The 129,870-nt window shown below is 41.7% G+C and overlaps 2 protein-coding genes across 2 annotated transcripts; one reads left to right on the top strand and one right to left on the bottom strand.

Moving 5' to 3' along the window:
* Positions 1–7,332: 7,332 nt before the first annotated feature.
* On the bottom strand, positions 7,333–108,239 carry lrp2a (low density lipoprotein receptor-related protein 2a). The gene is made up of 81 exons (XM_063006649.1): positions 108,183–108,239; positions 107,942–108,062; positions 89,133–89,246; positions 86,795–86,917; positions 86,452–86,568; positions 84,994–85,104; positions 83,365–83,478; positions 83,167–83,283; positions 82,078–82,221; positions 81,329–81,448; positions 80,996–81,124; positions 78,770–78,939; positions 76,871–77,094; positions 74,686–74,892; positions 74,356–74,558; positions 68,894–69,034; positions 67,924–68,127; positions 66,601–66,793; positions 65,803–65,928; positions 65,310–65,440; positions 63,657–63,794; positions 62,670–62,951; positions 62,323–62,562; positions 62,112–62,231; positions 60,528–60,644; positions 59,342–59,722; positions 58,105–58,119; positions 56,110–56,358; positions 54,029–54,240; positions 53,676–53,860; positions 53,139–53,367; positions 52,867–53,044; positions 51,369–51,497; positions 48,594–48,760; positions 48,357–48,500; positions 47,107–47,216; positions 46,417–46,594; positions 46,083–46,296; positions 45,677–45,916; positions 43,862–44,050; positions 41,035–41,955; positions 39,882–40,047; positions 39,621–39,779; positions 39,248–39,537; positions 38,117–38,317; positions 37,959–37,982; positions 36,176–36,418; positions 35,790–35,915; positions 33,898–34,017; positions 33,554–33,685; positions 32,966–33,167; positions 31,331–31,626; positions 29,056–29,722; positions 28,760–28,930; positions 28,441–28,664; positions 27,000–27,177; positions 26,711–26,907; positions 25,549–25,794; positions 24,189–24,317; positions 22,409–22,528; positions 21,029–21,145; positions 19,859–19,975; positions 18,808–18,945; positions 18,591–18,713; positions 17,071–17,199; positions 16,773–16,904; positions 15,942–16,073; positions 15,695–15,838; positions 15,392–15,557; positions 15,177–15,305; positions 14,753–14,973; positions 13,621–13,800; positions 13,346–13,465; positions 12,436–12,526; positions 12,196–12,263; positions 11,267–11,384; positions 10,287–10,413; positions 9,803–9,928; positions 9,356–9,472; positions 9,195–9,266; positions 7,333–8,034 (listed from the first exon to the last, which is right to left on the bottom strand). The coding sequence occupies exons 1-81, from the start codon at positions 108,237–108,239 to the stop codon at positions 7,864–7,866; spliced, it is 14,133 nt and encodes a 4,710-aa protein (XP_062862719.1). The 3' UTR covers positions 7,333–7,863.
* A 2,963-nt stretch (positions 108,240–111,202) lies between these two features.
* Positions 111,203–116,846, top strand: zgc:172182 (coiled-coil domain-containing protein 89). The gene is made up of 7 exons (XM_063006286.1): positions 111,203–111,371; positions 113,093–113,565; positions 113,637–113,767; positions 113,848–113,984; positions 115,367–115,443; positions 115,624–115,723; positions 115,867–116,846. The coding sequence occupies exons 1-7, from the start codon at positions 111,315–111,317 to the stop codon at positions 115,951–115,953; spliced, it is 1,062 nt and encodes a 353-aa protein (XP_062862356.1). The 5' UTR covers positions 111,203–111,314; the 3' UTR covers positions 115,954–116,846.
* Positions 116,847–129,870: the final 13,024 nt, after the last annotated feature.

The following is a 129,870-nucleotide window of genomic DNA, read 5'->3' on the forward strand; positions in this document are numbered from 1 at the left end:
CTAACATGCGAGTTCATCTAAGAGATAACATACCAGATTGGTCGAGGCCAGGGTTAACAACGACCGCCACTGGTGCTGTTGACAAACAGGGTGCCGGTGGAAATTGTGCTACTGTTAGTCGAAGACCACGAGGAGGGAAACGTGTCAGGAGACAGAAAGAGAGGAGGAAAGTCAAGAGTGTAGGACTGAGGGTGGCAACTCTAAATGTGGGGACAATGACAGGCAAAGGTAGAGAGCTGGCTGACATGATGCAGAGAAGGAAGGTAGATCTTTTATGTGTTCAAGAGACCAAGTGGAAGGGCAGCAAGGCTCACAGCATTGGAGCAGGGTTTAAACTGTTTTACCATGGTGTGGATAGAAAGAGAAATGGAGTAGGGGTGGTCTTGAAGGAGGAGTTAGCAAAGAACGTAGTAGAGGTGAAAAGAGTGTCAGATAGGGTGATGTGTCTGAAGGTAGAGGTAGAAGGTATGATGTTGAATGTTGTCAGTGGTTATGCTCCACAGGTTGGTTGTGAGAAAGAGGAAAAAGAGAAGTTCTGGAAGGATCTAGATGAAGTGATAGAGAGTATTCCCAGCAGTGTTAATTTCGTTGACTTTCATCATGATTTTCGTCATAGTTTTCGTCAACGAACCTTTTTTTCATAACGAAAACGAGACGATAACTAAAAAACTATGACGAAATGAATCGACACTTTCGTCAACGAATAAAAACGAGACAAAAATGTTTGGCAGGGACGACATCCAATAACTGATTTAGTTTTGTGGAAGGTAGGGACAAGTTAGAAAGAGATCCAATCAGAACTACTTTAGCGTATGAGGAGGGGCGGGACAAGCAGTACCGCGGTAAGACCACACTCGCACACATTTGATCTAAACCCGGGAAGACCAGACTAGCCTGTGAACTGTCTTTACTCATGGAACTAGGTTAACTTGACAATGTCAACAGGGAGAAAGAGGAGAGTCGATATCTGGACACATTTCTCATTTGATGTCGTGAAAAACAAGACGATGTGTAAACCATGTGGGGTGACAATCTCGGGTAAAAACAGAACAAATCTGAAACGACATCTGGCACCGCTGGCAGTATAATGGCAACATAATGTCACAGCTGCTTTTATGGTACCCAGTTTTATAAAGAATGTAATATGCAATTTGTTATGAACAATGCATATATGTTTCACGCAGAGCAGGCCTACTGGTCATTAATATTTTGTTATTGTTATGCTCAATAAGCAGGTCAGTTAAATAAAGATGCTGTTTGAAATAAGTTAAATCTGTTTTTGTGTGTATTGCACATTCAAACATTAATAATATTCCATAACTGGTTAAAAATGTTTAATTTTGTGTAAGTGTATATAATAACTTAAATAATTTAAGGGAAGTGATGAAAAAGCATTTACATTTTACACCCTTTATATGTATTTTAGGGCGGCATGGTGACTAAGTGGGTAACACTGTCGCCTCACAGTAAGAAGGTCCTGGGTTCGAACCCCAGGTGGGGCAGTCCGGGTCCTTTCTGTGTGGAGTTTGCATGTTCTCCCCGTGTCAGCGTGAGTTTCCTCCGGGTGCTCCGGTTTTCTCCCACAGTCCAAAGACATGCAAGTGAGGTGAATTGAAGATACTAAAATTACTAAAAAACGTTTCCGGTAACTGTTGATCAGTCCTGCACACCGGCTTGGAGGAATTTTAGCCCATTCCTCCGTACAGAACAGCTTCAACTCTGGGATGTTGGTGGGTTTCCTCACATTAACTGCTCGCTTCAGGTCCTTCCACAACATTTCGATTGGATTAAGGTCAGGACTTTGACTTGGCTGCTGTTGCCTGGATGCCCGGCTGGATCCTCAGCCTCAAGAAAAAGAACCGAATTACACCAGTTACTGATGAACACGACAACGTTTCCAGTTCTGGTAAAACCTCTCTCACCAAGAAAGAGGAAATGATTCTGGTGATTGAGGACCTGGAGTTTACATCTGCTCAGGCAGTCCAGCCAGCCGAGAAGCAGAGGAAGCTGATCATTACAACTGCTCAGGTACACAAGTCAGCCAAGGAGCTGGAAAATGTGGCTGATCTGGCAGATACACCAGCCGAACAGCTGGAAACTACATCTGCTCAGGCAGACACACCAGCCGAACAGCTGGAAAATACCTCTGCACAGGCAGACACACCAGCCGAACAGCTGGAAAATGCCACTTCTCTTGCAGACACACCAGCCGAACAGCTGGAAAATGCCACTTCTCTTGCACACACACCAGCCGAACAGCTGGAAAATACCACTTCTCTTGCAGACAAACCAGCTGAACAGCTGGAAAATGCCTCTGCACAGGCAGACAAGCCAGTCAAACAGCTGGAAATGACATCTGCTCAGGCAGACAAGCCAGTCAAACAGCTGGAAAATACCTCTGCTCAGGCAGACACACCAGCCGAACAGCTGGAAAATGCCGCTGCACAGGCAGACAAGCCAGCCGAACAGCTGGAAAATACCTCTGCTTAGGCACACACACCAGCCGAACAACTGGAAAATACCTCTGCTCTTGCAGACAAGCCAGTCAAACGGCTGGAAAATGCAGCTGCACAGGTAGACACAACAGCCGAACAGCTGGAAAATGCCTCTGCACAGGTAGACAAGCCAGTCGAACAGCTGGAAAACACATCTGTTCAGGCAGACACACCAGCTGAGGAGCAGGAGAGTCAGAATCCAGATCAGATTAATGATTCCTGGGAAAAAGAGAAATCAGATGAAAAGATGGAGCTGGATCAGATGTTTTCTAAGGGAGACCAAGACAAGAACCTGGTGATGGGACGTTACGAGATCAACCTGGTTTCCAGTGAAAGCAGTGACCATGATGAGGAGATCCAGAGACCGGAGCTCACACAAAACCAGCATGTAGACGAGCTGATTCACAAGGTGGAGCAAGTGGGTGTGAATCCTGACAAAACCCATTCTGATCCAACTGCTGGTGGAGGAGAGGAAAGTCAGAATGATGCAGCTCCACTGGGCTTTGTTAGAACTGATGCCCAACTGATTGAGGAGCAAAACAAAGATGATTTATTTAGTGTTTTTGAATCAATGTAATTATTTGTGTCTGGAAATCTTAATAAAGCCACACAGCCCTGCAACCTGATTGTCCTGTTATCACATGATCAACAATTTCATTTCTATATGCAACTTATAACCAGTATAATAATAATAATAATAATAATAATAATAATAAAAATAATAATAATAATATTTATTTATTTATTAGATTTTAACATCATGTTTTACACTTTGGTTACATTAATGATAGGAACGGTAGTTACTCATTACACAAGATTCATCAGTTCAAGTTTAATATCAAACACAGTCATGGACAATTTTGTATCTCCAGTTCACCTCACTTGCACGTCTTTGGACTGTTGGACGCAGACTCGGGGAGAACATGCAAACTCCACACAGAAAGGACCTGGACCGCTTCACCTGGGAATCGAACCCAGGACCTTCTTGCTGTGAGGCAACAGTGCTATCCACCAAGGCGCCATAATAATAATAATAATAATAATAATACAGTGGTAGCTCAGTGGTTAAGATACCTCCTGGTGATCAGGAGGTTGCAGGTTTAACACCCACATCTGACATTTGCATTCACACACTACCAGCTTCAACACCAAGAACCGTAAACACTGTGATCACAATACAATGTTTAATAAGAAATAAATAAACTTATATATTTTACCTAAATCACTTTTAAAAAGTCCTTCCTTCTTCAGTTTCCACTTCTCATGTACGTGTCTGTTCTGCAAACGTGTTTACCACATAATCCAGCACCTCAGGAACCATCACACTGAAAAAGATGAATAAAAAATGATTATTAATCATTAAATATAAACTTAAAACCACATTAAAGAAGTAAAATTGATGAACTATTTCCAGTAACCTGTGCAGTTCTTACACACAAAGACTGACAGATATTTGCACTGATGTTGCAGATATTGCTTTTAACATCATCCTAAATCCTAAAAAATAAATCAATGATCATAATAGGAAGGTTGTGTGTGTGTGTGTGTGTGTGTGTGTGTGTGTGTGTGTGTGTGTGTGTGTGTGACATAAGACAGGACCACACCCTGAACAAGACACCAAGCCATTACAAGTCATTAATACACTCACCTATTAAGGTACACCAAAGGGCAATTTAAAGCAGCCAATCCACCCTCTGCATGGAGTACCTGGATGATAGGTCGAGGATAAGTCGAGGATCTAATGATGATTTACAGCCCTCACACTACCAGATGTGCCACTAAAACACATTAATGAGGATTTAATGTTTCTATTTAATCACAGGGATTTTATTAATGATATTTAAAAAGCGAGTATTACTGCCATCTACTGGTACAGGAGCATATTTCTCACAGGGGTGTCCAAACTTTTCTTGTTGAGGGCAAAATGTACAAAAAAATACAATAGCACTGACTCTGTGCCATAAAACAAATAAAAAAATAATAGACCCACCTGATTACTATAAATAACACGGGTTTATTTATTTATGAGTAACTTAGAGTAACTAAGATTTTGCTTACCAGTGAATAATCCTAACAGGAACATGAAAACACTCCGTCATTGTCGGTTTCCTGACAAGTTAAACGTACTCACTTCCCTCTGTAATATACATTTATCTGAAATCTTTTTGGACTTTGTTTGGAGCCTCCATGTCTTTCCAAAGATTCAGGAACATGAAGGTGTAGCGTTTGTGATGGTTTGTGTTAGGGGAAGTGAGATGGGGAGCTGTAGACTGGTTTAGGGTGACAGCGACACCCAGTGTTAAAACTAGAAATTTCGTTTTAAGATCATTTATTTAGATCATTAATTCAGATCATTAATTCAGATCATTAATTCAGATCAAACAAAACATAATTTTACTCACATAGTGAAACACATTTGTAAAGCACAACTGTATCTTTTAAAGTTAAAAGTATTTTCACCACGTATATTTCTAACTCCAAATCAAGGAGAGGCAGATCACCACATGCCCCCCACCGACACTTACTTTTGGGTCTGGTCAAAAGCAGTAATTACAACCTCAGATCACTTTATACACCGATCAGCCATAACATTAAAACCACCTCCTTGTTTCTACACTCACCATATAGAAGCACTTTGTAGTTCTAAAATTACTGACTATTATTTGGGTGGTGGATCATTCTCAGCACTGCAGTGACACTGACATGGTGCTGGTGTGTTAGTGTGTGTTGTACTGGTATGAGTGGATCAGACACAGCAGCACTGCTGGAGTTTTTAAACACCTCACTGTCACTGCTGGACTGAGAATAGTCCACCAACCAAAAAAATATCCAGCCAACAGCGCCCCGTGAGCAGCGTCCTGTGACCACTGATGAAGGTCTAGAAGATGACCGACTCAAACAGCAGCAATAGATGAGCGATCGTCTCTGACTTTACATCTACAAGGTGGACCAACTATGTAGGAGTGTCTAGTGTCTAATAGAGTGGACACTGAATGGACACTGCATTTAAAAACTCCAGCAGCGCTGCTGTGTCTGATCCACTTAACAAAGCACAACACACACTAACACACCACCACCATGTCAGAGTCACTGCAGTGCTGAGAATGATCCACCACCTAAATAATACCTGCTCTGTGGTGGTCCTGTGGGGGTCCTGACTATTGAAGAACAGCATGAAAGGGGGGTAACAAAGCATGCAGAGAAACAGATGGACTACAGTCAGTAATTGTAGAACTACAAAGTGCTTCTATATGGTAAGTTGAGCTGATAAAATGGACAGTGAGTGTAGAAACAAGAAGGTGGTTTTAATGTTATGGCTGATCAATGTATAAGCCATGGTATTTCAAACTTGAACAAACAACATGGGGTTATTTATTACATCAAATCATGTTCCAAAAAGCTGGACTAGTGGCAATTCAGCACCAACATACAGTATAATGATAATATTATGCAATCATGCTTGAGTTTAAAAAAGCATACAGAGCAAGATTGTGCAGCCAATTTGCAAAAACAAAACGGCACTCAACAGTTTAAGGACAACAACCGCCAAACAACTGTTGCACCTTTGAAAATTTACATGATGAAAAATACCCACCAGTATTAATTGGTGTCGTCCGTCCCCAAATTATAAGATTGTTAAAATAACTGGTGGTGTAAAGTTCAGGTTGAAGAGATTTTACAAACAACTGTTTTCTGTTTTCAGAGGCATTTTACACGCTGTACTTGTTATGACTGGTATGAGGTTGGTATAATATATAATATAAAAACATATTAGGATGACGGTATAGGCAGAGCAGAAGTGCTATGTGTGCTATAAAGAGGTGCTGCAAGACTGGACGAGAAGAAGAAGTGGACCAAACATTTGGGAGGAGTGATGGGGGATAAAGGGAGGAAGAGTGCCAGCTTGAGTCAAGCACAGCCAAAGATAACACAGAGATATGACCACGCACTGACCACCACACGACCCTCACACTACCAAGCTATAAATCCAAAACACAGTGGATTATTTTTGAGAACCTTAATGGACCCATAACAGCCACGTCATTTTTAGATTCCAGTGCATGATAGTTTTGTTATAAGTATTCCTAACTTCATGAGTGATACACTGATTAACTGGAAAAGTCAACCAGACTCTGGGGTTTGGGGCAACCTGGGGCAAACAGTTATGTAACAGGTTAAGTGTTCATAAATGTAAAAACTATAAAGGATAGCCTCTGTGGAATGTTTCAGCTTTATATTTATAGACGTCTTTAAATGATTGGTTTGTTCTAAAATGGATAGGCTCCCTGTCTCCATTATTTGTTAGAGCAATAAAACCATCAGTCATTTAATCTAAAATCCTATTTGTATTTATTGTAAAAATATTTGAATTATAGTAGAATAGTTCCGGGCGGCACAGTGGCTAGCACTGTCACCTCACAGCAAGAAGGTCCTGGGTTCAATCCCCAGGCGGGGCGGTCCGGGTCCTTTCTGAGCGGAGTTTGCATGTTCTCCCTGTGTCTGTGTGGGTTTCCTCCCACAGTCCAAAAACATGCAGCCAGGTTAATTGGAGACACTGAATTAATTGCCCTATAGGTGAATGGGTGCGTGTACATGTGTGTGTGTGTATGGGTGTGTGCCCTGCGATGGACTGGTGCCCAGTCCAGGGTGTTACTGTGTGCCTTGCGCCCATTGAAAAGCTGGGATAGGCTCCAGCACCCCCCATGACCCTAATTGGATAAGCGGTTAAGAAAGTGAGTGAGTGAGAATACCGTTATTTTATAGTGATGTATGTTTAATATGGACATACTGCTAATAAACATACTGGGAACAGCAAACCAAACAGAAACTGGCTCTTTTATTGTGTTGGTCAGTTCACACATGAGGTATATAAATATGTAGGATGAGATGCACATTATTTCCTTCCACTGGCACATATTGATTACAAAATCTACAGCAAACTAGAGTTCAGCATGCTTTACTAAATCACTACTATATTCAGCTGTCGCTGTGTTCATCTCTAAAAAAAATCATCATCTATTCCAAAATATTCTATTAGATATCAGCAACAAAATTTCTTCAAAATTTACAAATGTACAACATATTTATAACATTTTTACAATCAGTAGCATCAGTGCAAAGATATACATATAGTACATCACAATAAAACAAATCAGAACACACACATTGGCATAAGAAAGAGCAAAAGGCATCCGTGGAATTTGAATCTCTGTGTATACAAATGTCATATCCAGTGTTCACAAAATAGTTCTTTAAATCTCACGTTTGTACACAGGCTGCATATAAAAATAGATTCTGTGCCCAGTGGAACAGTGTGTCTCTTTCGCCCTTGTTTGTTTGAACGTGTGGACAGAGAGAACCGAGGAGGTTATATGTCACTGTCCTCCTTCACCAGATTGGCTGTGTCCTGGAAGGTGTCCTCTGTGGGCGAGTACGTGCTGGATTTCTCTCGTTTTAAGGGCACCGGAGGCGCTGTGAAGGGAGACGGGGTGCTGGATGCACTGACCTCTGTACCTGCAGCAGGCTGATCGTCCTGCATCTAAAATCAATACAGAATAAGCATTAAAGACTAACCTATAGGGTCTGTCCAAAAATCTAGTGATCTCTCTACACAGACGCATTTTATCATCAGGTCATCCTGCGCTCCCGAGAAGAAGGAATGTTTAAATTCTTAGATCCCTTAAAATGCTCCTACTGAGGTGCCTTAATTCTGAGTGATGATCTGACTGAATAACGAGGGAGCGTCCGATGCCTCGTCAGCGCTGAAGGCAATCCCAGCATTCAGTGCTGCACGACTTTTCTCACAAAAAATGACAAACGTGGCGGACGAATATAATGCGGAGCAACCAACGGAGTTCTTTTCAAATGTAAATAAATTCTCACTGATGTTTAATTTGTATAAAGGTGTAATTATACAAGTGTCGTTTATTTGTAAATTCGGGGGGAGACCACTAACTAAGTGGTTGCGCCACTAACTGCGATGACGTAAAAGTAGAGCGTCTAAATAATCTGCCTTATGCGCTCCATGTCTAGAATCCTCTCTACTGAGGCAGCTGATCAGGTAGGCAGTAGGCAGCGAGGCAGCTCACTAGGTTTTAAAACGAACCCATATTCCCACAATGCCCAGGACAGGGGCTCAGATCAGTCTCTGCACCTCATCACCATTAATGCGCTGCACCTGGGGTTTTGTTGGGGCCGTAGACTAGTGGTTAAGGTACAGGACCAGTAATCAGAAGGTTGCTGGTTCAACCACCAGTACTGCTAGGTTGCTGCGGTTGGGCCCTTGAGCAAGGCCCTTAGCCCTCAACTGTTCAGACTGTATACTGTAATGTAAGTCGCTTTGGATAAAGTGGTCTGCTAGATGCCGAAAATGTAAATGTAAATAAAATGTTGGGTTTTTGCTTCTTCGCTCATTGGTTTGGCATCGTATGGTGTCCGGGCCTCGCTGGCACATTCAAGCACTGCGAGGGTGGTATCTCTTTCCTGATGGGCTTTTTCCTGAGGAATTCAGACGGTTTTTGGCACCCTTTACTCCACTAATGTGCTCGTCTCTGTTCTATCGCATCGTTTTGTTTCTTACATTAATTTCTGTTATTTTGGCTACCCTTCATTTTGTTCCCTCACCATTTTCGCCGGTACAAAGCCTCGGTGGCGAGGTTCGAACCGCCGTTACAGCTATTAGCACGAGTTCACACTCACCTCGCTGTATGTTGGGTTTTCAAATGTTGAACCGGGTTTCAGTTTTCTCTTAAAGAAGCTCCACTTAGACTCCTACAACAGAAACCAAATGAAGTTAAATTAAATATTAAAACATCCAGACTTTAACTGTGATTTATTTAATTCATTGAGTCTCTTTGTACCTGTGTGGTTTTGGGATCTGCTGGAATACTTTGTACCTCCACCGCCTGCTGACGAGCATGGTACACGGGATTGGAGAAACTGTTCTCTGCTGAATCACCGCTTACGTTCACGGTCACCTGCAGAGGAAGGACGGCTTGGACAGTTTGTATCTGGTTTGTAAAGAAACACTTTATTATATTGACCGAGGAGGTCAATCCTCAAGGCGGGTTCATATGGATATCTGCTGGCTCATCGATGGTGCCTGCACAGAGACGGGGGTGCAGGTGCCATCGATCAGCCAGCAGAGGTCCTAACTGGACGAGCCAATCACCTGCCCGTAGCAGAGCCGAGATTCTTACTCGCGTACGTTGAAAACAAACTCCGTCCCTCCCTACATTGTGCGATAGCTGGCGCTATTACAAATCACGTCTTGTATACGTGGGTATACGAGTTCTGTCCTGATTTACCTGTGTGGCATGTAGGACTGCGGGATCACCAGGTGTACCAGCTGCTGTGGGTGTGCCCCTTGCTGTGGAATAGAGAGGATTCTCGAAAGTGACCGGCTGCCCACCAGCGTCTGCAAAGTTCTCATCCTGATAACATAGAACAAAGTTGATGTGAAGATTATTATCAGTATCCTGTTCATTTTGTTCAATACACATTAAATGGCAAAAGCACGAGTGGCTTCCGATCTGAAAGAGAAACCATGATATATAGAAGAACTTCCACCTGGAGAGAATCAACGCTTACAAGAGGCAAGTAAAACTGATCCATCAATCATCTGTGCCTCTGTGCTCCCTCTGCTGGCCAAAACAGCAACACAGAAGGACACGACTCTTAACGTGACTCGAGGCCGAATTCGTTACAGTCTGTATAACCCAACTGTGCTAATAATGCATTTCACAGCTTAAATTCTATCATGATGACGTTAGAATAAAGGTTGAGGTTTACCAGCTGCATGGCTCTGTCAATGAAGGATATGCCAATATTTTGTGGTTCCAGGTCCATGGTGACATTGTCCCCCGAGCGGAAAGTTACTCCATTTCCTGTGTCACTTGACTTGGCCAGACTTCCCAGGCTAAAACATGGACCAAAATAGATGAAAATAAAGAGCGAGAATAATTCACACCAAGCAAGAGAGTGAAAGAAAATCCAGTTTGCTGTAATAAAACATAATTTAGGGTTAATTTAAGAAGTCATTTTGAGGCTTGGGGGCACAATGGTAAAATACCTCCTTGTTTCTACACTCACTGTCCATTTTATCAGCTCCACTTACCATATAGAAGCACTTTGTAGTTCTACAATTACTGACTGTAGTCAATCTGTTTCTCTGCATGCTTTGTTAGCTCCCTTTCACCCTGTTTTTCAATGGTCAGGACCCCCACTGGATATTTGGCTGGATATTTTTGGTTGGTGGACTATTCTCAGTCCAGCAGTGACAGTGAGGTGTTTAAAAACTCCAGCAGCGCTGCTGTGTCTGATCCACTCATACCAGCACAACACACACTAACACACCACCACCATGTCAGTGTCACTGCAGTGCTGAGAATCATCCACCACCTAAATAATACCTGCTCTGTGGTGGTCCTGTGGGGGTCCTGACCATTGAAGAACAGGGTGAAAGGGGGTAACAAAGCATGCAGAGAAACAGATGGACTACAGTCAGTAATTGTAGAACTACAAAGTGCTTCTATATGGTAAGTGGAGCTGATAAAATGGACAGTGAGTGTAGAAACAAGGAGGTGGTTTTAATGTTATGGCTGATCGGTGTATATATGATCCTGAGTTATTCTGTGCCACCATACCACCCTGATTCTGCCACATCTCATCTGATTTTGACAGTGAATAATAAACCTTATTGTTATGCCAGTTTTATCTATGACACTTGGTAAGATTAATTGGATAAACAAACTTGGGGTATAATGAGGTACCTGGGTAACTTGGGCATTGACGGGATGAGGGAGCCAGTACGTCTGTAGTTAATGAAAAGTCCAATCGCCAGAGCTCCACTCAGTAGAATAACAATCACTGCCAGCAGCACGGCCACTGCTCAACCAACAAGAGGAACATGTGAGACGCTGAGTCTCTGCTCCAGGATTTTATATTCCATTAAACACTGGACTGAACACTACAGGAGGTCTTTTCTAACGGCTGCCATCAGAGTATTCAGGAATTTATAAATAATACCTATAATACTGTTTACTTTTTATGTTTACATGTAAAAAGATTCCCTGTGATTTTGATTTTGTGTTGTTAGTTTATATAGCTGTTTTTTTAGAGCTGCTGTAACAAAGAACTTTCTGTAAGGGATCAATAAAGTGTCTGTCTGTCTAAATATCTATCTATCTATCTATCTATCTATCTATCTATCTATCTATCTATCTATCTATCTATCTATCTATCTATCTATCTGTATATTTGCTTATCTGTCTGTCTGTCTGTCTGTCTGTCTGTCTGTCTGTCTGTCTGTCTGTCTATCTATCTATCTATCTATCTATCTATCTATCTATCTATCTGTATATTTGCTTATCTGTCTGTCTGTCTGTCTGTCTGTCTGTCTGTCTGTCTGTCTGTCTGTCTGTGTTATTGCTGACCATGAAACTAAAATATGATAAATTACACACACATGTAAAAAACACAGATCTAATAGCAGACATAAAGGTCCAAATATTGTATATTTGTGATTAAATAATTAATAAACATATTTCAAACCAAAGACAACTGAAGTATGTTGATGAATAACCAATTGTGTTTATAACAGCTTTAATCAAAATAATCTAAATGTGCTCTCTTTGCATATTCTATTAACTATGTTTATTAATGTGTAAGAAACTGGTACGGGAGGTGAGAAAAATGTCACCTGTTCCTGCCGGGGCTCCTCTATATTTTCCGAATTCACAGTAGCTTCCAGAATAGCCGTACAGACACCTGTAGAAAAACGATAATATCATTAAAGCATAACTGACCACTTCACCAAGCAATTAGTAATCGGTGAGGGTATCATGATCGGGTCTAAAGGCTTTACACATGCAGTGGTATTGAAAATTCCCTCTCAGATTAAAATGCTTTTGGCTGCATTACTGATTCTTATTAGACTCACTTGCACTTTGGATGACCCCCCTCATCGGTGTAGCATGTTCCACCATTCCTGCATCTGCATGCAAGTGGCATGGCCACCTCTGTTTCTATGGCTGCAAAGGCAAGAGCCATGCACAACGTTATAACAGCACTGCAGCCACAGCATACAATAATGAAAAAGTAAATCATAAAAATGATTAATGCATAAAATATTAATGCTTAACAGTAACTTAAAGAACATGCATTAGCTCAGCCAGCAGCAGCACCCATCATGCATGGGGAAAAGCATTTTACTTGAGTTAACGACTACTAAATATTACAAAAACCTCTATTGTTGTCTTTTAATTTTAGAACATTAACAGCTCAAAAACAGCTCAGTGTTTAAATCTATAATTACTACTACAGTTCCCTCCACACCCTATAAATTCACCCCCATAAATCCTTAGACACAAATATATAGTGAGACCTCAAATTCTCGCATTCTTCAACATTGGGAAGCACTGTCGCCTCACAGCAAGAAGGTCCTGGGTTCGTTCCCCAGGTGGGGTGGTTCGGGTTCTTTCTGTGTGAAGTTTGCATGTTCTCCCCGAGTCCAAAAACATGCAGTCAGGTTCATTGGAGACACTGAATTGCCCTATAGGTGAATGGGTGTGTGTGTATAAGTGTGTGTGTGGACTGGCTGGCGCCCCGTCCAGGGTGTTACTGTGTGCCTTGCGCTCATTGAAAAGCTGAGATAGGCTCCAGCACCCCCCCACGACCCTGATTGGATAAGCGGTTAAGACAGTGAGTGAGTGAGTGTATTCACTAACCTTGTGAGATGTTATAGGAGAAGACTAAGTAATGTTTTATTGGCAAAGCCAGGTTTTAGAAAGTATCATATGTAAGGTGTATCACATGTGATGTATTAAGTCTAATACTTTTAACGCTCATACCTGCATCACATTCATTCTGGTTGAAGCTGAGCAGGGAGGAACCTTGTGGACAGGCGCAGGTGTATCCACCAGGTCTCAGCAAACACAGGTGACTGCACACACCCTTACAAGGGTTCAGCACTAAAAACAGAAGCACATTCATTCTTATAGCAATAACATTTTTTGAAATGTAAATTGTAATAAATTGTTTATTCAGTAGATTGTTTAAATATATGTTATTAAAGGTATTGTGGTCCTTTTTATTCTAGCCAAAAATCAATGTGTGTGTCTCTCACCCGAGCGATTATATCTGTGCTCCTGATAGATGCGGACTTGAGTCAGCCAGGGGTTTATAGTGAGGACCTTCACTTTATCCCCCTTCCCAAATTTGTCAGTCTTCCACACCTCACCCTTAGCCTTTGTTGTCCAGAACACATGGCCCTCAAACAAATCCAGACTGTAGGGGTTTCCAATATCTATAAACAAAACCAAAGTGATCTGTTATTGAAAAAAATATCAACTAGGGCTACAGACTTTTATCGATTAGTCGATTAATCTAAACGATTAATTTTTCTTAAGCACGTGTTCATGGCATTCTGTACACAAAGCAACGTGCTTAAACTAGTTAGATGTAGCCACGTCTCATTAAGTCCAGCGTACAGTAACGACAGAATGAGCCCAGATTCTAACCTCCACATTCACTCAAAAATTACTTCACATTCTAAGCCATGTAAACACAGTGGTGAGTGTTCGGGTGCATTCACATGAGAAGCTTTTTGCACTTTGATCAAGCCCAACGCAGCAAAGTGTGCGCAGGTCTAACTGAACTCGCTAAGAAATACGGTGTTCCAGGATCTCCACGATTAAGAAGCGTAATGAAACAATATAGACGTGCAGCATGGTGCTGGTGCTTCTGTGGTACCATCAACGCTTTGTACAAACAGTGAACAAACCATCTTTAAGTTTTGTGCCAGTTTTAAGTATCACCAAACTTTTGATGATTTGGGTCGTGGAAAACGTTGAGCTTTTATTTAAGAACTCTACAATCGTCCTCTGACCGCTGCAGATGGTGTTTTTTAAGACGGCGCTTAATGCCGCCAACCAGTGACTGGACCAGATACGACTGAGGTCACGCACGCAGCAAGAGTGGATGGAAATGTTGTAGAAATTAAAAAGGATTATTTATAAACATAGTTTTAAAAACGATGCATCGACTTAAAATATTGACGTTGACCATTTTTAGTGTAGACGTCATCGACTAGGTCGACCAACTAATATCAACCAATACTGACCCAGGTTTTGAATCTTAGTGGTGCTACCGGCCAATCAGGCATCAGCATGGAGCTTGTTTTGCCTTTATTCAGGTAAAAAATGCTGTCTGCAATAACAATAAAATCTGTATACACATCTTTAAGCTTGATGTCTCACCTCCTGACATGATGATCTTCCTGTCTGTTCCATCTGCCTTCATGGATTCAATGATGTTCTCTTTAGAGTCACACCAGTAAATCCTGTTGCCATTAAGGTAGTCCACAGTGAGTCCGGTCGGCCAGCCCAGGTCCTCATCCATCAGCACCTGTCTGTGCTGACCATCCATCCACGCGGACTCAATCTTAGGCTTACTTCCCCAGTCTGTCCAGTACATCATACTGGATTACAAAAGAAAAACACGTGCACATAAAGCGTGAGGAGGACTGCAGTTAGACCACGACATCCAACACAGTTAAGGGCCTTGGCTCAGGGGGCCAATAGTGGCAGGGCTTGGTCACAGTAGTTTATTACCTTAACCAAAAAGTTACCACTACTCTTGCAAACACAAAGCAATTTAAGATCAACAATAACTAAACCTTACCCAAGTTCTGGGTTGACAACTATCGCAGCTGGTTGGTCTAGATTAGCATGTATCAGCCACTTCCGGTAGCGCCCATCAAGCTTTGCCACTTCAATACGATTGGTCCCTGCATCTGTCCAATAAATGTGTCTAAAATAAAAAGTTATCCAGGTTAGCAAAGCACTGATTCATCAGTAAACACCTACAGTATTTGTGTAGAATAGATGTAGCTGTACCTTCCGGCCCAGTCTACAGCGATTCCATCGGGGCTGGAGATGTATCTAAGATTAAGATCGACATCTTTCACTGGGTTAGTGCCATGGTCATCAAATGTGGTCATGTACGCCCGCTTAATGGAGCCAAACTGGGCACCACGACCCAGAACGGTCCAGTATACAATACCTGAAAAAAAGAATGTGAACAGTTATTAGAAATACTGAGCCTAGATAAGTAAAACAACTTTGTAGACAGCAGACTTTAGGTACAGAACATTCTGTTTAATCTTCTAAAATGGCACATTATGATGAGTATGAACTTACTGAGTCCCTGGTCCTCAGGGTCCCACAGGTAATCAAGAGCCTGGATGTGCTCGGCTTCCCCCACATAGTCGGAATACTGCTCAGACGACAGGTTATAACGACGGATGCGCACATTATCGGGCAACAACAACACGGGAGGATTACCTGAAACAAACAAAAGACATGAATACTATTAAAATTAATAAATAAATAAATAAATAAATAAATAAATAACAAGTGCTAAGCAGTTATAAGCTCCCCTGCTCACCTTCAGCAGCACATTCAACACCATGCTGCAGCCCAACAGAGCGAAACCCCTGAGCACAGAGACACTCGTAACTTCCCTTAGTGTTTCTGCACAGCTGGGGACAAGTGCCATAGATCTCACACTCATTCTGATCTGTAATAAAAATAAAATATAAGACACAAAGCTTTACATTATACTGTACATAAGAGATAAGAGAAGATTTGCTGAGTAAAATGTTCACCATGCTGTTATAAGAAAAACTAGGATTCTGGCAAAACTAATATGAGATAAGATAAGATAAGATAAGATAAGATAAGACTTTATTGATCCCGAAGGAAATTGCAGAAAAACACAATAGTTGAGACGCGAACCCCGGTCGCTTGGTTGCGAGGCGGTCGCGCTCACCACACGCCACACTGGCGGTAAAAAATGCCTACTACGGATGCCTACTACACTACCAGCTACTAAACAGCACTTATCTCTGTCTTTAATAATTTTTTACTTGTTTTCAGTATTGTTTTTCATAATTTCCAAGGATTATCCTGTCTGTCTGTCTGTCTGTCTGTCTGTCTGTCTGTCTGTCTATCTATCTATCTATCTATCTATCTATCTATCTGCCTGTCTACCTACCTATCTGTCTGCCTGTCTATCTGTCTGTCTGTCTGTCTGTCTGTCTGTCTGTCTGTCTGTCTGTCCGCCCGCCTGTCTGTCCGTCCATCCAATCTATTCTAATCTACGTATATCTCCAGCAATTTTCCATGATTGTACATTGTACTTAGAATGTACTTCAGTGGTTTTACATTATCTTCTACTGTGAGTGCTGTTGATAGGATAATGGATCAGTTTATTTACCTTCGCAGGAGTTTCTGTTCTCCTCTTTGGGTTTGTAGCCCTGCCTGCAGGAGCAGATAAATCCTCCACCCGACAAATCAGTGCAGTTATGTTCACACAGGTTCTCACTGCAGGAGCGCCCGCTGCCACTGTCTAACACAAAGAGAGAGGGGGACACACATATGTACAACGTTAATATCATTTACTAATGTTTACCTGTAATTAAAAGGTGAGTAAATCTAGAATTGGAACTAGTTAGTGCTATATATATTTGTATATGCATGTGCAGGCAGGTAGGTGGATTAGTAATAACACATACTGCAGCCCAGCTCATCAGTCTGGTCTCCACAGTCATCATAATCATCGCAGGCATACTGGAGAGGAATACACTGGCTGTTTCCACACTTAAACTCATCATCAGAGCAGGGTCCGTGAGTGGGAGGTAAACCTAAAAGCAAAAGAAGAAAATAATCATAAGTCATCAACAAAACTGTAGTAGCTTGTAGGAAATACTGTGATAATTCCAACCCAGTATTTAACAAAGTCCCACAAACCCTGTACATAATGTACATTATACTGTCAAAAGTATTCGCTCGTCTGCCTTCACACGCATATGAACTTGAGTGACTCCCATTCTTAATCCATAGGGTTTAATTTGATGTCCACAAGGTTTAGGAGTGTGTTTATGGGAATTTTTGACCATTCTTCCAGAAGCGCATTTGTGAGGTCAGACACTGACGTTGGACGAGAAGGCCTGGCTCGCAGTCTCCGCTCTAATTCATCCCAAAGGTGTTCTATCGGGTTGAGGTCAGGACTCATGTTGGAACAGGAAGGGGCCATCCCCAAACTGTTCCCACAAAGTTGGGACCATGAAATTGTGGTCATACACTCTTGTGCTAATCTGAAGGCCACATGAAGTTTGTTATAATACCACTGAGAGTTGACTGTGGAATATTTAGTAGTGAGGAAATTTCACGACTGGATTTGTTGCACAGGTGGCATCACGGTACCACGCCACCTGTGAGCGACCCGTTCTTTCACAAATGTTTGTAGAAGAAATCTGTATGCCTAGGTGCTTGGTTTTATACACCTGAGGCCATGGAAGTGATTGGAACACCTGAATTCAATGATTTGGATGGTGAGTGAATACGTTTGGCAATAAAATGTATATATATATATTACGTTTGGATGTTTTTCCTCAGCCAGCAAGTTCCAAAATTGTCCAGTAAAAGCCCTTGACTTCATATGAATGTCAGATTGTAGGGTTAAAATGTCTGTATGTAACGAGAGATCTGAATATTCTCCGTCAGCTTCTTCCACGTATGAACGAAACAGCGTCTCTGCAGCGTTCCTGCCTGAATCAGACCGTTTTTGGTTTCTTTGTGCTTGGTTTTGCACTCATCTTCACAAACAGTGTAAGTTATAAAAAATAAAATGCAAAAATGGCGCAAACTGGCTACTGATGAATGAAAACTTTCTAGATTCGCGGTGCTTTAGGCGGGCTGAGGCGTAGCTATGCTAACAAACCGTAAGTTAAAGTAACAGTGTCCACATTTCATGTCAATCACGCTGACCTGTTGGAATGAGGCGCGATCTACCAGCGTGCGCTGTGTGATCGACTGGTAGATCGCAATCGACATACTGGGCACCACTGGTCTAATCACAGGGATTTGAATTTTAAAGGAATTTATATGTAACCATTTGAGAAGGGAATGAGAAACAAAGCTATTCATATTCATGTATGCAAGTATGTAATATTGATTGTTCTATTTGATGGTTTAGGCAGATAAGTATTATTATTTATAATCTTGGTAAATTAGTGGACTAGTCTGCACTCACAGTGCTCCTGTCGTTCATCTGTTCCGTCGCCGCAGTCGTCCACTGAGTTGCAGAGTTCGTGGCTGTAGATACAGCGATTGTTGTCACAGCGAAATCTGAAGGGAGGTTCACATGGGATGTCCACTAAAGAGACAACAGTCGAAGTTACAATCACTGACATGATGATTTACACTCCTTAAAGTATTATAAGTATTATAAGTTTTATGTGCTTTCTTACAGCAGTGATGCAGCTCCTCGTCCGATCCATCTCCACAGTCATTGTCGCCATCGCATCTCCAGTGCTGCTGCACACATACATGGTTCTTACACTCGAACAGGAACGGAGGGCAGTACGTGCCGTTTGGGTACCGGGTTGCTGCAAAGGACACAAGACTATTTTGAGTATACACTTACTGACCATTATATTGGAACTATGTTATAAAAAATAAAGTGTGTAATTATAGACTTATATACTCCTCCAGCTCTACATCAGTTGACGGCTCAGACTGATAAACTCACACCAACAAAACAAAGTACATCAGTGTACTTATGTGTACACCTAAATAAAATTCCATCCCAGAATAATCCATCCTATAATAATGATAGACAGGATGAAGAGTAAACTAACACTTAGTCCCTTAACTTAGTCGTTGTTATCTATTGATTTAACTGCTAATGTTACAAGACATATCACATGTTAAAGTGATCTTAATATTATTCATTCATGTCTCTTTTACTACTGCTTTATCCTGGTCAGGGTTGCGGTGGGTCTAATTCATTAAGCAAAAGGCAGGAAACACCCTGGACAGGTCGCCAGTCCATCACAGGGCGGGCAGACACAGACACACACACACACACACACACTCACACTTAGGACAGTTTAGAAGCTCCAATTGACCTGACTGCATGTCTTTAGACTTGTGGGAGGAAACTAGAGAGCCTAAAAGAAAACCCACAAGGACACAGGGAGAACATACAAACTCCACACAGAAAGGACCCTGGGAATCAAACCCAGTCCCTTCTTGCTGTGAGGCGACAGCACTAACCACTGCACCACTGTGTGTTCATCCAGTGCTAATAACCTCCTGAACAAAATTGTGCTAAATGCTAAAATCACCTTAAGGAACCACATAAACATTCGTGACACTCAGGCTTAATGTGCTGTGAGTGAGTTTACATAATAATTATATCGTGTATCTCAATAATTCTACACATGATAAAGATGCTGTTAAAATGGGAGCTGTTTTAAAAATGGGTATCATTAAAGAGAAAGAGGAAGAAGAACTCACGGCAGGACATCTCATCAGTAAAGTCCAAGCAGTCTGCACTGCCGTCGCATTTAAACCGCTCAGCGATGCAGTGACCACTATCACACTGGAAGTAACCGGGATGGCAGGTTCGCAACTCTGAAACACAGTGTAAACAGGAAATATTACACTCCACATACTGGAATCCGGTCCAACGACAAGCAGTAACGTCCCATTTACACTGCAGCATGAAGAACGCTGTTAAACAAAGTGTTTATTAGAATGGAAGGATGGCAGCGTCCTGCAGGACTGCATGGCACAGTTTGGCACTTAGCATTCACCCATGAGTTAAACAAGAGGTAAGTTTTAGGACGCCTAGACATTACAACTACAGGAGCGTCTATGACACCCCATTCTAAATCCACTGGCAATAATATAGAGCTGGTCCCCACCTGAGGCTATATATCTTTCTACAAGATTTTGGAGTGTGTCTGTGGGAATTGTTGGCCATTCATCCAAAAGGAGAGGGTCTGGCTCTCAATCTCCGCAAAAGTATGCTCAATAGGTTTAAGGTCAAGTTCTTCCACAACAAACTCACCCAACCGTGCCTTTATGGACCTTGCTTTGTGCACTGGTGTACAGTCATGCTGGAAAAGAAAAGGGCCTTCCCCAAACTGTTCCCAGCAAATTAACAGCATACAATTACCTAAAGGCATTAGGATTTTCCTTCACTGGCAGACCCCTGAAAAATAACCCCACAGTATTACCCCCCTCCACCACAGTTTACAGTTGGCACAATGTTGTCAGGCAGGCAACGTTCTGGCATTCAACAAACTCAGTCATCCCTTAGACTGCCAGATAAAGAAACGTGATTTGTTGTTCCACAGAACATGTTTCCACTGCTCCAGAGTCCAGCGGCACTGTGCTTTACACCATTGTGCTTGATGGTGTAAGGCTTATATGGAAACCTATGCCATGAAGCTCAGTTTTGGAGCCGTTTATGCACTAAATGCCTTAGCACTTGGATTAGCACCTTGCATTTGGTATGTAATCCAAAAATCCCTCACACTGCACAAATAATAATACAGCATCAAATAATATAAAAGCAAATAAAAGCTGCATGTTCATCAGCAAAGAGTCAAACTTTCAGCATAAGGCCACTGTGCCTCCTACTGCATGCGCCTATTGTCCAAACGACGAGGCTGAGCTCACCACAGTCCCTTTCGTCAGAATTATCCTCACAATCGTTGTCGTGGTCACACACCCAGCGGTCAGGAATGCAGCGCAGGTTGTCACAGCGATACTCGCTCTCCGTGCATGCTCGAGGACCTGCGGGGTCACAAAAGCTGGTCAGTGACACAATTAGATGCAATTACAAACATACCGAGTATAAAATAAAATAAAGTAAAATAAAGTATATCTTCTTAAAAAAAAAAGTTACAATCATGTATTAATCAGAAACTGAACCCCTGACACACTGATAACGGAGGTGAACGTGCTGTTACAGGATTAAAGGATTATCCGGCGAGCCAAAGGTTTTTCACAGCCTGTTACAGTTAGTCCCCCCCTCCGTTCTGAACATCATTTCTGAAAGGTGAGTTCATTACAGGGAGTGAAATGCTGTTCTGTAACATGACAGCTCCTGTGTGGGGGAACGACGAGTGCTGACAAAATCAGAGTAAATTTCAGGGATTTAGCGCAGACATCTATCATCTATCATCCGTTCAGCCAACTAACAGCCGTCGTGACAGTTACGCTTCTCATCCTGCTCTGGTACTGAAAAGTAAGAGTGAGTTTTATCTCTTCCTCTCTCTGTGATTAACGCCACGGTTTTCAGCGCTGTCTCACATTTGTCTGTCTCACTGTCAAGCCTCCTTTTAATCCCCACGTCCTTAGTGTTTCTACCAATGTTCGTTATACGTTTACTCACAGAACTGAAAACAGGAATGAGGCCAAAGTACCAGCATTTTGGGTACAATATCGATACCACAATACGTGTTAGTACCACCATAATAACAGTTCTGAAGACTCAAAGTTACTTGCAGTGATAAATTAATAATGTAACAATCAAATGCTCACAAAGGGCGATAATTTCCTGCTTTGTTCTTACATCATAACAATAATATTAAAATGCTATATCCTGCTCTTTAACAATGTCTATTAGCATCATTTTAATTAGTGATTAGGTGTGTTATCCATCCATCCATCCAATCTATCTATAGTCTATCCATCCATCCATCCATCCATCCATCCATCCATCCATCTATCTATCTATCTATCATCTATCCATCCATCCATCCATCCATCCATCCATCCATCCATCCATCCATCCCTCCCTCTATCTATTTATCTATACAACAACAAATGATTTAAAGCTTTAACTTAGAATCTGAGTGGGAATTAATTGCAGACACCCTGGGTTGATATGGACAGTGTTGTGGTCACTGTATGAAATGCTTTGTAAAAAGGAAACACCGTCCACTACACTAGCCGTGAAATGTGTCAGTATTAATGATGAATGTTGTAATTACTATAAACCTTAAAGCAGGAGATATTTAGGGTGTTTAGGGTGTGTGACAGAAGAACACTCACTGCAGTTACGTTCATCTGATCCGTCTCCACAATCGTTGTCTCCATCACACTTCCAGCGCAAAGGGATACACTGGTGGTTATCACAGCGGAAATCTCCAGCAGGGTCACAGGTCAGCTCATCTACAAACATACCCCATAGGTCAGGTTTAACTACACTTTAACACAGTTCATTAACTTCATTTATTTAGATCAGGTTTTACTACACACTTACTTTAACACACAGAGCTCATGCGGTCATTAATTTATTTTAATCAGATCAGTTAATGCTTTGTTTTTCATTACCAATAAATTAATGAAGTTATTGGATCCATAATCAGTTTAAAACACACACAGACTGCAGAGGTCTGTGTCCCAAATGCCTTATTAGCTACTAATAGTTTATTCAAAAACTTACAACTATAATAGTGTTGTACCAGTCTTAAAAGTATGTCGTAAATGCAGTGTTATGCAACTGGGAACAGCTGAGCTAATAAACAATAAGATAAAATAAATAAAATGAATAAACAACATCAGAGCACATAATAAAACTATTTAACTTTAACACAATGTCAAATTTGTTTACATTCTATTTTATTTATACATTTTCTCCAATTTAGCATAGTCTTCCACTGCTGGGGATCCGTGATTGCAGTCGAGGTGGGTATATTGCTGCTCACGCCTCCTCCGACCCGCGCACAGCCCTTAGCGGAACCCTTTTCCACCCATGGATTCTGCACAGGCGCCTCTCTATCTGCCAGTCAGGGTCCTTACACAGCGTTTGAAGACCCCACCCACAATATCCTGCTGCGCCACCTGGGCGCCACACAATGTCACATTTGTTTAATTTAATTCTAAAACTAAGAGCTTCTTCCCCAGAGCTGTGACCTCCATCACTCCCTATTTACACCCCAACCAAACCCTTAAGAACTCACACATTTTTGCACATCAAATCTTTATATGCTGCTATTATTGGCTGCATGTTTATGTCTGTGTCGTCATATATGATGTATGTTGAGAAGTATCACACAGTATTGTTGTACTAAGTACAATGACAGATAGAGTTTCTATTGTATTCTATTCTATTCTCAAAACTGTGATGAATAACATTTACTGTGCAGCTTTACTCTGACGTGATGTACTAAACCACATCTCTTATTTCTCCTCATTTTCTTTTGACTAGTCCTCTAAGTGACGTCTGCAGACAGCAGAGATAACCGAGACATTCTTTAGCACCTTGTGGAATGGCGTTTAATAAAGACATGATGATAACTGCACTGAACCCACACGGGAGACGCAAGACTGGATTTAATTACGCCCGAGATGAAAGTTGTGAAGGGAGTGTAAGTGCCCCCCCCACACACACCCGAAACACACACACACACCCAGACACTGATACCAGTGACTCAATGCTGATACACCAGTGGAGAACTGGCTCTGTTAAACAGACAGATCTGTACACACACACACACACACACACACACACAGTGAGAGACAGAACGAGTCCTAGATGTGACCTCACCTGGCCCAAGTGGTGCATTCTTACACTTAGATTAGGGAGATCTCTCCTCTCTGTGCAGGATAGCACTAATGTAGTGATAAGACATGGGAGGACTAACTGTGTCTGTGTGTGTGTGTGTGTGTGTGTTGTAAGGGGTCAGAAACCAAAACATAGAGCTCAGTCTGCTGACAACTTAGACACGTCTAGTTAAAAAGTGTACAAAGTTATTACAATAGAATTGTGTTTGATGGTTTCAAATAATCAAATAATCAGTCTGTGTGGTTAAAGAGGTAAAGAACTTACGACAGTTTTGCTCGTCGCTGTCGTCCCTGCAGTCGTTGTGTCCGTTGCACACGGCCCACAGAGGAACACAGCGGTAATTAGAAACACAGTCGAACTCAGTGTGATTATCACATCGATACGCTGGACCCACTGCAAACACAACACACGGCCAGTGAGCAACACAGCAGCGCACAATCACATACACAATAAACACAGCAACACACAATCAACACAAAATCAACACAGCAACATGCAATCAGATACACAATCAACACAGCAACACACAATCACATACACAATCAACACAGCCACACAATCAGATACACAATCAGATACACAATCAACACAGCAACATGCAGTCAGATACACAATCAACACAGCAACACACAATCACATACACAATCAACACAGCCACACAATCAGATACACAATCAACACAAAATCAACACAGCAACACACAATCAAATACACAATCAACACAGCAACACACAATCACATACACAATCAACACAGCCACACAATCAGATACACAATCAACACAAAATCAACACAGCAACACACAATCAGATACACAATCAACACAGCAACACACAATCAGATACACAATCAACATAGCAACACAGTCAGATACACAATCAACGCAGCAACATGCAATCAGATACACAATTAACACAAAATCAACACAGCAACACACAATCAGATACACAATCAACACAGCAACACACAGTCAGATACACAATCAACAGAGCAACATGCAATCAGATACACAATCAACACAGCAACACAATCAGATACACAATCAACACAGCAACACACAGTCAGATACACAATCAACACAGCAACATGCCATCAGATACACAATCAACACACAATCAGATACACAATCAACACACAATCAGATACACAAGCAACACACAATCAGATACACAATCAACACAGCAACTTCCATTTAGATACACAATCAACACACAATCAGATACATAATTAGCACAGCAACTCACAGTCAGATACACAATCAACACACAATCAGATACACAATCAACACACAATCAGATACACAATCAACACAGCAACTCACAATCACATACACAATCAGGTAAACAATCAACACACAATCACATACACAATCACAACACACAGCCAGTGAGCAACACAGCAACACACAATCACATACACAAACAACACACAATCAGATACACACTCAACACAGCAACACACAATTAGAAACACAATCAACACAGCAACACAATCAGATGCACCATCAAGATAATTACTGGAAGATAATTAATGTTTAGCTGTTTATAACATTTAATGTTCCTGCACTCAGTGACCACTGACACCCACACCAGCACGACTGAAGCCCAACGGACGTTCCACTCACTGCACTCATCCACGGGTTCATCCGAGTTGTCTCCACAGTCATCGTCCACATCACACTTCCAGCTCTGAGGGATACAGCGACCGTTCCTGCATTTAAACTGGCCGGGTCGACACGTTCTGCTGGAGCAGTGTGAGGGATCCTCGTCCGATCCGTCCCCACAGTCGTTCTCGCCATCGCACTGCCACGCCTCCGGGATGCAGCGCTTATTACCGCACTGCCACTGGTGCGACTCACACTGGTGCGTGGCTGTGGGACAGACAGGTCGGTAACTTCATTCTAAAGTAAACTGTTGCTGCTCAGTTACGTGTTACCAGAATATATCATGTGACTAAATGTCAAGTATTATAACATGGTGAAATGCAACATTAGGATTATATATATATATTTTTTTTCCCTCTTTGTGTCCGATCCCCCCCCCCCCCCCATTTTTACCCTAATTGCTAGTTGTATCCAATTACACTTGCAATTGCATTACACTTAACCTCTACCGATACTACCCTCCACTGCTAAATGAGGAGCTTTGCAACTGAAACACGCCCCCTCCGACACGTGTGCAGTAGCCGACTGCATATTTTCACCTGCACGAGGCGAGTTCATATGCGGATCAGCTTTGTGTACAGAGAGCCACACCCTGATCAGTGTTATTCCTTGACTCTGTGCAGACGCCATCAGTCAGCCAGCAAAGCTCGTAATTGCATCAGTTATGAGCTCCCTATCCGGCTCCCTCCCTGGATGAACGACAGCCAATCGTTGTTCATGTAGCCGCATAGTCCAGTCGGATGGCAGAGCTAAGATTCAATATTTTACCGCTGCGCCACCTGAGTGGCCTATTTATGCATTTTCTCCCAATTTGTCTTCCACTGCTGGGGAGGGCATACTGCTGCTCACGCTCATGCTTACTGCACAAGTGCTTTGCTCTATCTGCTAACCAGGGTCCTTGCACAGCGTTTGAAGACCCCACCCACAGAGTCCGGTCATCCCGCCCTTGCAGACACGGTAGCCAATTATTCCCGCTAGATGGCACCCAGCCAACTGGTGGCAATGCCAAGTTTAGAACCGAGGAGTTCAGAATCTCTGCGCTGGTGTGCTAGCGGAATATCCCACTGTGCCACCTTTACCATATTAACTTTACTAGATGTAATATTATCTGGTTCATCCATACCACACAGAACAGAGTCCTCATCAGATCCATCATGACAGTCCTGGTTCGAGTTGCACAGCAAGTGTGGACTGGTACAATTCCCATCATTACACTGGAACTGGCCCAGTCTACAGTGTCGTGGGGGGCACGTTGAAGGCTCATCCGAACCATCCCTGCAATCACTCTGGCCATCACACTTCCACCAGATGGGGATGCAGCTAAACAGTGAACGACCACAGTGAACACCTCAGTCAAAAAACCTCAGGGAGTGCAAAATATCCAAAATAACACTCAAGGCTGCAGCACTTACCGTTCGTTGTCGGCACATCTGTACTGCGTGCTGGTGCACATGGGTAGACAGCGTCCCACGCCCCCTATTTGGACTGTCATAAAGTGGTCAGGACACTCACAGGTGTATCCTTGTCCTCCAGCTTTGAGGAGACACAGGTGAGAGCAGCCACCGTTGTTCGCTCCACAGGGATTGGTTACTGAGGACGGGAAAGAAACCGTTACCCTGCATCTACTGACCACTCGATATATTCAATATTATTTTTTACACGATAATAAAAATGACCATATCTGTTACATCGAGTATGCCCCAGATACCCAGGTTACCATCTGAGTACGCTAAAAACAGCTCAGAACTGTGCATTTTCCTCCCAATCTAGTCGTGTCCAATTACTGATTGAATTGTGCTTCCTCTCTACTGATGCTGATCCCTACTGCTGATTGAGGAGAGCGAGACTGGCACACGCCCCCGCCGACACGTGTGCAGTAGCCGACTGCATCTTTGTCCCTGCACGAGGCAGGTTCATATGCGGATCAGCTTTGTGCATAGAGAGCCACACCATGATCAGCGTTATTTCTCGACTCAGAAAGACGCCATCAACCAGCCAGCAGAGGTCGTAATTGCATCAGTTATGAGTTATGGGCGCCGTCTACATGAACAACGATTGGCTGTTATTCATACAGGGAGGGAGCCGGATAGCCGGTGCAATTACGAGCTCTGCTGGCTGATTGATGGCGTCTGCACAGAGTCGAATGATTACGATAAAGCGTTAATCAGGGTGTGGCTCTCCGTGCACAAAGCTAATCCACATATGAATTTGCCTCGTGCAGGTGAAAAGATGCAGTCGGGTACGGCACATTTGTCGGAGGGGGCGTGTGTTAGTTCGCTCTCCTCAATCGGGGTGGGGGTCAGCACTCATAGAGAGGAAGCGTAACGCAATTGGGTAAAAAAAAAGTACAGTTATAATACAACATGCTCTACAAATGTGTTACAAATAAATACTAATACTTTAACTTATTACATGTTTAGGTTTTCATCATATCGTATCTTATCGTATATCACTACTTGTCTAAAACATATGGAGATATGAGCTTTTTAGTCATATCACCCAGCCCTACTCACCACAGCAAAACAAAGGTCGACCAAGGTTGACCAGCCCCCCAACCTCCTCCTACAGACGCACAGCCTCTCCTAAAGACGACGACGCTATCTAAAATCATCAACCTATCAATCTTGGCTGAATACACTATAGATAAAACGGGATTGTCTTTCGTCTCTGGCTGAAGACGGGGGGAAGAGAAAACACTCGCTGCATTGTCTGTGTCTCTATAAATATTGGCTTGTACTCCATGCTGGCTCAAGTGGAGGTTTGGAGGAAGAGATAACGATCAGAGATAACGGCTATAATGGCTTTAACGGGATGTGATTACACCTCACTTGGGTTCCGTTGTCCCAGACTCACCTATCGGCTGACGGTAGGGGTGACACACGTGGATGTCAAAGGGTCTGTGGGTGGTGTTGACGAGAGCTTGGCGCCCAGAGCCGTCGTACTTATTGCCTTTCTCGACGGTGCGAGTGTTCCAGTCAGTCCAGTATACACTGTCCTCAAATACACTTACAGCAAACGGATGAGGAAGGACGCCGTCATACACGGTGTGGCGATGATGACCATTTAGGTCAGAGTACCTGCAGATGTAGCAAAGATGGAATTCTGTATTTACAGCTTTACATAAAGATAATAGTTTAATTAGTTGATGACGACAGGTGATCATTGTTCTTACTCGATGTAGTTGAGGTGAGCATCAGCCCAGTACAGCATGTCATTAGTGTAGTCTATGGTGAGACCATTGGGCCACTCGATCTTGGTGGTGATGATGGCAGACTTGTTGTTTCCATCCATCCCGACTCGACCAATAAAAGCTTTAGAACCCCAATCGGTCCAGTACACGTATCTGTAATAACACACAGCTCATTAGAGGTAACATCACTCGTGTTTCTTAATTTTGGTTAATGAACAATTAAAAGTTAAACCGGCATTATATCCCAACTGAAGAGTAAAGGAATCCCAGTCACTTACCCAAACTTTGGATGCACCACGATAGCTCTGGGATTCTCAAAGCAGTAGGTGTTGTTGGCATCCACACAGTGCTCAGCCAGCTTCTTAACGAACCGCCCGTCCAGCTCAGACACTTTGATACAGTCCAGAAAGCTATCTGCCCAGTAGAGCTTTCGACCGACCCAGTCCACCGCCAGCCCTTCTCCATGTTGAATACCGTTCAGCACCACCTCTCTGCCCGTGCCATTGAAAAACATCCTCTCCACCACACGCCGGCTAACATCGATCCAGTAGAGGCGCTTGTCCACGCGGTCGAAGTCCGTCGCCACCACACTGCTCAGGCCCTGCAGGATGAGCGAGTACGCCTCTCCGTCTGTGGACAGGTTGCGCAGGTAGTAGCGGTTGCTGAAGATCAGGTAAGGACTGATGTTGCTGTTTTGCCTGCAGCTCCGCCCGTCCGGCTCACGCAGGAATCCCGGCGCGCACTTGCACATGTACGAGCCCAGCGTGTTTTCACACATCTGGCTGCACACGCTGGGCATCTCTGAACACTCGTCGACATCATCACAGCTCTTCTTATCAGACATGAGCCGGTATCCAGCGCGGCACGTGCACACGAAGCTGGTCGGAGTGTCGGTGCACTCGTGATCGCAGTGGTGCACCGACGGGTCAGTGCATTCATTAATACCTGAAAAAACAACAAGAAAAGGGATCTAATGTAGCAAATCTGACAATATGACATTAGAAAGTTTGTGCTTCAGGAAGAGAAACCGGTGCGTCTCTTGTGTTATGAGGCCGTGTCTGTGGTAAAGGAGGACAATATAAATGTAGATATTAGGGCTGGCTCGATACCACTTTTTTATGTCCGATACCAATACTGCAAATTGAGTATTTGCTGATAACGATACCAATCTGATACCGTCATTTCTCCTCTCAAACAACTAAGCTATCAAAACGACGCTCAGACTGTAAAACTAATATTCTAAATGAATAAATACAGAAGCTACAACATCACACTTATACACACACAACTGCTGTTTTTATTTTCACTTTTACACACACAACATTTAGCAGCATTTTTGGCTTGTTTAACAAAAGTGTCTACAATTGGAAGATGTGGAAGTCAATTAAACGCGATGGACCAATTAGAATTGACGCAGAGGTGAGATTTTCCGTTAAAGTTCTGTCACATTTTTAGATGATAAAAAACCAAAAGCGCACTTATTACAAAAACCTGCTGGATTTTGAAGAGGACGTCTGTGGCTAAACGGGAAACGATGTAGTTTGTTTTATTTCATAATTTCATGGATTAATTGTTAGCCGATTAATTAGTCCGATTTATCATTTATAAAGCGATTTTTATTGTGTTTAAACAGTGTTTTTAGATGTGACAGCAGAAGATGATTTTTTAAAATGCTAAAGTTTAAGTAGATCAGTTTAAACACTGAACACTCTGTTGGAACGTATCTTTGTGTGTTATTTGCTTTACACACAAACAACGGCCTCATTTACATTAAGTGTTATTTACATTAAGCAACAGTATCGGATCGGATTACATGGTTTTTTTCTTCCGATAACCGATCCAGTGATTTGGGCCAATATCAGACTGATACCGATACCGAGTATCGGATCGGTGCTAGCCCTAGTAGATATACATTATAAATATACAGCATAAATTTGGTATTTTAACACTAAACACAGAATTTAGCCTCCAGGAAAAACATCAAATTGTCCAAGACTTAAAAGACAGACTGCAATCACAGCAGGATACGTTACAATCAGCTTTTTTAGGGCCACCTTAATGCAGATGTGGCCCTCTGTGAAAATGAGTTTGAGACCTCTGATTTAAATGATCATTTTCCAGCTGAGGTGCAGTTTCCAAATTTAATCTGTAATTGCAAAGAATCTTTTCACAATATTGTTGTGTGACAAAGCAGAAAACAAAAATTCCATGTCTTTTCAAATGAAAATGTTGGTTTGGTGTCATATCTGTTATCTTATAATCTTAGAACATTGTTAGTCTTTATGATTAGTCTTTATTTATCAGTGTTATTAACATAAAATCTAATTTATTATTTAATTATGACTCTGAAAAACAAACAATTCATGCCTTTTTACATGGTGCCATGTGTTTTTATTTGGTGAGTTAAGTGCTGGGCTAGTTTCTTCTATGTTCTTTGTTGGTAAGTTCACTGCAGATGGAATAAAGCCAGAATTATTTGCCCTTTTTCATTAATATTAAAAGCCAAATTGCAGCTACATTCCCCCCTGGTTTAACAGTTCTGCGTATACTCACCACATCCTTTCTCATCGCTGTTGTCACTGCAGTCGTTGCTGTGGTCGCAGACCTGGCCGGACGGGATGCAGTTTCCATTGTCACACCTGAAGTTTCCGGGCGGACAGGTAGGAGCGGGAGTGTGGCACAGGTGAGGCAGCTCGTCTGATAAATCACCACAGTCGTTATCACCATCGCAGCGGAAGTCTCGTGAGATGCAGCGACCGTTCTGACAGGTGAACTGGTGCTGCTGACAGGCCTGATAAGTGCAGCCCTGTTCATCACTGCTGTCCCCGCAGTCATTACGCCGGTCACACCTACCACACGCAACACATGCGACACAGTCTGGAGTTCATTGTATATCTTTGTCTTGAATGTGGATGATTTGTGTGTGTCACATTTATATAAATGATTTTTCCCCTTTTTTGAATCCAAGCTCATGTGTCTTTACTGCTTTATTTTAACACAATGCACGTTCAACGTGATTGTACCAAGTGGCTAAACAATTACAATTTACACCAATCATGACCACCTTCCTACTATTGTGTTGATCCCCCTTTTTGTTGCCAAAACAGCCCTGCAGCTGCAATGCTCTGTGTATTCTGACACCTTTCTATCAGAACCAGCATGAACTTCTTCAGCAATTTGAGCTACAGTAGCTCGTCTTTTGGATCGGACCACACGTGCATCAATGAGCCTTGGCTGCCCATGACCCTGTCACCGGTTTACCACTGTTCCTTCCTTGGACCACTATAGATAGATACTGACCACTGCAGACCGGGAACACCCCACAAGAGCTGCAGTTTTGGAGATGCTCTGACCCAGTCGTCTAGCCGTCACAATTTGGCCCTCGTTAAACTCACTCACGCTCGTCCATTTTTCCTGCTCCTAACATCAACTTTGAGGATAAAATGTTCACTTGCTGCCTAATATATCCCACCTACTAACAGGTGCCGTGATGAAGAGATAATCAGTGTTATTCACTTCACCTGTCAGTGGTCATAATGTTATGCCTGGTCGGTGTATATACCACTGTTAAGTACTAAAATAAATGTTGTACCTGATGTAAGTCTCCAAACAAACACATAATACCAGCAAGCTAAATAGCTTTTATACAATACCATTACATTATACCCTATAACTGTTGGATTCTTGAGCAAGGCCCTTAAGCCGCTTACACTGTATTCATCACAATTTTAAATTTTAAGTAGATTGTAGTGGTTAAGGTACTGGACTTGTAATCCAAAAGTTGCTGGTTCAAGCCCCACCACTGCTCAAAACCCTTAACCCTCAATTTCAATTAGCTAAATGCCCAAAATGTAAATGTTAAAGTCGCTGTAGGTAAATGACTTTGCTAAAAGCTGTAAATATAAAAAGAAGAAGGATATCATTTTATGTGACAATCTAGCCGAATATGACAAAACACTGAGGGTAAATAAATAAAAACAAATTGAACTATTGATTTAGATGAAATCATGATATGGCCTGAAAAGCTTTGCCTAAGAACGTATTCTTTATGGGGCTTATTATGTCTGTATAAATCATTTTAGAATAAATTCTATTAAGTTATATTCACAATGACTAAAATCTGTGTGCAACTGTATTAACACAACACGCTTAATCAACAGGCGTCCTGTTTCTCAAACCGTCTCTGACCTGTATGCACTGCGGATACAGAGGCCGTTGCCGCAGCTGAATTCGGAGGCAGAGCAGGACCTGCGGGTGCAGTTTTGGTGCTCGTCGTACGCATCCGAGCAGTCTGCGTCTCCGTCACACACCCAGTCTCGGGGAATACACTTCCTCTGCGGAGGTCGGTTATTCACACAGGTGAACTCCAGAGCAGAGCAGGACCGGTTAGCTGAGAATTAGAAATCAGTCATAGATTATTTTCAATGCCCAGTGTTGTCATAATTTCCTATGTAGGATATAATAATAATAATAATTCCAGTATAACTGGCGTGCTCAGAAGTCGATAAAAGCAGTTCAGTGGAAGCCAGGACAGACAGTGAATCCAGATGTTCACACAGTCCAACTGGGAACATGCCTGTATGGTTGTGCAGCAGTTTGCAACCATACAGACAGGTACAATGACATTTTGCATGGCATTTCTCCAGTAGAGGTAATAGCTACATATATACAGTAGAGATGTAGCTACACTACATAAATATGTATGATATAGAAACAAGAAATGGAGAATTAACAGCAAGAGAAAAACAATAAAATAAATAAATAAAAAGCACTTACCACAGTTGTGCCTCTGGTCCTCATCACTCATGTCCCCACAGTCGTTGTCTCCATCACAGATCCAGGAGGAGGCAATACACCTGCCATCATCACAGCGAAACTGGTCCAAGCTGCAGGTCCTCACCAAAGTAGCTGCACAATAAACACACATCACAACATACTGTGCCTGAAAACAAAACCACTGGTGGAGGAAAACAGACAGATTAGGCACTGTGCTCCTGCATTCCTCTGTCTAGTGTTCAGGCCTAACATCCGCCATGAAGTGACGCTATAATTATCAGCTAACAAAAGGAACAGGAGAGAATATAATGCAGTAATGATAAAAGTTTACGTGTTTAACTCACTGCAGGTGGAGGGTTCATCCGAACCATCCGCACAGTCGGTCCCCCCATCACAGTACCAGTGTCCCGGAATACAGCGTCCACTCGAGCAGCGGAACTCAGTCTGGGTGCACGTAGATGTAGCTGAAGAAGCAGATCAGACAGAGGTCACTAGTACTCAACAAAACAACAGTGCACTCACACAGTGTTTAATCAAAATGGGTCGACTCTTTTATTTAGACCAGATAATCTTAATAAAGTAGACCCTTGAGTTACGAACTGTTTACCATACGGACGTTTTGGGTTACAAGCGATCTTTTTCAATTTAACGTACAAACAAATTTCGGATTACGAACCAAAATTTGCGAAACATGTGACGTCACGAACAAGATGACTCCGACCGTCTCTCTCTCTCTCTCTCTCTCTCTCTCTCTCTCTCTCTCTCTCTCTCTCTCTCTCTCTCTCTCTCTCTCTCTCTCTATATATATATATATATATATATATATATATATATATATATATATATATATATATATATATATATATAATATACATTCGTACAGCGGACGGTGTTTTTCCGGTGTTTTCTTTTGTAAAATTCAATATTAAAATGGCCCCAAAGAATGTGCAGAGGAAGCGTAGTGGTGAGAAAATGTAAAGATCTATTACATTCGTTGTTGTTTAATTACTCCTGCCAGTAGCTGTCACTGTGTATCAGACAGAGGGGACAGTGAGTGAGAGAGAAGAAGGAAATCGGCTCAGTAAACTATTCTTTCTTTAGTGTAATTACACCTACAAAATACAACACTACTGAAATAAAGAAGGAAATAATGAGAAAAATGAGAGTTATTGTTGTTTCTGGTAGATACATTTGATATAAAAAGAAGGATGTATTATGGTGTATGGTACAGCACACGTACTGTACTAAAATGTGATGTGTGTTTATGTACAGTACTACTGTGTATTGTTGTTTATTGTCTATTACAGGAATGTCTATTCTATCTTTTAAGAGTTATGGGTAAATATACTTGTATTTATAACAAAAAAAGACGATTTAAGACATTAGAAAGGTTAGGTAAGGGGGGGTTTGGGAGGTCTGGCATGGATTAATTCTATTTACATTATTATGGGAAAAATTATTTCTTTTATTATTTCTTATGGGAAAAATAGGTATAACTAACAAACATTTTGACTTAAGAACAGCCCTACAGAACCAATTAAATTAGTAAGTCAAGGGTCCACTGTATATATACAATATAATATCAATATTGTAATAAATAACATCATACTGCACTTTTCTGCATCCTAATGAATTTGCAATTGCTAATAGCATAACAGTACCAATTTGTACCAGTGCAAATGCATCATTTATTTATGTGAAATAGACATTAAACAATATATAAACTAAATCCTATATTATATATTTGTAATTAATGTTAAACACAGTCACAGACAATTTCGTATCTCCAATTATCCTGACTGCACGTCTTTGTACTGTTGGAGGAAACCACACGCTGACAAGAAACACAAAACTCAACACGGAAAGGATCGAACCCAGAACCTTCTTGCTGTGATGTGACAGTGCTACCCACCGAGCCACCGTGTCGCCCTCATACTCTTTCATTATGGGTGATTTAGTTTCTTTATAGATGGATGAATGGATAAAATAGGATATTATAGATTTTAAATCCCTGTGTTGCTGATAATCGGTGGTATTGGGCAGTTTGCATGAATAGCTTCAGTCTTTGTTAACTGGACAATAATTTCTAATGGGTTTCTGGATCTACAATGCACCTTGCATTCATACATCTATTCCACACTGTCAATCTGTCAAAGCCCAGACTTCTGTACAGGCCAAGATGTATACTCCCTCCCCATCCTATGTACCCTTACCACACTACAGAGAGTAAACGTACCGCAATGTGTGGGGCTTTCATCACTCATGTCTCCACAGTCATTATCTCCGTCACACAGGTACGATCGTGGGATGCAGATATTAGTGGTCTGACATTTAGTGTGTCCAGGTTGGCAGGTCCTCTCAGCTAGAGAGTCGGAGAACAAAAGTCAAACAAATCAGCAAGTATCTCCAAACATCAGAACTCTCAACAGAATGGAAATTATAAAGTAGTTATTGTATTGTAGGAAACTTTTAATTTAGAGGGTTTAAGCCTCAGGTTAATAAATGTTGAGCAAATAAGACAAGACTTTATTAAACACCCTAAGGAAATTAACTACAAAAGAGCATCGAATGTGACTTTTCTGGTTCATTAAACGTATAAGACATGATAATATTTAGACGTACCACAGTTGCGTTCGTCAGAGGTTCCATTGTCGTAGCAGTTATTGATCCCATTGCACACGTACTCCCGGGCGATACAGCGCCCGTTGTTGCAGGCAAACTCGGTGGCATCATCACAGGGTCGAAACAGGCAGCCTGCTTCATCACTGTTATCACCACAGTCGTTGTAGTGATCACAACGGTAATGGTACGGGACGCACCGGCCGTTTCCACACGTGAACACGGTCGGCTCACAGGTATGGAAGGCTACCAATCACAATCAGAAAATAATGCACTTATATTTTGGAGACAATAAGGCAGGAATAAGTAAAATAATGTTCTACAGGAAAGATTAGGGTGTACATTAGGGTTTACACTGTGTTTGATCGGTCCACAGTCATAGTTTCAAGTTCCGGAAATGCAAGTACAGTCTAGATCAAAGGTGTCAAACATATGTTCCACATTCTGGTCTAAAAGCACCCACATGGTAAAGACTTACACCAATCAGCCATAACATTAAAACCACCTCCTTGTTTTTACACTCACTGTCCATTTTATCAGCTCCACCTACCATATAGAAGCACTTTGTAGTTCTACAATTACTGACTGTAGTCCATTTTTTTAACCTGCTTTCACCCTATTCTTCAATGGTCAGGACCCCCACAGGACCACCACAGAGCAGGTATTATTTAGGTGGTGGATCATTCTCAGCACTGCAGTGACACTGACATGGTGGTGGTGTGTAAGTGTGTGTTGTGCTGAAGTTTTTAAATACCGTGTCCACTCACTGTCCACTCTATTAGACACTCCTACCTGGTTGGTCCACCTTGTAGATGTAAAGTCAGAGACGATCGCTCATCTATTGCTGCTGTTTGAGTCGGTCATCTTCTAGACCTTCATCAGTGGTCACAGGACGCTGCCCACGGGGCGCTGTTGGCAGGATATATTTTCGGTTGGTGGACTATTCTCAGTCCAGCAGTGACAGTGAGGTGTTTAGAAACTCCAGCAGCGCTGCTGTGTCTGATCCACTCATACCAGCACAACACACACTAACACACCACCACCATGTCAGTGTCACTGCAGTGCTGAGAATGATCCACCACCTAAATAATACCTGCTCTGTGGTGGTCCTGTGGGGGTCCTGACCATTGAAGAACAGGGTGAAAGGGGGCTAACAAAGCATGTAGAGAAACAGATGGACTACAGTCAGTAATTGTAGAACTACAAAGTGCTTCTATATGGTAAGTGGAGCTGATAAAATGGACAGTGAGTGCAGAAACAAGGAGGTGGTTTTAATGTTATGGTTGAACAGTAGTCCATTTCAGCTCATATCACTCATTCAATGAGCAGTCAATCACCTTTAGCATTTATGAAGAGGTGGATGTAAACCGGAGTACCTGGAGGAAACCCACATGGACACAGGGGGATCGTGCAAAACTCAGGACCCATGTTGCTATGAAGCACACTTGATGCCTTTTGCACAACTGAGCTGCCAGTTGCCTTTTTATTTATGTGTGCAATCCTTTAGATATTGTGTGATGCCTGGGTCGTGACCAAATGTAACTCGGGTGATGTGGCCCCTTAGGGAAATATGTTTAACACCCCTGGTCTAGGTTTACCTAGAAGGATATAGAACTACTACGGTACTATTATCAGTTAGTAGGTGATTTTACCTGAGAGAGAAATAAATGCTGCCATGTGTGGGACTGCATGCAAGAGATGAATGCGTTTCTTAATGATTAGTTACTAAATGCAAGCAGGTATTGGTTTATTTTACAAATGATGATTAGAGTAACAAAATACACACCAAAATCAAACCCACTCTCAGATCCTTGAGAGGCTGTAGTGCAGAAATCAGAGAATTGACGGCACGTTAGCAAGACGATAAAGAAAGGGCAGAGACATCGGCGTTAGTAACAGCAACCGGACAGACACACAAACCAGACACAGATCAGCTCAGCTTACCACAAACTCTCTCCAGCTCGTCACTGCCGTCCCCGCAGTCGTCGTCGTTATCGCATTTCCACTGCGCCCGGATGCAGCGACCGTTCATGCAGGTGAACTGGCCAGGCTGGCAGCGAGTGCCATTGTCAGGGATGCAGTATTTGTTGTCAGCCAGGTACCAGCGGCCCTGCGATGGACACTGGCACTCTGCCCCCTGAGGACCTGGGCAAAGCAAAAAAAGCAAAGAGAAATGAATCGTGGAACTTGGTGGACCCAAAGTGCAAAATGGGAATGCCTTTATGTTGTCTGGAGTATATCCCAGCTTTTCAATGGGCGCAAGGCACACAGTAACACCCTGGACGGGGCGCCAGTCCATTGAAGGCAGACACAAATACATACACACACTCACCTATAGGGCAATTCAGTGTCTCCAGTTACCCTGACTAAATGTTTTCAGACTGTGGGAGGAAACCCACACAGACATGGGGAGAACATGCAAACTCTACACAGAAAGTACCCAGACCGCCCCGCCTAAGGATCGAACCCAGGACCCTCTTGCTGTGAGGCGACAGTGCTACCCACCGAGCCACCGTGCCGCCCAGATAGACGTACAGTATAATATTGCTGGGTTCAGAGCACAGGAGAACAGATTGTTAAGGGCCTTGCTCAAGGGCCCAGCAGTGGATGCATGGCAAAGCCAGGATTTGAACCCACAATCTTCAGATTGCTCCCAAAGTCTAGCATACCTTTTCTATTTTTTACTTAGTCTGTCAGTGTACCGTACTGTACATCCTCCTTGCACACTTGCCTGATGTTGTAATGTTCATCCTGCTGCTATATTGTTTATTGTTTATCATACGTTTAGATATAGTGTACCTTTTTATTATTTAACTTGTATGTATGTATGTTGACACCTGCACCAAAGGAAATTCCTTGTACATTTAGTACTTGGCGAATAATAAAGATTCTGATTCTGATTATTTAAAAGAAATGTGGTTAATAAAGTCATATACCAACACAAGGACGAGGAATACGCTGATTTAAACACACTGCTATAGTCTAAACACTCACGAAACAAACGTTTGTGAGTCTGCAGGTTATTCCTGCCACAAAATATTCAATCTACTGTATAAATATCAGATTTTTTAGCACCTTGAGTGCAGATGTGGCTGCAGCCTCCGTTGAACTGTAAGCAGGGGCTGCTGCATTGCTGCTGTTTGCTGTTGGACAGCACGTGGACGTCCATGGGTCGAGAGGGAAGGTTCTGAATCATGAGCCGTTGGTCAGAACCATCATGCTTGTTCGCTCTGTAGATGCTGCGCGTGTTCCAATCCGTCCAAAATATGTGCTGCCCGTAGACAGTCATGGCGAACGGGTAGACGGCCGTGCTCACGATGACCTCGCGGTTCGCACCCGTTAGGGAACAACGCTCAATTTTCTGTCTGATAATACAGAAATAAAAAAAATCATTAATTAATCATGAGGAAGTATTATAAACAAGAACAGAGATGGGAAAGAATCTTACAGGCTGGCGTCGGCCCAGTAAAGTCTCTGCTCATCGTAGTCCAGGGTAAGTCCATTTGGCCACACCAGACTGGTGTTAACTATCTCAGTCCGGAAGTTTCCTCCCAGAGTGGCACGCTCAATTTTAGCGTGGGTACCCCAGTCAGTCCAGTACATGTATCTAAATCAGACACAATTTAAAGATGAGCAAAAATAATTCTGCAGATCATGTTAAACTGTATTAATTCTGTAAAATGATAAAGAAAAAGGAAGGACAACGTACCCACTGCACGGGTCTAGCATTATGGCTCGTGGTCTGGGCACGTGAGCTATCAGAGTCCTCTGTGATCCATCCACAGCCATAGAGTTTATAGTCTGATTAACATAATCACTGTAGTAGATCCTCTTATTGATCCAGTCATAAGCAATGCCATCAGGTGCACCCAGATCTAAAAGCAATACAAGACACTGTATTAGTCGCTTTATTCATATTCCTTATTTAGACCTTAGTTTTTGTCATGTACGACTTGACTAGTTAATAGACTAGGGAATGTACAATGGATTCAATCAAAATACATTGAGGCTACTGTGGTACTTAAATATTGTTTTACATATTAGCCCTGATTCATGTCTTGCCACAACTTGTTTGATGAAAACCTCCGACACTTTATTGGATTTCATGCCTTGGTTTTTGTCCTGACAGTGTAGTGTACATTGTGGGCCTGTACAGACCCAGGTATGTGCCTTTCTAAACTATTTTCATTTACAAACCACATATCCCTGAAAGTTGGGACCTTTTGTAATCCGCAACAAAAACAAGCATCTATGATTTCTGAATTCTCTCGACAAATGTAAAAAAAAATAAAAACGTGTCCCATGTTTTCACTCTGTATCCTTGGCTTGCTCCCGTTAGGGGTCGCCGGTGGATCGTGATCCGCATTATTGATTTGGCACAGTTTTTACGCTGGATGCCCTTCCTGACACGACCCTCCCTATTTATCCGGGCTTGGGACCGGCACTACAATGCACTGGTTTATGCATCCTAGCAGCAGGGTACCTATAGGACAATCCAGTGTCTCCAATTAGCCTGGCTGCATGTTTTTGGACTGTGGGAGGAAACCGGAGCACCCGGAGGAAACCCACACAGACGTGGGGAGAACATGCAAACTCTGCACAGTAAGGACCCAGACCACCCCGCCTGGGGATCGAACCCAGGACCTTCTTTGTCCAATGTTTTTACTGACCTTTCCAAGTGATTCCACTTTATAATCATTTGACAATACGAGTTGTTTCTCGAGTGGAATTTGTGCTTGGTCCATGATTTCAGCTACTCATGACCATTTCACTCCACTCCATTTTCCCCAGTTGGGTGTAAAAGAATGTTTATAGTATCTGAAGCCAAATTAAATGTGTATAAAATAATGTATTTGTCGTACCTGAGGCCACCACGGTAGCAGGTGAGGTAGGTGATGACAGGCTGATGTAGCTGATCTTGCTCTGTCCTGCTCCTGAGCTCTGGGTGAAATAGATCCTGTTATCCATCATGTCATAATCCAGCGCCACAGAGGTCCGGGCCACGTTGACCACAGGGAAGGGCAGCGAGTGATCTTCAGGATCCAGCCGCAGTGAGCGGACCGTGCTCTCGGTGGTGTATATCAGGTAATCGTCACGAGACACCACACAGGTCATGCCATCCACAGCCAGGTTCCCAAACGCACAGACACACCTCCTGGTCTGAGAGCCGGGCATGGCAAAGCAGAAATGAGCACAGCCACCGTTCGACGTTAAGCAGGGGTTGTTGTTAAGCTCCTGGGTGGATCTGGGCTGCATCCTCTGGTTAAAAATGGTGACGTCTCTGAGCATGTTGACGTTATCTCTGATGACCACGGGCAGATCCGTGTTCCCAGGTTCTTTACTGGCCTGGAAGACTTTCTTTAAGTTCCTGTCCACCCACAGGATGCTGTTTTCGAACACAGTGATGCCATACGGAGTCGGGTACCGACTCCCATATCTTACAATCTGTGTTTCGCCACCCTCAGGCCGAACCCGGGCGATCATGTCCAGCGAGTCGTCCACCCAGTATAGATATCCATTACCGTGGTCCAAAGCGAGCCCCCTGGGTGTGATGATTCCAGAGGAGACCAGCACCGTCCGGTTTGTGCCATCCAGAAAAGATTTCTCAATTTTGGGGTTCTGACCATAGTCCGCCCAAAAAAGGTATCGGTTTTTGGGGTCCACCACTATGTGGCGAGGCATGTCCACCTGGGTCTTCAGAAGGACACGTCGGAAAGTGGTATTAAGGCGCACAACTTCAATGTAGGTCTCTGTCATGAAGGCGTTCGTGAAGTACAGGTTTCCTGGACAAACACATAGAAAATATGGAATCCAGGGCAGATGGAACACCTTTATTTATTATGTATACATCTACACGTGTACAATACAATAAAATAAGTTTTTCTGTAAATGCCAGCTTGTTTGGAACCTTGGGTCAGAGTGCAAGGGCAACCGCTCTATGCCCCCCCTGAAACTGAGAGGGTTAAAAGCCATTGCTCAAGAGCCCAACAGCCCAAATCAACACACAACATTCCAGTTACGATGCCACAGCTGTACCCACTAGGCTACGACAGTCCCTATATTAGACAAATATGGACTACAATGAGTTCATTCTCACTCACTCACTTTCTTAACCGCTTATCCAATTAGGGTTGCGGGGGTGTGCCAGTCCATCGCAGGGCAGACACACACACACACCCATTCACCTATAGGGCAATTCAGTGTCTCCAATTAACCTGACTGCATGTTTTTGGACTGTGGGAGGAAACCGGAGCTCCAGGAGGAAACCCACGCAGACACGAGGAGAACATGCAAACTCATCACAGAAAGGACCCGGACCGCCCCGCCAAGGGGTTGATCGAACCCAGGACCTTCTTGCTGTGAGGCGACAGTGCTACCCACCGAGCCACCGCGTCGTCCTGAAGTGAGTGAATTGAAAAATTACATTTAGATGGTTGATATAATGATCTATTCTTTTTGTTAAAGATTATGGACAAAATATCTGGTCAGTGGGGGGTCCTATGACAGTCACTTTCCATTTTTTAAGGAAAGTGTCTGGAATTACACAGAAAGTACCACACAGTCCCCCCTCCCCAACTGTTTTATTTTATAGCCATCCTGTCAATAACACTAGCAAGCTAAAATAATCATAATAATTATAATTTGTTGTTATTTATTTATTTAATTAATAAGTCATATATATATATATATTCTTGAATTTCTATTTTTCCAACCTTTTCCCCCCAATTTACTCCACTAATCTAATTGTGTCCAATTACCCTGTTTGCATCCTCCACTGATTCACCCCCCCCCACCGCTGACTGAGGACGCTTCTCAACTGACACACGCCCCCTCCAACACGTGCTCAGTACAGACTGCATTTTTCACCTGCACGAGTCGAGTTCATATGCGGATCAGCACTGTGCACGGAGAGCCACACCCACCCTGGTCAGCATTATTCCTCAGCCCTGTGCAGGCACCATCCAGCAGCCACCTGGGGTCATAATTTCACCAGTTATGAGGACCCACGATCTGACTTGCCCCTAACCCTATGAACAACAGCCAATCGTTGTTCATGCAGCCGCCCAGCCCAGGCGGATGGCAGAGCTGAGATTTGATACGATGTATTTAAAAACCCAGCTCTGGTGTGCTAGCGTATTTTACCACTGCGCCACCTGAGCAGCTAATTAGTAATTATTTTTTAGTTCATTCTTCTGTAGCCACTTTATCCTGTCGAGATTTGTGGTGAATCCAGAGCCTATCCTGGGAATACTGGGTCCAAGCTGGAAAACTCTCACTCCAGCTTGACGATGAAGGGCAAATCCACCTACTGACATGTACTGGTGAAGTTAAAAAAAGGAGGAAAAATAAAAAGGATAAAGAAAAACTATAACAAAATGTTTAGACCTCTTTATGCAGATCCATAAAGAACCACAACAGAGCCAAAAGTTAGTCTTGAAGGACACAAACATTATGAACTTTCTAACATGTAACATATAAAATAATGGTTTAATAATAATGGAATAACATTTCATTTGTCTCTTAACAATTTGTGCTTAAAGCCACAACAGCAGAGCAAAGTGACCCTGATGAAAAGCTGCTTATGGCCAACTAACCAGGATCAAGTAAACACCACTACACAAACTCTTCAAAAATAAAAGCCTAACTCCTTTGTCCATGTCTGTTATGTATTTATGAACAACCCCGTACCTGCAGCCCAGTCCACAGCGATGCCGCGGATCCCATTGCGTCCAATCCCAGAAGTAACGATGCTGCGAAATCCAGATCCGTCCGGCTTGATCCTGCGGATTCCATTCTGAGTGGCAACGGTGCTGCTGTAGTCACACCAGTACAGAAACCCAGAACTCATGTGCACGTCCACATGGAGAACGTTTCTACCTGCAGGACACACACATACATACACAACACACACACACACACACACATACACACACACACACACACACACATACATGAGTACATTCAGTAATTCATCCAATAATTGCCTTGGGATAAATAAAGTATCTGTCTGTCTGTCTGTCTGTCTGTCTGTCTGTCTGTCTATCTATCTATCTATCTATCTATCTATCTATCTATCTATCTATCTATCTATCTATCTGTGTCTGTCTGTCTGTCTATATATCTATGTCTGTCTATCTATCTGTCTGTCTGTCTGTCTGTCTGTCTGTCTGTCTGTCTATATATCTATGTCTGTCTATCTATCTATCTATCTATCTATCTATCTATCTATCTATCTATCTATCTATCTATCTATCTATCTCTGTCTGCCTGTCTGTCTGTCTGTCTGTCTGTCTGTCTATATATATATCTGCCTGTCAGACTATCTATCTATCTATCTATCTATCTATCTATCTATCTATCTATCTATCTATCTATCTATCTATCTATCTGTGTCTGTCTGTCTGTCTATATATCTATGTCTGTCTATATATCTGTCTGTCTGTCTATCTGTCTGTCTGTCTGTCTGTCTGTCTGTCTGTCTGTCTATATATCTATGTCTGTCTATCTATCTATCTATCTATCTATCTATCTATCTATCTATCTATCTATCTATCTATCTATCTATCTATCTATCTATCTCTGTCTGCCTGTCTGTCTGTCTGTCTGTCTGTCTATATATATATCTGCCTGTCAGACTATCTATCTATCTATCTATCTATCTATCTATCTATCTATCTATCTATCTATCTATCTATCTATCTATCTATCTATCTATCTCTGTCTGTCTATCTATCTATGTCTGTCTATCTATCTATCTATCTGTCTGTCTGTCTGTCTGTCTGTCTGTCTATATATATCTGCCTGTCAGACTATCTATCTATCTATCTATCTATCTATCTATCTATCTATCTATCTATCTATCTATCTATCTATCTATCTATCTATCTATCTATCTATCTGTGTCTGTCTGTCTGTCTATATATCTATGTCTGTCTATCTATCTATCTATCTATCTATCTATCTATCTATCTATCTATCTATCTATCTATCTATCTATCTATCTATCTGTGTCTGTCTGTCTGTCTATATATCTACAGTATGTCTATCTATCTATCTATCTATCTATCTATCTATCTATCTATCTATCTATCTATCTATCTATCTATCTATCTGTGTCTGTCTGTCTGTCTATATATCTATGTCTGTCTGTCTGTCTGTCTGTCTATCTATCTATCTATCTATCTATCTATCTATCTATCTATCTATCTATCTATCTATCTATCTATCTATCTATCTATCTATCTATCTATCTATCTATGTCTGTCTATCTATCTATCTATCTATCTATCTATCTATCTATCTATCTATCTATCTATCTATCTATCTATCTATCTCTGTCTGTCTGTCTGTCTGTCTGTCTATCTATATATATCTGCCTGTCAGTCTATCTATCTATCTATCTATCTATCTATCTATCTATCTATCTATCTATCTATCTATCTATCTATCTATCTATCTATCTATCTATCTATATGTGGTCTATCTATATAAACACTGACCCACCTCTCCCTGCGACAGGCACCATGGCCTCCGAATGATCGGCTTCCTCCAGACTGAAACCTTTGATGGCGGTGAGCATCGAGATGACCACAAAGGACTGGTATGGAGCGCAGGTCCTGTTATCAGGATTGAGTTTGAATCCTGTAGCACAAGCACAGGAGAAGAGGCCTCCAGGACGAGGCAAACATAGCTGCTCACAGAGGCCCACGTTATTACTGCAGCCGTTGGATGAGCCGGCAGAAGCTGGAAAGAGAAAAGAGGAAATAATGCTTGCAAATGATGCAGATTTCTACAATCGTAGGCACTATTTTCTTTTACAAAGTGGTCTGTTTTTGCAGCTCTATGTACTCTATGTGGTTTTAATGTTATGACTGATCGGTGTATCAGGTGATGAATGATTATAGCTTACTCTCTCTGTAGTGCACTTTGAGAACCCTGAGTCCAGGCACGTTGTCTCTTAGCACAACTCTGTTGGACCCTGTAGCTTTATCCACACGCTCGATCACTTCAAAGTCCCTGTCGGTGAAATAAAGGTAGGACTCGTGCACGGCCACGCCCCACGGGTGAGACAAGCCGTTAACCACGATGATGCGGTTAGAACCGTTTGGATCTCCTCTCTCAATCTGGGGAAAGAAAGATATGAGATTATGGTTATTGTAGGTCACTTTAAATAAAAGTGTCTGCTAAATTACAAAAATGTAAATGTAAAGAATAATAATGATGAAGTAGAGGATGCAGCTCACCACTCCAGTCCCCGTGACAGCCCAGTAAAGTTTGTTCTCCTTAATGTCTATGGTGATGAACTCCACATGGTCTAAATTGTTGGTGAAGAGTACTACTGAATTCGACCCGTCCATGTTTGCACATGCCACCTTTGCTGGAACGCCACTCTCTGTCCCTTGATCTGTCCAGTATATTTTTCTGAAAGAAAAAGCACCACATGACACACTACACTCAGCATGCTGGATATTCATGTCCCTGCAGAGTCTGGAGTGATTAAAATGGTCACATTTAGACACTCAGCAGACGGCATGAAATCAGACCTGTTATGGAAAAATTAGATATTACGTTTGATATCACCTGAATATTGGTATTAAGCTGCTTGTGCATTAAATATTTATAGTTGTTAAATCCTTATGTAGCTGTTTGAGATGTGTCTGTCATTAAGCTGTCGTAAAGCTTTTGTAAGCAGATAAGAAACTGCAGTTAGCACAGAATGGAGTTTCCAATGTGAATTGGCCAGAGCAGTATAAAGGGAGGGCCATAGTATCTGTTCCTTGTTCTTCTTTAGCTATTCCACTGCTGTAGGAACCCACGATTGTGCCAATGAATTCTTCCAATACAGTCAACTGTAATCTCATTTTCATTTATCATCTCGCCTTATTAGATAAGATTTCTTTTTCATGCCAAGGCACTGCCAAAATGGACCTTACCCACGTGCTGGATCTACTGCTATGCCAACCGGTGAGCCTGCACCATTTGGGGTACCATTATTGGTGATGATTGTTCTTCTGTACTGCACCTCTCCTTTTAGCTTCAGCACCTGAAATCACAGGTACAAATAAAATGGGACTCGTTTTACACAATATTTACAGGGTGAAAAGGAACTAGTTATCACAATAATCAATGTGGCGACCAGTCCGGGCTGGTTCCTATTAATCAATTAGTCATTAAAAAGTGCTCTATGCTGCTCGGGTGGTGCAGCGGTAAAACGTGCTAGCTCAGAGCTGACATTTCAAGCTCGTCGGTTCGAATCTCAGCTCTACCATCTTGTTCTACATGAACAACGATTGGCTGTTGTTCATATAGGGTGGGAAGTCGGAGAGGAACTCCTCATAACTGATGCAACTACCACCTCTGCTGGCTGATTGATGCCGCCTACAAAGAGTCTCCATACACAAAGCTGATCCGCTGATCGGCAACTGCACACGTGTCGGAGGGGGCGTGTAACAGTCTCGCTCTTCTCAATCAGCAGTAGGGATCAGCATCAGTATAGAGGAAGCATAATGCAATCTGTATTTGGATATGACTAGATTGGGAGGGTGATGTTTTAGGTGATGTTGCTGAATTAATCACCACAAGCTCGTTCAGTGTTTTTGCTTAATGACTATGAAAAGAAAAAAATCTAAATTATTTTCCTCCACATGTGCAAGGTCAAAAATGCATCAGATTCCATTTTTAGATGATTTTAATTGGACTTTTAACTAGATTTTCTGTTATTTTCTGATGGCATGATTGCTCAGGTGGCACAGCGGTAAAAACACACGCTGGAACCGGAGCTGGATCTCGAATACATTGTGTTAAAACTCAGCTCTGCCTGCCGGCTGAGGCTGAGCGGCCACATGAACAACGACTGGCCTGTTGTGCAGATATGGGCGGGACTAAGCCGGGTGGGGTCTCTCTCCCATGATTGGTGCAATTACGACCTCTGCTGGCTGATTGATGGCGCCTGCACAGAGACGGGAGACAGGGAGACTCAGAGTGTGAGTCAAGGTTTAGGTGATAAGATGCATACGGCTGCTGCCCACGTGTCGGAGGGGGCGTGGGTTAGCTTCGCTCTCCTCAATCAGAGCGGGGATCGGCATTGGTGGAGAAGAAGCATGATGCAATCGGGCAATTGGATGCACTAAAAGGGAGAAAATGCATAAACAAAAATATTTTAAAAAAGTGTAGGTTTCTCTACCTCTATGGACTGTGAGGACGGGTTGGTATAGTATAGATTCTGACTCATCCAGTCAAGAGCTAATCCCACTGGAGATCCCAGGATGGCTGCTGGGGCGAACTCAGTTCTGTTAGTGCCATCCGACTTGACCCGGTGGATCTCTCCCTGTTTGGACGAATAAAATCATTATCTTATAAGTCATCAGAGCAAATTAAAACTGAAGTAAGAAATATTTTATCATTTATATTTTAAGCTTACGGGATGTTCAACCCAGTAGATCATCTGCTCAGCATCATCAAAGTCGACATCATATCCGTTCTGCAGTCCAGCAACTGGCACCATGGCGTCATTACTCTTATCATCAGGGTTGAGGGAAATACCGTAAATGATGCTGTCCCTGACAACCACTAGGAAGGGATCTTCCACTGTAGGATAATAATATGCAAGGAACACATGATGCTTATCAACGTTTCAATTCTAATACAAAGCAATTCACACACTGATGAATGATGACTTTATGATGTGAAGTACAATCGCACCACGATTTGGTGGCTCGTTGGGTAGCACTGTCACCTCATAGCAAAAATAACCCGGATTCGATTCCCAGGTGCAGCGGTCCGGGTCCTTTCTGTGTGGAGTTTGCATGTTCTCCCTATTTCTGTGTGGGTTTCCTCCGGGAGCTCTGGTTTCCTCCCACAGTCCAAAGACGTGCAAGTGAAGTGAACTCACTCTTACTCACTTTCTTGACCGCTTATTCAATTAGGGTTGCAGGGTGTGCTGGAGCCTATTCCAGCTTTTCAATGGGCGCAAGGCACACAGTAACACCCAGTAACACCTGGACGCAAGGCAGACACACATATACACACTCATACACACACACATTCACCTGTAGGGCAATTTAGTGTCTCCAATTAACCTGACTGCATGTTTTTGGACTGTGGGAGGAAACCCAAGCAGACACGGGGAGAATATGCAAACTCCCCGGACCATTCCGCCTGGGGATCGAACCCAGGACCTTCTTGCTGTGAGGCGACAGTGCTACCCACCGAGCCACCGTGCCGCCAGTGAGGAACTGAAGATACAAAATTGTCCATGACTGTGTTTGACATTAAAGACTTGAACTGATGAATCTTGTGTAATGAGTAACTACCGTTCCTGTCATGAATGTAACCAAAGTGTAAAACATGACGTTAAAATCCTAATAAATAAATAAATTAATTAATTATCTAAAGCTGAACGGCACTCTGGTGGAAGTTCTTCTCTGGAGCGCATTCTCTTTTGTCATCGGAGATTAAGATCAGCGGGCACTCGTTCGTTCTCCATCCGAGCTGATCAATCATCGCTCAGGGTAAAACGTTCTCCACATATCTGACGGACGCCGTAACCCGAGCCGGGCTGGATGGTTGCCCTAAAGAGGACCTGCTGGATTTAAGATTAAAGCTCTCTTGTCTGTGCTCAACCAAAACCATAAGCCAAGCTAAGAGCTTTTTGTAGCTTTGCAAAATTCACCCTCACAGATTGGGAGATCAAACTGAAAATGGGAGGCTGTTGACAAGATCTGCATCTCGCTGAAGCTGAAGACTACTACTCTGTTTCATCAGTCAGAAGATTAACTTAAATAAAGCTAAAGTCAAGGATGGGGAACAACACCCCCCTCCCTCTCCAAAACATCTAACGTCTACCCAACATAGAAAGAAAAATTGGTTGTTTGTACTGTCCATATAACACACTGTCTAGAATTTCCGAAGTTAATTTCATCTAAATGATTTCTGGTGTTTAAATATGCACAATATGCTTTAATTTTTTACTTTTGGCTGCTCCAGTATATATGGGTCACCACATCAGATCTGGTCCACATACCAAGCACAGCTTTTACCCGAATGCCCTTCCTGACAGAAGCTTCATATTTCTATCCAGGCTTGGGCCCGGATTTGGAGAAAAAGACAATTTACAATGTACAATTACACATGGTACTCTTTTATTTGCACAGGTCACAATTGCACACTGTAGAAGCACTTCCGTAAGTCGCTCTGGATAAGAGCGTCTGCTAAATGCTGAAAATGTAAATGTAAATGCACACCAGAATGTTAATAAACTGCACCTTTTTATGCTTTTGTGCTTTGTCTTGTCTTATGTTATTTATATTCTTATACACCATCAGCCATAACATTAAAACCACCTCCTTGTTTCTACACTCACGTTCCATTTTATCAGCTCCACTTACCATATAGAAGCACTTTGTAGTTCTACAGTTACTGACTGTATTGCATCTGTTCCTCTACATACATTTTTATCCTCCTTTTACTTTGTTCTTCAATGGTCAGGACCCCCACAGGACCACCACAGAGTGGTGACATGGTGGTGGTGTGTTAGTGTGTGTTGTGCTGGTATGAGTGGATCAGACACCTCACTGTCACTGCTGGATTGAGAATAGTCCACCAACCAAAAATATCCAGCCAACAGCGCCTCACGAGCAGCGTCCTGTTACCACTGATGAAGGTCTAGAAGATGACCGACTCAAACAGCAGCAATAGATGAGCGATCGTCTCTGACTTTACATCTACAAGATGGACCGACTAGGTAGGAGTGTCTAATAGAGTGGACAGTGAGTGGACACAGTATTTAAAAACTCCAGCAGCGCTGCTGTGTGTGATCCACTCATACCAGCACAACATACACTAACACTGTTATGGCTGATCGGTGTATGTTTATATTATTTACTTTTTATATTTTATATTTACATTAGATTACATTGTGATGCTTGTGAATTGCTGCTGTAATTTCCCTTTAGGATCAATAAAGTAATCAATCAATCAACGGCTAGGCTGTACTGGCATCCCCCACCCCTTGAACAGTAGCCAATCATATCTATGCAGATGCCCTACTAGCCAATCGTACCTTCAAAATTCTAACTTTTGAGATTCGAAACCTGAATACTTTACCACTGTGCCACCTGAGTGTCCCAAAATATGCTTTAAATACAGCATAAAAACACTATTTTTACATTAAAGGGTAAAAATTGGCACATCATACCTCTAGCACAGGTGAGTTGGTCATTAGCCAGCGTCCAGCCCGAAGGACAGGCACAGGAGTAAAATCTGGGCCTGATCGCAGACAGCAGGCAGATGTGTGTACAGGGGCTTACAGCACACGGGTTATCACCTAAAAACACCATCATCATGAACATACCAAACTGATACGACAAAGTATATAGACAACACAAACTGATAACATCAACTTTGAGACATCAATAGAAATATATATATTTTTTGTTCATTTATACTCTGGCAAATCATCATTAATGGCCCAAGATTACAGGGGCGCCACTGATGGACCTGCGAGTCAGGAGATGAACTAGGTCATGAGAACATGTTCAAATTATGTAATAGAACCAGTGTTATATTTCTTTATAAATAGATTTTTAGCGTACGTTGTACACACATTAAATTAATACATGCCAATAAGTGTGGATGTGGACACTGGACCATGAGCATGTTGGACCTCTCGTTCCATTTCCATGGGCTTTATTATGGCATACAGCGGTACCCTGTAACTCGACATCCCCTAAACTCGAAATCTTTGAAACTCGATGCCCTTTGTTGAGAAATGTACCCTTAAACGTGACGTTTCCCTTAAACTTGTGCTTTGTTCAGCACTCGGCTTGGGCGGTGCGGTAAAACAGAATCAAAGTGTGACTGTGAGACGAATCTGCATTAGTGTGGAATAAGCGTCAGATCCAGGGTTACAGCTCCACATGTATCTGTGTTTATCTGGATTTTCCTCACCGTTTCACTTTTAAACTTGTGTTACAGCTCCAGCTTCTGAGAAATTGTAAGAATCAGAATCAGCTTCTCCCAGAGTCTAAAACGCTTCTGGTTCAAAATAAAGCTTAACGTGGTTTAATGTAGTAAAAGAAGGAGACAGGAGGACTAAACTTCTCTTCATTATTACTGCTCATAAGTTCCTCCACTAATCACATTCCTCACTCGCTGTTTTAGTACAATAAGTCACGTTAAGTTTTGTGAACCGCAGCAGCGCAAAAGCGGTTTTGCCACTTCTCATGTGAATGCGCCGGTACTGAACAGAATACAGTATTCCAAGATCAAGCATCTCCACCATTAAGAAGCGTAAGGAAACAATAAAGAAGTAAAGCTAAATGGATGTTTTAATTGTATTTCAGTGTGTTTATATTATATTTGTGTTATTTTCAGTGTATAAGTGTTAAAAACAACCTCATTATTTTACAGTAGCCTAAAATATCTGCAGTTCCACGGGACCATGGAACAAATTAACAGGTTTCCCAGACATCCTTATGGGAAAAAATACCTTAAAACTCGACGCCTTTAAAACTTGACGCCACTCCCAGAACCAATTGACGCTGAGTATCAAGGTAACACTGTAATAACAATTAATGCCCAATTGCCCATATTTGAATGTAAGCACGTAGTATTTATGGAATAACACCTATTCATAGCATGAACATGATTGTGTCCTAAGCAGAACCAGTCTATGTATGAATGTATAAATGTACCTGCCGGCTGTCTGGCCGGGTGCATTGCCACCAGACCCATCGGTTGAGGAACGTTATACAGCATCACTGTCTGGTTCTCTCCATGCCACTTGTTGGCCCGGATAACACGGCTGACATATCTGTCTGTCCAGTACACAAAATCCTCAAAAATGGTGATCGCGTGAGGGTGTTGCAGAACCTATTTATGAGAGACAGAAGAAATTTTTATCACCTTAATTAATCAAATATTAATTAATTTCTTATTAACAAATAGTGTCACATTAAAGTCTCACCAAATCGCTGGCTACAACCTGTCTGCGGCTGTTTCCATCGTAATCACAGAAGTCAATATAATCCATATACGCATCAGCAAAGTACAGCAGATTGTTGGGATAGTCTATGGTCAGGCCATTGGGCCAGTAAAGCTTGTTGGTGATGATGGTGGTCCTCTGTTTGCCGTCCATGCTGGCTTTTTCAATGCGAGGGTTTCTTCCCCAGTCTGTCCAGAACATGAGGTGAAAACTGAAATACATGAAAACAATAAAAGTGACTTTTTACTTACTAAAACGGGCGTCAGCAAACCTGAGACACTCGTAGACAAAGTCAGTTTGGACTTAATAACTATAAACGTCGTCCACTATATAAATAACAGTTCAGTTTTCTTTGGAATCTCATCCTGTCACATAATTGCTACTGAATTGCTACCCAGATTAGAACCCTTGGTGTTGTCCTGGATAACCAGCTGACCTTCTCTCCTCATGTAACTGTGGATTTTAACTGTGGGGTGCACGTATAAACTTTAGAGCTATAGAGTTTGTTGGCAGATGTACCCGTTTCTGGGATCCAGCACAAGGCCTCTGGGATTGGTGACATTCTCGCTGATCAGCACCGTTCTGTGGGATCCGTCTAATCTGGCCACCTCTACGGTCTCCAGGACGTAGTCGGTCCAGTAAAGGTTTCTACCAACCCAGTCAACCGCAAGACTCTCAGTGACCGTCACACCACTGTCAAAGATCTGCAGGAATAAAGGGAGGCTGAGAAACTCAAACAAAGATCCAGCTTGATTATTAAAAAAAAAAAAAAGTGTTAAATAGTTAAATGTACTTTATTCAAATGTGTGCATGTCTCTAAGAATAAGAAGACACCAGAAGACATCACTTTGTTTATGTAATATAGAATTTACCACAGTCCTGTCACTGCCGTTTTTATGTGCGCTCCATATTTTGTCCTGGGTCGTATCAGACCAGTATACACGGTCCGTCACGGAGTCGAAATCCACCGCCACGATGTTCCGTCCGTCTCGGACGAGGGAGCGAACGACATTCGGTTGCGAGCCGATGTTGTCAGATATGATCTGATTCCGACTGGCTACCAGCAGAATAGCCTCTCGAGATCCTGTCAGATAGAGAAAAGAATCCCTGTAATTCATGAACTTTACAAATCCACCTTTTCAACAATCCATCTTGTTCCTGCTATCGGGTAAAAAAAAAAGAAAATTATAACCCCACCGACAGACCCAGATAAGCATAAAAGGAGCCCTGTAGTAGATCCATGTTCAAGAAAGCGAGGTATATCGAATATCAGCATTCTTCAGCAGGTTATCTTTCTGGTGAATGGTTACATGTCAGTAGCCCAGCTCATACTCATAAACAAGCCTTTGTCTCATGATTTGGACCCTAATTACTCCATATGAAAGTTTTTGACTGACACGTGTTATTTGCCTTATCTGCAGTAACAGGATCAGTGGGCCGAGACAAGAAAGCAGAGCCCACATGGCTTCACTCCACCAATTTCTGTTCTACTATTATAGTGTCATTCTGATTTCTAATAGTAATGCCAAGAAAATAAATATAATATTTTATATCCCGTATAAGTAAGGTCCTACGTAATTCACGGCCATAAAAATCGCGTCACGGATTGTGAAATGAGCCGTTTCCCGTGTAATATGCATTTTGCTGTGAAATTCAAACTTTAAGTTTGCTGGATGCTGCTGCCCGAGTGCTGACCCAGTCTAAAAAACATGAGCATATCACCCCGGTATTAGAACGACTCCATTGGCTTCCAGTCAATAAGCCTCTTCAATATAAAATTTCAGTGCTCACTTTTAAGGCACTTCATGGTCTGCCCCCCTTGTATCTGGCTAGTCTTTTACACCGCTGTGTCCCTTCTCGTAGGTTAAGGTCATCTGATGCTGGTCTCCTGGTTGCTCCTAGGTTTAAGTTGACCACCATGGGTGGTAGATCATTTAGTTTTGCTGCCCCTACACTGTGGAACTCTCTTCCTCTCTCTCTTCGTCTCTCTTCCTCTCGCTGAGTTTAAATCTCTTCTTAAAACGTTCTTGTTTACTCAGCACTTTTTTACTCGTCTTCTGTTTGATCTTGTTTGTGATTATGATTCCTATGTAAAGCATCCTTGGGTGCTATGAAAGGTGCAATATAAGTTGAATTTATTATTATTATTATTATTAAGGTTTGTGTTTAGCAATGTAACATTTTTCATTTGTTAAAGTGCCTCACGTTTACTGGTTAAGCTGCACTATTAGGCGCCCTAGCAATCCTACGGCAATTCAGTTTGCAATCATTCATTCACTTTCTTACCCGCTTATCCAAGTAGGGTTATGGGGGGGTGCTGGAGCCTATCCCAGCTTTTCAATTGGTGCAAGGCACACAGTAACACCCTGGACGGGGCGCGCCAGTCCATCGCAGGGCAGACAAACATACACGCCCATTCACCTATAGGGCAATTTGGTGTCTCCAATTAACCTGACTGTATGTTTTTGGACTGTGGGAGGGACTGTGGGAATCCCACTCAGACACGGGGAGAACATGCAAACTCCACACAGAAAGGACCCGGACTGCCCAGCCTGGGGATCGAACCCAGGACCTTCTTGCTGTGAGGCAACAGTGCTACCCACCGAGCCACCGTGCCGCCCCAGTAGGCAATCAGTTAGTCAAAATGTCCAAAAGCAGCTAAAAACACGACTCAGGTAACTGAGTTTGGAAAACTCACAAACAATTCTGTGGACGCGGGGAGAGAATTTATGTCTTTGAATTTATCGTCGCTGGATGTTCTAGGTTTACATTCATCTGTTATGTAGCTGTGCTGTGTATCGTAGCTTCATTTATTCTATAATTCAATTTATGAGTGTAATTAAATGACCGCTGTGAAATGTGGCACTTCTCTGTAAAAATCTGTGAAATCTGTGATTTTTGAAGAACCCTACATATAAGATTTGCCCCTCGTCCTTCCTGCAGGGACACAAACCTGAGGCCTTGCAGGTGCGCCCGTCCGTCTCCAGCGTGTACCCGTCCTGGCAGTGGCACCGGAAGGAACCTCGCTCGTTGAAACAGTGCTGGCTGCACAGACCCGGAGGAACACACTCGTCTAAGTCCTCACACGTCTTTGAGTCGTTGCTCAGCTGGTAGCCCACAGGACACGTGCACTGTGCCCCGAAAGGACCCTGGATACAGCCGTGGGTACAGCCGGCGTTGTTATCTGTGCAGCTCTCCTGGTCTGAAGGTGAAAATAAATATTGTTGAAATATTCTCAGAGCTTAATCCCATCATCAGTCACACTTGTATTTCACATGCTTATTTTTTATATATTGTTTATACACACTGTATGGCCAAATGTATGTGAATACCTGACCGTGAGCCTGTTGGCATGTTGTTCTAAAATGAAGGGTTATTATTATTTAGCATGAATATTATAAGTTAACCTTAACTCGTCTGAGAAATTTCAGCATGTCTGTGTAACTGGACAAGCACCATGGAGATTGGCAGGGGTCTCGGCTTGCAGGATCATGTCCATCTGCCCTGCCACTAACAGCTTACAAGGGGCATGGAGGTGCAGATGATGGACCGCTTGAGTTTCTCTGTAGCAACCATGTCAATGTTAATGGACGTTGCTTTGTGCACAGGGGGGCAACTGTGCAACCTGTTAGCAATAATTAGGAGGGATGTCCACATACATTTGGCCTTACAGTGTATATATTTACATGCATTCCTTATAACAGAGATATCCAGACTATAAGAGCTCAGGGCTGTATTCAGAGAGGAGTTGTGCAGTCTTAGATAAACACCTACTAATGGCACACGCAGGTCTGTGTATATTTATTATTCTGTATTTTAAATAAAATGCTTTTTATTGGATTTATATCGACTCTGATTAATATTCGGCAGGGTTGTGCACTGATTATACACTGATCAGCCATAACATTAAAACCACCTCCTTGTTTCTACACATAGTCCATTTTATCAGCTCCACTTACCATATAGAAGCACTTTGTAGTTCTACAATTACTGACTGTAGTCCATCTGTTTCTCAGCATGCTTTTTTAGCCCCTTTTCATGCTGTTCTTCAATGGTCAGGACCCCCACAGGACCCCCACAGAGCAGTTATTATTTAGGTGGTGGATCATTCTCAGCACTGCAGAGACACTGACATGGTGGTGGTGTGTTAGTGTGTGTTGTGCTGGTAGGAGTGGATCAGACACCTCACTGTCACTGCTGGACTGAGAATAGTCCACCAACCAAAAATATCCAGCCAACAGCGCCCTGTGGGTAGCGTCCTGTGGGCAGCATCCTGTGACCACTGATGAAGGTCTAGAAGATGATCAACTCAAACAGCAGCAACAGATGAGCGATCGTCTCTGACTTTACATCTACAAGGTGGACCAACTAGGTAGGAGTGTCTAATAGAGTGGACAGTGAGTGGACACGGTATTTAAAAACTCCAGCACAACACATACTAACACACCACCACCACCATGTCAGTGTCACTGCAGTGCTGAGAATGATCCACCACCTAAATAATACCTGCTCTGTGGTGATCCTGTGGTGGTCCTGACCATTGAAGAACAGAGTGAAAGCAGGTAAAAAAGTATGTACAGTCAGTAATTGTAGAACTACAAAGTGTGCTTCTATATGGTAAATGGAGCTGATAAAATAGACAGTGAGTGTAGAAACAAAGAGGTGGTTTTAATGTTATGGCTGATCAGTGTATGTTAGTTAAAAATAGCCATACTAGAGTACCATACTGGGAAAAACCTGGCAACCTTGTAGGTATGATTACTCTGCCCGCCAACTCGGAGTACAGCCAGAAGTGTTAGCCACCGCTCTACACGTTTATTTCTACACACTACATTGATTCAGGGTTTCATGACTATCATTGAACCGTTAGTATTCACAGTACTGCAGATGTTAGGAGTGAATCAGAGCTACATGCAGAAGATGGTAAATGATTGAGTTCTGGTCCTACCTGGTAAAGGCTCATCTGAGAGCAGTGAGGGGAGCATGGAAGAGGGAAATCATGGATCATGTACGTTAATTACAGTTAATTGCAAGATCACAACAAATCAGCAACACATGCATGATTTTACTTTTATCAAAAGCATTAATTACGACTGTGTTTATAATAAGTGTCAATAAATCATTCATTAGAATTATTACTTCAATTATCACAGTAAATAAAATCTATATAGTTATTTACATTAATTAATTATATACTGGCACAGTGGGTAGCGCTGTACAGCGAGAAGGGTCTGGGTTTGATTCTTTGGCCGGGCAGTCAGTGTCCTTTCTGTGTGGAGTTTGCATGTTCTCACTGTGTCCACATGGGTTTCCTATGGGTGCTCCAGTTTCCTCCTACAAGTCCAAAGACGTGCAGCTAGTAAAAATTCTAATAGTGAGTTAATACCGCTATCTGTCTGTCTATCCATCTATCTATCTGTCTATCTATAGTATCTGTCTGTCTGTCTATCTATTTATCTATCTGTCTGTCTGTCTATCCATCTGTCTGTCTGTCTGTCCATCTATCTATCTGTCTGTCTGTCTATCTATCTATCTATCTATCTATCTATCTATCTATCTATCTATCTATCTATCTATCTATCTATCTATCTATCTATCTGTCCGTCTATCTACAGTATCTGTCTGTCTGTCTGTCTGTCTGTCTGTCTGTCTGTCTATCTATCTATCTATCTATCTATCTATTTGTCCGTCTATCTGTCTGTCTGTCTGTCTGTCTGTCTATCTATCTATCTATCTATCTATCTATCTATCTATCTATCTATCTATCTATCTATCTATCTATCTGTCTACCCATCTATCTATCTATCTGTCTATCTACAGTATCTGTCTGTCTGTCCGTCTATCTGTCTGTCTGTCTAGCTACAATATCTGTCTGTCTGTCTGTCTGTCTATATCTGCCTGTCAGACTATCTATCTCTGTCTGTCTGTCTGTCTATCTATCTACAATATCGACTGCACGTCTTTTGACTGTGGAAGGAAACCAGAAGAAATCCACACAGACACAGGGAGAACATGCAAACTCCACACAGAAAGGAGCCAGACCGCTTCACCTGTGATACAGAACCCAGGACATTCTGCCACTTAACATGATCTAAAATGTAATCCCACATGTTGGTCCTTAGCAATAATAACAGTACTAGTATGTTTCTTTTCAAAGCTCATAGAGCACAAAAATAAAGACTTACTGCAGAGCGGAGACTCGTCGGCTCCGTTCGGGCAGTCAGGTGTATTATCGCACACTTTGCTGACGTTGACACACACGGCATGACCTGGGCATTGCCACTGCCAGCTGGGGCAGCGGAACGGTGGAGTGGGGCAGTCGCGCTCATCGCTGCCGTCGCGGCAGTCGTTGTCTCCGTCGCACAGCCAGCTGCGGAAAACACAGTTGCCGTTGTCACAGCGGAACAGCGAGGTGGGGCAGGTGCGCGGTGGGCACGCGTGGTGCTCGTCCGAGCCATCCTCACAGTCCGCATGACCGTCGCACTCCCACGCGGAGGGCACACAGGTGCCGTCGGACTGGCACTGAAACTCGCTCTCGTGATGGCACATGCCCGGCGGCCTGGTGGCTGCAGTGGCAAAAATTTGAAACAGGATGAAATGAAATAAATGTCAATGTTATATACAATTCACAGTCAGGTTACAATTATTTGTATTATTTGTTCATTCTCAAAAAATGGACGTAAGCAAAAGTTTAAAACAGATCTATATGTCATAACTAGAAATCTCCCATATGCTAATAGCCTGTCCCATTATGTGTGATTCTTTTTACTCTTCTAAACTAAATGCAAAATGTTGCTACAACGGGCGGCACGGTGGCTCGGTGGGTAGCACTGTCGCCTCACAGTAAGAAGGTCCTGGGTTCGATCCCCAGGCGGGGTGGTCCGGGTCCTTTCTGTGCAGAGTTTGCATGTTCTCCCCGTGTCTGCGTGGGTTTCCTCCGGGACCTCCGGTTTCCTCCCACAGTCCAGAAACATGCAGTCAGGTTAATTGGAGACAGTGAATTGCCCCATAGGTAAATGGGTGTGTGTATGTAATGTGTGTGTGCCCTCTGTCCAGGGTGTTACTGTGTGCCTTGTGCCCATTGAAAAGCTGGAATAGGCTCCAGCACCATCGACCCTGATTGGATAAGCGGTTAAGAAAGTGAGTGTGTTGCTACAACATTGAAAGCATATCATTTCCTTATATAAATGACTGTGGCTGCTACACACAGAGGTAGAAGGGGTGTCCCAATACTTCTGTACATACAGTGTATAAATGTGTAACAGTAAGCAGTTACCATTTAGTAAAATCATGTTGTGGCGCTAATAAACCTTGAATGTGTGTTATAGTAAAACCACAGTAAACTGAAGTAAATGAACGTGTTAAACTTACGACAGCCGGACTCATCAGAGCGGTCGTTACAGTCGAAAACACCATCACAGCGATAGTAGGAGTTCACACACTGGTGCCCGTTGGCACACTTGAACTCGTACGCAGTGCAGTTGTACACTGTATAACAACAATAAATTTTAATACGTTAAAAATACATTTAAGTCTGATGTAGTAAGATTATAATTTAGTACAGTGGTACCTCATAACTCGACGTCCCCTTAACTCGAAATCTTTGAAAGCCGACACCCTTCGTCGAGAAATCTGTACACTTAAACTCGACGTGAATGCAAGAACGTGTTTGGCTCGTGTAGGCCGCTTGTCGCAGCAAAACGAAGGGGTGAGCGATGTAAACAAAGTGGTATGTGTTGGGGCGCATTCACATGAGAAGCGCCTTGTGCATTGAGCACACCTTCAGCTTAATGCAGAAAATGTGCGCGGTGTGCGCTGCTTCTCACGTGAATGCGCTAAACTCGCTAAGGAATACAGTATTCCAAGATCTCCATATTTAAGAAGCATAATTTTTTATTGATTTTAACTGTTTTTTTTTTTATATATATATTTGGTTTATGCATATTCTCCCTTTTTAGCACGTCCAATTGACCGATTGCGTCATGCTTCCTCTCCACAATGCCGATCCCCGCTCTGATTGAGGAGAACGAAGCTAACCCACGCCCCCTCCGACACGTGGGCAGTGAGTGAGTGCACTTTGATGAGTGCAGTGCAGCTCAGCGTTGTGTACGGAGAGACGCACCCTGAGAGCACTCTTTTCTCATCTCTGTGCAGACGCCATCAGTCAGCCAGCAGAGGTCGTAATTGCACCAGTCATGGGAGAGAGACGCCATCCGGCTTAGTCCCGCCCATTTTATATTATTATATATTTGGTTTATGCATATTCTCCCTTTTTAGCACGTCCAATTGACCGATTGCGTCATGCTTCCTCTCCACAATGCCGATCCCCGCTCTGATTGAGGAGAACGAAGCTAACCCACGCCCCCTCCGACACGTGGGCAGGAGCCGTATGCATCTTATCACCTACACTTTGATGAGTGCAGTGCAGCTCAGCGTTGTGTACGGAGAGACGCACCCTGAGAGCACTCTTTTCTCATCTCTGTGCAGACGCCATCAGTCAGCCAGCAGAGGTCGTAATTGCACCAGTCATGGGAGAGAGACGCCATCCGGCTTAGTCCCGCCCATATCTGAACAACAGGCCAATCATTGTTCATGTGGCGGCTCAGCCTTAGCCGGCAGGCCGAGCTGAGACTCGATACCATGTATTTAAGATCCCAGCTCTGGTTCCAGCGTGTGTTTTTACCGCTGCGCCACCTGAGTGGCCTATTTTATTTAATTGTATTTCAGTGTTTTTATATTATTTGTGTTATTTTTAGTGTATAAGTGTTAAAAACAACCACATTATTTTACATTAGCCTAAAATATATGCAGTTCTACAAAACCATGGAACACATTAACAGGTTTCCCAAACATCCTTATGGGAAACAATACCTTGAAACTCAACGCCTCCCAGAACCAACTGATGTCGGGTTTTAAGGTACCACTGTATAATTACATTTTTACTACAGCTCTTACCACAGCCTTGCTCATCTGCTCCATCAACACAATCTCTGTCTCCATCACACACATAGGCGGGGTCAATACACCTGTGATCAGGGCACTGGAACTGACCAGGGTGGCACGTGCCTATAGCATCTACCAAAAATACCAAAAACAAGTGATCAGAAATGCTGATCATACAATAAACACCAGTACAAGCCATGAAGAACCTGTAGCAGCATATTACCACAATCGGTTTCATCAGAACCGTCACCACAGTCGTTATCGGTGTCACAGAGCCAGGTACGTGGGATGCACCGGTGGTTAGCACAGCTGAACTGGTCGGCCTGGCATGTGCCAGGGGTCTGGGTGGGACAGTCTCGCTCATCGCTGTTATCAAAACAGTCATTGTGGCCGTCACAGCGCCAGCTCCGGGGCACACAGTGCTGGTTGGCACAGGTGAACGCCGTAGAGGAGCAGGTGTTGTCTAAACGAGAGCGGAGCGCACAGTGTCAGACAAAACAAAGTCTAACAAAAGTCACTTTTATTTATTATTAAATTTAAAGAATGTGTGGAGAAATGGATCATCGTTACTGTTGGCTCCACAGTGGGCTTCATCGCTGTTGTCGTGGCAGTCGTCCACACCGTCGCATTGGTAGCTGCTAGGAACGCACTTCCCGTTGGAGCAGGGAAAAGAGTTGGAGCCGCACTGTGGCATCGGTGGCTCGTTCACCGGGTCGTCCAGACACGTCTGCTGATTGGGCGCCAGCTTCATGCCGTACGGGCAGCCACACACGCGCTGGGAGTACGGGGCAGGGAAACAGAAGTGGCTGCAGTCGCCGTTAGGATTCGATGGTCTGTTACAGAAGTTAGAACCTGATACAGAGAAAAGAGTACAAACCCAGAAAACAGAAAAGCTAAGATTAAAAACCATACATTTAGATTTTTTTTGCCATACAGAGAGAAGTAAGTGGTTGTGCCAACATAAGCCACCAGAACTGACCCTGAGGAATAAATCCCTATCACTGTTTTAATGTTTGGATGATGCTGGTGGAAAATCACTGTGTAACAAGTGATCATACACCGATCAGACATAACATTAAGTAAATAACACTGATTATGTCTTCATCACGGCACCTGTTAGTGGGTGGGATATATTAGGCAGCAAGTGAACATTTTATCCTCAATGTTGATGTTAGAAGCAGGAAAAATGGGCGAGCGTGATGTGATGGCTAGATGACTGGGTCAGAGCATCTTCAAAACTGCAGCTCTTGTGGGGTGTTCCCGGTCTGCAGTGGTCAGTATCTATCAAAAGTGGTTCAAGGAAGGAACAGTGGTAAACCGGCGTCAGGGTCATGGGCAGCCAAGGCTCACTGATGCATGTGTGGTCCGATCCAACAGACGAGCTACTGTAGCTCAGATTGCTGAAGAAGTTCATGCTGGTTCTGATAGAAAGGTGTCAGAACAGTTTGTTGTGTATGGGGCAGCAAAAGGGGGACCAACACAATATTAAGAAGGTGGTCATAAGGAATATAGATGACAAACAGGTTTATTAGTAACACCAACATTAGTTCCTCTCACCAGTCTGTATGTCAGCGTTGAAAGATTTGACGTGCATGATGTGGTTGATCCCTCGTCGTATAACCACCATCTCTCCACCATCCGTTTTCCGAACACGAACGATTCCTCCCAGACGCCAGTCTGTGAAGTACGCATAACCTGCGGCAGAGAGGCTTATTAATCATAAAATATTTATCTATGACCCTGTACCTCAGTATGACGCTGAATTTAAATGCACAATAGATATAATAGATATACTGTCATTGATTATTACAATGCAGTGGGACCGACCACTTTACAAGACTTGCATCGCTGTTGCAAGTTTTTGTGCTCTTTAAACTTGTGGCCTTAATAATCAAGATCGTTTATACAATAATTAAGTTTAACTATTAGGTATAAACAAAGGCACCGCCAAAGGTCTTTGCAAGCAAACGTGGGTCCTGAAGCAGCACTTGAATTGTCAGTCAGTTTGAATACAACATTTTTCAATGCAAGATTGTAAATAATGAACATCTTTTGCCATCTACTATACATAATATTAAGAAAAGATTCATATAATTTAGGGCAAGGCCAGAAAACATCGTTAAACGTGTGTGACCACTTAAATTCACATTTAGCAGACATCTTTATCCAAAGCGACTTACATTCTAGTTACAGTATACAGTCTGAGCAATTGAAGGTTAAGGGCCTTGCTTAAGGGCCCAACAGCAGCAGTGGTGGGGCTTGAACCAGCTACCCTCTGATTACTAGTCCAGTACCTTAACCTCTAGGCTACAGCTAAGCCCACAGACAGCACTGCATGAAAAACTGTTATGCTACTGTGATAAATATAACCCTACTGGCTCAAGAGTCCTTTAGAAAACTGTTCTTACTTAACACAGTCTGCCGCTGCATCAAGAAATACCTCAAACTTTACTACACAAAGAGAAAATTTATATCTAACCCTAACCTTAACCCTAGAAAATTCTCTGGACACAAACTCAGCTTTTGTAAGTATGTTGCAGGTATCAAATTCTAGATTTATTCATATTTGCAAAATATAGAAGAAGATATACTTTATTTGTCATATATACATATATAGGTGTACAATACAATGAAATTCTTTGTTCGCATATCCCAGCTTGTTTGGAAGCTGTGGTCAGAGCGCAGGGTCAGCTATCGTACGGCACCCCTGGAGCAGACAGGGTTAAGGGTCTTGCTCAAGGACCCAACAGTGGCTGCATAGCAGAGCCTGGAATTTGAATCTTCCGGTTGATAGCCCAAAGCTCTACCCACTAGGCTACCACTGTCCCTTAATATGTCGGTCAGTGAAAACATTAAAACATTAAAAAGTAAAAATTTATACAAACATCTTTGTACTGTCAGGTTTATTAACAATTTTGCATTTTACAAACTGTCCCAACTACACGTCCCATAAACCACCTGCCCAGTGTGAAACAGGTAAAGCTTTACTAAATCATTTCAATACAAATTAGCCTTAATACCAATCAGTTCTGATCAAAAACCTGTACATTTTATTTTTCACATGTAACATTAAACTCTTTGTCTCTCTATAACTGCAATCATTACAAAATAAATAAAATAAAAACACATAATAAGTGTAACTATATACAAACAATAATAGCATAACATCTTAACCATGGTAATTATAGAATAAATTAAAATATAGCCCACCTTCAAAAATTGTAAGTCCAAACGGATGAGAAATCTGAGTGATACGATCCAGTGCCAGTCTGTTCTGCCCGTCAAAGTTACTGTGCTCGATCTTATCAAAAAAAGCATCAACCCAGTACAAACGCATGGAACTGGGGAGAGGAAAGAGAAAACAGAGATGCATATTAAAGAAAATTCAGATTTTTAAGGTTATGAGTGATCAGGATTCCGGGGAAATTTACATTTTACATTTTAGGCATGTAGTAGATGCCTTTTTTTGTCCAAAAGTGACTTACATTACAGTTACAGTATAAAGTCTGAGCAATTAAGGGTTAAGGGCCTTGCTCAAGTACCTAGTAACTAGTCAAGTACCTTACCCACTAGGCTACAGCTTGCCCCTTAATTGGGGGGATTAAAAAGCTTTAAGATAATTAAACATAACACATGTTGTAACACATAACAATATTTCAGAGGTAATTTTATGTCATGTGAAAAACAGAGTTGTTCGGCTCACCTCCAGTCGATGGCGAGTCCATTAGGCCAGCCAAGAGTGGTGTTCACAATCGACTCTGCATGTGAGCCGTCACACCAAGAGCGCATAATTTTGGCTGGACGGTACCAATCAGTCCAGAAAATGAATCTGTCAACAACAAACACACACAGATGAGCTTAAATCAGAGCATTTATCCTGCCTCCACATACATCTCCACCATCTCTCAGTAACAGTCTACAGGTGAAGAAAACATTTACGTTTTTAAGGTTTATATTTACAGTATATACACTAACTTATTCACAACCTCTATAGGGTCTCTTCTTTTCTGCCAAGGTTTTAAGAGAAACGACAATACCAGCCTTCATGCAGAACTAATCTCGCCTTTTGGGCGCAGAAGCCCTTTAACTTTGAAGCTATTGGAAATGTCCCACCGGCAGTGCATAAAGAGTCTCTTTATCTGCCTCAGGTTCAAAGTAGGAACAATCAGTGAATGGCTGAGCAGCTCCTGCATTATTGTAGGTGTGACTGGATACAAGCGGTCGGATTGTTAATGCTTTTTCACGGTATTAGGAAACAGAGACCTGAGGTGAAAGTGAGGCCCCTGAGCCTTGTTCCTGGCTCGGACCTGCTCAGTAAGTTGTGCTTTCACTTGACGTTTCTTTATGGCTGTGATTTCTCACCCCAGTTGAAACCTCTTCAGTTTAAATACACGTTTGGTCTTCAGGTTTGACATTGTGAGTAAAATACCAAGGAAAACATTATTAATAAAATTGTACTAACACTGCGAACTAAAATAAGCAGTAAATGAAGTGAACTGACCCGAACATGGGATGCACCACTATAGACCTGGGGTTGTTCAGGTTGCGGATGATAGCTCTCCTGGACTTGTCTGCTACTTTCATGACCGATATACTCCTGTAGCGGGGGTCTGTCCAGTACAGATTCTTTGATATCCAGTCATAAGCCAGATCCTCCACGCCCTCGACCCGATTGGCTGCAAGTATCTCTCGTTCTGTAGGAATCAAAACAGACAGCATAATAAACACAGACAGCTGACTAACACAATAAAAAAATGTTTGGTTTACTATCTGCTTCCTTTTTACGATTTCTTAACATGCAGCCCATGAAAAATTCCAAACTTTATGCTTAATGTATATAAAAGTGTACATTGAGGTAGTATGTTGTGCCGCAGCCGATATGACTAGGTTCACTCCACTGCTAAAGCCCAAGAGTGAAAACCCATTGGAAGCCACATCAACAAAGGAAGAACATGCAAACATTTAGACCAAAGGTAATCAGAGCTCAGGTTTCTGGAGTTGTGTATCACTTATTTATGAGTTTAAGATGATTGAACTGATCCTGCTCTGGGTGTGAGGGATTGATCAAGGTTGATCTTCCAAGTGTAGCACAGGCTTCAATTAAAAAAAGTAGTATCTGCTTAGATTTGTCTGTTTATGTTGTTTTCTGGCTATATGGCCATTTTTACAATTGTACAGCACCATTTATTTTCAACTGTGCACCTCAAGCGGAGCGCAATTCTTATTATAATAAAGTCCCATTGAACTCTGACACACACACAACTTAAATACATACAACTACTGTATTGTACTACTGTGACTGTATTACTTGCATCTTTGCACAATATTGCAATTTCAGAGCATATCAGAATATTCTACCTCACGTACCATGTACTCAGTACCATGTACTGACCAACACTCGTCTCTAGTCTTGTCTCCCTTAATTACTTTTTAGATTAGAAATGTCTGTTTGTATTTATTGTACTGTTGTCTATCTGCACTGTGTATATTGTACTGTCTTGCACTTTTTGTTCAATGTTGCACCCTGGTCCTGGAGGAATGTTGTTTCATTTCAATATGTAACTGTATATAGCTGAAATGACAATAAAGCCTCTCTTGATTTGACTTGATTCTTGACTGTAAGCACAGATTGCTTACAGTGCCTTGTTATCTTTTTACATTTATCCCTAAGTTATTGAGTGGGAACTAACTAAAATTAAATTAAGGAAAAACGTCCAAAAAGTCCAAACAAAGTAGAAAAACATTTCGCTATGCAAATCTATTCAGCATTTATTCACATTTTGCTAGGTGTAGCTGCTAACTGGTTTGGTCTGAATTCCCTTACCGGTCCCATCCACTTTCTGCTTGTAGATAATGTCCTTGGCAGTATCAGAGAAAAAGATAGAATTGTCCTCTGCACTGAAGTCCACCCCAACGAAGAACGATGGTGGGCCAGTAACTGGAAGGATGACGTCCTCCTGGGTGGAGAGGTTAAACGGGATCCCTCTCACCGCCAACTGACTGGAGAAGAGCAAGAACTTCCTTACGGCTGCAGGACAAGAAACGGTGCACAGAATCATTGGAAATGCTCATCACCATGCGACTTACTCACCTTATGGAGAATTTACAGTGCAGTTTTGTGTACATAGCTGATGTTGTATACCAAAAAGGACATTAACACTTGGACAGTTGGGTGCATTAGGCAGGATTTTTACCAAAACACAAATAACAATGATGAATTGTGCTAATATATCTTTTCACCAGTCCTGACATCTCAAACTGCTAACAGCCAGAAGGGCGCCTACATGGACAAGGACTGGCTCGTCGGAGGTAGAGAGGCCGTAGGGATTCCTCATAACTGCTGCAAATATGACCTCTCGCCTCCACAATGAGATGGGGGATAATGTACAGTATATCGGTGCATGACTCTCCGTGCACAATACGGATCTCCATATGAATTCATCTTGTGCAGGTGAAAATTCCTTTGTTGGTTACTGCACACATGTTGGAAGGGGGGATGTGTTAGGTAGGGCCCTTCTCGGTCAGAAGTGGAGGTCTGCAGCAGTAGACATGAAATACCAATTGGATATGACTAAATTGAAAGGAAAATTAGGGGGAAAATGAGAATTAATTAATTAATATGTTTTTTTATTTAGAGAATATTTATAGGATACTTTTGCCAACTACATATTTATATTTGCTTTAAAATTAATTTGCTAAATGTGAATATAACCCTTGCATGGTTTGCATAATACATCTTTAAATGTATTAAGGCTGTTGTTTTGTTGACAGTAGGCTGTTGTTTTGTTTCTTACCCACACATCTCTTGCCGTCAGTGTGCAGGTCGTAGCCCATGCGACAGCGGCAGCGATATCCCAGACCACTGTTATCTGTTCTGTGACTCAGCACACAGATCTGCTCACAGCCTCCACGATCCACGCCACAGGGATTACTTTCTGTTACATACACAACACGCATTACACACACGCTACAGAGATTACTTACTGTTACATACACAACACGCATTACACACACGCTACAGAGATTACTTACTGTTACATACACAACACGCATTACACACACGCCACAGGGATTACTTTCTGTTACATACACAACACGCATTACACACACGCTACAGAGATTACTTTCTGTTACATACACAACACGCATTACACACACGCCACAGGGATTACTTACTGTTACATACACAACACGCATTACACACACGCTACAGAGATTACTTACTGTTACATACACAACACGCATTACACACACGCCACAGGGATTACTTACTGTTACATACACAACACACATTACACACACGCCACAGAGATTACTTACTGTTACATACACTACACACATTACACACACGCCACAGAGATTGCTTACTGTTACATACACAACACGCATTACACACACGCCACAGGGATTACTTACTGTTACATACACAACACACATTACACACACGCCACAGGGATTACTTACTGTTACATACACAACACGCATTACACACACGCCACAGGGATTACTTACTGTTACATACAAAACACACATTACACACACGCCACAGGGATTACTTACTGTTACATACACAACACGCATTACACACACGCCACAGGGATTACTTACTGTTACATACACAACACACATTACACACACGCCACAGGGATTACTTACTGTTACATACAAAACACACATTACACACACGCCACAGAGATTACTTACTGTTACATACACAACACGCATTACACACACGCCACAGGGATTACTTACTGTTACATACACAACACACATTACACACACGCCACAGGGATTACTTACTGTTACATACACAACACGCATTACACACACGCCACAGGGATTACTTACTGTTACATACAAAACACACATTACACACACGCCACAGAGATTACTTACTGTTACATACACAACACACATTACACACACGCCACAGAGATTACTTACTGTTACATACACAACACACATTACACACACGCCACAGGGATTACTTACTGTTACATACACAACACGCATTACACACACACCACAGGGATTACTTACTGTTACATACACAACACGCATTACACACACACCACAGGGATTACTTACTGTTACATACACAACACGCATTACACACACACCACAGGGATTACTTACTGTTACATACACAACACGCATTACACACACACCACAGGGATTACTTACTGTTACATACACAACACGCATTACACACACACCACAGGGATTACTTACTGTTACATACACTACACACATTACACACACGCCACAGGGATTACTTACTGTTACATACACAACACACATTACACACACACCACAGGGATTACTTACTGTTACATACACAACACGCATTACACACACGCTACAGAGATTACTTACTGTTACATACACAACACACATTACACACACGCCACAGGGATTACTTACTGTTACATACACAACACACATTACACACACGCCACAGGGATTACTTACTGTTACATACACAACACACATTACACACACGCCACAGGGATTACTTACTGTTACATACACAACACGCATTACACACACGCCACAGAGATTACTTACTGTTACATACACAACACGCATTACACACACGCTACAGGGATTACTTACTGTTACATACACAACACGCATTACACACACACCACAGGGATTACTTACTGTTACATACACAACACGCATTACACACACACCACAGGGATTACTTACTGTTACATACACAACACGCATTACACACACACCACAGGGATTACTTACTGTTACATACAAAACACACATTACACACACGCCACAGGGATTACTTACTGTTACATACACAACACGCATTACACACACGCCACAGGGATTACTTACTGTTACATACACAACACACATTACACACACGCCACAGGGATTACTTACTGTTACATACACAACACACATTACACACACGCCACAGGGATTACTTACTGTTACATACAAAACACACATTACACACACGCCACAGAGATTACTTACTGTTACATACACAACACGCATTACACACACGCCACAGGGATTACTTACTGTTACATACACAACACACATTACACACACGCCACAGGGATTACTTACTGTTACATACACAACACGCATTACACACACGCCACAGGGATTACTTACTGTTACATACAAAACACACATTACACACACGCCACAGAGATTACTTACTGTTACATACACAACACACATTACACACACGCCACAGAGATTACTTACTGTTACATACACAACACACATTACACACACGCCACAGGGATTACTTACTGTTACATACACAACACGCATTACACACACACCACAGGGATTACTTACTGTTACATACACAACACGCATTACACACACACCACAGGGATTACTTACTGTTACATACACAACACGCATTACACACACACCACAGGGATTACTTACTGTTACATACACAACACGCATTACACACACACCACAGGGATTACTTACTGTTACATACACAACACGCATTACACACACACCACAGGGATTACTTACTGTTACATACACTACACACATTACACACACGCCACAGGGATTACTTACTGTTACATACACAACACACATTACACACACACCACAGGGATTACTTACTGTTACATACACAACACGCATTACACACACGCTACAGAGATTACTTACTGTTACATACACAACACACATTACACACACGCCACAGGGATTACTTACTGTTACATACACAACACACATTACACACGCCACAGGGATTACTTACTGTTACATACACAACACACATTACACACACGCCACAGGGATTACTTACTGTTACATACACAACACGCATTACACACACGCTACAGAGATTACTTACTGTTACATACACAACACGCATTACACACACGCTACAGGGATTACTTACTGTTACATACACAACACGCATTACACACACACCACAGGGATTACTTACTGTTACATACACAACACGCATTACACACACACCACAGGGATTACTTACTGTTACATACACAACACGCATTACACACACACCACAGGGATTACTTACTGTTACATACACAACACGCATTACACACACACCACAGGGATTACTTACTGTTACATACACAACACGCATTACACACACACCACAGGGATTACTTACTGTTACATACACTACACACATTACACACACGCCACAGGGATTACTTACTGTTACATACACAACACACATTACACACACACCACAGGGATTACTTACTGTTACATACACAACACACATTACACACACGCCACAGGGATTACTTACTGTTACATACACAACACGCATTACACACACGCCACAGAGATTACTTACTGTTACATACACAACACGCATTACACACACGCCACAGGGATTACTTACTGTTACATACACAACACGCATTACACACACGCCACAGGGATTACTTACTGTTACATACACAACACACATTACACACACGCCACAGGGATTACTTACTGTTACATACACAACACGCATTACACACACGCCACAGGGATTACTTACTGTTACATACACAACACACATTACACACACGCCACAGAGATTACTTACTGTTACATACACAACACACATTACACACACGCCACAGAGATTACTTACTGTTACATACACAACACACATTACACACACGCCACAGGGATTACTTACTGTTACATACACAACACGCATTACACACACGCCACAGGGATTACTTACTGTTACATACACAACACTCATTACACACACGCCACAGAGATTGCTTACTGTTACATACACAACACGCATTACACACACGCCACAGGGATTACTTACTGTTACATACACAACACACATTACACACACGTCACAGAGATTGCTTACTGTTACATACACAACACACATTACACACACGCCACAGGGATTACTTACTGTTACATACACAACACACATTACACACACGCCACAGAGATTGCTTACTGTTACATACACAACACGCATTACACACACGCCACAGGGATTACTTACTGTTACATACACAACACGCATTACACACACGCCACAGGGATTACTTACTGTTACATACACAACACACATTACACACACGCCACAGGGATTACTTACTGTTACATACACAACACGCATTACACACACGCCACAGGGATTACTCAGTAATCTCAGGGCAAAACACTTTTGCTAAATTATAGCACAGCTTGTGGCTAACAGCTCATTTAAACAGTAAGAAACAGTCATCAGAAACATTCATGATAAAAAATTCTGGTCACCCACGACAAGGGTTATGATATTATTCCTACACTTTCAGCAAGGATGACGAAAGATATTAAGTTACTGCCCATTGGAAATTTAATTCATCCAAAATGAAAAAAAAACTGTAGAACTGGTGGTAGGAGCTTCCTCACTTTTGTTCTACTTCAGAAGGATCTGCATCAACAACTGAATCAAAATCTTTCGTAGTCACCGTCCACTGACCTTTGCACTTTTGTGGTGGACAAATCAAATATGTGTCTATTCTCAAAGACCCAGCGAAGGCAGTCCTGTCCCATCACATGTGATTCTTCTTTACTCTTCCCAATTAAATGCAACGGGACCCTGCTTTAGGCTTATTGAGGCCTCGCCCCCCTGGTTGAGAACAACGGCTCTAAATCATAGCCTACACAAAATTTCACATCATTTACAACATCATGCTGACACTTTTATCCTAAGAGACTTAAATATGAAGGTTAGGAGGCTTGCTTGATGAGACAAAGGAGCACATTCAGTGCAAGACTCATTCTACCAAAATGCACCACAGAGCACCACAGGAAGTCTTTTCTACCTGTGGCCATCAAACTCTATAATTCCTCCCTTAATATGTGACACTATGGTTCACCTGTGCAATATTCTGTGCAATATTCAGTGCAATTTTTTTTATTCATATGTGCAATAATAATAATGCAAGCATTTAATTATTTAATTATGTGTAAATAACTTTTTAACTTCTATCTGCAAATTATTCTTCTTTTTTTTTTGTTTTAAGCTAGTAGAGTGTTTATTCTTTCTACATAAATGGGTGCTACTGTAAGAACTGCAATTTCCCTCTGGGATCAATAAAGTATTCTGATTCTGATTGTTCAGGGACCCATCAGTGGCCCGGCATGGATGGGGATTAAACCAGCAACCTACAGATTACAGGTGTAGTGAATCAACTACTGAGCTACGACTGCCCCCGTTATTCATCTTTTTATCTGTTGAAGATATCGGTACACTTACCATAGGGCTGCCTGAAGGCGTGAACCACAGCCACACCATAAGGAGTCTGAGTGGTCGAGTAGAGTATTTGTGGGCTGCTGTCAGTGAATTTGTTGGCTTTCATGACGGCCATCTTGGTCCAGTCGGTGTAGTACACTAGGTGCTCAAACAGACTGATCCCGAAGGGGTGAGGAATCAAAGAGCCTCCGTGCACAACTGTTTTCCTAAAAAAAAAATGTTCTCTCTTACTTCTGTGTGTACGTGTGTTATGTGTATGTAAACTGCTGAAACACTGTCATTTCCTTTCAGGGATTAATAAGTGTTATTTTATCGTATCTCATCTCATCTTACCTGTGGAGACCATCGTAAGTGGTGGTTTCTATGTAGTCATAGCGACTGTCCACCCAGTACACCCTTTTGGCCTCGAGGTCCAGGGTGATCCCAGCAGGCCAGCCCAGCTTGGACCTGATGATCCCGTAGCGGTTGGTACCATCCATGTAGGCTCTCTCCAGCCCAGGCTCGCCATTCTGAGTGTCCCAGTCAGAGAAAAAAAGATATCTAAAACAAAACACGTTTAAACAAATATTAGTCCACGTTCACAAGGACTTTTACATCAGCCATCAAAAACATGTCATTATTATTACATTTAATGTGAGCTATATGTTTTAACAGGCTGTATACAAAAAGACGTAGCAGTCATCACTGGAAAAACAATGTTCGCTCACTTTATTTCAGCCAATATTAGAAATTAGATTGATTTTTGATGTATGCTTTATTTTAAAGCTCTACATCCAGCACCTATTTGTTTATGTACATAAGAATTCAAAGATTAACCTGAATTTTTAATTCAGGATGTCCGCATGTCTTAACACTTTCTTTAAACAGCTTGTTCTATGTTCAGTTCACTTCAACCCGAACGATTCAACCAGCTGCTTTTGTAAACACCAATGAAACACCACACATGAGCACTGGATATTGAATATGGATCATTCCTGCAAAAGCAATTTAGGATTTAAGTCACATGAAACTGGCTACACCTCGACTTTCATTCTTTTTAGAATCAATTTTCTGCTAAGCTGCAGGGAAAAGAGGGTAATACATTTTAAATGAATACGTTGTACTCGGGGCCCAAACTGTCGCCCCCCGATTCAGTCGAACGGATCGTTCCGTGATCCGATATTGAGTTTTAATGCATGTCCTCTTTTATTACTCTCAGCTTATCCTGAAATGCATTATAATAAAAAGCTATCCCACTTTAATTACTTTTCCGAGCTTAAGAGGCAGACCGAACGAGGAGGTGCCAGTAGAGGACGACCTTATAAGCTGATTTAAGATCAGTTCTGTGGTTTCTTTTACACAGACAGGCTAGAACTTGAAGTGCTGGGACCAAATAATTAAAAAAGAGGATTAATGGAAGTGGGGAATCAGAGCTTCTGCTTTATCATTTTTAACTCTCGCTCAGGTTGGATCCTGTCTTAGTAGATGACAGCAAATGTGGTAGTCCTACACATCTTACAACCACTGATTTATATACACTGATCAGCCATAACATTAAAATCACCTCCTTGTTTCTACACTCACTGTCCATTTTATCAGCTCCACTTACCATATAGAAGCACTTTGTAGTTCTACAATTACTGACTGTAGTCCATCTGTTTCTCTGCATGCTTTTTAACCTGCTTTCACCCTGTTCTTCAATGGTCAGGACCCCCACAGGACCACCACAGAGCAGGTATTATTTAGGTGGTGGATCATTCTCAGCACTGCAGTGACACTGACATGGTGGTGGTGTGTTAGTGTGTGTTGTGCTGGTATGAGTGGATCAGACACAGCAGCGCTGCTGGAGTTTTTAAATACCGTGTCCACTCACTGTCCACTCTATTAGACACTCCTACCTAGTTGGTCCACCTTGTAGATGTAAAGTCAGAGACGATCGCTCATCTATTGCTGCTGTTTGAGTTGGTCATCTTCTAGACCTTCATCAGTGGTCACAGGATGCTGCCCACGGGGCGCTGTTGGCAGGATATTTTTGGTTGGTGGACTATTCTCAGTCCAGCAGTGACAGTGAGGTGTTTAAAAACTCCATCAGCGCCCGATCGGCCAATAGCAAAGCTGAGAATTCAAAACCTGGATCCCAGCGGTAGTGGCCTAATGTAATTTACCATTCAATGTGCTTGAAATTCAAGCCCTCGGATAGTGTTGCTGCTGTGCTAAATATAGCCATACGGGCTCTGAAGTACTTTGGAAAACTGTTGTCGCTTAACACAGTCCACCACTGCATCAAGAAATGCAACATAAAACTCTAAACTCTAAACGAATTACCACTGTATTTGTCAGCTGAATAAAAGTTCCAGATTAGGTTAGTAAGAATGTTTTCTATCTTAGATAAAGATCAGACCACAAGTTTTAGCCCAAACCAAGACTACCTTCTTAGATCAGAAGATAATAGAACACTATTGTGCCTCTTAAAGAGGCTCTTAACTCTTAAACTCTCAAAGGATCTTAAAGAATTCAGCTCATTTTGACACATACTCACCCAACAGTTGGGTCCAGGGCCAGTCCTCTTGGATTTCCCAGGTTCTCTGCGATGAGCGTGACACGATTGTTACCATCAAAATCTACCATGTCAATCCGGTTGACACTGGCCTCCACCACATAGAGTTTATTGTTTATCCAGTCCACAGCCAGGTTCTCAGGATAATCAACGGATACGTTTAGGATCACGTGTAAGTTCAAGCCGTCCATGTCCACAGAAAACACCTAAACAACATGAAATATGGCAATTATGGTTCCATGGTTTCATCCAGCTTGCTTATCAGTGCTGTAGCATTTAAGTGGTGCCACAGGGGCCGTACTGTGAAACCAATGCCCTACTGATTTCACTGATTTCAGGGTGGACCACTTGGCAACAAAACAAAAGCCAGGGCACCGGTGCTCTTTGCAGGCTTCGCTTTTTGGAAACCAAACCCAGATGTCGTGGAGAGTACGATTCTCGGCTGACCCGTTTACCGGAAACATAAGCTGTGGCGGTCTGCTGATCTGGCTTGCCTACAGACCCCCTGCTCGGAGCCTGCTGTCATTCCATAAAGTCGGGGTCCTAATCTTAGATCCCCCAGCTCTTGGTATGCCCTTGCTTGCTTTTCAGCTCCATGGCTGAGGTTAAAACCAGGGAGATGCCAAGAGCCCAAACAAAGCCTTTCAAGTCAGCCGAGGAATGTAAAAAGCGGGCAGGATGCAAACACTGCACGGCCACTTAGTAAACTCTCGGGTTACACTAAATTGAGCAGAAATATGCTCGCATATCAGAAACTTTGCAAGATTAGAATTAAGGACAGCATCGCTGAAGATCAGCTCCGGTCACTGTGACTGGAGCCATACAGGAGCCGAGCAGATCAACCATCATTACAGAATTACCTACAGTGTCTACAGGGATCTCCATCAACCGGCCAACTTCCTTTACTATAAAAAAACAGGCTCATAATAAAAATTAAACATTCTGATAATAAAGAGAGAGTGTCAAGTGAGGTAACTGCTTTATTCTTAAACCCTTTACAAATGGAGGTGTGTGTTAGTTACAATATAAAAGATAATCTGTGTTTATATAAATATTCACTAAAAATAAATACTGCATATATACACCGATCAGCCATAACATTAAAACCATTTCATCAGCTCCACTTACCATACAGAAGCACTTTCTAGTTCTACAATTACTGACTGTAGTCCATCTGTTTCTCTGCATGCTTTGTTAGCCCCCTTTCATGATGTCCTTCAATGATCAGGACCACCACAGAGCAGGTATTATTTAGGTGGTGGATCATTCTCAGCACTGCAGTGACACTGGTATGAGTGGATCAGACAAAGCAGCGCTGATGGAGTTTTTAAATACCATGTCCACTCACTGTCACTGCTGGTCCACCAACCAAAAACATCCAGCCAACAGAGCCCTGTGACCACTGATGAAGGTCTAGAAGATGACCGACTCAAACAGAAGCAATAGATGAGCGATCGTCTCTGACTTTACATCTACAAGGTGGACCAACTAGGTAGGAGTGTCTGATAGAGTGGACAGTGAGTGGACACGGTATTTAAAAACTCCAGCAGTGCTGCTGTGTCTGATCCACTCGTACCAGCACAACACACACTAACACACCACCACCATGTCAGTGTCACTGCAGTGCTGAGAATGATCCACCACCTAAATAATACCTGCTCTGTGGTGGTCCTGTGGGGGTCCTGACCATTGAAAAACAGCATGAAAACAGGCTAAAAAGATATGTAGAGAAATAGATGGACTACAGTCAGTAATTGTACAGTAGAACTACAACATGATTCTAAATGGTAAGTGGAGCAGATAAAATGGAAGGTGAGTGTAGAAACAAGGAGGTGGTTTTAATGTTGTGGCTGATCGGTGTACATCAGCAGAATTACTCACCTTGTTTTGAACAGTATCAGTCCAGAAGACTCTTTGCAGCTGGTAATGAAAATCCACTCCCACAGCCACTCCTCTGTTCTGGGAGTGAACCAGGATACGAGAGCCGTGACCGTGGATATCTCCAATCAACAAGTCTCTTCCATTCGAAAACAGTAAGGATGCAGCACCAGCTGTATGAATGAATAATGATAGCTTTACTGTTTTGAATCCACCAATTAAAACACATGAATGAAACTAAACACAAATATTCCTGGACGATAAGGCACTGGACATTGTAGTTAAATAGATGTCTTGGTCAGTACAATACTAAAACAGGTACTAAATGACATTTATAAATTCATCAGTTCACAAGTTTTAACATCAAACACAGTCATGGACAATTCAGTGTCTCTAATTCACTTCACGTGCATGTTTATGGACTGTGGGAAGAAACTGGAGCTCTTGGAGGAAACCCATGGGGAGAACATGCAAACTCCACACAGAAAGGACCCGGACCACCCCACCCAAGGATCGAACTCAGGACCTTCTTACTGTGAGGCAACAGTGCTACCCACTGAGCCACCGTGCCACCCAGGAGGGTTGTTTTTCCCATGAGGATGTTTGGGAAACCTGTTAATGCGTCCATGGTCCCATGGACTTGCATGTAAAGTATTTTAGGCTTATGTAAAATAATGAGGTTGTTTTTGATACTTATACACTGAAAATAACACAAATATAAAATAAAAACATTAAAATAAAAAGCTGATTCTTACAATTGATCAGAACCTCGAGCTGTAACACAAGTTTAAAAGTGAAACAGTGAGGAAAATCCAGATGAACACAGATACATGTGGAGCTTTCAGATTGGATTTGATGCTGAGAAAACATGCAGTCACAACAACGCAGTCAGACGCAGTTAAAGAACAGCACGGGGGAGGGCGGGGGGCTGAGCGGATTTAGTCTGACTCAAGTGGGTTTTGCCCCCTGCATAGTAGTTTAAAAAATATGTTTTAATAAAAACTACAGAAACGTGTACGTGTATCTCAGAGATCATTTTTCTCAGATACAGTCAGATACAGAGAATTCTTCCAGGGAAGTGTGTCTCAGTATAAAAGGAAAATGATAATGTATATTTTTGAGCACTTCAATTAAACTTAATGTAAGTTATACAAACTTATATGTCACATTTGATCATGGACTGATCCCACACATATATACATAACTAGTTAAACGTTTTATTAAACCTCAATAGTTGAACTTTTCATTTATATTTACACAGATTACTATAACATTATCATTTTCCTTCTATAGGTGGGACAGTAGTAGCCTAGAAGGTGGAGCTTTGGGCTATCAATCAAAAGGTTGGCAGTTTGAATCCCAGCTTTGCCATGCAGCCACTGTTGGGCCCTTGAACACAGATCTTATTGTCTCCTATGTCCATCTAGAAATACATCCTCAAAAAACTGACAAACACACTGACGTACCCTGGACGGGGCGCCAGTCCATCACAGGGCACACACACACAGTGTGTCTCCAATTAACCTGACTGCACGTCTTTGGACTGTGGGAGGAAACCGGAGCTCCTGGAGGAAACCCACGCAGACACGGGGAGAACATGCAAACTCTACACAGAAAGGACCCAGACCTGTGAGGTGGCAGTGCTACCCACCGAGCCGCCCTAGTACATCACTAAACTTATTAAATTTAATATTTCATGTTTTTAACATAAAACATGAATTTTTCAAATCAAGTTTTCAAATATGCATTCACTCTGAATCTTCATAAATCATGGTTTATAGCATGGGTGTCCAAAGTTTCTTGTTGGGGGCCAGATAGAGTAAAACAAACACGGGGCCACAGACTCTTTAGTAATGAAAGAAATAAAACTATAACAGAGCTACATTACTAACAATTCCACTTTTTATTTGAGTGAATAATGATCTATCGTCCACACTCAGCAGTTTATAATCCAGGATGATTATTAAACTTCTTTAAATTAAACATACCCACTTCCCTCTGAACTCAGTGACCAAATATTCATTTTCAATCTCAGCGCACCTGAAATCTTCTGCGTTCGTGTCTAGTTTTTATTTCTTCAGAGCCGCCGTGTGTATCCAAAAACTGGGAAACGGTAATGTAGATGTAACGTTAATGTTTTGAGTCGGGGGAAAGAAGATGTGGAGCGTTTTATTTCTAAAATACCTCACAGTTTGGACACCCCTGGTTTAAAGGTTCAGAATCACTTACAGGACGTGTTTGCTCTACAGTATCTGTGTTGCTCCAGCACGTATCCCTCCTTACAGCTGCATCGATGAGTACCGATTCGATCCTCACACAGCTGATCACACACACCCCACAACTGACAGTCATCATAGTCTAAAAAACATAAAAAACACATCATACAGACTAACTACTAGGTTTAGGGCTAATAGGGCTTTAGGGGTCTTCACCTCTAAAGCAACTCACTGTTTGACAAGCACAGAATGAACACTAATAAGATGGTTAATATCCAACATTAAGTACTGCATATAAATACAACTTGTACAAAGTGTATAACAATGTCAGAACATCTGATATTACCGATGCAGCTGCGGCTGTCATTGGTGCTGACCATGTAGCCAGACGGACACGAGCAGGTCCCACCCTCAGGAGACGCCACACATCGATGTTCACAGCTCAGAGACGCACAGCGCAAGATACCTAAAGATCACCATAAAAATAATCCTTATCTATCCAACTATCCAACAGATCCGTTATTGAGGGGCGCTCAAGTGGCGCAGCGGGATATTCTGCTAGCACACAAGTGCAGAGATTCTGAACTCTTCGGCATTGCCACAGGTCGGCTAGGCGCCATCTAGCGGGTATAATTAACAGTGCTTGTAGCAGACACGTTTCTGCTAGGGTGGGATGGACGGACTACATGGGTGGGGTCTTTAAATGCTGTATAGGGATCCTGATTGCAGATAGAGAGATGCCTGTGCAGAGTGCATAGGTGAAAAAGGGAGGTATGAGCAGCAGTATACCCACCTCGACTGCAATCGGGGATATCCCCCAGCAACGGACACTAATTTAGTTAGTTTGGTATTCAGTACCTAGAAATGTAGATTAAGGAATAAGGTGCCATGAAACACTAAGTAGTACAAAGGAAAAAAAAACACAGTGGACACTGAACGCTCACTTATTCACTTACTCACATCTAATGGCAATTTAGGGAAGCCAATTCACCTTCCGCATGGTTTTAAAAGTGGGAGGAATGCAATAGACATTAAGAACACCCACACTGATGTAAGGAGAACAAAAGTAAACAAAATAACAAATAAAATACTTACTGCAATTTCGTCCAGCAGTAGAGTTGGTCTCGTCTTCCCCGTAGGGACAGTGAGACGTCCCATCACAGAGCTGCTCCATGCGGATACAGATACCGGAGGAGGGACACGGCCATTCACCAGGGTAGCACTCACGCTGGACATGATCTACGATTATAACATAATATAATATAATATATAATAATATAATATATAAAAATATTATATAATAAAGAACACTGGGTCATTATCAAGTGCTTCTATAACAACAAATTGTATTGTTGTATTACAGGGTTATCTTTGGACTGTGGGAGGAAACCGGAGCACCCGGAAGAAACCCGCGAAGACACGGGGAGAACATGCAAACTCCACACAGAAAGGACCTGGACTGCCCAACCTGGAGATTGAACCCCGGACCTTCTTGCTGTGAGGTGACAGTGCTACCCACTTAGCCACCGTGCAGCCCTATCATTTATTTTACATTTACCGCATTTAGCAGATGCTTTTATCAGAAGCCCTTTACAATTATGACTGAATACAATGAGCAATAGTGGGTTAAGGGCCTTGTTTAGGGGCCCAAAAGTGTCGACTTGGTGGCAGTGAGGCTTGAACCAGCAACCTTCTACTTACTAGTCAAGTACCCATAACTGCTGAGCCACCACTGCCCACCACCAACTCTATCATCACCATTGTCTACTGTGACATCTTAGTAAATACATCAAGCAAACAAACAAACAAACAAGGCAAAAGCTGAAGATCTGGCCTAAGTTAAAAGTGTAAGAACAGCCAGAGATCAAGGCAAGGAAATGACAGCAATAAAAAAACTGTTTTCAAAAGCCTCAACAGCCTCATCTGCCCAAGAATGAGGAGCTTGTGTTTACTGTCTGAAAAATACGCTGCCACTTTAAATCAGGGGAAGGAACCACTTTAAAAGGGTCACATGGGTGCTGTGGGTGCTCAACCCAGCCTCTCAAAGTACGAGGCCTCCAGCGAACCCTGGAAAAGTTTTAAAGAGCTTTGAATGGTCTGGATGATGAAGAGGAGTGTGAACAGCAGAGAAGAGCCCTTAATATTCACAGATCAGTGACATTATGTACTAAAAAAAATCCTTACCACAGCCTCGCTCGTCAGCATTGTCTCCACAGTCATCCTCTCCATCACACAACCACACCTGATGTATACAGCGACCGCTGGGGCAGGTGAAGTACGACCCTCTACATGTGGGGTAAGCTGTGGAGTGAAACACCATCACAACAGAGTAAATAAACAGAGCAGTGAAGAATTAAAAAACGTAGTGAAAAAGTCACGCACTGCAGTTCTGTTCATCACTTTGATCCCCACAGTCGTCATCGTGATCACACATGTAACCTCGTGGAATGCACTCTCCATTACTGCACTGGAACTGACCACTAGTGCACCGCCGTGCTGCAAAAAAACATAAAACATGCATTATGTGAACAGTATATGTAAAATGTAGACTTTACATTACAGTATGTTCTTTAAAATCTGACAAATGTATTTCTGTAAATGTCATTTTTTACTCTCATTGATTAAAAAAGTCTCCAATTGTTTTGAAACATCAAAAATAAAATATGTTTTTCTAAATAATTACTAGTTAATTATGATGGGTAAAAACAACATGCCATCAATACATCTTTATTCTTATTAAAATGCCAGAATACATCAACAATGATATATATCCTGCCCTGTGGGCAGCGTCCTGTGACCACTGATGAAAGTCCAGAAGATGACCGACTCAAACAGCAGCAATAGATGAGCGATCGTCTCTGACTTTACATCTACAAGGTGGACCAACTAGGTAGGAGTGTCTTATAGAGTGGACAGTAAGTGGACACGGTATTTAAAAACTCCAGCAGCGCTGCTGTGTCTGATCCACTCATGCCAGCACAACTCACACTAACACACCACCACCATGTCAGTGTCACTGCAGTGCGGAGAATGACCCACCACCTAACCATTGAAGAACAGCATGAAAGGGGGCTAACAAAGCATGTAGAGAAACAGATGGACTACAGTCAGTAATTGTAGAACTACAAAGTGCTTCTATATGGTAAGTGGAGCTGATAAAATGGACAGTGAGTGTGGTTTTAACAAGGAGGTGGTTTTAATGTTATGGCCGATCGGTGTATATATAAATAATATATAATATATATAAATTAAAACCCTCTGTCCATTTGCCATCTCATAGTATCAGACGTCCATATATCTTTGGTCCAAACCATTTACACTTAAACTAAACTAACTAATATGTCGATTCAGTGCACTACACGTGGTTCATAAGTACTATAATGTACTAAACAGTGTATAATCAGACTTAGCCTTTTAGCTTTAGCCTCAACATAATTCAAATGCAGATTACACAGACAACTAGAGCGTATTAGCATAGCAATTTTAAAATGACAAAATTGGTGAAAATCCAAGTGGTTTATTTAACAGTGGCTAAATATAAAAGTAGACTGTGCTCATTTTGATCTAATGTAGGTAACAAGCACACAATTAGTATTGTAGTTAAATCCCAACTCGACTAACTGGACAGGTTCAGTTCCAACTGTTAGTGCTTGACAGAGTCGAAGTGTGAATTCAGCAGCGGATCATAAATTATGAGTACAAGTCTTGCCAAAATCATGGGTAAAAGATTTAAAAGTTAATATTCATCTAATAATGACTTGCATGTCATTTTTTTTGTGTGTGCAACGTTTGTTCTGATTAATAAATCAACCCCAAAACATGATAAAATAATCACCATTATTCAGATTCTATCAAAAAGGTTTTAATGATGAATATATTTTTGTATATTTGAGTTCAGCGTCACTTAAAACAAGTGTTAGAATATTCTGGACTCATCCCTGACCTCTGCTCAGGTGTGTATTGAGGAGTGTGTGTGTGTGTGTGTGTGTGGAAAGTGTGTGTTCCACTTACTGCAGTTTGCCTCGTCAGAGCCGTCCCGGCAGTTCAGGACCTGATCACAGCGCTGACTGGTGTTATAGCACGCACCACTCGCACACCTCAGCTCTGAACACTCTGGATATTCTAGATATTAAAAGAGAAAGTCTAAGTATCACTTATTTAATCCATTTATTCAAACGTAGTGAAGTGAAAAGCCTGGAAGGAAGAATTCAGACACAACAGGACACCATTAAGGTCTATGTAACAAGTGAAACATCATTGTTTTATTATAATACACACGACTTTAGATACACACTGCAAAACAAGAGGGGTTTTTAGTATCAGACATAAAATTAACACAATAAAACTACACCGATTAGGCATAACATTATGACCACCTCCTTGTTTCTACACTCACTGTCCATGTTATCAGCTCCACTTACCATATAGAAGAACTTTGTAGTTCTACAGTTACTGACTGTAGTCCATTTGTTTCTCTGCATGCTTTGTTACCCCCTTTCATGCTGTTCTTCAATGGTCAGGACTCTCCCAGGACCACTACAGAGCAGGTATTATTTGGGTGGTGGATGATTCTCAGCACTGCAGTGACACTGACATGGTGGTGGTGTGTTAGTGTGTGTTGTGCTGGTATGAGTGGATCAGACACAGCAGCGCTGCTGGAGTTTTTAAACACCTCACTGTCTAGAAGATGACCGACTCAAACAGCAGCAATAGATAAGCGATCGTCTCTGACTTTACATCTACAAGGTGGACCAACTAGGTAGGAGTGTCTAACAGAGTGGACAGTGAGTTGACACGATATTTAAAAACTCCAGCACAACACACACTAACACACCACCACCATGTCAGTGTCACTGCAGTGCTGAGAATCATCCACCACCTAAATAATACCTGCTCCTGTGGGGGTCCTGACCATTGAAGAACAGGGTGAAAGCAGGCTAAAACAGTATGTAGAGAAACAGATGGACTACAGTCAGTAATTGTGGAACTACAAAGTGCTTCTATATGGTAAGTGGAGTGTAGAAACAAGGAGGTGGTTTTAATGTTATGACTGATCAGTGTATAAAAAAAGTCATGATTAGCATAGCAGACACTATGTGAAAGTAGTAACAAGCCAAGGGCAACCGAGGCAAATAAAAACTCCCTAAATATTACAAGCCAGAAACCTTGAAAGGAATCAGACAACAGTATCAATATTCTCTATTCGCTATTTTATTTTAGTGAAACATCTTTATTTTATATTTTAATATGATACACACGACTTTAGATAAGCACTGCGCAGTCGTGTGTGCTCGGAATTTCAGACTAGTGACTGAATCCTAATCCACCCAGGAATTTCTGACTATATCCGTCAGTCATCGAGCCTCTTAATCTTACATATTGATTAAAATGCCACAGAAGCCTGAGATGACGGAGACGCGGTCATCCTCCAAGAGTCCACACACGAGTGAGCACAGAAAGTGGACTTACGGCAGTGTCTCTCATCCGCCTCGTCCGGACAGTCGGGTATGTGGTCACACCTGTACTCGGCTGGTATGCAGGCTCCGTTTGTGCAGCTGAACTGCGCACTGGAACAAGTCCTGCCAGCTACACAAAGGTCAAGAGAGAAAGGTTTAATATATAGATATTATCCGGGTGGTCCTCGGTGTACATAAGGTAAGGTTTCAATTTTAAAAACACGTGCAGGTAAAACCAGGACATCTTATGTGTTATCTCCTTATTTATTAGCCCCCACACAAAGCTATCAGGTTTTACCTCCATGAAAGAAAGTACGTGTGTGTACATTTATAAGAGAGAGAGAAAGACGACGTACGACAGAGCTGCCTTTCATCCGAGCCGTCCTCACAGTCCTCCTCATCATCACACAGCCAGTGAAGTGGAATACACTCGCCATCACTCAGACACTGAAACTGACCCATCTCGCAGGTTGTTTGTGCTGAGGAAGCATAATGAGCACGATTAATTCACTCAGAGGTGGAAATGTAGACTAGCACGTGCAAATATTAGAGCTTTATGTAGAGCTAAGTACAAATATGTGGAAAAATAAGTCACAAATATTATTTCAATCCTGACTGTGTTACCTGCTCGCTCTCCCTGTTGGTCCTGGAGTCTGTAAAGTTGCTTTGAGACAATGTTAATTATAAAAAGCGCTATATAAATAAATTTGACTTGACTTGACTTAAATCATTAATTTATTCACTGCCTGCTTTGCCACCACTTTATCCTATTCAGGGTCGTGGTGAGTACGATGCACTGGGCGAAAAGTAGGAAACACCCCGGACAGTCATACCACTCATACCTAGGGCAAAGTATTAGTATCTCCAAATAGCCTGAGTGCACGTCTTTGGACTGTGTTGGGGAAACCAGAACACCTGAAGGAACACCACACAGGCCTGAAGGAACACCAGAAAGGACCTGAACATGCTTCACCTGAGACTCTAATTCAGGACCTTCTCGCTGTGAGGCGACTGTGCTACCTACCGAGCCACGTCGCCGACCCTGTGTAACAAATTTTGTCCCTTTTGCTCCCGATCCGCTGCTGAGGATCCCGCTGGGGTATACAAGGAGGGTATATTTGCCTGCTCCGATGTGTGCACAGTCCTTGCAGACCCCTTCTTTTTCGCCCTGCTTCGGTCAGCTAACCAGGGACCTTACACAGCGTTTGAAGACCCCACCCACTTAGTCCGGCGTTTTCCCACCCAGCAGACTCGGTGGCCAATTGTGCCCTCCAGATGGCACACAGCCGACTGGTAGCAGAGTTGAGATTAGAACTGGAATAGCAGAATATCCTGCTGCGCCACCTGGGCGTCTATATTTAACATTTTAAATCCATATAAGGGGGCTCAGGAGGCGCAGTGATACATTACTATAGCCCGTCACTGCTCGGAACCAGGGTGTGTTACTGCTTTGTGCCCAGTGCTCCCCTGACCAGGATAAAGCCACGGTAAAACACGAAAATAATTGAATGAACGAAAGTAAATCTGGTGTAATCCTGAAACACATGGCAGGATTAAACTCTGAACAGGGTGCCAGTCCACCACGGTGTGACTCACACATTCACATGTGAATTTACAGCAGCCAATCAACCTTCTGCATGTTTTTAAGACCTGGCTAAATGCAGACGACCCAGAGGCAACCCACAAGGACTAAGTGAGGAAATGACTGAAGAATAGGTACCAAACCCCAGGTCCTCAGGATCCATGTTGCTGTGCAGCATCAAGCAAAAATGATTTGATCAAAGACCTAAGCCCTTGTTCCATCTGCATGATCCTGTGGTTCAGGTGGTGGAGTGGATGCCGCAGAGCAACATGGACCCTGGGATCTAGGTTTGATCTTCATGTTCTGTTTCTGTTTGTAGATTTATGCATGTTATTCCTATGCATGCATGGGTTTACTCAAGAGAAATTTGGTGCTATTATTTCCCCCTGAGTGTAAGTCAATGAACAAATGTAAGAGTTTGTAGTAACATTAATACTTCAGCAAAAGCAAAGTATTGTATATGTGTATGATATGTTGTAATAGCACCCAGCCCTAGATAAGATACACCATATGGCCAAAAGTATTTGGACACATGACTGTGAGATTGCTGGACGTCCCATTCCAAAAACAAATGGTATTAAAAGGGAAGTGACCGCTATGTGATATTTTTAGCTAGAACAAACAGCCACTGGGGCGGCACGATGGCTCAGTGGGTAGCACTGTCGCCTCACAGCAAGAAGGTACTGGGTTTGATTTCCAGGTGGAGTGGTTTGGGTCCATTCTGTGTAGTTTGTATGTTCTCCCCAGTTTCCCCCCACAGTCCAAAGACGTACAAGTGAGGTGAATTGGAGACACTAAATTGTCCATGACTGTGTTTGATATTAAACATGAACTGATTAATCTTGTGTAATTAACTGTCCTGTCATGAATGTAACCAAAAGTGTAAAACATGATGTTAAAATCCTAATAAATAAATCATTAGAAGGGGTGTCCCAATACTTTTTTTCCATATAGTGTACTCCATACCTTTTTTTCTCTATGCAATACTCTACAACACTATCTAACACACCTAGGCAGCCCATTCAGAACATTATAATTCAGTCAGAAAATCCTAATGGAAATAAAACACTAGATCTCAAACACTGAAATAGTGTAATAACATCGTTACTTACGACAGTCGCTCTCATCCGAATCATCCGTGCAGTCTGCGGTGCCATCACAGTGCCAGCCTGCTGGTATGCACCTCCCTGTACCACAGCGGAACTGGTCAACCGTACAACTTGAACCTACAAAGACAAACAATATATGTAATGCTTATTCATAATAATTATTTAAGTCACAGTCAGATCGTTGTGGTAGGTACCGACCAACAATGGTCTGAGGTGACATCTCACGAACCATTAACAGGTCATTGGGAGGTCAAGGCTCACTGATGTCAAAGAACATGAAAACCATGTCATCTATTACCGACCAGCAAATTGGACACTAGCGCACAATTTCTGGATCATTTTGATACTTTTGTTGAGCTAAATGTGTCAACACACAATGTATCAAACACATCTGCATACACTGATCAGCCATAACATTAAAACCACCTCCTTGTTTCTACACTCCACTTACCATATAGAAGCACTTTGTAGTTTTACAATTACTGACTGTAGTCCATCTGTTTCTCTGCATGCTTTGTTAGTCCCATTTCATGTTGTTCTTCAATGGTCAGGACCCCCACAGAGCAGGTATTATTTAGGTGGTGGATCATTCTCAGCACTGCAGTGACACTGACATGGTGGTGGTGTGTTAGTGTGTGTTGTGCTGCTATGAGTGGATCAGACACAGCAACGCTGCTGGAGTTTTTAAATACCGTGTCCACTCACTGTCCACTCTATTAGACACTCCTACCTGGTTGGTCCACCTTGTAGATGTATAGTCAGAGACGATCGCTCATCTATTGCTGCTGTTTGAGTCGGTCATCTGCCCACGGGACGCTCTTGGCTGGATATTTTAGGTTGGTGGACTATTCTCAGTCCAGCAGTGACGGTGAGGTGTTTAAAAACTCCAGCAGCGCTGCTGTGTCTGATCCACTCATACCAGCACAATACACACTAACACACCACCACCATGTCAGTGTCACTGCAGTGCTGAGAATGATCCACCACCTAAATAATACCTGCTCTGTGGGGGTCCTGACCATTGAAGAACAGCATGAAAGGGGGCTAACAAAGCATGCAGAGAAACAAATGGACTACAGTCAGTAATTGTAGAACTACAAAGTGCTTCTATATGGTAAGTGGCGCTGATAAAATGGACAGTGAGTGTAGAAACTAGGAGGTGGTTCAATGTTATGGCTGATCAGTGTATATAATATACTACATTTATACACATGTACACTAATTAAAAAAACAAAACATTATTCTTAATAACAATAAGATGTAAAACTAAGATAGATTTTGCATTTAAAGGCAACTTCTGTGGTAGCCACAGTAAGCCGACGTAATCAGCACATCCTGCCCATCATCAAACATTTAGAAAATGAATAGCACTCCTCACTCCTCTTACAAAAACACAGGAACGCTTTTAAAGTGCGTGTAAAAGTGGGGGTCACCACTGATGAAGCACCAACCTAAGAGCATTGACAGGCAGCAGAGCAATGCGTGCCAGCCGACCCACCAACACTTACACAACCCCGACCGCTTTCTCCCCGATCCCTGCTTTTGATCTGGGCTGTGAGTGGCATCTCGAGAGATAAGGTACCACCCCTCTACCTTCCCCGCTAGGCTCTGCGAGATATCGGCTGGGGCGGCGCAGTTCAGCGGAGGAGCTCTCCATCAGAACCGCCAGATAAAATGCCAAGCGCAATTCTGATTGTCTTTAATGACATGCTGATTAATGGTGAACGCTGCTCCTTGTCAGAAATTGTAATTAGGATGAATAGTGGTACAGGGTGGTACCACTGCCCTTACACCCAAATTCCTAAAGCTGATGTTAGATGCAAGGTGGAGAGAGGTGGGTCAAGCCTGGGGTTAGCGAGTGATAGTGTCTTATCAGTGCTTACTCCTAAAATGCTTTCTTTACCTCTGGTCAAATACAAATTGCATTAAAAAATTAACATAATAAACGGAAGCAGCAATTTTAATAGGGTGTTGACGTCTGATGCTGTATTATAACTATAGCGGTCTTCTGTACATGGATTTTTGTGATTGTTATTTAGTCTGGTTCCTCTGCAGGTTTGTACATCATTATATTTAAGATTTTGAAAATACTATATCTTTGAGACAATTATCATGTTCATGATTTAACAGGCCCACCTGGCGTGGAGATAGGCAGGGGCACAAGTTACAGAATCATGCCCATCTGCAATGCCATTTATGCCTGGCATGGAGGTGCAAATGACTGATGTACTTGTTTCTTTTTACTGATTTTAAAGGTTTCCAATGTTCCCGTGATTATCTTCACTCTCTATTTCCTCAGCTGCTCCCGTTAGGGATCGAGATCCGCATTATTGATTTGGCACAGTTTTTACACCGGATGCCCTTCCTGACACGACCCTCCCTGTTTATCCAGGCTTGGGACCGGCACTACAATGCACTGGTTTGTGCATCCTAGCAGCCGGGTACCTATAGGACAATTCAATTCAATTAGCCTGATGGCATGTTTTTGGACTGGGAGGAAACCGGAGCACCCGGAGGAAACCCACGCGGACACGAGGGGAACATGCAAACTCCACACAGAAAGGACCCGGACCGCCCCACCTGGTGATCGAACAAAGGATTTTTTTTTTGCTGTGAGGCGACAGTGCTACCCACTTTGCCACTGTGCTGCTTCCATGAACTTCACTATATTTTGTAAATATAAATACATTAAGATATTGCTTGTAAGCGTGTATAAAGCTATCAGGAGGTTCTCATAATACTTAAGATGTTTTAGCTCTAAATGCATGTTCATTATTAAAACAATGATTCTTTATCTAAATAACATGAAGCCAGTGATAGCTCAGTGGTTAAGGAACTGGACTAGTAAAGAGAAGGTTGCCGGTTCAAGCCCCGCCACCACCAAGTTGCCACTGTTGGGTCCCTGAGCAAGGCCCTTAACCCTCAATTGCTCATTGTGTTCCGCTCACTGTGTAAGTCGCTTTGGATAAAAGCGTCTGCTAAATGCTGAAAATGTAAATGAAGCGCATTATAGGATCTAAACAAACCACCACACTGAAACCTGCTGTTCATGGAACTGAAGAAGAACGAGCTCGAGTGTGTTTTAGAGCAGCCAGAGAGAAACACTTAGAAAAAGGCTACGCTGTGAGGTCAGCGTTTGACATTTAGCCTCCCAGCAACTTAGCCGGAAAATCCCCTCCAAAGGTAAACCTTTCAGCTGACACGGCTTACTGTCTCAATGTTGTAGTAAACTTATGTACAAAGCACTGAGGAAATGACGAATGACTCGAGTTCAGAAATATTCAGGACTTTAACAAAGCCAACCTGTCTCAGCACTTTCCAGAAGAGTGTTTAATCATGGTCAGTAACAGTAAATATCTAAACCAAAAATTCAGATATACAGCCACAAAGTAAAATATGTATCATGCCACAAAAACACTCTGGAAATAGTATAAGATGAAATATTAATGGTAAAGAGAACAATGCTTAATATGGAGTTGTACTATATGGCCTCTTAATGTTAAAAACAATCTAATCTCTATTTATTGTTTAAAAGTTAGTTCATCTCTTACAACTAGTTTAGCTGCCACGGAGAAAGATGGCATAACTTGGTTTTAAAATCATGTCCTTCTGTTTTTCCAAATTTGACCAGAAGATAGGCATGAAGGTGCAGATGATTGACACGTCAGCTCCTCCTAATTCGCTCCAGACGGAAGTGTTTCTATTTATCGCGGTTTCTTCCTCACAGATTTGCTGGCTCCTCTTTTGGCAACCTGCTATTCTCTTGAAACTGTGATGCTGGGTTCGGTCTGGTCTAATCTTTTGCTAGCGTATCAATTTATCTATTTCTGTGAACTCAGCTGGTGTCACAGTACTTATTGGGCGCCCTGAACAAGGCAGATGCATTAAAGTTAACGTGATGGCCCTTTTCTGGAGCAGACAGCGCAGGCTGTGCCAGCTAGTGGGGTGGGTCGCCACTTATGCATTGCTGCCCCTGGCTTCTTCAGAATTTCCTTTCTTTTTGGATGGGTTTGATATGTTGTTGCAGCAGTTCTTTCTTTTGTTACTTATTCCCCATTATTTTTATCTCTTTATTTTGCATCCTGCAAATTGGGTTCACTTTTAGTTCATGCAGATGCAGGGCTATCCTTGGCACCTCAGTGATGAGATGCTACCCGCCATTACATCTTTTATAATCAGCACAAGCCCATGACTACGTACACTACTTAAAAACCTGAAAAAAACTTTAAAAAATCTCCATTTATATCCCAGATCAGTCATTGATCCAGTTCTCCATGTTCAGCCAAGTACAGCAAGTTTTTTGTAACATTAAGCCAGAGATGGGGACTCGGGTCTGTGAGTCGCACACACAGAAACTTCAGACTCGACTCGGACTCGTTTCAAATGACTCGACTCGTGACTTGCAAAAATTAACTTGTGGAGAACAAAAGTCAGCAACATTAGTTACGTGTGACAATTATATATGTGTATGATCCGACATCATTCTGATCACGTGATTTTCTGCTCTCTAATAAAGCTCCGGCAATCTTAACCAGCAACGCACGCAATGGGTAAATGTTCCAGCCAGCTTCTGGCTCCCTACTTAAAATGTTGTAATACCCTACGTAGTGCACTTCACAGTAACAGATAATGTGAATGGAACGCTCCTACAGAATTGGCGCTAATGATTGAAAGAACCGCTTTCTGAACCAATCAGACCTTCTGACTGTAATTTTTAGTAAGAAATGCTGTTATTTGTATTTATTTGGTTTGCAGCGTCACACAGATGACGTGGTAATGAAACGCTCGATCGGCTTTCTAACGAGTTCCTGTTTTACTTCACAACCGGGAAAAGTTTGGAGGTTTTTAATTATAAGCACATTTACAAAATAACGGATTCTATTCCTAATGGGACACACGCTTATAAATTTAATAGCATCTGGAACAAGCTAAGGTAAGCAGCGGTTATGGATTTTTTGCTGTGTTTGGGAATTGGGCCGCTGAGCCTGATTTATCGTGCTTTTATTTTGCAATGAAAACAAAACGTCAGTTTAAGCTTTTAACTGGTACCTAGGAAAGTAAAGGCACGAAGTAAAACAGCAAAATACACTCGCTAATCTGTTGTTGTTTTTATCTGAACTTACAGATTATTTGTTTATTTCTACGCTACATTTCCAATATATGTTTTGTTTATATTATATTGACTCGTGACTCGACTCAGACTCCTATTTTGTGACTTGTGAACATCTCTGCATTAAGCCCAAAAACGTTACGTTAAATTATTGCATGAACCTTAAGAAACAGTGCTGACTCTTTTAGTTTATGATTATCTTGTAGCTTTAGGACACTTGTGCCTTAACAGTGACGTCCTTATCATGTACTGTATTGAAAAACTGGTCTATCTGCATTTTCCCAGCACCTTAGTTTGTACAAAAATATTTTGTAAGAAATCAGTGACTAATAAATGACACAGCGTGATTCAGAATCAGCAGCTAATCCTGCTCTCTCAAAGAGTCATACAAGATAATAGGGACTGTCTATGACTCCTGTACCACAAAAAAAACTTCTACCATTCATGAAATTATGCACAGTCAGTAGCTAAAAAACTAAATTGTAATAAAAAAAAGCCAAAAAGGACATGTTTAATCAGAGTTCTTTTAAATCTGTTAGTGAAATATCTATTTGATAACTAGTTTTGATGTTACAGGTCTCTGTTTGAAAGATCCAATCCAAATGAGCTGAAAGTCTCTGCCCTGTATGGCCTGTGGGATGGTGTAACAACTCTACATACCGTGTCTATCATGCGTGACTGAGCTGAGTGGTTTATCACCTCCTTTCCGTAAAGACAGATTGGATGCCACGCTAACAGTGTGTGGCCGGTGCTCGGGCTGCAGCACTAAAAGCATGAAAGAATTCCCTAAATCTACAGGTCCTGACTCGCATTAACAAGACCAGGCCAGACCCAGCACTTTCCAAGCGTGCCAGCCAAATGGACTTCCAATTAACTCGTCCAGCAGCCAATTGGGACGCCAGCCTTTTTCCTGCTCAGTTTACTAATGATAAAACCGCTCCTGTGCTCACTCAAAGCCGCTCTTTGTTAGGGGGACGTGATCCCGGAGGTTTCGGCAGCGTGTAACACACAGGTAGACGACTGGCACACACGGCATTGGCAGAGCGGGACACGCTCGCTAACACAAGCTACACGACTGGATTTAACCATCCTGCCAGGAATGTTGGAGCATCAGCCCATGGACGATTAATTAGAAAGCTTTAGCTAGATGTTTCTCATTAGGGTAAAATATGATAATTTAGTTTATTTCTAATGTAGGGTGAAATTTTAAGTACATTAATAGCATTAAATATGAAACTTGCGGACCATTAAACAGATCCCACTTAACAATAGATTTTTAAAATATAAATTTATTAACATTTTTGACCAAAAAGAACAAGAACCCTTTTTACTTTGGCCTTCAAAACAATCCCAGTGTTTCCTGACATTATTCGTTTTGAGAAAGGTGACAGAAAAGTGCAGTACGATCCTGTTACCAAGGAAAATTAACTCTTTACTTAGTCACCCCGGTTCTTTTCCGAGAAGTCCTTAAGGATTTTATTTTGACATCTTAATTCAAGAATAAAATGGAACTCGGGCAGTTTGAAAGGGAACAATGCGAGTAAACTCCAACATGACAGTCTCGCTGGCCATTGAGAGCAGAATGGCTTGTATTATGCAAATGAAATTGTTCCAGTCGAAGGTTTTGTGCTTTTTGTTGCCCTTCATTAATGCCTTAGCTTGAGCTGTTTTGTTGGTTTAGTGTTTTCTCTTTTTTACCCCCCTCTTCCATCTCCTGGACCATGTCTTTTCTAATTAGCCAAGTTAAACCCACAGTAGGCAAGAATCTCCAACATTATCGAAAGGGAAAAGATAAGGGGGGCATCCCACCACCACCCCACAAAGGGCAACAGTGGAGGAATTTTCATTAGAATGAAGCCTCCCAAAGGCTTAGACCCCACTGGGAGACCACAATGGCACAATGGGCCGGCTGGCTGGCCTGCAGCCCCATAACCGACAGTGTCAGCACACCAAAGAATCCCAGGGAGATGGATAGTAAAATGTAGAAATACAGTAGAGATTCCTGCAAAAAAAAGGCAGCCAAACAAAGACCCACTCCGCCCGCCCTCGTGCATCCTTTTATCCATAAACTACGATGGAACTCGCCAGCCGATATATCCCGAAACATCTCTCTCTAGGCTCGTGGAGGCCATGGGAGAGGTGCTGCCTCTTTCATCAATGCCGCCTTGTTTTGGTGCGAATGCGGTGGGGGAATGGATGGGCAGGAACAAGCGCCTGGGCCAGCCTTGCTGTCAGAGCAGAGGGCTGCCACCCATTTCATATGGAAATGGACGTGGCCGAATGAAGTCAATTGCTTAACAACTGACTTTGGCTCTCACAGCTACGCTGAGTTACAGAGAAAGGACTCGGTACACAGAAGGGGCTCGGCAGAAATGGAAAGCAGACGGGAGGTGAAACTCTGTTTTGGCCAGTGTTCTACACGTCAGTCTAAATCTAACACAATATCATGTAATAATATAGAAACATCCAAGGTACAAATAAATAATAACAACCTTGAAATGAAATGGATTGTTAAAAAATCACGAAATCAATAATAGTGCTTGCCTGTTACTGCACTTTTTTACTCAGAATGACTTTAGATCATTAACAACTCATATGTACTGAGTTAAAACAAACTTTCACTTTAATATTTTCATTTATTTAAGAAACAAAGATTTAATTTAACAAGTTGCATTAACTTAACCGCTACTGAAGCGTTTCTATACCTGGATATTAATCTTAAAACATAGCAAAGATCGTCACTTTGACCCCGCTCTTCTCAAAAATGTCTCAACAGGGGAAGTCATCATTCCCTAAACAATGACCCCATATGTAGGCAATTACATTATAAGAGTGTTCCAGTGTTCCATTTGTGTAATAACATTGTTTAATAATGTAAAATCATTATATATGACAAATAGGGGTTGTACTCTGTGTATACAACAAACATGGACGAGAGAACTGTGTCAGAAACTGACTGACAAACTTATTTTGTTAATAAGGTAAGGATACCCAGTACTGGTAACAGGACCAATCCAAGCCAAATCAGACTGATCTAATCCAGCGCTCCTGTCATGTCACTGTGATGTTGACTGACAGGACACAGATCTTATACTCAAACACAACATACAAACTCATAAACAAAGTGATCATTACACCTTTATAACATGTTTGATGTGATAAGCTAGACCACTCAGAACCTTGAAATTAGAATTACTATAAAAATCAGTGTAATAAAAGTAATATTACACCCAAACATTGCAATAATGTAGTCTGTTATTGCATAGCTGTCACATATTCTACTTCAATTTAGCCAACTGAACACAGCCAGGCGGAATATTTTTGAAATATTCATCTAATTTGTCTAATTTATTTAAAGTTTAGGTTCTTTGCTGAATCAGAATCAGAATCTGAACAGCTTATGGTTGTTAAAAACAATAAATTCTTCCTTCTTTAGAAAATTCCTGCGAGCCAAAACTGAGGCATAGTTGGATTGTATAGCAAGGTCATTTCTGAATGGCTAAAAATAAATAGGAAAAAATCAATAAACAGGATTAAAGTTTTGGAGTGGCCTCCTGACTAGAATCTAACAGAAATGCTGTGGCAAGATCTGAAATAAGCAAGAAGTGGGAAAACAAACAGTGTTTCTAATGTATTGCAACTCTACATAGAAGAGCAGCTAAAATGTTTTCATGTAAAAGGTGAATATCAAATAATATTATTAAATAATATAAAATATCAAAGTGTTCAGTTGCAACCATTGCTGCTGAATATCAGTTTCATTTTCACAGGGCGGCACGGTGGCTAAGTGTGTAGCACTGTCACCTCACAGCAAGAAGGTCCTGGGTTCGATCCCCAGGTGGGGCGGTCCGGGTCCTTTCTGTGTGGAGTTTGCATGTTCTCCCAGTGTCTGCGTGAGTTTCCTCCGGGTGCTCCGGTTTCCTCCCACAGTCCAAAGACGTGCAAGTGAGGTGAATTGGAGACACTAAATTGTCCATGACTGTGTTCGATATAACCTTGTGACCTGATGAGTCTTGTGTAATGAGTAACTACCGTTCCTGTCATGAATGTAACCAAAGTGTAAAACATGACGTTAAAATCCTAATAAACAAACAAACAAATTTATTTTCACAAAAGCAAAGCTGGACGAGTTTGTTCAATAGTTTTTTTTTCAATGAACAAAATAATTATAGTTTTCTTGGTTTTCACTTCATTGTAGTTTATTTTTCTGACAACTAGGTGTATGAAGGATCCAAGCTCTGTGAGTGTTAATCAATTACCAGGATAAACAGTCATTTACGCTCACTCACACCTAGGGGTGATTGGAAGTTTGTTTGTTTAACAGGATTTTAACGTCATGTTTTACACTTCGGTTACATTCGTGACAGGAACGGTAGTTACACATTACACAAGATTCATCAGGTCACAAGGTTATATCAAACACAGTCATGGAAAATTTAGTGTCTCCAATTCACCTCACTTGAATTTCTTTGGACTGTGGGAGGACACCTACGTGGACACGGGGAGAACATGAAAACTCCACACAGAAAGGAACTGGACCGCCCCACCTGGGAATCGAACCCAGGACCTTCTTGCTACCGTGCCGCCTGTGATTAAAAGTAGTCAGTTTATCTACACCAGATCACCCAGAGGTAAGCCCATGAAGACATGAGAACTCAAAACCATCCACCATCACCACCTGCTGCACCACTGTGCTAACATAATTTGCTGGTTTGTCATGTGATGTTTAGGGAATGTGAACATGGTAGTCAAGTGTAATGATTGTGTTTAGTTTCTTCAGCAACTCACTGAAAAACGAATTAACAAGTTTTTTTTTAACTCTGTGGCACGAGTTTAGGTAAAAACGAGGTCCATAAAGACGTGATTAGACAGGTTTAGTGACAAGAAACTCAGAAAAGAACCGAGCCCTAACCTCCAACCCATCCCACAAGCTATTCATTCTTATCCAACCTCTTGTTGAAAAGCCATTTCAGATAATATCACCCTGATATGGTCGCAGAATGGACCCATCAATTTGGAATGTGATGTTTAACAAGCTAATGTTCAGGTGTCCACATACTTTTGACCATATGGCAAGGCACGTTTCTACTAACTGTTACTTCAAATTGTTATTTCATCTACTATTAAAAGTGATTAGTTTGTGTGGTACAAAAAATCTAAATTAATCCCTTAAACATGCTTACAAGAGCAAAATAATAACTAACAATAAGTACAAACACTTACACACATGCACTAGATAGCCATAACATTAAAACCACCTTGTTTCTACACTCACTGTCCATTTTATCAGCTCCACCTACCATATAGAAGCCCTTTGTAGTTCTACAATTACTGACTGTAGTCCATCTGTTTCTCTACATACTTTTTAACCTGCTTTCACCCTGTTCTTCAATGGTCAGGACCACCACAGAGCAGGTATTATTTAGGTGGTGGATCATTCTCAGCACTGCAGTGACACTGACATGATGGTGGTGTGTTAGTGTGTGTTGTGCTGGTATGAGTGGATCAGACACAGCAGCGCTGCTGGAGTTTTTAAATACCGTGTCCACTCACCGTCCACTCTATTAGACACTCCGACCTAGTTGGTCCATCTTGTAGATGTAAAGTCAGAGACGATCGCTCATCTATTGCTGCTGTTTGAGTCGGTCATCTTCTAGACCTTCATCAGTGGTCACAGGACACTGCCCACGGGGCGCTGTTGGCTGGATATTTTTTTGGTTGGTGGACTATTCTCAGTCCAGCAGTGACAGTGAGGTGTTTAAAAACTCCAGCAGCGCTGCTGTGTCTGATCCACTCATACCAGCACAACACACACTAACACACCACCACCATGTGAGTGTCACTGCAGTGCTGAGAATGATCCACCACCCAAATAATACCTGCTCTGTGGTGGTCCTGTGAGGGTCCTGACCATTGATGAACAGGGTGAAAGCAGGTTAAAAAGGTATGTAGAGAAACAGATGGACTACAGTCAGTAATTGTAGAACTACAAAGTGCTTCTATATGGTAAGTGGAGCTGATAAAATGGACAGTGAGTGTAGAAACCAGGAGGTGGTTTTAATGTTATGGCTGATCGGTATAAAAATACATGAACAAGGGGACCAATCCCATTTTAATGCCCATCATTTTGAATGTGATTTTTAACAGGTTCATGGTCAGGTGTCCACATACTTTTGGCCATATAGTGTATTTTGTCAGGTACAAGGCTTTATAAGGCAATAAAAACTAAGCTAAAAACTGAAGTGCTGTTTCAATTAATCGTTACTGTACACTGTTATTTCATCAATGAGTAGCAGTGATTAGTTTGTATTGTACAGAAGAATCTGATTAATCCCGTAAACATGCTGACGAGAGCAAAATAATAGCTGACGATATTTAACAGTTTATATATTCAACACTTTCATAACCTTGTTTGTAAGTACAAAAACTAACCCAGTTACAAAAACGCCTTCATCATCAAATCTGCCAAGAATATTTAACCAAGTGAAAGAGTAAATATTCAGCAACAAGTGGCTTTTATGTAAGCAAGTCAATAATCAACATTAAATAACTTAAAGTCCATCAAAACACCTCAAACTCTCTGAAAACCACACATGACCGGTTCTAACAAGTGACACATAACTCATTAATGTCAATGAACAAACCAGCATCGTCGTGTCCCTCATGACTTTCGACCTGTAACAGAAACCAAGCTGAACCAAGCACATGCTACATAAAACTGGATTAAACCAACTTATTCCTGCTCACACTTCTAAGATGGTCAGTCAGAGCTGCGAGTTGAACTTTAAATCAGTGGTCCCCAACCACCGGGCCGTGGACTGGTACCGTTCCGTGGGTCATTTATTACCGGGCCGCACAGAAGGAGTGAATAATTAGAGATCGCTAGAAAAGCAGTTTTCACTGCTTCTACTTTGGGTGTTATTGTCTTATTGTCACCCCTAGGTGGGAGCGAAGAAAGCTCATTTTACACCGTTTGTGAGCAGTATTATTAAATCCTCCCGCCCCTGCCGGTCCGTGAAATGATATGTTATGTGAAACCGGTGCATGGTGCAAAAAAGTTTGGGAAACGCAGCTTTAAATCACAAACAGTACAGCAGTACCTTGAAACTTGACGTCAGTCGGTTCTGGGAGGGGCGTTGAGTTTAAAAGACGTTGAGTTTCAAGGTATTTTTTCCCATAAGGATGTTTGGGAAATCTGTTAATGCGTTCCATGGTCCCGTGGACTTGCATATACAGTATTTTAGGCTCATGTAAAATAATGGAGTTGTTTTTGACACTGAAATAAAAAGCTGATCTTACAATTTCTCAGAAGCTCGAGCTGTAACACAAGTTTAGAAGTGAAACAGGGGGGAAATACAGATAAACACAGATACACGTGGAGCTTTCAGACCGGATCTGACGGTTATTCTACACTAATGCAGATTCGTCTCATATTCACACTCTAATGACGTTTTACCGCTCAAGCCGAGTGCTGAACAAAGTGGCTGGTTATTGTTAATTTGAAATTAAATAAATACAGTTGAGTTTAAAGGAAACGTTGAGTTTAAGGGTACAAATTTCTAGATGAAGGGCGTTGGATTTCAAAGATTTTGAGTTTAGGGAACGCTGAGTTTCAAAGTACCACTGTAGTAAAATAGAATCTTGTTTGTTTCCTTGAATCCTGATTAGAAACACCAATCCAATAAGTCATGTAGTGACACATTCTGACTCGCTTCTAATGTCTAAATTTTCTACTCACAGTGTAAAATGTATTATGCACATACACACAATCTAGATTTCATTCTAAGGACCATAGTACAAGGGTCTTCAAAAAGTTTCTGGCCTTTTTAAACACTATTTATTATTAATTTCAAAAACAAATTACAATGAGGCAAATGAGGCTGCTTTCACATCATCATCACATGAAAATCTTCTTCCCCTTAAAGCTTCTTTGAGCGTCCAAAGAGGTGGAAATCAGATGGACTATAAGCGTCTCTCAGTCTCTCAGACATGACCGATTACTCCTCCTACTACAGCCTCACCGCTTATAAACACAATATAAAAGTGCGGAAACTTTTTGAAGATTCCTCGTATTTATGAAATTTTAAATGTGATAAACAATTTAACTGTCCAATCAATTTATCATTTATCAGTCAATTTTACTAACTACATTTTCATTTATCCATCCTTATAAGGCTCACAATCAGCAGAGGGCAGAAATACACCTTGAACAGGGCACCAATCCATCACGTATAAAGACTAACATGAATTCTTACTAATACCTCAGAATGTTATGTTATTCATTCATTTACTGTCTGATTCACCACCACTTTATCCTGGTCAGGAATGCAGTACATTCATTGGGCGAAAGGCATTAGCCAATCTATATTCCGCATGTTTTTGAAAGGTATAAAAATACTCTGTAACTTGGGAAAAAAACACACACAAAAGTATTGATGATATCACAAAAGTCACAGACAGTGAAGACCAGGATCAGACCCAAGTCTGTTAGGATTTGTCATATGTACATATGAACACGTACAGTACAATGAAAATCATTATTTGCATATCCCAGTTTTTGTGGAACCTGGGGTCAGAGTGCAGGGGTGCATGGTAGAGCCAGGATTCAAACCTACAACCTTCTAGTTGGTAACCCACAGCTCCACCCACTGGGATACCACTGTCTTGTGTGCAGTACCCATACAGTCACATAGCACTGTGTTAGACAGGTGTAGGACCTTAAATAAGAGGAATCGTTAATATGATTGGAGTAATTTAATCATATTAATATACATCCTAATACCAATCAAGCATCATTTAAAGGCCACAAGCATCTATGTATTAACCCATATTATGATGGCTTTATCCAGTATAATAATGCACCATGTCATTTTACACCGGTCTCATTATCATGACAATGAGCTTCCTAATCTGTTAGACTGTGAGGGCGTCTCCTCTACACAGCCCTCTTCAGGTCACCCCACAGATTTTCAACTGGATTCAGGTCTGGAAGCGGTGGCCGAGCCTTTCTAAAACATTGACCTTGTTCTAGTAAAGCCATTCTTTTGGTGATGTGGAGGTATGGTTTGGATCATTGTTGTGATGAAAGATGAAATTCTTCATTAGAGGTCATTGTAATTGAGGGCAGGTACTTTGTATTTTACTTTGTATTTGTGTTGGTCCCCATTTTGCTGCCAAAACAGTCCTGCAACTGTGCTGCACTGTGTATTCTGACACCTTTCTATCAGAACCAGCATGAACTTCTTCAGCAGTTTGAGCTACAGCAGCTCGTCTGTTGGATCGGACCACACGGGCCAGCCTTCGCTCCCCACGTGCATCAATGAGACTTGGCCGCCCATGACCCTGTCGCCGGTTTACCACTGTTCCTTCCTTGGACCACTTTTGATAGGTACTGATCACTGCAGACTGGAAACACCCCACAAGAGCTGCAGTTTTGGAGATGCTCTGACCCAGTCGTCTAGCCATCACAATTTGGCCCTCATCAAACTCACTCAGATCCTCACGCTCGCCCATTTTTCCTGCTTTTAACATCAACTCTGAGGATAAAATGTTCACTTGCTGCCTAATATATCACAACCACTAATCAATCAATCTATCTATCTATCTATCTATCTATCTATCTATCTATCTATCTATCTATCTATCTATCTATCTATCTATCTATCTCAGGGGTTTTCAACCTTTTTAGGCATGCGCCTCCCTTTGTGTACCAAGCGCGACTTGCGCCCCCCTCCCCTTGGTGAAACAGCACTCAGTCGCGTATACCAAGCACGGCTTTCGCCATGCCCCCCCTCCCCTTGGTGAACCACGGCTCAGTTGCGGATGCCTGGTGCATCCTCCGCCAGGCCCCCCTCCCCTTGATGAACCACCGCTCAATCTCGTGCGCCACCGGTTCATAATAATAATCTCGTCATGCCACGCCCCCCCGGTCAGCCGCTCGCGGCCCCCCAGACAAGTACTCCTTGAAAACCCCTGATCTATCTATCCATCCATCCATCCATCCATCCATCAATCCATCCATCCATCTATCTATCCAGAGGTTTTAAATATCTGAGCATTATGATACATGTTTTTCATTCCTGTGTTTGTAGCATGGTGTGTACCGGGCAGCATGAGCAGCAGCTGCAGCAGTAATTAGCAGGCTGATGCACTAAGGAGCTTAAACACACACTAAGAGCTAAGCAAAAACGAACCAGATTACAATGTGAGAGCTGCAGCAACGTGTAGCACCACAATGTTCAGGGTGCTAACGTGGAGAGTAAAACCTAATAAATTGTAATCTGGTTACAGAAATGTCTTAGAAATATCATTTACATGTATTTTAGTGCTGGTTAAAAGTTTAGAGACAGTTTGAATGAGCTTTGTGGCGTTAGCACTGGGTGGATAGACCGTCTGCTAGTCGGTCACATGCTTCATCCGTTACCTAGCAACGCCAAAGCACAGGCAAAAGTTCTCGAGGAGTTTAAGAGGAGCACGAGGAGCGCTGTGAACCAAATGACGCAATCGCACAAACTCTCACTTATATCCAGGGCTCTGATAATTCACCGGGAAATGTGCTTCATTTCAGGGACCTCGTTTTACAAAAATCACCGAGCTACATTTCATGGCGGTCATTAAGTAACACTCATGAATTGAACTATAGAATCAATGGACGCTACAATACACATCACAGCTTAGTTGTGTTTTGCCGCCCCCCGCTCTGCGTCCTCATAATCGGCTGGGAGTTTTCCAAACTCAGTTACCCGAGTCGTGTTTTTAAACTGCTTTACACTTCGACATCTTGAGCATTTCTAGTGTAACAGCGTCTTTACAGTTTGCTGAGTTTATAAACAAAGAAATAAACTGTACGTAGACAAACTATCGCGGCACAGACTACACAGAGATGATCACGTGTGTAGAGAAGCACACTTTTCCTTTGACTCTGGAATCCCCAAGTGACAGAATGCACTCAATACGCTGTCAGCACACTACACCACAGAAAGGTCTGTTACACTGACTTAATTACTGTAAGATTGCTTGGACCGCCTCATGTTACACAAATAAAACGGGCTGCACGGTGGCTCGGTGGGTAGCACTGTCACCTCACAGCAATAAGGTCTAGGGTTCGATCCCCAGGTGGGGTGGTCCGGGTCCTTTCTGTGTGGAGTTTGCATGTCCGCGTGGGTTTCCTACGGGTGCTCCGGTTTCCTCCCACAGTCCAAAGACATGCAAGTGAGGTGAATTGGAGACACTATATCGTCCATGACTGTGTTCGATATAACCTTGTGAACTGATATATCTTGTGTAATGAGTAACTACCGTTCCTGTCAATTGCATATTACACAGTAAGCGGCTCATTTCGCAGTCCATGATGCATTTTTCATGGCCGTGAATTAGGTAGGGACTTACTTATAACCGCTCCAAATAAATTACACATTTAAATTCACTGCATGATTAAATGATTCATTTTATTCATAATCTTATTTATTCGGCTAATCTTCTCACCCCCGACAACAACAACTGATGATTAAACATTACGTCATTTTATATAGTCAAACTCTAAAAAAGTGTTCTATACATCTGACATTTACTACTGATTTGTTTGTTCATCTGTGTATTAGGATTTTAACGTCATGTTTTACACTTTTGGTTACATTCATGACAGGAACGGTAGTTACTCATTACACAAGATTCATCACGTCTCAAGGTTATATCAAACACAGTCGTGGACAATTTAGTGTCTCCAATTCCTCTCACTTGCACTCGTCTTTGGACTGTGGGAGGAAACCGGAGCACCCGGAGGAAACCCACGTAGACACGGGGAGAACATGCAAACTCCACACAGAAAGGACCAGGACCACCCCACCTGGGGGTCGAACCCAGGACCTTCTTGCTGTGAGGTGACAGTGCTACCCACTTAGCCACTGTGCCGCCACGGTGCATCTAGGTTTAGGGTTCTCTGTATCGTGCATACAAGAACATACGCTGATTCTGTAGTACAAAGTAAACAAAAAAACAAAAAACAACAACAGCAACAGTAGATGACGTATTATTATAATAACTCTAATAATAGAACGCTCATGCTCTATAAAGGTTGACTGTGGATTAACGTCTGGGATAAGACGTCAAATGGTGGTTGATGTTATTTTGACAGGTAGAAAGTGAACAAACGAGCTTTAAATGCAATTAATGTCCTACCCATGCAAATGCAACAATTAGTTTATGTATCATCACAATGATGTGTTAATGCATTAAGCATTAAGTTTACCCCATGTAACCTAACTTATACAGTATACACATGACTGATGTGAACATCTAGAATGCATTACTTTTTATTCCAGTAAATTAAAGGTACTGTCTAAAAGCAGGTGGGAGAATAAATGCATAAGATAAGTCGAACTATGTGACAAGACAAGAGCTCCTACCACAAAGCAAACTACCAGTTCCAGTATTCATTTCAATCAGAAATGATATTACAGTTAAAGCAAATAGTTTACATATACATATCCCTTAATGATTAGTGATCCTATCTGGAGACACCAAAATGACTAAAGTATGAGTGCAACCTGTCCAGGGTGTTTCCTGCTTTTCACCCAATGAATCTGACCCACCGTGTTAGAATGTGGTGTTACATTACTCTTGTTTATTCACCTTCTACCTGTCAAAACAATCTCCACCACCGGACTCCTACCTGAAAGATTCTAGCGGGGTCTGTCTGTCTGTCTGTCTCTCTGTCTGTATTTCTGTCTATCTATATGTCTGTCTGTCTGTCTATCTATCTCTCTGTCTGTCTGTCTGTCTGTCTGTCTATCTATCTCTCTGTCTGTCTATCTATCTATCTGTCTGTCTATCTCTCTATCTGTCTGTCTATCTTTCTATCTATCTGTCTGTCTGTCTGTCTATCTATCTGCATGTCTGTCTGTCTGTCTATCTATCTATCTGCCTGTCTGTCTGTCTATCTCTGTTTCTGTCTATCTATGCTTCTATCTATGTAGATAGGGCAGTTGTAGCCTAGTGGTTAAGGTACTGGACTAGTACCTAAAGTAGAAGGTCGCTGGTTCAAACCCTACCACAGCCAAGTTGCCACTGTTGAGCCCTTGAGCAAGGCCCTTAACCCTCAGTTGCTTAGACTGTAAGTCGCTTTGGATAAAAGCGTCTTTCTAAATGTAAATCTCTGTCTGTCTGTCTGTCTGTCTGTCTGTCTGTCTGTCTGTCTGTCTGTCTGTCTGTCTGTCTATCTATCTATCTATCTATCTATCTATCTATCATGACTGATGAGTATAGTCAGTGGTAAAAAGAACAATGAATAAATTAGTGTGTGTGTAACAAACTGATCTTGCTTACTAAAGCCCCTAATTTCATTTACAAATAAATAATGCAGTAATATCATATGTAGTGACAAACTAGGTATTTATGCACCAATCCATAAAAAGTGAAACTGCAAACAGTGGCAAAACTTTAAGATAAACACTTAAATAATAGTTATTTGAGGTTAATATAGTAGGCTTATAATTAAAAAAAACCTCTAGGTTTGTGACGCCATATAGGTTACTTGATGAAAGTTGACCACAGAACAGTGCACAGTGTATACCGTAGCTTTTAGTGTAACGGGTATTTTATAACAAATATAAAGTTAAAACTTGCTCAGACTTTTCAGTCTCGCAGGTTCTGGTAAATAAAGAAGCATTTACAGCTGGTTAGATGAGAACCAGTTTGCTCTTACCCTGAGAATTGCAGTGAAGGAAGCAGAGAGAGAAGAACGCGGTGGTTTGGAGCAGCAGAGCTCGGTGCATGGTGATGCAGCTCCGCGTGAAGCCGGTCAGGCAGACGGAGCTCCGTGCGCACTGATACACAAGAGCAGGAGCAGGAGGAGGTGGAGGAGGAGGAGGAGGAGGAGGAGGAGGATGCTACTGCTGCAACTATCAGACCTTCACTCATTCACTCACACACCCACACCCACCTACCGTCCCGGGCTGATGAAAGAGGGCGTGCACTAAAGGCTTAGAAACGACCCCCTCCATCCCTGTTTACGCACGCACGCACACACACGCACGCACACACACACACACACACACCTATAGGTACCTGGCCGCTAGGATGCATAAACCAGTGCATTGTAGCGCCGGTCCCAAGCCCGGATAAATAGTCGACCCCTAACAGGAGCAGCCTAGGAAATAGAGAGTAACTGAGTGCTTCAGTACCCTAATACATACAGTATTGTATGCAGTTCAAATCTATGCAGATATAATTACCTATGATGCATAAAATGGCACATGTTTATGTTATAAACTTCATTTCTAATTTATAACTCCTATAAACAGTCATTGACACATTCCAAGCAGTTTCCGAAGTGCAAATTCCAAACTCACCACAATAATTAATTATATTTCTTACAGGTCTGTCCATCACAGTTATAACTTAAATAAAGCACATTAACTAGTAAGCTAAGGCAATAATGCTTAACCAAATTAGTTTATTATAAACTGGCCAAAATAACGAGATAAACCAAGTTTTGTTTTATTTCATCTTACCAAGCAATCTATTACATGAGCCCATCTGAGATCTGATGAGATATGCCCCCGAATCTCAGCCAGCTGGGCGACTACACGGACATGACTGGCTGAATCACTGTAATAGATTGGCGCCTTGTTCAGGGTGTTCCTGCCTCATGCACAATATTACCTGGTGGAACCAGACATACCGGGACCCTGACCAGGGAAAAAGTGGTTTACGAAAGAAGAAAAAATGGAAACCACTTTATAACTCAACAACAAAACAAATTGAATCCCTTATATTAAATTTCCCTCCACAGTCATGCACTGACCACACACGTATTTATGTATTTAAACATGGTTTCTGTTTCTGATATATTCTGTCTGTTATCTGTATTTGTTGTCAGCTTGTATAAAGTGAGAAAAACATTACATATTAATTTTTTTGAAACATTTGACCTAAAATCACTGACCCCCTTTTCACTAAACTTTTGCCTAATAGTAAGCAAAGCTGTAAATAATTTTTTTAGAAAACAGCCGTGCAGGTCAGAGTTTAACTTCAGACTTTGGTCAGAGTTTGTACTTTATTAACTAAAGTGTGCTAATGAACTACTAATAGAAATGAATTTTATTTCAGGACCGTAGCTTTTGAGTTGGTCATAAGGCTGCTTCAGTTACATGAATAAAATATATACAAATGTAAATATACAAACACCGATCAGCCATAACATTAAAACCACCTCCTTGTTTCTACACTCACTGTCCATTTTATCAGCTCCACTTACCATATAGAAGCACTTTGTAGTTCTACAATTACTGACTGTAGTCCATCTATTTCTCTACATAACTTTTTAGCCTGCTTTCACCCTGTTCTTCAATGGCCAGGACCCCCACAGAGCAGGTATTATTTAGGTGGTGGATCATTCTCAGCACTGCAGTGACACTGACATGGTGGTGGTGTGTTAGTGTGTGTTGTGCTGGTATGAGTGGATCAGACACAGCAGCGCTGCTGGAGTTTTTAAATACCGTGTCCACTCACTGTCCACTCTACCTAGTTGAGTCAGTCCAGCAGTGACAGTGAGGTGTTTAAACATTTACATTTTCGGCATTTAGCAGACGCTTTTATCCAAAGTGACATACAGTATTGTGACAGTATACAGTCTGAGCAATTGGGGGTTAAGGGCCCTGCTCAAGGGCCCAACAGTGGCAACCTGGCAGTGGTGGGGCTTGAACCTTTCGGTTACTAGTCCAGTACCTTAACCGCTAGGCTACAACTGCCCTGTACAACTGCCCTTTAAAAACTCCATTAGCGCTTCTGTGTCAGATCCACTCATACCAGCACAACACACACTAACACACCACCACGTCAGTGTCACTGCAGTGCTGAGAATGATCCACCACCTAAATAATACCTAATCTGTGGTGGTCCTGTGGGGGTCCTGACCATTGAAGAACAGCATGAAAGGGGGCTAACAAAGCATGCAGAGAAACAGATGGACTACAGTCAGTAATTGTAGAATTCTATATGGTAAGTGGAGCTGATAAAATGGACAGTGAGTGTAGAAACAAGAAGGTGGTTTTAATGTTATGGCTGATCATGCACTGACCTGCCAAGACATGGACTCCACAAGACAGATACTTACTTTATTTTTCTTACCTGATGGTGAAGTTTCTGTTGTCTGTGTGGTGGAAGCATGAAATGAACGTGGTTGAACTGTGGAATAGCATTGGCGCCATCTAGTGGGTACATCAGCAAAATGCAAACAGCAGCAAAATGTAAAGTTTTGAGAAAATCAACAGGACGAACAATTTTGAAAAAAAAAAAAAATGCTAAATACCAAAAGAAATTTGAAAAGGAAAAGGAAGGTACGCACTGAAATTCCCCCCCGATTCCTTGAATCGTTTAATGATATTCTGCACTGTACAGGGAGAAATATGCAAATCCTTTCCGATCTTTCTTTGAGGTTTATTGTTTTTTAAACATTTCAATCATTTTCTCACACATTTGTGGACAAACTGGATCCTCTGATCATCTTTACTCATCAGAGACTCTCAGCCTTTCCTGGTGCTGCTTTTGTACCAAACCATGATTACAATCACCTGTTCATATTTCGTTTTTTCACCTCATTACGAGCCCTAAACTGCTCCTGTCCCAACTATTTTTGGAATGTGTTGCAGGCCTAAAATGCAGGAATGGATGTTTATTAATAAATGAAATAAAGTTGATCAGATAAAAGATGGAATATCTCAGGTTCATCCTGTCTGACATCAAATAAAAGTCAAAGTCAATGTAAGAAACTCTGTGTTTTTATTTTATTTACATTTTCCACACTGTCCCAACTGTTTCTGATTCGGGTTTATAGATCATTTGGGATTATTGCTGTTATTCAGAGCCATTCAGAAGAACGTGAACGCGCACAGTAGTAAAACGCGCGCGCACTCGTTACCATAATAAATAAAGCGGCTCTCTGTAACCAATGGCAACCAGAGAAACTTTGATCCTGCTGAAACGCTGCTGGTATAAGAATAAAAGTTTAAACTGACCAAAAGTTTTGAACCAATAACTTTATTTTTATTTTTAAAGGTTCGAGAGGAAAATCTAACATGACATCTGAAAGCAAACCAGTGCAGATCAAACCGATTATTATAGACAGCAAAGAGGTAAAAATACTAACATTAATGAATCAGTGTTATCAGAAGTGTAATAAAACTAACACTAATCTGTAGATGTTGTGTTTTAATCTACTAACAAAGAGCAAACATGTCTCAAACAGCTGTACAATTATTCATATTTTCATTCTAATCACATGTACAGCATTCAGACGCCTTTATCCAAGCGACTTACTGCGGTAAAGTACTGTAGTTACGAGTAACGAGTTACGTTTACTCGCGTTACTGTAATTGAGAAGTTTTCTTGTGTACTTGTACGTTTTAACGTAGATTTTACAACCTGTAATTTTACTTTTAGTTAAGTATATTTTGTATTAAGAATTGTAATTCGCTACATTTTAAATAACATCCGTTACTGAGTAAAAAAAAACCCGTCTGGGAAACTGCTGCAGTGAATTCTGCGATGGAAAATAAACTGGTGCTAAAATAAAGGAGCTGTAATCTAGGTATACTCTTTATTACATAGTAAAAATAGATTTTTATTAATAACTTCAATAGCTTTTAAAGTATTCGTCAAAGTGCTCCAGAACAAGTTGTATTTTATCAAGTGTAACCCACATTACATACTACAACTCTTATACTGACACTGTCACCCTTTATTACATAGTAAAAATAGATTTTTATTTAATAACTTCAATAGCATTTAAAGTATGTATCATATTGCTCTAAAACAAGTTGTATTTCATCAAGTGTAACCCACATTACATACTACAACTCTTATACTGACACTTTTACCTTTTATTACATAATAAAAACAGATATTTATTAATAACTTCAATAGCTTTTAAAGTATTTATCATATTGCTCCAGAACAAGTTGTATTTTATTAAGTGTAACCCACATTACATACTACAACTCTTATACTGACACTGTCACCCTTTATTACATAATAAAAACAGATTTTTACCGGGCAGCACGGTGGCTTAGTGGGTAGCACTGTTGCCTCGATCCCCAGGTGGGGTGGTCCGGGTCCTTTCTGTGTGGATTGTGCATGCTCACTGTGTCTGCAAGGGTTTCCTCCGGGAGCTCCGGTTTCCTCCCACAGTCCAAAAACATGCTCAGGTTAATTGGAAACACTGAATTGCCCTATAGGTAAATGGGTGTGTGTGTGTGTGTGTGTGTGTATGTGTGTCTGCCCTGCAATGGACTGGTGCCCCGTCCAGGGTGTTACTGTGTGCCTTGCGCCCATTGAAAAGCTGGGATAGGCTCCAGCACCCCCCCACAACCCTGATTGGATAAGCAGTTAAGACAGTGAGTGAGAGTAATTATACAGTACATACACGGCTCATTTTATGAATAAGTTAGCACAAGTGTGTCACAAGTATTATTTATTTATTTATTAGGATTTATTATTTTGATGTCAGATGCATGACAGAAACAGTAGTTATTCGTTACACAAGATTCATCAGTTCATAAGTTTTAATATCAAACACAGTCATGGACAATTCACTTGCAGTCACTTGCACATTTTTGAACTGTGGGAGGAAACCGGAGCTCCTGGAGGAAACCCACGCAGACACGGGGAGAACATGCAAACTCCACACAGAAAGGACTTGGACCGCCCCACCTGGGGATTGAACCAAGGACCTTCTTGCTGTGAGGCGACGTGACAGTGCTACAAATTTTAAATTTGTTTATTTATTTAAAAAATACTGCTGAACAAATTAACTGCCTTTAGACTGTAAAAATAATGTTTTACAAATTTTACTAAGGATATAGATGATGTCCATCAAGCTTTGGAAAAACTGATGGGACTTTCTAAAGAGGACCAGACCGAGGCAAAGATGCTGCATTCCAGAATCGAAGAGCAGTCCAGTCTAATCTGCATGATAAAGCGACGGGCCAATGAGACGCTGCTCCGCTGTCAGGCCCTGGAGCGGATGAACGACGAGCTGGAGAAGCTGCAAGCTGACACGCAGATGAAGCTCCAAAATGAGCAAGATCGATCTGAACAGCTGGAGCAGAGGTTCATGGATCTCGCCGCCAATCACAGAGACCTGATCAACTTTAAAGATGAGTACAAGAGACAGAACGCCGAGTTGGCGAAGGAGAACAGAGAGCTGCGAGAATGTAATAAAAAGCTCTTCAGTAAAGAGCTGCAGGAGAAACAGGAGACCGTTCAAAAAGTGACCCAAGAGTTGAAAGATCTGTCCGAACAAAACAGAAAACTAGAAAAAGTGTATCGGTAAGTAAGAGTCATTTTAGGCAAAATATCCTTTGTGGCTTCATGTGAAGAATCATTTGTATTTTTAACAGGGACAAAATAACAGATTTCCAGATGAAGATGAAGAAGTTGATGGATCTCCATCAGGAAAAAGAAGCTAAACTGCAAGATGAACTGCACACGACTCAGAAACAGTTAAAAACCGTAATGAAAATGTCTGCAGGTACGAGCGAGCAGCTTCCTAAAGCGTCCTCCTCCTGAAGCTCTTTCACGTGTCTGACTCTTTTTTTGTCTTTTTGTTAGAGATGGATTTAAAATTTAAGCAAAGTCAGGAAATAAACACAATGAAGGAATTAGAGACTCAGGAGAAGCTTGAAGTGCTGATGAAGGACAAGAAGGAGTTACTGGAACTGTCCATGCAAAGAGGGAAAATGATCCAGGCAAGTCATTTATCACAGAAAGCCCTGGTCATGATGGTTTGTTTGCATAGTTTTGGCTGAAATTGCATTTGTTAAAGTGGGATTTATAGCAATAGGCAACAAATAATAAGACAGAAAGCTCGTAAATGTAGAGAATGTAGCTGAAGAAAGCAGCTATTTACCGAACATTCAAACAACTGACTGAAAGGTACATGTGTTATCAGTGTACTGGAAAAGCTACCTACTGACTGGTAAGATTGCTAATGCTAACTATCATTCTTTAATTTTTTGCCAGTTGTCTGATACAAAATTTATAGCCATCAGCATTCATATCTGACATTTACAACCGCAAATCAGAAAAAGTTGAGACAGCATGGAAAATGCAAATAATAAAAAAACTTCTTACATTTACTTTGACTTTTATTTGATGTCAGTCAAGATGAACCTGAGATATTTCATGTTTTATCTGCTCAACTTCATTTCACAGTAAAGCATTTACCACTTCGTAATGTTGCCATTCCTTTTCTTCGCACTTAAAAGACCTGCTGATTCATCTGACCACAATACACGTTTCCACTGTGTGATGGTCCATCCTAGATGCCTCCGAGTCCAGAGAAGTCGACGTCGCTTCTGGACATGGCTAACATAAGGCTTCTTTTTTGCACAGTAAAGTTTTAAGTATCATTTGTGCAGTAACTGTATTGTAGAGCTTGATAAAGGTTTGATAAACGAATCCCTCACCCATGTGGTTATATCAGCTAGTGTTGAGTGGAGGTTCTTGCTGCAGTGCCGTCTGAGGGATGGAAGATCACGAGCGTTCAGATTAAGCTTGCGCCCTTGGCCTTTATGCACTGAAATTCCTCCTGATTTCTTGAATGGTTTAATGATATTCTGCACTATAGAGGGAGAAATATGCAAATCTCTTCCAATCTTTCTTTAAGGTTCATTGTTTTTAAACATTTCAATCATTTTCTCACACAGCTGTTGATAAACTGGAGATCCTCTGATCATCTTTGCTCATAAAGACTCAGTCTTTCCTGGATGCTGATCATTACAATCACCTGTTGACATCATATCATTATTTAGTTTCTTCACCTCATTACTAGCCCTCAATTTTGGAATGTGTTGCCGGCCTGAAATGCAGGAATGAAGGTTTATTAACAAATGAAATAAAAGTTGAGCAGAAAACATGAAATATCTCAGGTTCAAACTGTCTGCCATCAAATAAAAGTCAAAATATATGTAAGGAACTTTGGGTGTTTAGAGTGGTGAATATTAATCTCTTGTATTTTTTCTAGCTGCTGGATTAATCTTGAATTTAAAACAAAGTTCCAGAACTGATAGCTGAATAGAATAAGTGCTAAAAATGTAGTGTTAAAAATGTGGTTCCCTTTTTATTACAGGACAAACAAGAAGAAATTAAGGAGCTGGAAATAAAGAAGCAGGAGGCTGAGAAGGCAAAGCAAGATGCAGAGGACAGGTATTCATGTAATACACAGAAGTGATGGCTTTTATAATTGTTATTGTCCGTTTTGGGATTAAAGTAGTACCGCTCTTCCCAGTCACAAAGCCACATCACCTTTTCAAGTCAACACTTTTAGTACTTTAGCAACGGGACATTTAGTGTTTATTATAACATGTGGCTTTCTGCATTTTTTAGATTTAATAGAGAAGCAGCTGCAGTGAACAGAGAGCTGAGAGTGATGGAGCTTCAGGATGCTCTTCACAAAGCTGAGGAGAAGTGGAACGATCTGAAAAAGGTCTGTGATCAATAACAATACCTAAATACTGTACGTTCATCTTCACCCTCAACAAAATAGGAACAAGTATGAACTGTTATTACTGTGCATTTATAGTTACATGGTGTTTGTAAATGTAAATTTGTGTTGTGTTACATTATTAGGAGTTTGAGGCATATAAAAAGCACACGAGTGACCTGCTGGCTCAGGAGAAGGAGTTAAATTTCAAGCTTCGACACATGATGAACTGAGATCTCCATCCAGTCATACGTTTCAGCTCTCTTTTTTTTTAATCTGTAACTTATTTTTACTACATTTTTAAGTCTTGTATTTACATTAATAACACAATATACAATCCAAAAAATAGGGACAGTAGGAAAATTGTTTTACATCGCCTTTTTTTTTACAGTGTTGTGTAAGCAATTAAGAACATTGGACATTATTGTTGTAGTTGTGAAAGTGGACACCCTTCAAAATAAAGCTGCCTAGATGGCAGCAAATGTTGCTAAAATGCATGTACACCCTTCAGTGTTAAATATGTTTCCAGAGATGTGCAAGTTACCTTTGCTATAGGTGCTACCACACCCCATACATGACCAACACTGAATTCTGAACTTTGGAGTCAACACTGACTAACAATCAGGATGGTTCTTTTCCTTTTCGGCCTGGACACAATGGCAAATACTTCCAAACACTACTTAAAGGTAGACTTCAGATAAGCTGAATTAAATGCCTCATTTGACATATATGCATATAGAGGTGTACAGTTCAATTTCCACATATCCCATTGAACGGCGCCCCTGGAGCAGACAGGATTAAGAGCCTTGCTCAAGGGCCCCAACAGTGGCTGAATGGCAGAGCTGGGATTCAAATTCTCAACCTTTCAGTTGATAGACCAAAGCTCTACCCACTAGGCTACCACTGTTAATATGTTAATAAATACATATAAAACTATATTCATTTCTGGATTTTGTTAATTTGTGGCCTTCAGTTTGGATAGTAGAGTCTTAACTTTCATTCATAGATGCACTGACCAGCTGTGTTTAATGGCAAACACCCTTAAATTTAAAAAAGGTATAACATTTAATATTTTTTGTACTGTTTTGAATTAATTATTAATAAATTGTATAAGACAGATTACAAATCACTGCTTTTTGATTTAATTTCTATTTTAACAACTGTCTTAACTCAGAATTTGCTTTGGGGGCAGTGATAGCTCGGTGGTTAAGGTAGTAGTAATCAGAAGGTTGCTAGTTCAAGATGCAACACCACCAAGTTGCCACTGTTGGACCCCTGAGGAAGGGGTTGTGTTCAGTCACTTTTTGGATAAAAGTCTGCTAAATGCCGAACATGTAAATGTTTGTTTATAAATCAGTTAAAAGTCATTAGAAAGTTTGTGTGTAAGGGAAAAGTAGTGGGTTAGAAGCACTATTACAGTGGCGAGTTCTAAGATGGGACGGTCATCATCCACTAGAGGGCAGTACATTGCTTATTTAACAGCTCTATTATTATATTTACATTTGGACAGGTGGATAAAATAGCAATCACGTGACTGTTAGTGCTCGTCAATACTGTATTAAGTCAACTAACCTGCACACTGACTAAATTACAAGCAATGTTCCACAAATAAAAAAAAAATACAGTTTATTAGAAAATATATTTTGGTTTTTAGCTAATTAACATTATAAGTGTGAAATATACACCGATCAGCCATAACATTAAAACCATCTCCTTGTTTCTACACTCACTGTCCATGTTATCAGCTCCACTTACCATATAGAAGCACTTTGTAGTTCTACAATTACTAACTGTAGTCCATCTGTTTCTCTGCATACTTCGTTATCCCTCTATCATGCTGTTCTTCAATGGTCAGGACCCCCACAGGACCACCACAGAGCAGGTATTATTTAGGTGGTGGATCATTCTCAGCACTGCAGTGACACTGACATGGTGGTGGTGCGTTAGTGTGTGTTGTGCTGGTATGAGTGGATCAGACACAGCAGCGCTGCTGGAGGTTTTAAATACCATGTCCACTCACTGTCCACTCTATTAGACACTCCTACCTAGTTGGTTCACCTTGTAGATGTAAAGTCAGAGACGATCGCTTATCTATTGCTGCTGTTTGAGTCAGTCATCTTCTAGACCTTCATCAGTGGTCACAGGATGCTGCCCACGGGGCGCTGTTGGCTGGATGTTTTTGGTTGGTGGACTTTTCACAGTCCAGCAGTGACAGTGAGTTGTTTAAAAACTCCATCAGCGCTGCTGTGTCTTATCCACCATGTCAGTGTCACTGCAGTGCTGAGAATCATCCACCACCTAAATAATACCTGCTCTGTGGGGGTCCTGACCATTGAAGAACAGCATGATAGAGGGATAACGAAGTATGCAGAGAAACAGATGGACTACAGTCAGTAATTGTAGAACTACAAAGTGCTTCTATATGGTAAGTGGAGCTGATATAATGGACAGTGAGTGTAGAAACAAGGAGGTGGTTTTACATTTAAATTTTCAGCATTTAGCAGACACTTTTATCCAAAGCGACTTACACAGTGAGCGGAACACAATGAGCAATTGAGGGTTAAGGGCCTTGCTCAGGGACCCAACAGTGGCAACTTGGTGGTGGCGGGGCTTGAACCGGCAACCTTCTGTTTACTAGTCCAGTACCTTAACCACTGAGCTATCACTGGCTATTTACATGGTTTTAATGTTATGGCTGATCTGTGTATATGTAGGATTGTTTAGTTTCTGTTCCTGATTTGTTAGGATGTTTACATAACGTTCACAGCTCGAAAAAATCTATGGAATATAGCCGGGAGGGTGCAGAAGGGGGCTTACAACTGTCTGAAGATATTTCAGAAATGTTGGAACACCCAGACATGCTTTAAGCTTTACACCAAACATTTATTATATATTATCTTTTTACCCAGTGTGTTAAGCAAATCTAACATGCATCTGTTCACAATCTTAATAATTTCATTTTCTTTAAAAAAGCTCAGTCATTTAAGAACCAGTTTCACTCTAAATACCCAATTAAACTCAAATTACAGAGAATCCACTGGTCAGTTTGTCAATGTGTCAGTTTTACTATATGCAACATCTGGATGAATTCACAGCATTTTATTCTTGCACAGTGTCCCAACAGGACATGTCATAGCTGCAGGCTGTTTCCTGTTTGTGCATTTACCTTTACATGTTTTATGTTTTAGCTGGTGTTACAAAGACAGACTCTAACACGGAGTATACTTAAACAAGAAACCTACCTTAACCAAGAGCAGAAGTGTACACAATGGAAGACACAAGCACTGATTGGTATAATGTCTACAATCAATTTATACTAAGCTTAGCCCTGCCCCCAATTGACACATTGGGTTCTAACAGTAGACACCTGAAACCAACTAATCAGCAAACCACACAAATTAATACAGCAAGAGAACTAACTTAAGACTAGCTTTAGTATCTTACAAAGTAAAATTCTGGCACAAGTCAAGTAAAGTTACAAGTCAAACAAACATACAAAGACAGACTCTAACACAGGTTAAAACAGAGCATACTTAAACAAGAAGCCTACCTTAACCAAGAGTAAAAGTGGACACAATGGAAGACACAAGCACAAGCACTCGACACAGACTCCACACAGTCCTGTACTTTTTTATATGTTCATTAAACACATTGATTTATCGTTCACACGCCAGCCTGAAACAAACAGAATGACCAGGCCTCATAAGGTCACTCCACAGCATCCTGCGTTAAGGTCTGGATTTTACTTTGTTGTTTTTGCCAACGTCATGTAATTAACCTCTATGTTTGGTTTCTTGCATAATTCAATTATATGTTAAGCTACAGATGTTAAACCCCAACCATTGTGATTCTCCTCTCAGTTACTGAGTGCTATTTTTCTTTTATTGTTCTTTCAATTATTGCAACCTGTCCAGTTTACAGTTACAGTTTACAGTTTTGTCATTTAGCAGACTATCTAAAGCGACTTACAGTACTGTGACAGTATACAATCTAAGCAATTAAGGATTAAGGGCCTTGCTCAAGGGCCCAACAGTGACAACCTGGAGTTTGATTTTATTGCTGATTATGAGGGTTTTTCACACGTCCCTCAAGTTGCCGTCCACCCTGTTATCTCTTACTACTGTCTCTTAAAATGTTAAGCTGTTTTACATACTGACATCATTTCCTGGAGCTCCCATGATCTTTTTGGAGGGAAAATGACTGTGGAAGATGAGCGGCTCATTAAACTCCTCATTTTAATGTTGTTTTTCCCACATTTTATCCTAAAAGTCTTTTATGGTCAACCATAACGTCCACCCTGCTATGGGATATATGAGAAAAAGCAATACGATTTGATCATTTTAAAAATTATCACACTAAAAAGCAGAGAATTCTTTGTCTGAATTCACTTTTATGCTAGCATGGTTTTGCTCACTCGCTAGCTAATGGCTAATTTTATGTCAGAAAGTCCACCCTGTTATGGTCCACCCTGTTACAACCTAATACGTAACAGGCTGGACGTCACAGTGTATATGAGGTGCATGTGTAATTTAGCTTGACCGATGTTAGTTTAGCCTAGTGGTTAGGATACTGGACTAGTAATCAAAAGGTTCCTGGTTCAAGCCTCACCACTGCCAGGTTGCTGCTGTTGGGCCCCTGAGCAAGGCCCTTAACCTCAATTGCTCAGATTGTATACTGTAACTGTACTGTAAGTCGCTTTGGATAAAGGCGTCTGCTAAATGCTGAAAATGCAAAATATAACACGTCCTTTTTATAATAAAACATGAAAAACAAATTAAAACAGTGTTTCATGTTCAAAAAGTTTTAAGGTCCAAAAGGCATCAAATCCCAGGAATGACCCTAATACCAACTGATGCACTTATTATTGTTCTCGGGAAACACTAGAGCTATACAGTATAGATACACAGCTCCACAGCTGTACCAGTAAAGTCTCAAGTTTACATATGCTTGTAGGCTTCTGTAAGTCGCTCTGGAAAATGCCGAAAATGTAAATGTAGGCAACACGTATTAGTTGCGCATGTTAACACATCCTTTGCAGACAACAAACATCTGCATAATTTTTTGCAGTTATTGTTTATTTGCAGAATTTAATATGTTTTTTATAACACAAAAAAGCGGTTGATTTAAATAAAATGTTATTAAAAAATATATATATTTTTATTTTAAAGTATTAAATTATATTTGGTTCCTTTGCTTGGACATCTTTATACAAATGATTGTATACAAAGTTAGTGCTTGTATTCAGTCCAACAGAAATTCCTCCTCCTTATTACAATTTTGACCAATTTAAAGAGAGAGCAGATGATGGAATCCTGTGGAATCTTGTGGAATCTAGTGCTCTTTGAAAGCATTTATTGGAGCATCAGCTCCATGGTTGCATATATTGCATCAAGCTGAGACAGGTTTGTCTCTGCCTCAAGATTGGCTTTTCAACCTGACCCCTAGTGACTTGACCTCTTGGTGGTCACTCTAAGACCTCTAAATTTCATTGCCATCACCTTCTCTTGACCTCTGTGGCCATCTGTTGCTCAGAAATGCTGAGAATGGTCATAATTACCCTGTTTGCCTGATACAGGAATTACTAAAACTGTTAAAACTGATAAGGTATTTCTTTAATTATTGTTTAAATAATGGCAGTGAAGATCGTTGTCTAACGTAATCTGGAAGCTTTAAATCATTTTTATAATCTTTAAACGCTGGAGGAGACTACAAACAAAATAGTTCCATCATACTGACTGAATAATTAGAATAATCTTGCTGATTTGCAAGCTATTTTTTATTTAAATAAATAAAATACTGATCAGAATTATAATATAAAATGAAAGCCGTCTCTGCATTCCTTGAGTGCTTTGATATCCATGAAACACCCTGCAGCAGGTAAAGTTTGTTGGTATTTGGTCTTCAGGACGTTTAACTGTTTGTCTGAGATCCTGATCTGCATGTACATGTACACAGAGCTGGAAGTGCTGACAGATCTTCAGTGACTCGGCAGAATCACACAATAAACATTCCAAAATGTTTGGAATTAACGTTCCACGTAAATCACACAGAAATGAATGATTATATTTATCTTGACAGATCGCCAGTCCATCATAGAGCAGACACACACACACACACACACACACACACTCCAATATAACAGACTGCATGTCTATGGACTTGTGGAAGGAAACCGGAGCTCCTGGAGAAAACCCACACGGACACGAGGAGAACATACAAACTCCACAAAGAAAGAACTTTGGCCGTCCAGCCAGAGGATTGAACCCAGGCCCTTCTTGCTGTGAGGTAATAGCGCCCTTCCATGCATTTTCATTGTGTTTTTTTTTTTAATCAAATATACACACATTTATTTATTTATTAGGATTTTAACGTCATGTTTTACACATTTTGGTTACATGATTCATCAAGATTCATCAGTTCTTCAAGTTTTTAATTTTCAAACACACGTCATCGACGTTTGCATCTCCGGTTCACCTCACTTGCTCATCCTTGGACTGTGGGAGGAAACCAGAGCTCCTGATGGAAACTCACACAGACACAGGGAGAACATGCAAACTCCACACAGAAAGGACCCGGACCGCTCCACCTGAGAATCAAACCCAGGATCTTCTGATTGTGAGGCAACAGTGCTACCCACCGATTTTTAAAATTGAAACACGTCCTTCTTAAACTAAAGCTACATAAAAAACTGAGGTTTTGTCTATTTTTCCAACTCATAACTTATTCAAAATATACTCAGATTGCTGCTCTGGGATAGATAAATCTGTAGTGCTACTCCTGCTGTCTCAGATTGTGTGCTCTTCTAATACAACTAATGTTTTTATTCATGTATTAGTTCATGGTTGACAGCGATAGTGAGACAGAAAGAAACACAGCCCTCATGATTACTTCCATTTGTTGTTTTAGTGACTATTCAGTATCAGCACTGAGCTGCATTTATCGACGGCAGCGGTTCTGCTGCTCTACACAGCAAAACATGACACTGCATCTCCTTAAAATGCCCTAATTTGAGGTGCCCGGGTGGCATATTCCGCTAGCACACCAGCGCAGAGATTCTGAACTCCTCGGGTTCGAAACTCGACGTTGCCACCAGTCGGCTGGGCGCCATCTAGCGGGCATAATTGGCAGTGCCTGCAGGGAGGGATGACCGGAAGGGGGCTAAGCGTGGGTCAGAGGAGGCGTGAGCAGCAATATACCCTCCTCAACTGGAAAAATCGGGGATCCCCAGCAGCAAAAGACAAATTGACTATGCTAAATTGGGAGGAAAACGCATAAATGTATATATGAAGTAGAAATAAAGTCTAGGAATAATCTCAGCCATGACATGCTTGGCCACACAAGCTTACAGAATGGAATTTCCAAGTGTCCAGGAATGTCGTTTGTATTTATTATCAGTCCTCAGTTGAAGCACTTAATTACAGTTCCATGCGCCCATGCCAGATGTCAACTGGAGTGGTAAAGCAACACTGGACTGTGAAGCAATGAATCATGTTTTCTGGCTGTCAGATGGTTGAATTTGTTTAGTGGACAACAGGAACATTACCACAGAGAAGATCTTGATGCAAGTGCAATAATCCAGGTACATGATCCAACAAAGATGAATCAGTATATCTGGACACTCGGTGACAGTATACAGTCCAAGCAATTGAGGGTTAAGAGGCCTTGCTCAAGGGCCCAACAGAAACACTTTGTAGTTCTACAATTACTGTCCATCAGTTTCTCTACATACTTTTTTAACCTGCTTTCACCCTGTTCTTCAATGGTCAGGACCCCCACAGAGCAGGTATTATTTAGGTGATGGATCATTCTCAGCACTGCAGTGACACTGACATGGTGGTGGTGTGTTAGTGTGTGTTGTGCTGGTATGAGTGGATCAGACACAGCAGCACTGCTGGAGTTTTAAATACCGTGTCCACTTACTGTCCACTCTATTAGACACTTCTACCTAGTTGGTCCACCTTGTAGATGTAAAGTCAGAGACGACCGCTCATCTATTGCTGCTGTTTGAGTCGGTCATCTTCTAGACCTTCATCGGTGCTCACAGGACGCTGCCCACGGGGCGCTGTTGGCTGGATATTTTTGGTTGGTGGACTGTTCTTAGTCCAGCAGTGACAGTGAGGTGTTTAAAAACTCCAGCAGCACTGCTGTGTCTGATCCACTCATACCAGCACAACACACACTAACACACCACCACCATGTCAGTGTCACTGCAGTGCTGATAATGATCCACCACCTAAATAATACCTGCTCTGTGGGGGTCCTGACCATTAAAGAACAGGGTGAATGCAGGTTAAAGAGGTTTGTAGAGTCTCCACACCAGATGAGCTGATTCAGCTTTGTCAGGTTCATAGAGAAATATTTATAAGAGATTAATTCTTTTGTCTGTTGTAGCTGGTTTGCTCCTATAAGTGGAAATATTTCTGCAAAGCATTCTATTACATTCCAACAAACAGCACTAATGTGCTTAGAACGGAAATCACCTCCAGTAATGTTTATGCTTTTATACCAGTATTAATGAGTTGAATGTGATGGCTGATTGCTTAAGGCTCTGTGTGATGAGTTTAAAACTCAGGCACTGCTGAATCATAAAGCAAAGCCTTTTGTTATCACACGTTCAGCTTAATTACATCTCAGCTTGCATAGAAACATCTGCCAAATGAAGAGATGAAAACAGAACATGACGTTTGATTGACAGGGGTTCACAAATATTTGGCAAAGAAACGATTACAAGAAATGATTGTCTGCCATCAGTCAGTAAGAAACACATATTTTCTGTGGCCACAGCGTAACAGATAATTACCCAAAACACAAATCCTCCGACAGAAACAAAAGATACGGAATATAGTGAAAGATCTACAAAATATTCACAGATTCTGGGGAAGTGCTGACAATAGGACGTGCATCTGGAGCGCTGAAATGTGGCTTCATGTCTGAACTTGACTTTGGAAAGAAGTGCATGATTTTACAGGGCTGGGCGCTTCTAATTCTAAAACAGACCCTGAGGCTACGCTAACATTGTATAGTATCAATTTTCTTTCTTTAAAAGTACTTTATATGCACTTTTTTTTTTTAAAGAAAAGTGCAAAATTTTTATCGTATTACTGTAAATCTTCAGCTGTCTACAACTGCAATGACATTGTACAACCCTGAATGGGAAGTTGGGACAGGATGGAAAATGCAAATTACAAACACAGAGTTTGACTTTCATTTGATTGCAGACAGGATGAACCCAAGATATTTTATGTTTTATCTGCTCAACTTCATTTCATTTATTAATAAACATCCATTCCTGCATTTCAGGCCTGCAATGCATTCCAAAAAAAAGTTGGGACGGGGGAAAATGGTTTGGTACAAAAGCAGCATCCAGGAAAGGCTGAGTCTCTGATGAGCAAAGATGATCAGAGGATCTCCAGTTTGTCAACAAATGTGTGAGAAAATGATTGAAATGTTGAAAAACAATGAACCTCAAAGAAAGATTGGAAGGGATTTGCATATTTCTCCCTCAGTGCGTAAAGGGCAACACCGGTGATCTTCCATCCCTCAGACGGCACTGCATCAAGAACCACCACTTAACAATAGCTGATATAACCACATGGGTGAGGGATTACTTTGGCAAACCTTTGTCAAGCTCTACAGTACAGAGTTACTGCACAAATGATACTTAAAACTTTACTGTGCAAAAAAGAATCCTTATGTTCACCATGTCCAGAAGCGGCGTCGACTTCTCTGGGCTCAGAGGCATCTAGGATGGACCATCACACAGTGGAAACGTGTATTGTGGTGAGACAAATCAGTATATTAAATCTTTTTTTGGAACAAATGGATGTCATGTGCTTTGGACCAAAGATGAAAAGGACCATCCAGACTGTTATCAGCAACAAGTCCAAAAGCCAGGGTCTGTCATGGTGTGGGGCAGTGTCAGTGCCCTTGGTAAAGGTCATTAACACTCTGTGATGCAGCATTAATGCAGAAATGTATATTGAGATCTTTGAGCAACATGTGCTGCCTTCAAGACGTCATCTTTTCCAGGGACATCCAGCATTTTTCAACAAGACGATGCAAAACCACCTGCTGCACACATTACAAAGGTGTGGCTGTGGAAGAAGAGGGTACGAGTACTGGACTGGCCTGCCTGCAGTCCTGATCTGTCCCCAATAGACAGATGCCAAAAAGTCTGGAATGGCAACATTACAATGTGGTAAATGCTTTACCGTCCCAACTTTTTGTGGAATGTGTTGCAGGCCTGAAATGCAGGAATGGAGGTTTATTAATAAATGAAATGAAGTTGAGCAGATAAAATATGAACTGAAAGTCAAAGTACATGTAGGAAAGCTGTTTTTTATTTGCATTTTCCATCCTGTCCCAACTTTTAAAAGTTCAGCTGACTACAACTGCAATGATATTTAGTTTTTTTTTAACTCTCATCACTGGACGCATGTTTGGAATTTGGAAAACGTTTATTTAAAAAAAAGTGATTTGGCTTGGGGATTTTTAGCTGTCTGTAATTCAGGGAGCAGCATTCCAGAGTGTCAGCTTCACCCGCTGTGTCTGCAGCCTGCAGGGATTAGAGCGTATGGCTTAGTCTCCCGGAGCATCGGGGTCTGGTTGCCCCTACAATTCGTACCTTGACATGCAACCACTTGTTTCATACCTGCACGCAGGTCACAAGCGCTCATGTTTTGTGTTTGTCATGACTGTGCATTGTACGTGTACTGGATGACCTTGGTAAATAATGAAATGGAGAATTAAAAAGCTTTTTTTTTATTATTTTAACTAATTTCTTTATTACAGTGGATGATTTAGACATTGGCCAGGATTAAAAAAATGACTTAACAAGGATGCATTTTAATAAACCACATGTAAAGCCAGAGGGCAGTTGTGGCATCAATAAATACTAAGAAACATGGATCACGGATAGCAGGAATTTCACGGGCAGCTTTCACGTGATAAGCATTTTCTTCTTCGTTCACCAAGAAACTGGGGGCATACTGGCATCACCGGCTTTCACATTTCTTCTGGCTGTGCCAGTGAGCAGAAAGCTTGAAAACAATACACAACAGAGCAGGTATTATTTAGGTGGTGGATCATTCTCAGCACTGCAGTGACACTGACATGGTGGTGGTGTGTTAGTGTGTGTTGTGCTGGTATGAGTGGATCAGACACAGCAGCGCTGTTGGAGTTTTAAATACCGTGTCCACTCACTGTCCACTCTATTAGACACTCCTACCTAGTCGGTCCACCTTGTAGATGTAAAGTCAGAGACGATCGCTCATCTATTGCTGCTGTTTGAGTCGGTCATCTTCTAGACCTTCATCAGTGGTCACAGGACGCTGCCCACGGGGCGCTGTTGGCTGAATATTTTTGGTTGGTGGACTATTCTCAGTCCAGCAGTGACAGTGAGCTGTTTAAAAACTCCAGCAGCGCTGCTGTGTCTGATCCACTCATACCAGCACAACACACACTAACACACCACCACCATGTCAGTGTCACTGCAGTGCTGAGAATGACCCACCACCTAAATACTACCTGCTCTGTGGTGGTCCTGCAGGCTAGAAAAGTATGTAGAGAAATAGATGGACTACAGTCAGTAATTGTAGAACTACAAAGTGCTTCTATATGGTAAGTGGAGCTGATAAAATGGACAGTGAGTGTAGAAACAAGGAGGTGGTTTTAATGTTATGGCTGATCGATGTATATCCCCCAAAAAGCAGTATGACATCACTGAACCGCAGGTTTTGTTCCAAGCCCTGCAGCACTCAAAGCCCAGCTAAAACAGGACGAGTATGAAGAGTGATGAACCCGACTGTCTTTCACTACTGAACTGAGGAAAATGAATGCAGGTATTTTATTAGCACTACATACATCATTATAATACGTAACCTAAATACCTCTGCATGACATCATTTATGACAGATTTGGAGAAACGTGTGTATATTGTGCATTGTGCTGGAGTCAAAGTCATATTTCAGACACCCCCCCCCCCTCCTCCTTCCTCCTTTCTGTAGCCAGGGGGTTGAATGGGAGCTTTGGAGGAGCCACTGTCGAGGTTCCTCCTCTCATTTAAAAAGGGAGGGAAAGTGATCGGGTCTCACTCACTAACTCGACCTCAGGATGCTCACGGCTGCTGCACGGCCATCAGGGAACTAACAAGAACTGATCCTGGATCTGATCTTCACACGCCAACCAATTAAACACTGACACAAAGCACCAACGCAGGTAACAGAACAGGTAACTCATCAACTAATTCTACTAATTAGAGTGATGGACTCTGAATTTCTGTCTGAACTCTTATAACAATACAATTATGAGAAGGTGATCTGACTGATTCTTTTAGAAGTAGTAATTTGGAATTATTTCTTGGTGTTTTTTAACCCATTGCAAGGAATTTGTGTGCAAAATGATGGCATGAAACCCTATTTGATGACATTAATAGATGTTTAAGCAGCATTTTTATTACTTTCTTTAATGCCTAAGTATAAGAGATGAGATAAGATAAGATAACACTTTGTTGATCCCAAAGGAAATTGTAGTGTCACAGTACTTTACAAATTACACAAGGGAAGACAGGCATTATTCAATACAAGTATACAGTGTAAAAACAGTATACAATTATGTATAATATGTATAGAGTTCATAGTATGTTTTAAAAGTTAGTATTTAGAATGTATGTTATTCTATTAGGAGAATATTTATAGCACTTATAAAACATTTAACAAAATAAAAATGAATGCAGTTTAACAATACGTGTGCCCTTTATGTGTAGTTAGTCACAATTTTTGTTCACTTGTGTAATAATGAGCTTATAACACTTGAGCTTATGTGGTGAATCATGGGAATTCTTACACAGAATAAAATCCTATAGCACAACACATTACCATAAAGCTCTTAATACAAGGATTCCACAGAATTTATCACCTTTAAATGTGTGGACCCTGACATGCAAACCCTCACTTTAATTCTCAACATTCTGTATAAACATTATATGGTGTTAAGTATATCAATATTAAGTCAAATTTTCAATTTTTTTGTTCAGCGCTCGGCTTGAGCGGTGCAGTAAAACGTCATCAAAGTGTGAATATGAGTCGAATCTGCATTTGTGTGGAATAACCGTCAAATCCAGTCTGAAAGCTCCACATGTATCTGTGTTTATCTGGATTTTTGTGTTAGATATTAATATTATATGTTATTTATTTGAAAAGAAACAACATATTTGGCCCAAAGCTTGTAATATTCTCAAAATATTGTAATCTTTTCTTATTATCCATTTTTAGGAATTTACTTTTACTCCTTTAATGTGTTACTTTTTACTCTGTATGTACCTTCATCAAATAACAGAGAGGTGAGAGTAAGTACTATAATACTGCAGTACCTTAAAACTCAACGTCAATTGGTTCTGGGAGTGGCGTTGAGTTTAAAAGGCGTCGAGTATCAAGGTATTTTTCCCATAAGAATGTTTGGGAAACCTGTTAATGCGTCCATGGTCCCGTAGAACTGCGTATATTTTAGACTCATGTTAAATAATCAGGTTGTTTTTGACACTTATACACTGAAAATAACACAAATATAATATAAAAACACTGAAATCAAAAGCTGATTCTCACAATTTCTCAGAAGCTCGAGCTGTAACACAAGTTTAAAAGTGAAACAGGGAGGAAAATCCAGATAAACACAGATACATGTTTCAGACTGGATTTGACGGTTATTCCACACAAATGCAGATTCGTCTCATATTCACACTTTGATGACGTTTTACTGCACCGCTCAAGCCGAGCGCTGAACAAAGCGGCTGGTCATTGTTAATTTAAAATTAAATAAACTGAACACGTTGAGTTTAAGGGAAACGTTGAGTTTAAGGGTTCAAATTATTTCGACGAAGGGCGTTGAGTTTCAAAGATTTTGAGTTTAGTAGACGTTGAGTTACCACTGTATATTTATGCATTTTAATAAGTCTTAGTAAAGCGATGGTTTGAGTTAAGCGGTTATAATATCAGACTAGTAATCAGAAGGTCACTGGTTCATCTCCCACCACCACCATGTTGCTACTGTCACTTGCAATCCTCACTTGCTCCTCTGTAATTAGCTACAACTGTGTTAATTTGGATAAAAGCGATTGCTTAATGTGATGAATGTAAAATCTTTAGGTTTTGGAT

Source organism: Trichomycterus rosablanca, chromosome 12 (genome assembly GCF_030014385.1).
Source record: "Trichomycterus rosablanca isolate fTriRos1 chromosome 12, fTriRos1.hap1, whole genome shotgun sequence".
In the NCBI taxonomy this organism is placed as follows: Eukaryota; Metazoa; Chordata; class Actinopteri; order Siluriformes; family Trichomycteridae; genus Trichomycterus; species Trichomycterus rosablanca.

Excerpts from the sequence above, each read along its gene's own strand:
- lrp2a (XM_063006649.1), bottom strand. The coding sequence starts at position 108,239 with ATGGAGGGGGTCGTTTCTAAGCCTTTAGTGCACGCCCTCTTTCATCAG. Across the intron at positions 15,839-15,941 it reads TGTTGAATGTGCTGCTGAAG|GTAATCCTCCCGTGTTGTTG; the intron begins GTGAGCAGGGGA and ends TGTTTGTTTCAG. Across the intron at positions 9,267-9,355 it reads CAGATCCCAAAACCACACAG|GAGTCTAAGTGGAGCTTCTT; the intron begins GTACAAAGAGAC and ends TTTCTGTTGTAG.
- zgc:172182 (XM_063006286.1), top strand. The coding sequence starts at position 111,315 with ATGACATCTGAAAGCAAACCAGTGCAGATCAAACCGATTATTATAGAC. Across the intron at positions 111,372-113,092 it reads TTATTATAGACAGCAAAGAG|GATATAGATGATGTCCATCA; the intron begins GTAAAAATACTA and ends AATTTTACTAAG. Across the intron at positions 113,985-115,366 it reads AAAGAGGGAAAATGATCCAG|GACAAACAAGAAGAAATTAA; the intron begins GCAAGTCATTTA and ends TTTTTATTACAG.